Genomic DNA, 144,179 nt, shown 5'->3' with positions numbered 1-144,179 from the left:
TACCAATTCTTTAAGAATGACCCCTGAATCAGAAAGGCCGTAGAGTAAATAGTTGAAATTACTAAAAATACTTTAGCATAAAGAGCGAAGTATTTATCTCCTCCTAAATACCTCGCTCTTTATGCTAAGGTATTTTAAGAGCCCCTCATATGCGTAATAATCTCTGTTCGTTTTAAGTTTTATTGCTACTCCTTACTTTACTAAAAAGGCAACTAGAACTTTTAATTTTTAACGATCGTTTTTATTAGTAATTAAATAAAAAAAAACAAGTTTTTTCAACTGAAAGTAAGGAGTGACATCAAAACTTAAAACGCACAGAAATTACTTCGTATATGAAAGAGGCTGCTTCCTCATCAACGCCCCGCACTTTACGCTAAAGTTTGACTCTTTCTCTCAATTCTTCTTTCTAAAACAGTAAAACACTTTAGCGTAAAGAGCGGGGCGTTGATGAGGAAGCAGCCTCTTTCATATACGAAGTAATTTCTGTGCGTTTTAAGTTTTGATGTCACTCCTTACTTTCAGTTGAAAAAACTTGTTTTTTTTTATTTAATTTCTGAACGTTTTTGAATCAATGCATGTTTTGATTTTGGCTCTCCGCAGAGGAATAATCAAAACGAAATTTGCATATTTTTTTTTTTTTGCTCAATGGCTTTCTCATAACTTTGATCGAATGATTTTGAGAAAAAAAGAGCGGGGGACGAAGCCTAGTTGCCCCCCGATTTTTTGGTTAATTAAAAAGGCAACTAGAACTTTTAATTTTTTACGAATCTTTTTATTGGTAAAAGATTTAAGTAACTTATAAATTAGCTTACGTAAAGAACTTTTGTATTCTCATGTTTTTATTACATATATGAGGGGATTTGCCCCATCGTCAGTACCTCGCTCTTTACACTAAAGCTTAAATTTTATTCCAATTCATTAAGAATGACCCCCTGAATCACAAAAGCCGTAGAATAAGTAGTTGAAATTACCGAAAATACTTTAGCGTAAAGAGCGAGGTATTAGAAGGAGGTGAGCCCCTCATATGGGTAATAATTTCTGTTTGTTTTAAGTTTTATTGCTGTTCCTTACTTCCAGCTGAAAAAGCTTTTTCACTTTTATTTTTTAATTGTTTTTTTTTAATAATGCTAGTAAATCCTGCTCTCCCTTCATGGAAATTTTCTTCTCCCATTACAAATTCTCGAAGGAAAGTTCCCCCAGCATATCCCCCTCTTCTCAACCCCTCCCCCAAACCAAAAAAATCCTCCTGAAAACGCCTGTATACTTCCCAATAACCATTACTATATGTAAGCACAGGTCAAAGTTTGTAACTTGTTGCCCCTCCCACGGGGACTGTGGGGGAGTAAGTCGTCCCCAAAGACATAGTTATAAGGTTTTTAGACTACGCTGAATAAAATGGCTATCTCCGAATTTTGATTCGTCGACTTTGGGAAAATAATTAGCGTGGGAGGGGGCCTAGGTGCCCTCCAATTTTTTTGGTCACTTAAAAAGGGCACTAGAACTTTTCATTTCCGTTAGAATGAGCCCTCTTGCAACATTCTAGGACAACTGGGTCGATACGATCACCCCTGGGAAAAAAAAACAAAAAAAAAAAACAAAAAAACAAAAAAACAAATAAACACGCATCCGTGATCTGCCTTCTGGCAAAAAATGCAAAATTCCACATTTTTGTAGATAGGAGCTCGAAACTTCTACAATAGGGTTCTCTGATACGCTGAATCTGATGGTGTGATTGTCGTTAAGATTCTATGTCTTTTAGGGGGCGTTTCCCCCTATTTTCTAAAATAACCCAAATTTTCTCAGGCTCGTAACTTTTGATGGGTAAGACTAAACTTGATGAAACTTATATATTTGAAACCAGCATTAAAATGCGATTCTTTTGATGTAGCTATTGGTATCAAAATTCCATTTTTTAGAGTTTTGGTTACTATTGAGCCGGATCGCTCCTTACTACAGTTCGTTACCACGAACTGTTTGAAAAAATATATGTGACTTAAGAATTAACTTACGCAACAAACTTTTATATTCTTATATTTTTAATTATAGATATGAAGGGGTTTGTCCCCTCGTTAACAACTCGCTCTTCACACTAAATCTTAAGTTTTGTCCAAATTCTTTAAGAATGACCCCTGAATCAGAAATGCCGTAGAATAAATAATTGAAATTACTAAAAATACTTTAGTATAAAAAGCAAAGTATTTATCTCATCCTAAATGCCTTGCTCCTTATGCTAAAATAGTTTTAGAACCCCTAATATGCGTAATAATCTCTGTTCGTTTTAAGTCTTAATGCTACTCTTTACTTTCAATTGAAAAAACTTTTTCATGTTTATATTTTCATTCTTTTTTTTTTAATAGTAATGCTAGAAATCCTGCGCCCTTTTCATTAAATTTCTCTTCCCCCATGAAATATATCTCCAAGGAAAGATCTTCCCACATAGCCCCCTCACATCAACCCCACAACCAAACCAAAAAAATCACCCTGAAAACGTCGGTACACCATTACTGTATAATAACCATTACTGTATGTAAACATTGGTCAAAGTTTGTAACTTGCAGCCCCTCCCCCAGGTACTGTGGGGGAGTAAGTCATCCCCAAAGACATAGTTATTATGGTTTTCGACTATGCGAAAAAAAGTGGCTATCTCAAAATTTTGATCTGTTGACTTTGGGAAAAAGTGAGCGTGGGAGGGGGCCAAGGTGCCCTCCAATATTTTTGGTCACTTAAAAAGGGAACTAGAACTTTTCATTTCCGTTAGAATGAGTCCTCTTGCTAACCTCTAGGACCACTTGGTCAATACGATGACCCCTGGGGAAAAAAACAAACAAATAAAACACGCACCCGTGATCTGTCTTCTGGCAAAATATACGAAATTCCACATTTTTGTAGATTGGACCTTGAAATTTTTTCTAGAGGGTTATGTGATACGCTGAATGTGACGGTGTGATTTTCGTTAAGATCTTATGACTTTTAGGGTATGTTTCCCCCTATTTTCCAAAATAAGGCAAATTTTCTCAGGCTCGTAACTTTTGAAGAAAAAGACTAAATTTGATAAAACTTATACATTGAAAATCAACATAAAAATCCGATTCCGATTTTGATGTATCTTTTAGCATAAAAATTCCGTTTTTTAGAGTTTCGTTTACTATTTAGCCGGGTCACTCCTTACTACAGTTAGTTACCACAAACTGTTTGTTTTTAATTTTTTTAGGCATTAAAGCCAAATGTACCTAGTTTAGACCAGAAATCTTTGTTTTCGCAGATGTTTTGTTATGAAAAATAATTTTTATAGTATATTGTAAGTAATTATCAATCTTAAATTGAAACTTCTAATCAATAAATTTGTAAATAAGAAAAGTTTCTATTTGGCTACTTTGTTTTCTAAATATCTGATAAAATCAAACACGGCTTTGTATAAACTTGAAGAATCAATGTAGCGTTAAATTTGTAATAGATAATTTTTGAAAGGTAAGCCAAGTTGGCAAACCTGATAAATCGAAGATGACGTTTTAATCTTCAGTTTTTAAATGTAATTAAATAAAAAAAAAGTTTCTTTTTTGAAAATAAGGAGCGACATTAAAACGAAGAGAAATTAGTGCGTGAATGAAAGGGGCTTTTCCTCTTTACGCTAAAGTTTGACTCTTTCTCTTAACACTACTTTTTAAAACAGTAAAAAACTTTTGATTAAAGAGCGGAGCGTTGAGGAGGAAAAGCCCCTTTCATATAAGGAGAAATTTCTGTTCGTTTTAAATTTTAAAGTAGCTCCTTACTTTCATTTAAAAAAACTTGTTTTTTTTTCATTTAAATTCTGGACGTTTTAATTAATGCATGTTTTGATCTTGGCTCTCCACACATAAATAATTAAAACGAAATTTTCATATCAATTTTTGTTTGGCTAAATGGCTTTCTAATAGTGTTAATCGGAAGATTTTGAAAAAAAAGGAGAGAGGGAGGAAGCCTAGTTGCCCTCCAATTTTTGATTACTTAAAAGGCAACTAGAACTTTAATTTTTTTTACGAACATTTTCATTAGTAAAAAATAGACTTAACTTACGTAGAATTAACTTACGTAACGAACTTCTACATTCGTATGTTTTTATTGCGAATATGAGGGAGCTCACCTCTCGTCGATACCTCGCTCTTTAACTAAAGCTTAAATTCTGTCCCAATGCCTTAAGAATGACCCTTGAATCACAAAGGCCATAGAATAAATAGTTGAAATTTCTTAAAATACTTTAGCGTAAAGAGCGAGGTATTACGAGGAGGTAAACCCCACATATACGCAATAATTTCTGCTCGTTTTCAGTTTTAATGCCTATCCTCACTTTAAGTATAAAAAAATTCATATTTATTTTTTCATTGTTTTTTTTAAATAGTGCTAAAAATCCTGCGCCCCCATCGTTGAAAGTCTCTTCCCCCATGAGAAGTTTTTCCATGGAAAGATCCTCCCACGTAACCCCCCGCACCTCAGCTCTCCCTGCCAAACCAAAAAATCCCCCTGAAAACGTCCGTACACTTCCCAGTAACCATTACTATATGTAAACACAGGTCAAAGTTTGTAACTTGCAACCCCTCCCACGGGGATTGTGGGGGAGTAAGTCGTCTCCAAAGACATAGTTATTGGGTTTTTCGACTATGGTGAAAAACATGGCTATCTCAGAATTTTGATCCGGTGACTTTGGAGAAAACATGAGCCTAAGAGGGGGCCTAGGTGCCCTCCAATTTTTTGGTCACTTAAAAAGAGCACTAGAGCTTTTAATTTTAGTTAGAATAAGCCCTCTCGCGACATTCTAGGATCACTGGGTCGATACGATCACCCCTGGGAAAAATAACTAACATAAAAACATTAACAAAAATTAACCGCTGTGTAAGAAAGGTGGAAATGAGTGTTGTAATTATCGAGGCATTAGTCTGGTCTCTCTAGGTATTAAATTAACTAGTAATATGATACTTTTTAGACTTAGAAATGTTGTAAACAAAGTTTTAAGAAAAAAACAGTGCTGTTGCAGAAAAGGTAGAGGATATGTCTACCAAATTTTCACTCTTATGTTTATAATTGAGAAGTGCCTTATTTGCCAAACATCTTTGGTCCTCAGTTTTATAAATTATGAGCAAGCGTTCGATTCTGTTGATTGAAGAGATATAACAAAGGTCTTATACTTGTATGGTATACCAGAAAAATACATTAAAGTGATTAGTGTTATATACGAGAATAACACTGCTGGGGTTATGGTAGGAAAAGAGGTTAGCAGCTGGGTTTGTATTGAGTCATGAGTTAAGCAGGGTTGTGTTCTATCCCCTTTAAATGGATCGTTTCGATGGACCATGTCTAAAGGAGCAAAGGAACTGCAATGGGAGCCCACGGAATCAAATGGGGAGGAAAATTTCTCCTGGACTTGGATTATGCTGATAATTCAAGCATCCTAGATGAAAGTTTATGCAAAATGAATGAATTTTTAGAGGTTTTGCGAGATCATTGTGCTTGAATAGGTTTGAAAATTAATGTTAAGAATACCAAGTTACTAAGGCTGAGAGTAAGTTAAGATGAAAATGTGGTGGGGTAATGAAAAGATTGATCAGGTGGGAGTTTCATTTACCTTTGTTGCATTGTTAGTAAAGACTGTCGGAGAAGTGAAGAGCTTATAAGTAGAATAGCAAAGGCTCAGGATATTTTTTCACAGTTAAAAAACTTTGAAAAAATAGAAAGATGAGTCTGCAAATGAAGATTTGAATATTGGAAGGGACAATGATGAATGATTTTGAAAACATTAATTTCTTTCCTATGTATTCTACACGGCTATCTTCCCAAATCTCCTAGATTTATTAAATCTTTTGTGTCTGATCAGTCGAATTAATCAGCTTTGTAGTTTTTAGAATATTTAAATTCTGCACATTCCAAAAGTTGATTCTGATTCGGTCCCTTATTAGCATTTCATATTGTGGAATAACTTTACTGATTCAGACCTTCAGAAAAGTTGCAAAAGCTCTTGGATTCCTATTAGTTTTTTTGGTACTTGGTATTAACCAAGTGACATATAGCAATCGCCAATTCTGTCGGTCTGTCTGTCTGTCGATCTGTCGGTCCTGGTTTTGCTACTTTAGGCACTTTCAGGTAAGCTAGGACGATGAAATTTGGTAAGCGTATCAGGGACCAGACCAGATTAAATTAGAAATAGTCGTTTTCCTGATTTGACCATCTGCTGGGGGGGGGAGTGGGGGGCCGGTTAATTCGCAAAAAATAGAAAAAATGAAGTATTTTTAACTTATGAGCGGGTGATTGGATCTTAATGAAATTTCATGTTTGGAATGATATTGTGTCTCAGAGTTCCTATTTGAAATCCCGACCGGATCTGATGACATTGGGGGGAGTTGGAGGGGGGAAAGCTAAAATCTTGGAAAACACTTAGAGTGGAGGGATCGGGATGAAACTTGATGGGAAAAATAAGCGCAAGTCCCAGATACATGATTGACATAATCGGAACTGATTCGCTTTCTTTAGGGTAGTTGGGGTGGGGGGGGGGGGGGTAATTCTTAAAAATTAGAAAAAAATAGGTATTTTCGAACGGGTGATCGGATCTCAATGAAATTTGATGTTTAGAATGATATCGTGTCTTAGAGCTCTTATTTAAATCCCAACCGGATCTGGTGACGGGGGTGGGGAGTTGGGAGGGGGAAACCTAAAACTTGGAAAACACTTAGAGTGGAGGGATCGGGCTGAAACATGGTGGGAAAAATAAATACAAGTCCTAGATAGATGATTGACATAAACAGAATGGATCCGCTCTCTTTGGGGTAGTTGGGGGGAGGGGGGGTATTTCTGAAAATTAAAAAAAAATGAGGTATTTTTAACTTACGAACGGGTCATCGGATCTCAATGAAATTTGATATTTAGAAGGATATTGTGGCTCAGAGCTCTTATTTTAAACCCGACCGGAATTTGTGACATTGGGGGGGGGAGTTGGGAGGGGGAAACCTAAAACTTGGAAAACGCTTAGAGTGGAGGGATCGGGATGAAACTTGGTGGAAAAAAATACGAGTCCTAGATACATGATTGACATAACCAGAACAGATTCGCTCTCTTTGGGGTAGTTGGGGGGGGGGGGGTTAATTCTGAAAAATTAGAAAAAATGAGGTATTTTTAACTTATGAACGGGTGATTGGATCTCCATGAAATTTGATATTTAGAAGGATATCATGTCTCAAAGCTCTTATTTTAAATCCTGACCGGATCTGGTGACATTGGGGGAAGTTTGGGGTGGGGAAACCTAAAATGATGGAAAACGCTTAGATTGGAGGGATTGGGATGAAACTTGGTTGGAAAAATAAGCAGAAGTCTTGCATACGTGATTTACATAATTGGAACGGATCCGCTCAATTGGGGAGGGGGTAATTCTGAAAAATAAGAAAAAATGACGTATTTTAACTTACGAAGGAGTGATCGAATCTTCATGAAACTTCATATTTAGAAGGACCTCGTAACTCAGATATCCGCATCAAGCGTAATGGGGGGGGGCAGTTGGGGGGACCGGAAATCTTAGAAAATACTTAAAGCGGTGAGATCAGGATGAAACTGGATGGGAAGAATAGAAACCTGTCTAAGATACGTGACTGACATAACTGGACCGGATCTATACCGGTGGAATTGGGGGGGGGGGGGGGGTAATTTTGAAAATTGAGGTATTTGTAACTTACGAAATTGTGACCAGGTCTTAATGCAATTTGATATTTAGAAGGATCTTGTGCTTTAAAGTTCTAATTTCAAATTCCAACCAGATCCTGTGACATTCGGGGGAGTTGGAGTTGGAAACCGGAATTCTTGGAAAACATGAAAATTGGGGTATTTTTATCTTACGAGTAGATGATCGGATCGTAATGAAATTTGATTTTTAGAAGGAATTCATGTCTCAGAGCTCTTATTTCAAATCCCGACCAGATCTTTTGACATTGGGGGGAGTTGGAGGGGGAAATCTTGGAAAAACACTTGGAGTGGAGGAATCGGGATGAAGCTTGGTGGGTAGAATAAACAAATGTCCTTGATACGTGATTGACAGACTCGTACTGGATTCGCTCTCTTTGGGAGAGTTGGGGGGAGGGGTTCAGTGATTTGGCGAGTTCGGTGCTTCTGGACGTGCTAGGGCGATGAAAATTGGTAGGCGTGTCAGGGAGCTGCACAATTTGACTTGATAAAGTCGTTTTCCCAAATTCGACCATCTGGGGGGCAAAAGGGAGAGGAAAAATTAGAAAAAATTAGGTATTTATAACTTACGAGTGGGTGATCGGATCTTAATGAATTTTGATAAATAGAAGGACTTTGTGACTCAGAGCTCTTATTTTAAATCTTGACCGGCATTAAGCCTCTTATTTTCCTTTTTAAATCAATCTATTGATTCATAGAATTTTGTTAGAGCTCATACCATATGATCTCTTGGCTCTTAGCTCTTCTCGCCTCGTTACAAGTGCCATATGAGCTCTTAGCTCTTGTTCTTCGCTGGTTTCCGGTATGATTTTTGCTGAAGCATATTCTTGTAAACTGCTGAATCTTTGTCTCTCTCCCCTTCTCTTCCTGTATCCTTCCCTCCCTTTCTTTTTCTTTGTTTAATTTAGAATTTAATTTGTTTAATTTAGGGAAGGGTTAAATATGGCTCTGAAGCATTGGGACTCCGAAAAGCAGATGATGATTTACTAGATGTTTTCCAGAGATATTTCCTACCGATTGTTCTGGTTACCCGGCTGACTGACCGTATTTAAAACAGTAGGTTGTACGAAAAATGTGGTTCATCACGACTTTTTAAGGGCTATAATGAATTTGTATGGTGGACGACAAGTAGCTGTGTTGGCCTAAGAAGGCTTGGTACTTCGGTGAGTTGTTAGTATTAGTAGAAGTAGTAGTAGTTCATATAACAAACAAAAACCTGTACAAAAAACACCCTTCGAACCCACTTTCTAAGGCTATGAATATGAAGTCCTATGACTGTAAACCATGAATTAATAGAAGAAAGGTTATGAAGAAAGGCTATAGAAGAAATATTCTTAATTACAGTGCTTTTTGGCCATCCATCTGGGGCTTGTCCATCCATCTAGGATATTCAATTAATGTGCAAACTAGTGTTATTTGCCAATGAAATGCTTCTATTTGCTCTGAAACTGTAAACAAAATGTCAAGATATCTTATTCTCAAACGTAACCAGAAGATCTAGGCCATATTAGCAAATTTTCCTGTTTATCTGCTCAAACGTAAGCCATTGTCAGCAACAATCAAAGCGTTTATGGAGTCCTTTTCATTTACCTATTAAAATCAATGGAATGATCTCTAAAAACCAAAATTTATTAATTAGGTTAAAAAATATGCTGTAATTTTACACTTTTCTCTTCAAAAAAACCAAGTGGAGGGCTTAAGGACTGTAAATTTGACAGTTACACTTTAGAAAAATCCCGAAAATTCGGCAAAAGAAACTTTGACTGTGTTTTAAATGTTCAGGCAGTTTATTTATTGACTTGTTTGCTTACTTTTGTGCTTTAAGAGAAATGGTTAATTTCAACCAAAAATTGTTTCACCAAAAACACTGGTTAGTACACTTTTTCTTGTCTTCAATTGACCTTATAGTAGTTTAGCTTTGCTCCAGTACCAATTCCAATCCACAATCTCAGGCAGTGCTCCCTTACACATTAATTTATCATGAGGTCTAAATTTGAATTGGATAATCTCCCAATTTAGGTGAGATTAAAGAATATATGAATAAGTATCAATGCTCCGATTGCTTCCAGAGCCAAAATAATGGCTCAAAACCAAGCACAAGTGGCAATGCAATATACTTTTCAGTTTCACTCTGAAATTTGCAACTCGTTTTTACCTCAGTTGCCACACAAGATGCTTGCTACAAACAACTAGGGTCCACGGTGCTCGGACCTTCAACCCTAGTCAATGCGATAAAGTCCACAATAAGGAACAAATGGGTGATTTTTTCTTTTTAAGGTCAAACGAAAATACTGAAAAAACTAAGCAAATATTTCGATAACACAACTGTCTATCTTCTTCAGCGTTGTCAAAAAAAGGATAATGCCAAAGAAAAATACCAAAAACCAATGTTGAAAATCAATGTGAAAAAACAAACTAATAAGCTCATAAAAAACATCGCAAATCTCCACCATTGTGTATTTAGCCCCACCATATCTTTCTTTGAACTCTATTTTATAAGATATATATTTTTTGTATCTTAATTTATATATTATTTTAAATCAGAAAAAAGTATTTTCCTGAGTCTAAAAACAGGACAAAAGTGGTTGGTAAAACTTTGTTCAACCTGAAAAAAAGGGGTAAACTGCAAAAGGAGGAAGTGGGAATGAGTAAATGGGGTATTTTGTAATTTTATAATTTTCTATCTTGGCTAATTTTTGATCGATTTCAGATCGTTCATGTTTTTAAAATTTAGATATTAAACGAGAATATTCTCGTCGAGGACTACCATACACCTTAATTTAATACAAAACCTGATTTAATACAAAACCAGTTGCTAACCTCATTTCCTACCTTAACCGCAGCAGTATTATTCCCGTACATAGCACAAATCACTTTAATGTATTTTTCTGGTATACCATATAACGATAAGATCTTTTTTAACGCTCTTCTATGAACAGAATCGAAAGCTTGCTCATAATTGATAAAACCGAAGACCAAAGGTATTTGACAACGAAGGGACTTCTCAATTATTAACCTAAGAGTGAAAACTTGGTCGACAAATCCTCTACCTTTTCTGAAACCGCATTGATCTTCCCTTAAAACTTTGTCTACAGTATCTCTCAGTCTAAAAAGTATCATATTACTCAGTAATTTGCTACCTACAGAGACTAATGCCTCAATAATTACGACACTCACTCTTGTCACCTTTCTTATACAGTGGTTTAATTAAGGTTTTCCTAAAATTATTGGGTACTTCCCCTTTTTCGAAAATCATGTTCTTAATCTTCAGTATCTTATTCCTAACCTCAGAGCCACCATATTTAAGAAACTCATTAATCATACTATCAACACCTGGGGCCTTATTATTTTTTTAATCCTTTTAGTACTGTCGCTAATTCTTCCCCACTAAACAAATCTTCCTTCACATCCAAGGTATCACAAACTTTTTCATTTTCATCTATATCTTTTCCTGCAACTGTATCTCGGTTTAGCACATTCTCAAAATGTTCCGCCCATCTTTCTTTAACTTTTTTCTTATCACTAATTGTAGCCCCATTTCTATCTTTAACTGGGACTAGTCCGGATTGACTACTCCCTTTCAATTTATTAACATGCCAGTATAATATTCTACTATTATGCCTTCTAGCCGTATCTTCCAGATGCTCAGCAATTTTATCCATGGCCTCCATTTCACATCTCCTTAGTTCATATTTTAATACTTTCTCCACTTTCTGTATATTCCTTTTGTATTCATACTACCCATCACTCAGATAATTCTTATACAAACCCCTTCTACTCTCTATTAAACCTAAAGGTTTTTCACTAATATTCCTAGTTGCAGTCTTAGAACTAATCCCTAGGACACCATCAGCAAATTCACAAATTATTTTTCTGAAATTATTTCATCCATCTTCCACATTGTCAATTTTTAAACTCTCAAGTTTAGTATTCAACTGTTCCTGGAAGTTTTTTTCAAATTTTCATCCTGGAGTCTACCAACATCATAACTTTCCGGGAGGGAATTACCCTTCCGAAATTTTAGCTTTAAATTAACCTTAGACACTACTAGATTGTGATCTTTACTTTTAACATCAATAACAGCACTCCTATACACCCTAGTATCTTGTATTGATCCTGCTAGTCTTCTGTTTACAATAACATAATCAATAAGGGTTGCTGTCTTACCATCACGTGAATACCATGTCAACTTATGGGCCGTTTTGTGACCAAACACCGTATTGGTTATAACTAGGTTGTTATACCTAAAAAATTTCAAAATCCTATAGCCATTACTGTTTTCTTTTCCTACACCAAATTTACCTAGGCTAGGATACCAACTATCCCTATTTGTACTAGCCTGGACATTAAAATCTCCTAGCAAAAACACCATATTTCTACCTGGTACCCTGTCTATTTGCTCCTGTAACTGTAAGTAAAATTAATCTGAGTCACTAGTATCTCCATCAGTTGGTTCAACGGGGCATATACTATTATAACTGATATTCTGAACTTTTTAGTCATAAAATGAGCAATTAGTATTCTATTATTAATACCTTCCCAGCCTAAACAAGACTTAGCAGCTTCCTTATTCATCATGAGCCCTACTCCCTGTCTATGTACCCCATCCTTCCTGCCTGAGTAAACATATTCTATGTCCCCTAATTTCATGCTTCCTACCCCTGGGATATGACTTTCTGAAACTCCTATTAAATCCAGTTCAAACAGTCTGAATTCGTCAGTCAAAATTTCGATGCGATAGTCATTTTTTAACGTCGTAACATTCCAAGTTCCAATTCTCATGTTCTTTAAATTTTTGTAATTATTTTGGCCTCAGGAAAAGCAGTGATCCCGGATACCAGTGCAGGACGGGGACCAATATATCTTCTCAAGTCTACACCGAAGCGCTTAAGCCGGCTTAGAACCTTACAGCAAGAAGTCCCTGGGACCTCCAGTAAGTTGGAGGCTTTGTGCAATCCTGGGTCCATCTTGGTCGCAATTAAATAAAAAAAAGTGATTTTTTTAGCTGAAAGTAAGGAGCGACATTAAAACTTAAAACGAACAGAAATTACTCCGTATATGAAATGGGTTGTCCCCACCGCAATCCCTCGCTCTTTACGCTAAAGTTTGACTCTTTGCCACAATTCTACTTTTTAAAACAATTAAAAGCTTTAGCGTAAAGAGCGAGGGATTGCGGTGGGGACAACCCATTTCATATACGGAGTAATTTCTGTTCGTTTTAAGTTTTAATGTCGCTCCTTACTTTCAGCTAAAAAAATTACTTTTTTTTTTATTTAATTTCTGAAGGTTTTTGAATCAATGCATGTTTGGTTTTGGCTCTCCGCACAAAAATTATTAAAATGAAATTTGTATATTAATTATTTTTTTTAATTTTAACGTAAAGAGCGAAGGATTGCGGGGGGGGGGGCAACCCATTTCATATACGGAATGATTTCTGTTCGTTTTAAGTTTTAATGTCGCTCCTTACTTTCAGTTAGAAAAACTAGTTTTTTTTTATGTAATTTCTGAACGTTTTTGAATTAATGCATGTTTGATTTTGGCTCTCCACACATAAATTATTAAAATGAAATTTATATTTTAATTCCTTTTTTGGCTAAATGGCTTTCTCTTAGTTCTGATCAGACGATTTTGAGAAATAAGGGATGGGGAAGGAGACCTAGTTGCCATGCAATTTTTCGGTTACACAAAAAGGCAACTATAAATTTTAATTTTTAACGAATTTTTTTATTAGTAAAAAATATACGTAACTTAAGAATTAACTTACGTAACAAAATTTTATATTCTTAAATTTTTATTATGTATATGAGGGGGTTTGTACCCTCGTTAATACCTCGCTCTTTACACAAAATCGTAAGTTTTGTGCCGATTCTTTAAGAATGACCCCTGAATCAGAAAGGCCGTAGAATAAATAGTTGAAATTACTAAAAATGCTATAGCATAAAGAGCGAGGTATTTATCTCCTCCTAAATACCTCGCTCTTTATGCTAAAGTATGTTTAGAACCCCCTCATATGCGTAATAATCTCTGGTCGTTTTAAGTTTCAATGCTACTCCTTACTTTCAATTGAAAAAACTTTTCCATGTTTATTTTTTCATTGTTTTTTTTATAGTATTTTTAGAAAATCCTGCGCCCTTTTCATTGAATTTTTCTTCCCCCACGACATATTTCTCCAAGGAAAGCTCCTCCCACATAGCCCCCTCCCCTCAACCACACCCCCAAAACAAAAAAAAATCCCCTGAAAACGACTGTACACTTCCCAATAACCATTATTATATGTAAACACTGGTAGAAGTTTGTAACTTGCAGCCCCTCCCCCGGGGACTGTGGGGGAGTAAGTCATTCCCAAAGACATAGTTATTATGGTTTTTGACTATGTGGAACAAAATGGCTATCACCTAGGGGGGCCTAGGTGCCCTCCGATTTTTTTGGTCACTTAAAAAGGGCACTAGAACTTTTCATTTCCGTTAGAATGAGCCCTCTTGCAACATTCTAGGACCACTTGGTCGATACGATGACCCCTGGGGAAAAAAAAAAAAAAAAAAACAACAAATAAACACGCACCCGTGATTTGTCTTCTGGCAAAAAATACGAAATTCCACATTTTTGTAGATAGGAGCTTGAAAATTTTGCTATAGGGTTCTCTGATACGCCGAATGCGATGGTGTGATTTTCGTTAAGATTCTGTGACTTTTAAGGGGTGTTTTCCCCTATTTTCTAAAATAAGACAAATTTTCTCAGGCTCGTAACTTTTGATGGCAAAGACCAAATTTGATTAAAAACTTATATATTTAAAATCAGCATAAAAATCCGATTCTTTTGATGTATATTTTAGCATCAAAATTCCGTTATTTAGAGTTTCGTTTACTATTGAGCCGGGTCGCTCCTTACTACAGTTCGTTACCACGAACTGTTTGACATGGTTTTCAGCACTTGGCGATGCTCTTCTATACACAAGAGTCGAAATACTGCACAGACAGTCCCAAGCCTATTACCTCCGACTCATTATATATTCATGCCTACAAATATTATACCACTACGGGGAGGCAACCCATAGTAGGTAAATCAGCTAGGAAGAGGTTTTTCAGCCCGAAAACGCCCATTAAAACAAACCCAGCCCAGAAAAATATCCAATAATCAGAATCCCTAACGAGTGCTGTGTTGTTTACTAGGCTATAATTTCCTCAAGGGGCGCCACTCCTCAAGTGGGAAAAATTGACCGCAAGTTTCCCAGTCTTGAAGGTATGGTGTTATGCAACACCATGCAATTTAACCCATTACTGGGAGAAGGTTTGTAACTCATCTGACGTTTGAACGCGGCAGTGGCCCCTGTTGAGTGTACATTTGAGGGGCCTTCTTCCTCCTCCACCGGTATTTATGACCCCCAGGGGAGGGCTTCCCAGTTTCTATTATGGGCCCCCCTGGGATAAGGTCCTACCTGGTCTAAGCCTCCTATGGAGCTACTCTAATTAAATAAAAAAAAAAATTTAACTGAAAGTACGGAGCGATACTAAAATTTAAGACGAACAGAAATTAATCCGTATATGAAAGAAGCTGTTCCCTCCTCAACGCCCCGCTCTTTTAGCTAAAGTTTTTTTTCTGTTTTAAAAAGTAGAGTTGAGAGAAAGAGTCAAACTTTAGCGTAAAGAGCGGGGCGTTGAGGAGGGAACAGCTTGTTTCATATTTGGAGTAATTTTTGTTCGTTTTAAGTTTTAATATCGTTCCTTACTTTCAGTTAAAAAAAACTTGTTATTTTTTGTTTAATTTCTGAACGTCTTTGAAATAATGCATGTTTTGATTTTGGCTCTCCGCACATGAATAATTAAAACGAAATTTGCACATTTATTTATTTTTATGGCTAAATGGCTTTCTCATAGTTTTGATCCGACGATTTTGAGAAAAAAGGGGCGGGAGAGTAGGCCTAGTTACCCTCCAATTTTTTGGTTATTTAAAAAGGCAACTAGAACTTGAAATTTTACGAACGTCTTTGTGAGTAAAAATATACGTAACTTGTGAATTAACTTTTGTAAAGAACTGCTATATTCGTATGTTTTTATTACGTATCTGAGGCGATTCACCCCCTCGTCCAAACCTCGCTCTTTACACTAAAGCTTATATTTTGTCCCAATTCCTTAAGAATGATTCCTGAATCACAAAGGCCGTAGAATAAATGGTTGAAATTAATAAAACTACTTTAGCGTAAAGAGTGAGGTATTAGGAGGAAGTGAAACCCTCATACGCGTAATAATTTCTGCTAGTTTTAAGTTTTAAAGCTGCTCCTTACTTTCAGCTGAAAAAACTTTTTCATATTTTTTTTCATTGTTCTTTAAAAAAATGCAAAGAAATCCTGTGACCCCTTCATGGAAATTTTCTTCCCACATGATAAATTCCTTCATGGAAAGTTCCCCCCGCATAGCCCCCTCCCCCAGCCAAAAAATTGCCCTGAAAGCGTCTGTACACTTTTCAATAACCATTACTATGTGTAAATACTGGTCAAAGTTTGTAAGTTGCAGCCTCTCCCACAGGGACTGTGGTGGAGTGAGTCGTCCCCAAATACACAGTTATTTGGTTTTTCGACTATTCTGAATAAAATGGCTATCTCAGAATTTTGATCTGGTGACATTGGGAAAATAATTGGCGAGGGAGTGGGCCAAGGTGTCATCCAATTTTTTTGATCACTTAAAAAGGACACTAGAACCTTTCATTTCCCTTAGAATGACCCCTCACACGACATTCTAGGACCACTGGGTCAGTACGATCACCCCTGGGAGAAAAAGAACAAACAAACAAATAAACACTCAATTCTACATTTTTGTAGATAAGAACTTTAAGCTTCTATAGTAGGGTTCTTTGATACTTGAATCTTGATGGTGTGATTTTCGTTAAGAGTATGTACTTTTAAGGGGTGTTTTTTCCAATTTTCTAAAATAAGGCACATTTTCTCAGGCTCGTAACTTTTGATGGGTAAGTCTAAACTTAATGAGACTTATATATTTAAAATCAGCATTAAAATTTAATTCGTTTTATGTAACTTTTTACGTAACTGTCTGTTACTTGCAGGCCACCATTCTACAAAGCTCCCCAAGATCCTGTTTAAAAGGTAATGCATACATCTATATGCAAAAGGGGCACTTATGGAGTTATTTCTGGAGAGGATAGGCTTTAAAGCAAGGACACTGTACGGTTGATTTTCACCTTGACCAGATAACCATAAGAGAATGCTCAAAATCACCCTCTTGAACTTTAATCCTCCTAGTCTGAATCGAATGTCAAGATTAAAAAAAAATGGATAAGAAATCATCTAGTAAATCAAGAGCTAAAAGCTCATTTGGCAACTCGTGACGAGGCCGGAAAGGCCAAAAACAGAGAGCTCATATGGTATGAGCTCTAGCAAAATTCTAAGAATCAATAGATTGGTTTAAAAGGAAAATCAGAGGCTTAATGGCGGTCGGGATTTAAAATAAGAACTCTGAGTCACGAGGTCCTTCCAAATACCAATTTTCATTAAGATCTGATCACCCACTCGAAAGTTATAAATGCCTCATTTTTTCTAATTTTTCCTCTTTATTCAGCCCCCTAGATGGTCCAATCGGGGAAAACGACTTTATCAAGTCAATTTGTGCAGCTCCCTGGCACGCCTACCAATTTTCATCATCCTAGCAAGTCCAGAAGCACCAAACTCGCCAAAGAACTGAACCCTACCCCCTAACTCTCCCAAAGAGAACAGATCCAGTACGGTTACCTCAATCACGTATCTACGACATTTGCTTATTCTACCAACCAAGTTTAATTCCGATTTCTCCACTCTAAAGGTTTTCCAAGATTTCTAGTTTCCCCCTGCAATTCCCCCAACGTCAACAGATCTGGTCAGAATTTTCAAAATTAGCACCCCCGAGCTCCCCCAAAGAGAACGGATCCGTTCCAATTATGTCAATCACATTTTTATAGCTTATAGTTATTCTTTCTATCAGGTTTCATGCCGATCTCTCCACTCTAAGCGTTTTCCAAGATTTCCAGTTTCCAATAGTTCTGTATCCCCCTCCAATCCCCTATGTCCCTGAATCAGATTTGAATTGATAATGGAGCATCTGAGACATAAAATCCTTCTATATATCAAGTTTCGTTAAGGTCCGATCACTCCATTTGTAAGAAAAAGATACCTAAATTTTCACGTTTTCCAAGAATTCCGGTTTCCCCTTCCAACTCCCCCTAATGTTACCTAATCTGTTCTGGATTTTAAATAAGAGCTCTAAAGCACAAGATCTTTCTAAATATCAAATCTCATTAAGATCTGATCACCCGTTTTGAAGTTACAAATACCCCATTTTTCCGAATTTTTCCATATTACTCCCCCCCTAACTCCACCAAAGAGAGTGAATCTGGTCTGGTTAGCTCAGTCATGTATCTTGGACTTGTGTTTATTCATTGTACGGTTGTTGGTTATAGTATGGTTATGGTTGTTCATTGTATGCAAGCAATTTTTTTAGTCATGTAAAAAGGGTCCAGATTATGCAGAATAAGGCAATTAGAAGTTTGGGTGAGTATCTTGCGTGTGGTAGTACTAGAGATTGTTTTAGAGATTTAGATATTTTGAACATTGATTTTATTAAATCTGAACATATTTTAATTTTTTTATACCAGGTTTTAAATGGATTGTCTCCTCAATATTTTAGAAGTTTTTATCGATATAATTCAAATTATCACGATTATTCTACTAGGAGCTCTGATCAGCTGCCTAGAGAAATCGGGCATACAACACGATCTGGGTTTATGATTAAACATGTAGGTATTGTTATTTGGAACTCAATTCCAGAGAGTGTTAGGTGTTCTGAAAACCTTGTGTTATTTAAAGTAAGAATAACAAATTATTTTTTTAATAAATTATAAATTATATTAGTTAATTTTTTATCCCTTTTTTTCTTTTTTTTATGATGAGAGATGGCTGCTTAGAGATTGTATAGTGTTTCGTCTGTTGTTTTATTTTGCGTATTTCTTTGATTTTGAATGAATAGTTATCATTTATTTGTTAGAGTTTTGCTGCTGAACAGGGACATTTTAGGTCCCTAAATTGAGCAGCATATTATTGATTGTAAGTGCAATTTTAGTAATTTTTATTTGACGAAATAAACGCATACCTACCTACCTAACTACCTACCTACCTATCTACCTCTTCCCGCCAAGTTTCATCCTGATCCCTCCACTCTAAGCGTTTTCAAAGATTTCCGTCCCCCCCCCCAGTGAGACTGGATCAGGTCAATATTTAAAGTAAGACATCTGAGTTACAAGGTCCTTCTAAATATGAAATTTCATTAAGATCCGATCTTCATAACTTAAAAATACCTCATTTTTTCTAATTTTTCAGAATTAACCTCCCCCCCCCCCAACTCGCCCAAATAGAGCGGATCCGTTCCGGTTATGTCAATCATGTATCTAGGACTTGTGCTTATTTTTCCAACCAAGTTTCATCCTGATCCCTCCACTCTAAGCGTTTTCAAAGATTTTAGGTTCCCCCGCAAATCCCCTTAATATCACCGGATCTGGTCGGAATTTAAAATAAGAGCTCTGAGACAAAATATCCTTCCAAACATTAAATTTCATTAAGATCCGATCACTACTTCGTAATTTAAAAATACCTCAATTTTTTTTATTTTTGAGAATTAGCCCCCCCCCCCAACTCTCCCAAAGAGAGCAGATCCGTTCTGGTTATGTCAATCATGCATCTAGGACTTGTACTTATTTTTCCCACCAAGTTTCATCCCGATTCTTCCACTCTAAGCGTTTTTCAAGATTTTAGCCCCCCCCCCCCAAACTCCCCCCAAATTCACCAGATTCGGTTGGGATTTAAAATAAAAGCTCTGAGACACGATATCCTTCCAAACATCAAATTTTATTAAGTTCCGATCCTGTATTCGTAAGTTTAAATACCTTATTTTTTCTATTTTTTCTGATTAAACCGTCCCCCACTTCCCCCCCCCAAGATGGTTGAATAGGACAAAAGACACTTTTTAATTTAATCTGGTCTGGTTCCTGATACGCCTGCCAAAATTCATCGTCTTAGGTTACCTGTAAGTGCCTAAAGTAGCAAAACCGGGACAGGCAGACAGACAGACCGACAGAATTTGCGATCACTATATGTCACTTGGTACATACCGAGTACCATAAAAATGGGAAAATCGAAGTTTTTGGATTTTTTGTTGTTTTCTTTTCGTTCGGGGAGAGCAGGGTAATGGGACTTCATAGCAGTGACGAGATGTGCACCCAACCAAATTTTACTAATTAGGGTTTTACGTCCTCCATTCTGTCAAGATGTCTGTGAATATGCTACCGATTTTGACATCAAACACACGACGTCATTCGCCACCGGTAGGGGGGGGACTCCATCTCTATGATTTTTTTTTCGTTTCTTTCTTTTAACCTTATATTGTTCATGACGATATTAAATTCAGGGGTTTCAACTGATTTTAAGTTCAGAAAATGTTTTTTTTAGGGAAGTATAATATTCTATGAGAAGTTCAAAATTCCATGCCGTAGAAAATTGCAACAATTGAAATATTTTTAACATGAGAGGTTCGAAATTTTTTATAAGAAAAATTGCAAAAATACAGTGACTAATTTCTATAAATTATAACAACCGGGGATCCTTTAATTTCCATAGTGTTCTCTAGTTTCCCAAATATTTTTATATCAAACAGTTCGTGGTAACGAACTGTAGTAAGGAGCAACCCGGCTCAATAGTAAACGAAACTCTAAAAAACAGAATTTCGATGCTAAAAGATACATCAAAAGAATCGAATTTTTATACTGATTTTAAATATATAAGTTTCATCAAATTTAGTTTTTGTCATCAAAAGTTACGAGCCTGAGAAAATTTGCCTTATTTTGGAAAATAGGGGGAAACACCCCCTAAAGGTCATAAGATCTTAACGAAAATCACACCATCGAATTCAACGTATCAGAGAACCCTGTAGAAAAAATTCCAAGGTCCAATCTACAAAAATGTGGAATTTCATATTTTTTGCCAGAAGACAGATCACGGGTGCGTGTTTATTTGTTTGTTTGTTTTTTGTTTGTTTTTTTCCCCAAGGGTCATCGTATCGACCAAGTGGTCTCAGAGTGTTGCAAGAGGGCTCATTCTAACGGAAATGAAAATTTATAGTACCCTTTTTAAGTGACAAGAAATTAGAGGGCACATAGGCCCCCTCCCAGGCTCATTTTTTCCCAAAGTCAACTGATCAAAATTTTGAGATAGCCATTTTGTTCTGCATAGTCGAAAACTATAAATGCTATGTCTTTGGGGATGACTTACTACACCACAGTCCCTGGGGGAGGGGCTGCAAGTTACAAACTTTGACCAATGTTCAAATAGTTCGTGGTAACGAACTGCAGTAAGGAGCGATCCGGTTCAATAGCAACCAAAACTCTAAAAAATTGGGTTCTGATATCAATAGCTACATCAAAAGAATTGCATTTTAATGCTGATTTTAAATATATAAGTTTAATCAAGTTTAGTCTTACCCATCAAAAGTTACGAGCATGAGAAAATTTGCCTTATTTTAAAAATGTAAAGAACGAGGTATTAACGGGGGTACAAACCCCCTCATATACATAATAAAAATTTAAGAATATAAAAGTTTGTTACGTAAGCTAATTCTTAAGTTACGTATATTTTTTTACTAACAAAAACATTCGTTAAAAATTAAAATTTATAGTTGCCTTTTTATGTAACCTAAAAATTGGAGGGCAACAAGGCCTCCTTCCCCATCCCTTATTTTTAAAATCGTCTGATCAAAACTATGAGAAAGCCATTTAGCCAAAAGAAGAATTAATATGCAAATTTCATTTTAATAATTTATGTACGGAGAGCCGAAATCAAACATGCATTAATTCAAAAACATTCAGAAATTACATAAAAAAACTAGTTTTTTTTTAACTGAAAGTAAGGAGCGACATTAAAACTTAAAACGAACAGAAATTACTCCGTATATGAAATGGGTTGTCCCCTCCGCAATCTCTCGCTCTTTACGTTAAAGTTTGACTCTTTGCCACAATTCTACTTTTTAAAACAATTAAAAACTTTAGCGTAAAGAGCGAGGGATTGCGGAGGGGACAACCTATTTCATATATGGAGTAATTTTTGTTCGTTTTAAGTTTTAATGTCGCTCTTTACTTTCAGTTTAAAAACTAGTTTTTTTATTTCAAATAGAACAATGCTTTATGCATGATAAATAAAAAAAACAAGTTTTTTCAACTAGAACTAAGGAGCAACATTAAATCTTAAGTTACGTATATTTTTTACTAATAAAAATGTTCGTTAAAAATTAAGAGTTTTAGTTGCCTTTTTAAGTAACCGAAAAATTGGAGGGCAACTAGGCCTCCTTTCCCAGCCCTTATTTCTCAAAATCGTCCGATCCAAACTCGTCCAAAGCCATTTAGCCAAAAAAAAGAATTAATATGCAAATTTCATTTTAATAATTTATATACGGAGAACCAAAATCAAACATGCATTAATTCAAAAACGTTCAGAAATTAAATAAAAAAAACCTAGTTTTTTTAACTGAAAGTAAGAAGCGACATTAAAACTTAAAACGAACAGAAATTACTCCGTATATGAAATGGGGTGTCCCCTCCGCAATCCCTCGCTCTTTACGTTAAAGTTTGACTCTTTGCCACAATTCTACTTTTTAAAACAATTAAAAACTTTAGCGTAAAGAGCGAGGGATTGCGGAGGGGACAACCTATTTCATATATGGAGTAATTTTTGTTCGTTTTAAGTTTTAATGTCGCTCCTTACTTTCAGTTAAAAAAACTAGTTTTTTTTTTATTTAATTTCTGAACGTTTTTGAATCAATGCATTTTTTTATTTTGGCTCTCCGCAGAGGAATAACTATAACGAAATTTGCATATTTTTTTTGCTAAATGACTTTCTCATAATTTTGATCGAATGATTTTGAGAAAAAAGAGCGGGGGAGGAAGCCTAGCTGCCCTCCAATTTTTTGGTTAATTAAAAAGGCAACTAGAACTTTTAATTTTTTACGAATCTTTTTATTAGTAGAAGATATACGTAAATTATAAATTAGCTTACGTAAATAACTTTTTATTCTCGTGTTTTTATTACATATATGAGAGGGTTCGCCACTCGTCGGTACCTCTCTCTTTACACTAAATCTAAAATTTTGTCCCAATTCATTAAGAATGACCCCTGAATCACAAAAGCCGTAGAATAAATAGTTGATATTACTAAAAAATACTTTAGCATAAAGAGCGAGGTATTCGGAGGAGGTGATCCCATCATATGGGTAATAATTTCTGTTCGTTTTAAGCTTTAATGCCGCTCCTTACTTCCAGCTGAAAAAAACTTTTTCATATTTTTTTTTCTTTTTTTTAAATAATACTAGTGAATTCTGCGCTCCCTTCATGGAAATTTTCTTCCCCATGACAGATTTCTCGATGGAAAGTTCTCCTAGCATATCCCCCTCTTCTCAGCCCCTTCCCCAACCAAAAAATCCTCCTGAAAACACCTGTACACTTCCCAATAACCATTACTATATGTAAGCACTGGTCAAAGTTTGTAACTTGTGGCCCCTCCCACGGGGACTGTGGGGGAGTAAGTCGTCCCCAAAGACATTGTTATAAGGTTTTTTGACTACGCTGAATAAAATGGCTATCTCAGAATAATGATTCGTTGACTTTGGGAGAATAATTAGCGTAAGAGGGGCCCTAGGGGCCCTCCAGTTTTTTGGTCACTTAAAAAGTGAACTATAACTTTTAATTTCCGTTAGAATGAGCCCTCTTGCAACATTCTAGGACAACTGGGTCGATAAGATCACCCCTGGGGGGAAAAACAAACAAACAAATAAACAAGCATCCGTGATCTGCCTTCTGGCAAAAAATACAAAATCCCACATTTTTGTAAATAGGAGCTTGAAACTTCTACAGTAGGGTTTTTTGATACGCTGAATCTGATGGAGTAACTTTCGTTAAGATTCTATGACTTTTAGGGGGTGTTTCTCCCTATTTTCTAAAATAACGCAAATTTTCTCAGGCTCGTAAGTTTTGATGAGTAAGACTAAACTTGGTGAAACTTATATATTTAAAATCAGCATTAAAATGCGATTCTTTTGATGTAGCTATTACTATTAAAATTCAATTTTTAGAGTTTTGGATACTATTGAGCCGGGTCACTCCTTACTACAGTTCGTTACCACGAACAGTTTGATTGATATGATGAAATGATCACAGCCCATTAACACCTTGTCTGACAAAACCTTTCATTTTTCTTAAGTTCAAGAGATGTGAAAAGTAAAACTCCACAGACAACCCTGTAAAAAAAATCAACTGGAGTTCTTTATTTTCTTCTTCTAAATTAGAAAAAAAAATTAAGGCTAACAAAATTTATTTTTACATCAGAAATTTTTTTCAAAAATAAGGTTTTTTGAGAGTGATAAAGTCAAAATTTTGATTTAAATCAAAACACTATTTGCATGCAGGCTGTCAAAAGGATATACCAGCAATATCTCAGGAACGACTTAGAATATGAAGTTAAATGTTCAGGGGATATTGAGGAGGGATGTTGAACCAACCAAAAGGATATGCGTGCATACTTCTACTACCGCTACTACTACTGCTTTTAGTACTACTATTGCTTTTACTACTACTGCCTTTACTACTACTATTACTATTACCGTTACTACTAGGATTAGTATTACTAATACTGCTACTACTACTAGTAGTACTCTTACCACTGCTGCTATTAATATTATTATTGCTATTATTACGTAATAGTAGTTACTACGTCGTAATTACTATTATTGCGAAAGGTGCTAGGTGCATACTGCTAAAAATGTTGGTACTACTACTGCTACATTGCTACTACTGCGGCTAAGGGTATAAAGTTTAAATTTTCAAGGAATGTTTAGGGGAATGTTGAACTAAATAAAATTCACTATATGTGTGCAGCTTGTCTAAAAGGTATATCAGCGACATCTAAAAAGACTTAGAGCAAAAAGTTGAAACTTACAAAATATTTCAGGGGGGATCTTGAACACAAAAGGCAACAAATGTACACCACAACTACCACTTTCTCTAACAGTAAGAATGTAATGGTGAGTTTTTCAGGAAATAAATTTGAAAAAAAAACCATGTATGGTTGCTTTATGTGCCAAAGACTGCTCAGGAAGAATAATTTATTTATTAATATTACTATTGAGGTCTGTTCAGAGCCGTATCTCGATTTTTTTTTTTGATGAGTGTTTTACACAAGGATTTTTTCGGGGAGGGGGAGGTTTTACACAGAAAACCTCAAAATACACATGAAAAATCGGTTGATATACATTGTTGTTACTTTTTACAATTCAGACAAACACTAAGGGGAGGCTCACCCCCCCCCCATCAGTAAAGCCTGTTACAACTTTTTATATTTTAGTGTCGATTCAATATTGCAACTGATTTAAAGAAATAAAGCAATTTTCATTTAATCCGCTGCTAAATTTGTCACTATTTTCCCTCTAGGAACAGTCAAAGCACAGAAAAACATCTTGGATGTGGAGAAAATACAAGCAAGAGCTCCAATTGTTGCCGAAGCTAAAGCTAGATAAGGGAAAATTTTTCGTTAATTCATTTTAGTGAGGACAGGATCATGCCGTGGCTACAACAAAAACCAATTAGTCATCTTTAATCATAGTTTCTCTGTTGGGGAAAGTCACAAAGAGATTGGTTTGTAAAAAAGAAAGTATGCTAGAGAAACATGTTAGATTTCTTTCAAAGGGGATTTAATGAAAGTAGATTCATCCGAACCTGGGACAAGTGACAAGGGAATAAATTATTTTTCATAGAGACACACCCACACACACACACACACATATATATATATATATATATACATATATATATATATATATATATATATATATATATATATATATATATATATATATATATATATATATATATATATAATGAAAAGAGAAATCACCAATGCAACAGCACAGACACATAAAAAAAGGAAGACAGAAGGAGAAAAGGAAGTGTTTTCCTACATTAGTGATTAATATAGATAAGCACTTGAATTAGGCCTTAACCCTACTCATCCATACAATCACATAGGTCAAACAGCATAGACATACACAATCAACTATAAAGAATAATCCATGGACAGGCAGACGTGTCGTCAGCAAGTATAATTTGTCATTTACCAAACATTAAAAACAGTGAAACAAATATATATATATATATATATATATATATATATATATATATATATATATATATATATATATATATATATATATATATATATATATATATATATATATATATATATATATATATATATTGTCATATGCAAAATATGATTGTCATTCATAGTTTGTTGACTTTTTGACTGTTTTGCAAAAAGATGGCTTTTCGGAAATTTGGTAAATAAATAAATGAACATCGGGTTGATAAGGTTTTGAAAATCAATGGATCAACAGAGAATGTAGGACATTGACCAATGAAATCATCTTCAGAAAGTGATTAAAGAATAATAAATGCATAGAATCAACACCAGATTTGAGAACAAACAAAGTAATTGAAAAAGTATTTCATTTTGGACTTGCATATCTATCACTTTATTATAGTTTTAAGCAAAGGAATCAAGGAAAAACGAAAATAATTTCTTATTATTTCTTGGGCTCCCAATTTTATTGCTAAAATATTACATGCAATTAATCTATAATAACCTTGACAAGGAATCATTGTCTGGCAAAATAATCGTCAGGGAGAATGTTTTATAGCAAGAAAAAATTTTATATTGAAAGGATTTAACCATGTACTGCAAAGGGTATGAGCTCGACCAATCACAACATTATTTTTACCCTCCCTCTTCCAAAAAAAGAGTCATTTTATCCAGTTTGATTATTCTATAAACTACTTTGAAAACATCTGTAACATGCGAAATTTACATACCTAGCTTGTCTGTCCTAATTAACTATTGTTAGGAATATGCTAAATGTATTGCAATTATTTGAAAATTTTATTCGGATCCATACGAGGGAAAACGGTATAAAGGGCGATGGTGGTTGCCCTTTGATCACTTTTGACTGTTATTAACTAAAAAAACAAGTTTTTTAACTGAGAGTAAGGAGCAACATTAAAACTTAAAACGAACAGAGATTACTTCGTATATGAAAGGGGCTGCTTCTTCATCAGCGCCCGGCTCTTTACGCTACATTTTAACTCTTTCTCTCAACTCTTCTTTTTAAAACAGCAAAAAACTTTAGCGTAAAGAGCGGGGCGTTGATGAGGAAGCAGCCCTTTCATATACGAAGCAACGTTTCCACTTTGACGGATTTTTCTGGTTGACGGTTGATTCCTGGACTAATTAGCTCTCCTACTCCAGTCCAGAAACCGGGTAGGGGTTAACAGGATCAAGTCGTATCTGCTCTTCAAGCAACCTTGAGCTATGCAGTGAGTCATCAGGTCAAGTTGATTCTTGCGATTTATTTATACAGGGAGTTGGCTAATCCACTTTTGAGAATCGAGTTGGAATTTGAAAGCTATGTTCTGGAGTTATTCAACGATTTTAGCAGAATATTCTAGAGCGAAAAGCCGCTCTTCCATCATTCAGCCAGAAGTGAAGCTGCTGATCCGTAGATTGTCAATAAACCTTATAAATGCACCCTACGTCAGAGGGACGTCTGCGCTAGAGTTGAACCCTGAAAATATCAGGGAATACTTTGCTTTGGAAAAGTTAGATCTTGGGATACTCGCCTGAGAATCTCTGGAGACGTTGCAGTCAAACCAAAGAACTCGTACTGAAGACCATTCTGTTAATTTGGTGTATTTGTCAGCCCGTTGTCTTTACGTCGAGGCGACTAAACAGATACAGCAAAGATTCGTATTTGACGACGAAATGTTCATATACGCTGATCTGTTAGACCCTGTGATGGACACCGACTCGATAGCTCCAATAAAACCATCAAAATTTCTTCTCAAATACGAACTTCTGAACTGGAATGCTAAAAGCGTTCGTGACGAGTGGTGGGAAATGCTGGTCTCAGACCTCCCCAAAAGTACTGAAACTTTGGGCTTCTGGAAAAAGATTTCCGATACCAATACTCCCACTGGAAGTCCAAGATTTGCAAACGGCATGGTCGTGATTAGGTATTTGCTTTCGCTACCATTTTTATACGCCGTCGTTGAACATTTTTTTATTGTCCTAAAAAAAACATCAAAACTGATTCTTGGAATCGTCTCTCATCCATCTCGCTAAGGACTGTGATGCAAACGAAGGCAGGGATGAGAAGGATGAACTTTCACTCCGAATCGATCATCCTGAACCAAAAGCTGACCAATAGAATCATGTCGGTCAAGGCAAACATGACGGTTGAAGAGTGTCAAACACTAGCTAGTATACAGCAAGAAGCTATTGTTCCTGGAGCTGATGCCGTCGCCGACATGTCGTGGTAGCTGATTTCCATTGTATCCCAGTACCCCAGAGAATGGTTGTTTGTTTTTTATACAGCATTATATATTATAGTTAATCTATATCCATATCCGTTCAAGTCACTAAGCGTGTATTTTCTCAAAGTTTAGAGGCTTTAAAAGGAGCTAGCTTCCGAGTTATTGGCCTTCATCAGTTCTAATAGGTCTACCTTACATAAACATCAAATCCGTCGAGCTCTTTTAGCCCAAAGTAACTGCAGATCGTAGTCTATCACGATAAAAGTACAATTTTACTCAGTTAGCTTAGCTCTATAGTAATTTAGACAACAGGCTGATTTGTATACCACTTAACAGAATATTGTATGTTTGAGCTGTACGATCAGATAGAAATTGTAATCTATAGACTCATAAACGAGCATTCCGAAATATACTCTAGTCCAATTCAAGCAGAAGTGTCACTGACACACTTGGTTTCATGAAGTTGTGTTCTTTTTCACAATGAGATAGTTGCGGGATTCATTTAGCAATTTACAGGCAACGAGATACTCGGCGACATTCTGGACTATATGAAAAATATCCATGAACTGTTAAACATCGGTTTTAAAACTCTTTTGGTATCTTTGTGGGAGCAGGGGGGGGGGTCATTAGTTACATTAAAAACACAAAAAGGGAGAAACGAGGTGTGAACCCGAAAGAACACTCTGAGTAAGAACGCACTTACTGATCCACAGTTCGGCTTGACGATATTTAAGGTGAAATTCAGGTAGCCAGTGCATCATTTTTCAAACCCTCTTATCTATCTCGTTCACACCACCTTTTTCAAGAGGTGAATAAATGGAATTTTTAGCTTTTTTTTCTTGTTTGACTGCCCACGGATCTTGTGGAATCTTTCTTAAGGGCAGCATTGAACTCCAGGAAGTGTTTCAACAGACCACACTGTTCTGCTTGTAACAACTGCTTACCACATGATTTCTATTTGAGCAGATTTTTTTGTGGATTTTTAGGATTTTTTAACGGAAAATTTGACGGATTTTTCGTTCTCAGTCGTCGGAATTTTACAGATTTTAGGTCTACCAGAACGTAAAACTTGTCATCATGAAGTGGAAACACTGATACGAAGTAATCTCTGTTCGTTTTAAGTTTTAATGTGGCTCCTTACTTTGAGTTAAAAAACTTGTTTTTTTATTTAATTTCTGAATGTTTTTGAATCAATGCATGTTTTGATTTTGGCTCTCCGCAGAGGAATAATGAAAACGAAATTTGCATATTTATTTTTTTTGGCTAGATGGCTTTCTCATAGTTTTGATCGAATGATTTTGAGAAGAAAAGGAGCGGGAAAGGAAGCCCAGTTGCCCTCCGATTTTTTGGTTACTTAAAAAGGCAACTAGAACTTTTAATTTTTTACGAATGTTTTTATTAGCAAAAGATATATGCAACTTATTAGCTTACGTAACAAACTTTTGTATTCTCATGTTTTTATTACATATATGAGGGGTTCACCCCTCGTCAGTACCTCGCTCTTTACACTAAAGCTTAAATTTTGTCCCAATTCATTAAGAATGACCCCTGAACCACAAAAGCCGTAGAATAAATAGTTGAAATTACTAAGAATACTTTAGCGTAAAGAGCGAGGTATTAGAAGGAGGTGAGCCCCTCATATACGTAATAATTTCTGTTCGTTTTAAGTTTTAATGCTGCTCCTTAATTCCAGTTGAAAAAAACTTTTTCATATTTATTTTTTCATTGTATTTTTTACACAATGCTAGAAAATCCTGCTCTCCCTTCATGGAAATTTTCTTCCCCCACGACAAATTCCTCTATAGAAAGTTCCCCCAGCATATCCCCCTCCTCTCAACCCCTCCCGCAACCAAAAAATTCCCCTTAAAACGTCTGTACACTTCCCAATAACCATTACTATATGTAAGCATTGGTGAAAGTTTGTAACTTGTAGTCCCTCCCATGGGGAATGTGGGGGTTAAGTCATCCCCAAAGACATAGTCATAAGGTTTTTCGACTACGCTGAATAAAATGGCTATCTCAAAATTTTGTTCCCTTGACTTTGGGAAAACAATTAACGTGGGAGGGGGCCTAGGTGCCCTCTAATTTTTTGGATCACTTAAAAAGGGCACTAGAACTTTTCATTTCCGTTAGAATGAGCCCTCTCGCAAGATTCTAGGATCACTGGGTCGATACGATCACCCCTGGGAAAAAAAAACAAACAAAAAAATAAACACGCATCCGTGATCTGTGTTCTGGCAAAAAATGCAAAGTTCTACATTTTTGTAGATAGGAGCTTAAAACTTATACATTAGGGTTCTCTGATACGCTGAATCTGACGCTGTTATTTTCGTTAAGATTCTATGACTTTATGGGGTGTTTCCCCCTATTTTCTAAAATGAGGCAAATTTTCTCAGGATCGTAACTTTTGATGGGTATAACTGATCTTGATGAAACTTATATATTTAAAATCAGCATTAAAATGCAATTCTTTTGATGTAACTATTAGTATCAAAATTCCATTTTTTAGAGTTTCGGTTACTATTGAGCCGGGTCGCTCCTTACTACAGTTCGTTACCACGAACTGTTTGAAAAGAGAACTGGAGCTTTCAATTTGAAATCTAATGAGTCTCCTCAAAATTTTATGCTGCCACCCCTTCCATAAGAACTGTGTATGCACTTGGGTATAACTTATAACCCTTGCTCTTGGGATCTAGGGGTTTTGCAAACCTGGAGGCATTGTTATATGACCTTCGAACTATTTTGAACAAAATGGCTATTTTAAAATTTTTATTCGATATATTTGGGGGTAAAAAGGCGTGGGGCAGGGCTATTTGCCCTCCAATCACTTTTGACGCTTAAATAGCGAACTAGGACTTTCAATTTTCAATCAAATGAGCCTTCTACAAAGTTTATACGACCAAACCTACCATAAAAACCTGATATGAAACTTACAATCCTTACCCACGAGTTCTGCGGAGGGGGGGGGTTATGTCAACCCCAAAGGCATGCTATAAGATAATTGGAATATTTTGGACGTAATCGCTATCTCAAAAGTTAGATCAGATACATTCGGGAAAAGAGGGCGTGGGGGAGGAGGCTTATTGATGTGATCACTCTTAAAAGGAAAACTAGAACCTTTAATTTCCAGTCACATAAATTTCCTTAAAAGTTTATGTGACTATGCCTTCCATAAATACCCTATATGCCCCCAGGGTACAACTTAAAAAACTTGACCTAAGGCTCTGGGGGGTTGTTTTCAAACCCCAGAATTTTTTGTTATTAGGACTTTTGACCATTTTGAACCAAATCGCTATCTAAAAAATTTGATCAGATGAATTTGAGAAAAAACGACCTGGGGAGGGGTGTTAGTTGCCCTCTGATCACTGTTGACTCTTAAAAATGGATGTAAAACTTTCAATTTCCAATTAAATGAGCCCCCTCCAAAGTTTGTGCGAGTATCCTTTCCATAAAAGGAGAGTAGAAATAGAACTAAAGGGAAAGATAGTAAAAAGTACAAAGTTTTCTTTCTACTTTTCTGCCACTTTCTACTTTTCCTGCTTTCATTTTTGCTACTTTCTTTTCTACTTCATATAAAAAGGAAAGTAGAAGTTTTAATTTCCAATTAATGTAGTCTCATCCTAAGTTTATACGACCATTCCTTTCATAAGAACCATATGTGCTGGATAATTACTCTGATACCTTTAGAAAAAAAGAGGACATGGATGTGGCGGGAACTAGTTGCCCTACGATCATATTTGACTCTAAAAAGAAAATATAGCCTTAAATTTTCAACGAAATGAACCTCCTCCGGAGTTTATACAGCAATTCTTTCCAAAAGGCCCTTATATGCACTGGGACGTAAATTACAACACTTGCTTCCAGGCTCTGGGGGTTGTGTCAACCCAGGAGTTTTTGTTATATGATCTTTGGACTATTTTGAACAAAATGGCTATCTACAAAAAATAGATTGGATGAAAATGAGCAAAGGAGGACGGTAGTAAGGGAGGTTAGTTGTCCTCCGATCACACTTGACTCTTAAAAAGGGAACTAAAACTTTCAATTTCCAGTTAAATGAGCCCCCTTGCAAAGTTTATCTGGCCGCCTCCTCTACAAAAGAAAAGTTAAACTAGAGCTAAAAGTAAAATAGAAGCTTCCTTTCTACTTTTACGGTACTTTCGATTCTACTTCCCATAAAAAGAAAAGTAATTTTTTTTATTTCCAATCAAATGAATCTCGTCCTAAGTGTATACGACCAACTCTTCCCTAAAAGTCTAAGATATCCTGGGGTATAACTTACAAAACCTCTCTCCAGGCTCTAGGGGTTGTGTCGGCCCATAAGTTTTTGTTATCTGATCTTTGCAATATTTCGAACAAGATGGCTCTCTCAAAATATCGATTGGGTGTATTTAGTGAAAAGAGGGCAGGGAAAGTCTAGTTGCTTTCCAATCACTTTTAACTCTGAAAAAGATCACTAAGACTTCCGATTTATAATCGATTTAGCCCCCTCCAAAATTAATACGACCACCAATTGTAAATGAAGTGCCTGTTGGAAAACATTAAAACATTGAAAATTTTGGCCATTAGATATGATAGTAAGTATCTTCAAAAGAATTTCACAAGGTCTAATAGAGCCAACTGCAGAGAGAGAGAGAGAGAGAGAGAGAGAGAGAGAGAGAGAGAGAGAGAGAGAGAGAGAGAGAGAGAGAGGAGAGAGAGAGAGGAGAGAGAGAGAGAGAGAGAGAGAGAGAGAGAGAGAGAGAGAGAGAGAGAGAGAGAGAGTTGATACAAAGAACAAAGATAAGAAATTACGAATATGTCAAACTATGAATGACAATCAAAGAACCGGGTCGAGTTTCGTACGCTATATAAATTGCCCATTCTCTATATATAAGGCTGGCTATTAAGAAAAGAGATGTTTGATCTTAAGTCTCCAAAATGCTGAAGTAATCAGGGTTAAACGATAAAAAAATGTTCACGGGGTGTAATTCATACGCCAGAGAAATGAAAAACAAAATAAAATGGTTATAATATTAACCAATAAAAGCATCAGCAATCAAAACGGAGAGAAAATTAATTAAAACTTTCCAAAAGAGAAGTTTGTTAAAGAAAGTAAAGAGTAAACTTTTTCAAAGGCGAAAAAGAAGATTAAACCTAAGACTAGCAGAAATAAGTTCCTATGATATTGCAATCTAACAATTCAACCATTAAGTAATAAATTATATTCGTATATTTTATTTCTCAAGTCTAAGACGTGAATAACTTATAAAATAAGCAATTTATAAACTTTGGTAATAAAACCGAAAAGGAATTAATTATAAGAAACCTGGCATAAAAATAAGTTTTTCAAAGAAAAGAAAAGAGCCGTATTAAATTTGAGACTAATAGAAATTAATTCCTATTATAGCTCAAACTCAACACGACTAGAAATTACTATTGAAGAATATTGAAATCTAAAAGGAACAAAAACTAAAATTAACGATCATAGCAAATATAAATGAATAAATACATTTTAAGAGCTTCAATATTTCTTTCCCTAGGAAAATTCACGTGGAAGGGGTGTTCGTGTGAACTTTAGAGGGGCTAATTCAATTGGAAAGGTAAAGTTTTTGTGTCTTTTTTAAGAGTCACAAGGGATCGGGGGGCAACTAGTCCCCCCTTCTCCCTGACAGCCTTTTTTTCCTGAGAAGCATCCCATTCAAATTTTGAGATATTCATTTTGTTCCCAATTTTCCAAAGAGCAAATATAAATATATTATATTAGTTGGACATAAGGCTGTTGGACATAACCAACTATTATATAGTTGGACATAACCCCCCAAAGCACAGGGGCAAGGGTTGTAGGCTATGCCTCAGAGCATATAAGGTTTTTATGGAACAGGTGGTCGTATAAGCGTTGGATGGGGCTTATTTGACTGAAAATTAGAAATTCTAGAGCCCTTTTTTAGAATCAAAAGTGGTTGGAGGGCAACCATTCCCTCCAACCTATTATTCTCCAAAAAAACGATTGAAATTTAGGAGAGCTATTTCGTTCAGCGTTGTTGAAAGGTTGAAAGTTTATTAATTATACATCAGCGATGTTGCAGCTATGGATAATTGTATTAAGTTGAAACTTCCAGGACTTGATGAGAGGGATCTTCAACTGGCCAAAAGGCAATATGTTAATGCTGTTGCTGCTACTAGTACTACTACTATTACTATTAATACTACTACTAGTAATACCAAATACCAATACTACTACTGTGACTACTATTACAACTAGTCCTAAGGGCAATACGGTGAAAATTTTCAAGGACTTAAGGTGAACACCAGCAATCTCACAGCACACCAGCAATCACAACGCATGTTCATGTCATCAAAAGGACGAAACAGCCGTATCTTAGGAACAGCTCGGTGTTCGAAGTTGAAACTAACAGGGCTCCTTGTGGGATATATTGAATTAACCAAAAGAGAATATTTTCATCCTAATGCTTCTGCGTCAACTCATATTGCTACACCTAGTATTATTACTACTTCTTCTACTACTACTGCCAATAAAGTTAAGGCTACAAATATTAATTCTACTGCTTCTACCACTGCTGCTGCTACTAAAACTCAGAGTATTCAGGTGAAAATTTTGGGAGATATTGAAACTGCATTAAAACTGGAATTGAATCGAAAAACGCTATGACCACTCAAGTTGTCAAGAGGACGTACCAGAAATGCTCCAGGAACAGTTGATGGTATTAAGTTGCAAACTTTCACCGTAGGTTCAAGGAGATGCTGAAGAAACCAAAAGGTGCTATGCTCATGCTGTTAATAATGTACTGCAACTACTTGCTGCTACGCAAGCTAAGAGCATTAAGATGAAGCTTTCAAGGAATATTTAGGCGGATGTTGATCAAAATCAAAACGAACTATAAACATGTAGATTTTCGAAAAGGTGACAAAGCAATACCTCAAAAACGGCTCACATTATTAAGTAAGATCTTTAAAGGCAAGTTCTGATGGATTCTAAACTAGCCAGAAGGCACTACGTGTCTATCATTAATATTACTATTCAATTACTGTAAGAAATGACACTAAAGGTATTAAGGTGAAACTTTTACGAAAAGTTCTAGAGAAGTTTTCATTAAACAAAAAACTATACCCATGCAGGTTTTCAAAAGGGTACATAAGGAATATCGTAGGCTGAACCGCTCTATAATAGCTAGAATATCATTGATACTTTTAATGGAGCTTATGCAGTTGGGAGTGCTCTTTTAACGAGCCAAAAGAGCTTGGAGGGCAAGCAGCCCTCCTCCCAAGGCCATTCATTTTCCAAGCACATCCAGTCAATATTTTAAGACGATCATTTTGTTCAGCATAGCAGTAATACTGTCTCTTGAGATATAGGCTATGTCAATTCTTAACAATTATGCAATTAGCCCACCATGCTTTAAAACTAAATGCTGCTTTAAAACTAAACAAAAAGACACTTTGTGTACGGTTTCAATAATATACCTAAGCAATATATCGAGCATGGTTAGGCGTATTAAGTTGAAATCCACTCAATTTATAATAAATGAATTTTGTTGACCTGTTCAAATGAATTTAACCTGTAAATTTAATTAGGGGTGGTGACCTGGTTTTTCTTTAAATATCGTATTGTTTTTTGTTTTGTTTTTATAGATCCCGTTTTCCAGTCTGAATCTAAAGAGAAGTAAAATTCGCTCTACAAGACATTGTTTGTGTCGTTTCTGTGTTACAGTGATGTAGTGTTGTGGAAGTATATTAAGATTAAATAAAAAAAACGAGTTTTTTTAGCTGAAAGTAAGGAGCGACATTAAAACTTAAAACGCACAGAAATTACTTCGTATATGAAAGAGGCTGCTTCCTCATCAACGCCCCGCTCTTTACGCTAAAGTTTGACTCTTTCTCTCAATTCTTCTTTTTAAAACAGTAAAAAACTTTAGCGTAAAGAGCGGGGCGTTGATGAGGAAGCAGCCTCTTTCATATACGAAGTAATTTCTGTGCGTTTTAAGTTTTAATGTCGCTCCTTACTTTCAGCTAAAAAAACTTGTTTTTTTTTATTTAATTTCTGAACGTTTTTGAATCAATGCATGTTTTGATTTTGGCTCTTCGCAGAGGAATAATCAAAACGAAATTCTGCATATTTTTTGGGGGGTAAATGGCTTTCTCATAATTTTGATCGAATGATTTTGAAAAAAAAAGAGCGGGGCGAAGCCTAGTTGCCCTCCGATTTTTTGGTTAATTAAAAAGGCAACTAGAACTTTTAATTTTTTACGAATCTTTTTATTGGTAAAAGATTTACGTAACTTATAAATTAGCTTACGTAAAGAACTTTTGTATTCTCATGTTTTTATTACATATATGAGGGGATTCGCCCCATCGTCTGTACCTCGCTCTTTACACTAAAGCTTAAATTTTATCCCAATTCATTAAGAATGACCCCTGAATCACAAAAGCCGTAGAATAAATAGTTGAAATTACTAAAAATACTTTAGCGTAAAGAGCTAGGTATCATAAGGAGGTGAGCCCCTTATATGGGTAATAATTTCTGTTTGTTTTAAGTTTTATTGCTGTTCCTTACTTCCAGGTGAAAAAACTTTTTCACATTTATTTTTAATTTTTTTTTTAAATAATGCTAGTAAATCCTGCTCTCCCTCCATGGAAGTTTTCTTCTCCCATGAAAAATTCTCGATGGAATGTTCCCCCAGCATATCCCCCTCTTCTCAACCCCTCCCCCAACCCAAAAAATCCTCCTGAAAACGCCTGTATACTTCCCAATAACCATTACTATATGCAAGCACAGGTCAAAGTTTGTAACTTGTTGCCCCTCCCACGGGGACTGTGGGGGAGTAATTCGTCCCCAAAGACATAGTCATAAGGTTTTTCGACTACGTTGAATAAAATGGCTATCTCAGAATTTTTATCCGTTGACTTTGGGAAAATAATTAGCGTGGGAGGGGGCCTAGGTGCCCTCCAATTTTTTTGGTCACTTAAAAAGGGCACTAGAACTTTTCATTTCCGTTAGAATGAGCCCTCTTGCAACATTCTAGGACAACTGGGTCGATACGATCACCCCTGGGAAAAAAACAAAAAAAAACAAAAAAACAAATAAACACGCATCTGTGATCTGCCTTCTGGCAAAAAATGCAAAATTCCACATTTTTGTTGATAGGAGCTCGAAACTTCTATAATAGGGCTCTCTGATACGCTTAATCTGATGGTGTGATTTTCGTTAAGATTCTATGACTTTTAGGGGGTGTTTCCCCCTATTTTCTAAAATAACGCAAATTTTCTCAGGCTCGTAACTTTTGATAGGTAAGACTAAACTTGATGAAACTTATATATTTAAAACCAGCATTAAAATGCGATTCTTTTGATATAGCTATTGGTATCAAAAATTTTTAGAGTTTTGGTTACTATTGAGCCGGGTCGCTCCTTACTACAGTTCGTTACCACGAACTGTTTGATTGGAATTTCATTTATTTATATATTTTTTTCTCGTTGTCTTGTTTTTTGTTGTTTTCTTTAGATAAGTTAACTGAAAAACAATTTCTGTTCATAAAAGCTCTCGGATGTTGAGTTGAAACATCCGGATTTTTTTATTAATAAATGTTTTGTTTGTTTTTTATTCTTTGTCACTGCTTTGTTTAAATGAAACTTGTTTTTATCGCTTACTAATTTGTGAGGAAGTATACAATTAATTTAGGCAATACTATTTGTGTCAAGATTACAAATTGCTGAAAAATTTTCTCCAACATAGAAATAGCAGGCCAAAATATGGATTCTTATAGAAATTACATAAAAAAACTAGTTTTTTTAACTGAAAGTAAGGAGCGACATTAAAACTTAAAACGAACAGAAATTACTCCGTATATGAAATGGGTTGTCCCCTCCGCAATCCCTCGCTCTTTACGCTAAAGCTTTTAATTGTATTAAAAAGCAGAATTGTGGCAAAGAGTCAAACTTTAGCGTAAAGAGCGAGGGATTGCGGAGGGGACAACCCATTTCATATACGGAGTAATTTCTGTTCGTTTTAAGTTTTAATGTCGCTCCTTACTTTCAGTTAAAAAAACTAGTTTTTTATGTAATTTCTGAACATTTTTGAATTAATGCATGTTTGATTTTGGCTCTCCACACATAAATTATTAAAATGAAATTTGCATATTAATTCCTTTTTTGGCTAAATGGCTTTCTCTTAGTTTTGATCAGACAATTTTGAGAAATAAGGGATGGGAAAGGAGGCCTAGTTGCCATGCAATTTTTTGGTTACATAAAAAGGCAACTATAAATTTTTATTTTTAACGAATTTTTCTATTAGTAAAAAATATACGTAACTTAAGAATTATCTTACGTACCTTACCTTAGACCTTAGTTCCTCCTGTGCCGCCAGAGGCACCCAGGGCACCCAAAAAGAGCCGCCAGTCGTCCCTCATATGTGCTGCTGCCCAGACGTCTTCCCACTGGGGTTGGACTATCGCATTGATGTGTTTTAGGTCCCGCTGGTACGTACGACGAAGTGTATTCTTCGGCTTTCCTCTTCTTCGGGTTCCCTCTGGTTGCCACTCCAGTACAGTTCTGGGGAGTCTATCTCCCGCCATACGGATAACATGCCCCAGGTAGCGCCATCTTCGTTGGCGTATGACATCTGTTACCAGGGGCTGGCGCGAGATAGACCGAACATTCTGGTTGGTTATGTGGTCTCTCCAGTTAATGTTCAGTATTCTGCGAAGACAGTTGTTCTCGAAGGCAAGAATCCTCTTTTCTTGGTGTTGGTTTAGTTTCCAACATTCACAGCTATAAAGGAGGGCGGAGATGACGTTATTGTTGAACAGCCTCATTTTCAGTTTCAGGGAGTACTTTTTCGATCGCCACACTGGCTTTAGTCGATTAAAAGCTCCACTGGCTTGTCCAATCCTAGACTGCACCTCCTTTTCGCTGGATCCAGTTCGTTCGACTGTACTTCCAAGGTATCTAAAATCCACTACCTGCTCTACTGTATTGTCCCCGCACTTTAAGCCCAGTGGTGAGTCGCTCGTTGCCATGCTTTTTGTTTTGTCCGAGTTGATCTTTAGTCCCAAAAGACTCGCTTTCTCTCGGATTACTTCGAGAAGATCCTGGAGCCTTTCCTTGTTTGCTTCCATCAGGGTGATGTCGTCGGCGAAATCAAGATCTGCTAGTCGTTTGTTGTCGCAGATTTGGATACCAAACCCCGTGCAGTCTCGGAGCACATAATCAATTACAAGGACAAAAAGCAAGGGGGAGAGGACACACCCCTGTTTGACACCGGACATGATATGGAAATACCTTGTATTTCCTTCGTGGGTCCGAACGCAGCACTCGGTGTTTTCATATAGGGCAATGATCAAGGATACAAGTTTTTCTGGAATGCCGTAATATCGGAGGATATTCCACAGCGAATCTCGGTGTATTGAATCGAAGGCTTTTTCGAAATCCACAAAGACAAGGTACATCTTTTGCCTCCATTCATTGCATTCCTCGATCACCATGCGTAGGACATATATAAGGTCAGAGCAGGAGCGGGATGGGCGGAAGCCATGTTGCTCGTCTCGCAAGTGCTTATCTAAGGCTGTCTGGATGCGACGAAGGATTATCTGTGAGAATAGTTTCCCCGGGATAGAAAGGAGACTGATGCCCCTCCAGTTATCGCATTTTGCGGCATCACCTTTCTTAAAAAGCTTGATGAGTGTGCTTTTTCTCCATTCTTCGGGGACTTTCTCTGATTTCCATATACATGCAAAGAATGTGATCCACACAGTTATGCAAGCGCCTAAAGAGGCTTTAATCATTTCTGCTGATATCCTGTCACTTCCTGGTGCTCTGCCGTTCTTCAGTTTGCGAGTGGCTTGTACCAGTTCTTCGGTTGACGGTTCTTCCGTATTGATTTGAAGTTCCAGGAAAGGGGTTGTGGGGATATCTGCTGTGTTCGGAGGACTAGGTCGGTTGAGAACTTTCTCGAAGTGTTGGGCCCAAACTTCAGAAATTTCATCGGGGGCTGTGACTGTCTTCCCGTTTCCGTCTTTTACTGGTCCATTTAGGTTGCGACGTTTCCCGATGATTTCATTGGTGATTTTATAGACGGCTCTGGAATCTCCGCGCTTGGCCGCTTCTTCTGCCATAACTGCCTCTTGTTCTAGAAAGTTCCGTTTATCTCCCCTTGCGCTCTTTTTCACCAGCTTGTCTTGGTATCAATACAGCTGGTTACTCAAGACTGTGTCGCTGTTATCTCCATCATTTAGAAGACGTTGTTTTAGTTTCCGACGCTCTTCGATAAGGGTCCATGTCTTATCGGATAACCACTCGTCTTTGGGTCTTTTTTTGTGCCCAATTGTTTCTATTGCTGTCTGGTTGTAGGCTTCTTTTAGGGTGGCCCAGGTTGTCTCCACAGTGGCTTCTCTATCCAAATCTAGGGCCAAGCTCTCAAACCTGTTTGTAAGCTGTATGTTGAACCTATGACGAACTGCTGCGTTTGAGAGCTTTTCAGAGTCGTAGGCAGGTTTCTCTTTTGTTTGGGATTTTTTTTGGCTTTCAGTTTGAGGGACAGCTTTGCAATCATCAAGGCGTGGTCTGAGGCGACGTCGGCTCCTCTGTAGGCTCTTACATCTTGAAGGCTTGACTTCCACTCTTTGTTGATCAAGATATGGTCAATCTGGATGTGGGTTCGACCATCAGGCGAGTTCCATGAGTATTTGTGGATAGTTTTATGCTGAAACTGGGTTCCTCCGATGATAAGGTCATTTGTTAGTGCGAAGTCAACTAACAGTATCCCATTCTCATTTATTTCGCCGAGGCCTTGGCTCCCAAGAACCTCAGGACAATAGGACTTGTCGCTCCCCACCTTGGCGTTGAAGTCACCAACAAAGCAGACGAGATCGTGGCTGGGGATATCCTTGGCGACAGCTTGTAGGGTGTTGTAGAAGTTATCTTTTGTGGTATCGTCTGCCTCATTAGTTGGTGCGTAGCATGCGACTACTGTTAACTTAGCTTGGCGACCTGTGAACCGTGCCACGATGATCCTCTCATTTATAGGCGTCCATTTCGTTAGGGCTCTGGACGCAGATTTCGACAGCATTATGGCGACGCCTGCTTCTTTCTTTTTTTCTGTGCCACTGTGCAGGATTGTGGATCCCTTCTTGAGGGTTTGACTACCTGCACCAGTCCAACGGACTTCCGACAGAGCTAGGATGTCAAGGCCATAATTGTCCATCTCATTCACAACCTGTTCTGTTTTAGAAAGTTGAACCATGGTCCTTATGTTCCAAAAACCAAGTTTAATTTCGCAATTCGTTTTCAAAAATCGTGTCCGGGGGCGGTCCGAATTCGTCGTCAAGGAGTCCGGGGGCGGTCCATAGTCGTCGGCAGGTTGCATAGTCGGTATCATGTTGGCTCTCAATTAGACGGTTCTATGGCAAATCTTTTTTCCAGGGGCAGGCTGCTAGTCTGCCGCCAAACCCTCCTCCTTTATCCAGGCTTGGGCCTGTCTGTAACAAACTTTTATATTCTTTAATTTTTATTATGTATATGAGAGGGTTTGTACTCTCGTTAATACCTCGTTCTTTACACTAAATCGCAAGTTTTGTCCCAATTCTTTAAGAATGACCCCTGAATCAGAAAGGCCGTAGAATGAATAGTTGAAATTACTAAAAATACTATAGCATAAAGAGCGAGGTATTTATCTCCTCCTAAATACCTCGCTCTTTATGCTAAAGTATTTTTAGAACCCCTCACATGCGTAATAATCTCTGTTCGTTTTAAGTTTCAATGCTACTCTTTACTTTCAATTGAAAAAAATTTTCAATGTTTATTTTTTCATTGTTTTTTTATAGTAATTTTAGAAAATCCTGCGCCCTTTTCACTGAATTTCTGTTCCCCCATGACACATTTCTCCATGGAAAGATCCTCCCACATAGCCCCCTCCCCTCAACCCCACCCCCAAAACCAAAAAAAAATCCCCTGAAACCGACTGTACACTTTCCAATAACCATTATTATATGTAAACACTAGTCGAAGTTTGTAAGTTGCAGCCCCACCCCCAGTGACTTTGGGGGAGTAAGTCATTCCCAAAGACATAGTTATTATGGTTTTTGACTATGCGGAACAAAATGGCTATCTCAAAATTTTGATCTGTTGACTTTGGAGAAAAAATGAGCGTGGGAGGGGGCCTAGGTGCCCTCCAATTATTTTGGTCACTTAAAAAGGGCACTAGAACTTTTCATTTCCGTTAGAATGAGCCCTCTTGCGACATTCTAGGACCACGTGGTCGATACGATGACCCCTGGGGAAAAGAAAAAAAAAAAAAAAAAAAAAACAAATAAACACGCACCCGTGATTTGTCTTCTGGGAAAAAATACTAAATTCCACATTTTTGTAGATAGGAGCTTGAAACTTCTACAGTAGGGTTCTCTGATACGCTGAATCTGATGGTGTCGTTAAGATCCTACGACTTTTAGGGGGTGTTTCCCCCTATTTTCCTAAATAAGGCAAATTTTCTCAGGCTCGTAACTTTTGATGGGTAAGACTAAACTTGATGAAACTTATATATTTAAAATCAGCATTAAAATGCGATGCTTTTGATGTAGCTATTGATATCAAAATTCAATTTTTTAGAGTTTTGGTTACTATTGAGCCGGATCGCTCCTTACTACAGTTCGTTACCACGAACTGTTTGATTAAATAAAAAAACAAGTTTTTTTAACTGAAAGTAAGGAGCGACATTAAAACTTAAAACGAACAGAAATTACTCCGTGTATGAAAGGGACTGTTCCCCCCTCAGCCCCCCCCCCTAAAGTTTGACTCTTTCTCTCAACCCTACTTTTTAAAACCGTAAAAAACTTTAACGTAAAGAGCGGGGCACTGAAGAGGGAACAGCCCCTTTCACATGCGGAGTAATTTCTGTTCGTTTTAGGTTTTAATGTCGCTCCTTACTTTCAGTTAATAAACTTTTTTTATTTAATTTCTGAACGTTTTGAATTAATACATGTTTTGATTTTGGCTCTCCGCAAATGAATAATTAAAATGAAGTTTGCATATAAATTCATTTTTTGGCTCAATGGCTTTCTCATAGTTTTGATCGGACGATTTTGAGAAAAAAAGGAGCGGGGAATAGGCCTAGTTACCCACCATTTTTGGGAAACTAGTTGGGAAACTAGAACTCTTAATTTTACGAACGTTTTTATTAGTAAAAATATACGTAACTTACGAATTAACTTACGTAAATGAACTTCTGAATTAGTATGTTTTTATTACGTATATGAGGGGGTTCATCCCCTCGTCAATACCTCGCTCTTTTTGTCCCAATTCCTTAAGAATAACCCCTGAATCACGAAGGCCGTAGAATAAATAGTTGAAATTAGTAAAAATTACTTTAGCGTAAAGAGCGAGGCATTAGGAGGAGTTGAACCCCTCATATAACGTAATAATTTCTGTTCTTTTTAAGTTTTAAAGCTGCTCCTTACTTTTAGTTGAAGAAACTTCTTCATATTTATTTTTTCGTTACCCTTTAAAAAAATGCTAAAAAATCCTGCACCCCTTCATGGAAATTCTCTTCCCCCATGACAAATTCTTCCATGAAAAGTTCCCCCCGTATAACCTCTAAACTCCACCCCTCCCCCAACCAAAAAATCCCCCTGAAAGTGTCTGTATACTTCCCAATAACCATTGCTATGTGTAAACACTGGTCAAAGTTTGTAACTTGCAGCCCCTCCCATGGAGACTGTGGGGGAGTAAGTCGTCCCCAAAGACATATTTTTTAGGTTTTTTGACTATGCTGAATAAAATGGCTATCTCAGAATTTGGATCTGGTGACTTTGGGAAAAAATGATTGTGGGAGGGGGCCTAGGTGCCCTCCAATTTTTTCGGTCACTTAAAAAGGGCCCTAGAATTTTTAATTTCTGTTAGAATGAGCCCTCTAACAACATTCTAGGACCACTGGGTCGGTACGACACCCCTGGGAAAAAAACAACAAAAAAAACAAACAAATAAACACGCATCCGTGATCTGTCTTTTGGCAAAATGTACAAAATTCCACATTTTTGCAGATAGGAGCTTGAAACTTCTACTGTTGGGTTCTCTGATACGCTGAATCCGATGGTGTTATTTTTTTTAAGATTCTATAACTTTAAAGGGGCGTTTCTAAAATAAGGCAAATTTTCTCAGGCTAGTAACTTTTGATGGGTAAAATCAAACTTGATGAAACTTATATATTTAAAATCAGTATTAAAATGCAATTCTTTTATGTAACTATTGATGTTAAAATTCTGTTTTTTACAGTTTCGGTTAAAATTGAGCCTAGTCACTCCTTACTACAGTTCGTTACGACGAACTGTTTGAAAAAAAAACGAAAACCTATAAAATATTGCTTTTTCCATGGAAAAGACTATCAATAAAAAAAATTGATTAAAAACATTTTCCACAAAACCAGTTTTTCAAAGAAAAGTATCAGCTTTATTGACCCGAAAATGAGTAGAAATTCAGTCAAATAATCTTCCAAGCGTAAAAAAAATACTATCAATGAATAAATGAAACCCAAAACGGACAGAAACTAGACCTACCTTTCCCAGGCACCGTAAAGTGTTGCGGCAACCTTTGTCCGACTTCGCCGACTAAAGTGTTGCTCTCGCAACACTTTGGTTTGGTTTCTTCGCTATCGATCAGTAATCACATGATCAAAGGCTATTCCTCAGCGTTGAAAAAACAACAACGAAATAGTATCGAAAGAAGAAACTAAATTGACTTTGCAGCCAGTTGAACTTTATCCTTTTCAATCGTAGACATTGTGACGGATGAAAACTTGGAACAATATCTTATATAATTTAGTTGGCATTATAATTTATCCCTAACTTTTCAGGATCAAAATACCATATATGACATTCTATTAATTATTACGAAACTATCTTATTGTTTTACGTTCTCGTTTGTGCTTGTTTCTTCACTATCAGTTAAATGATGAAGTTGTCAGCCTATCGAAGTTTTTAAGACGATATGTTCAAATAAGAACGTAATCATTTATAACATGATGAAAGGCTATTCTTCAGCGTTGAAAAAACAAAAACTACAAAATAATATCGAAAGAAGGGACTAAATTGACTTTGCAGCCAGTTGAACTTTATCCTTTTCTATCGTAGACATCGTGACTGATGAAAACTTGGAACAATATCTTATATAATATAGTTGATATTACAAAGCTATCCGTAACTTTTCAGGATTAAAATACCATAGGTGACACTAATTATCACGAATCTACCTCATTGTTTTACGTTATCGTTTTTGCTCGTTGCGTAAACACTTAATTATGTCAGATTTAAAGAGATCAAATACAATGTGCACCAATTTGCAAAAATTTCTAGCCCAAAGTGAACAGATTCTTACTTACAAGTCCCTCTCCCGTGATAGACATCAAGTTCACCGGAAAAAAATAAATGGGTGCACAGACTAGCAAAAGTTCCAAGCCCCTCGTCACTGAATATGATTGTAGCCCAACAGCCGATTATTACTTACAAGTCCCCTACATGTCTTACCACTTGAATAAAATTGGTTTAACCATCAAATACACCGGAAACAAATAATTGGTATAACAACTAGCAAAAGTGACAAACCCCTCATTGCCGAAGAAGATTATGAGCTAACAGCCGTTTCTCGCCCAAAGTGAACCGATTCTTACTTATAAGTCCTTCTCCCGTGATAGGCATAAAGTTCAAAGGAAACAAATAAATGGGTATACCAACTAGCATAGTTGCAAACCCCTCATCACTGAAGTTGACTGTTGCCTAACGGTAGTTTATTGCTTACAAGTCTTCTACATGTCTTACCACAGGAACAAACTTGGCTTCACCATCAAATACACTGGAAACAAATAATAGATACACCAACTAGCAAAAGTTACTAACCCCTCATTGCCGAAGCTGATTATTACTTAACAGCCGACTGTTGCTTACAAGTCCTCTATATGTCTCACAATTGTGTGGTTTCAGTGTGTACCTTACTACTGAAGTTGTCAACCCCTTGAAACTTTCAAACTGGTATACCTCATGAAGGAATTTTTGTACCAAAAAATGAGTGTCATATACTTTGATGAGCTCATCAAGAGCTATCGATTGCCGTCGAAAAGGAAATTTTCTCTGTCGTAGTTCAAAAGTAGATTTTTTTTTTGCCGTAGGCCAACTTTCTAACGTCACCACTTAGAAAGGAGCAAAGGATAAGCTCCAATTTCTTTATTAATGAGAGAACGTTTAAAGTTTCTGATATTAAATGTTTAAGACATCTGATACCATTTCTCTACCGCAATCCCAAGTCCGAAAAACTGAATGATAATCTCAGCTGAAATCACGAACAGAAATGGGTAGAAACAATAGATGGCAGCACTTTCAAACCCGTGGGAAAATGCCACATTATTGCTTCTGTAAATTTTTCTATTTATCGCTCAAAGAAGATATATTGGCTGCAGGGCCGGGTAACTGCCGCATATATTTAACACTTATAGATTTTAGTCCGTCTTCAATTTGAAAGTGGTGCCTGCCTGCTTTCCTGCTAGAACGGAGCTTTCCACTCGAAAGCAGAAACATGGTTTGATGAAACGAAAGCTTGGCTGCACAACTTCAGATACTCCTCTCTGACATAGGATATATAACTCCACTTCACTTTGCACGCCATAGGCTCTGGCTCGTGGACAAGCAATAACCATCCTTTTTGGCCCAAGGCAAGAGTTCTGCGGAGCTTTCCAAAATGTAATGTCATATTCTTCAATCCGACCTGAGGTCCACACTTGCCATAAAACCGCACAGGTTAGACCCTTATCAGTTTCCAGGAATAAGCTGAGATCGGTGGCATAGGAAAAAAAAAAAAAAAAAAAAAAAAACAAATAAACGGGACAAAACCAAAGTGTTGCAATCGCAACACAATTATATCGAATAGCCGAGTCAAACTCAAAACGAGCGAAAATTAACATGATTTGGGCTGACAACCTTCATGGCTTCTCAAGATCAGAATATAATTTGCACTTTACTGAAAACAAAATAGATTTTAAAAGTTTTCACTTTTTAGAGTTTAATACATATAAATCATTAAAGCCTTAACGAATTAAATTAAAAAAATTAGTTTTTTTAACTATAAGTAAGGAGCGACATTAAAACTTAAAACGAACAAAAATTATTCAGTATATGAAATGGGTTGTCCGCTCTTCAACGTCTCGCTCTTTACGCTAAAGCTTTTAATTGTTTTAAAAAGTAGAATTGTGGCAAAGAGTCAAACTTTAGCGTAAAGAGCGAGACTTTGAAGAGCGGACAACCCATTTCATATACTGAATAATTTCTGTTAATAACGTTTTTGAATTAATGCATGTTTGATTTTGGCTCTCCACCATAGGACTTGTCCAATCTTATTGAATTTTTTGTATTGAATCAGATTAACAGATTATTAAAATGAAATTTGCATATTAATTCCTTTTTGGCTAAATTGCTTTCTCTTAGCTTAGATCAGACGATTTTGAAAAATAAGGGGTGGGGATGGTGCTCCCAGTTGCCCTAGTTGCCCACTAGTTGCCCTCCAATTTTTCGGTTACATAAAAAGGCAACTATAACTTTTAGTTTTTAACTAACGTTTCTATTACTGTTTATTACTGTTTTAAAATGTAGAGTTAAGAGAAAAAGTCTAACTTTAGCGTAAAGAGCGGGGTGTTGAGGAGGAAAAGCCCCTTTCATATACGGAGTAATTTCTGTTCATTTTAAGTTTTACTGTCGCTCCTTACTTGCAGTTAAAAAAACTTGTTTTTTTTATTTAATTATCGAAAAGCGCTTGCATTGCTATACACTAGTTTTTGCGACCATTCAGTACTTTTCCTATCTGGTATGTCACCTATTCTGAAAAAAAGACAAGATCTGGCTGAATTGTGTATACCATATTTCCGCTATTGTAAGTTTCTGTTTCATTTCCCCGGTCTTATAGGAAAAAGAAAATAATTTGGTATTTCGGGGCTTCTGACATTATTACTCCTTTGCGGAAGTTAGGCTCAAAATTGGAAAAGGATTATATTTTTTCTCAGGGCCTCTTCCACCTCTTAGTTCGTTTATTTTCTCGTTAGTTTTCACCTGTTTTCGCTTTATAGTTGTGATATCTCTTAGCAGTACTTTCGTTAGTTGAGTTATGGTTGTGGTATATATGTTTTACCGCTCGTATAGTTGTGTAATTTTCAAATTATACTCCATAATAGAGAGGCTCCGAACACCCAGCATTGTATATTAAGCTCTGAATTTGACGTTTTTTTTCTAACGTGACCAGATTAGTCCTGCGCCCTGCGCCCTTTTCATTGAATTTTTCTTCCCCTAGGACATATTTCTCCAAGGAAAGATCCTCCAACATAGCCCCCTCCCCTCAACCCTACCCCCAAAACCAAAAATATCCCCCTGAAAACGTCTGTACACTTCCCAATAACCATTATTATATGTAAACACTGGTCGAAGTTTGTAGCTTGCAGCCCCTCCCCCAAGGACTGTGGGGGAGTAAGTCATCCCGAAAGACATAGTTATTATGATTTTCAACTATGCTGAACAAAATGGATATCTCAAAATTTTAATCCGTTGACTTTGGGAGAAAAATGAGCGTGGGAGGGGGCCTAGTTGCCCTCCAATTTTTTGGTAACTTAAAAAGGCCACTAGAATGTTTCATTTCCGTTAGAATGAGCCCTCTTGAGACATTCTAGGACCACTTGGTCGATACGATGACCCCTGGAAAAAAAAAACAAAAAACAAACAAATAAACACGCACCCGTGATTTGTCTTCTGGCAAAAAATACAAAATTCCACATTTTTGTAGATAGGAGCTTAAAACTTCTACAGTAGGGTTCTCTGATACGCTGAATCTGATGGTGTCATTTTCGTTAAGATCCTATGACTTTTAGGGGGTGTTTCCCCCTATTTTCCTAAATAAGGCAAATTTTCTCAGGCTCGTAACTTTTGATGGGAAAGACTAAACTTGATGAGACTTATATATTAAAAATCAGCATTAAAATGCGATTCTTTTGATGTAGCTGATATCAAAATTCAATCATTTAGAGTTTTGGTTACTATTTAGCCGGATCGCTCCTTACTACAGTTCTTTACCACGAACTGTTTGATACATTATCAGTTTATCTATCTTATACTGACAACGGTTCTTTTTTCAGTGGCCATACTCAAATCAGCATCGTATTTATTCCAATTGTTCTTCTGCAATGACATTCTTGTCTTTTGAATATTAATATTCTGTTATTACTGTCAATGAAAAGATGGTCAAAGATGGTCACTAATTGGATCATGTGTGTATACTGTAACGGGGAGACAAGGAATGAATCTAAACAACAGAATGGGGTCAATACTGGAACCGTTCTATATTAGTTTTAAACTTCAAAAAGTTGAAGTATTGAGTTCAGAGCACTAGGGTATTCTGATAGAGGTGTTGAACCAGCCAAGAAGAGCTATATGTATACTAATATTACTACTACTACTGCTTCCGCTACTACTACTACTACTAAAGGTAAGGCTATAAGAATAAAGAAAATTTTGAGAAATATACTCAGAAAAATACACCTGTCAAAAAGGCCTAGGCTTTTGGGAGTTAATATTAACCAAACTACTTCTGAAATTGTCAAAATAGTGTATCAGCAATATCTCAGGAATGGCTTGGGGCACTGTTTTGAACTTTTGGGGTGATTTAAGAGGTTTTTGGGATACCCAAAAGAAACTACTGGTGCAACATCTACTAGTATTGCAACAACAACTACCGTTACTACCACTTCTTCAACTATTGAAACTACTGCTACCTTGGTTCCGATTGTGGTGTGTGTGTCAGTAACAGAGGCTGCTTGTGACTTTGAATACTTTCAACTGCCAACTAAAGCGACTTCCATGTTTGAATACTTTTGACGAGAAGTTTGACAATTTATGTCAAATGCTGTGACAACTTTTGACTGTATATGCTCAACACAATCAAACGAGTAGAGAAATTAAAAAAAAAAAACAAGAAAAAAGTAGATAAATGTAATAGGAGAGAAAAAACTACGTATGTGAGGAATTGGAAAAGTGGAAAGCTATGAAATGTCGAGTAAGAGTAAGATTGATAGATAGTAAAAAGAAGGATATAATCATGAAATAGGGATAACTTAGATTACAAATAAGCATGGAATCTTCGATCAAAAAAAAGAGACAGGATGTATTGTTTTTTTATTTTCAGGAGTACGAAAAGGAAACAATAACCTGATTGATTCTACCCAATGTATGAAGCATCACAAGCCCTTCATCAAGAAAACGAAAAAGGATAGGAAACAAGGAAAGGAGAACCAAATCCGGCTGAATAAAAGAAAGAAAATAAGAAGAAATTAAAATATGCATTAGAAAAGGATTTTGCATATTTTCAATATTTTAGAGGATGCTAGAATAGGTTTGAAGGGTGCTAGAATAGGTCTGAAAATTAATCTTAAGAAGACTAAGTCACTAAGGCTAGGAATAAGTTTAGATGAAAAGGTGACGTCGGGTAGCAAAAATATTGATCAGGTGGGTAGCTTCACTTACCTTGGTAAGTGACGGTGGTAAGATGGTAAGACAGTAAGACTTGGTAAGATGGTGGGATCAGTGAAGATGTTAAAAGCAGAATGGCCAAGGCTCAGGTTGTTCTTTTACAATGAAAAAAAAAGTTTAGAAGAATAGGAAGATTCTAACCAAGTCTGCAAAACAAGATTAAAATATTAGAAGGAACTGTGATAACAGTGGTCAAATACGGCTCTGAAGCATGGGTGCTCTGAAAAGCCGATGAAGATTTACTATATTTTTTCCAGAGAAAGTGCCAACGGATTGTTCTGGATACCCGGCTGACTATCTATATTTCAAACAGTAGGCTGTGCAAAAAGTCAATCCTGCTTTCTAAGGCTACCATGAAAGAAAGGTTGAGATGGCTGGGGCACGTACTGCGGATGAAGGATGGCAGATTGCCGAAGATTGTCCTTTTCGGCCAACTTTCTAGGGTTAAGCGGAAAGCCGGTCAGCCTCGACTTGGGCGGGAGGATGTCAGAAAGAAAGATTTAAAGGAAATGGGAACTTCCTGGGAGGGTGTAAATAGGGGGCTTTGAACATATTGGCATGGAGGGGGAGCTTGCGTAGCTGTGTTGGCCTCAGGTGGCTTGGTGGTGTGAGGAGTGGTTAGTAGTTGTAGTAACATTATAGTCTATTTTTGAGTAAAAAAACTTCAAACTTTTGGTTTTCTTTTTTAAGGTTTTTGTAATCCCTTATCAAGATAGAGAGTCACCATTTGTAATAATTGAGAAATTTCTTTGTGCCTTCCTGCTGACATTATATGACTGGTTGCATTCAAAAAGGTTTTCAAGGTTACTGAATTGCCGTAATCCCTTGTTAATATATCTACAAGTATTTTTTACAATTACCATTTTTTTGCTCTTTACATAATTTATTGTCTTTTTATACTGCATTTTTTTTATAATATTTAATTACTGAAGTTATTCCCTATTTCTAACAACGATATGCATTAAGCTTGAAATTTTTGGTTTACTTTTTTAGGTTTTAGAATTGTTGTAACCCCTTGTCAAAATATCGGATCATCATTTGTAATAATTGCAAATTTTCGTTTTTCGGACCTTCCTACGGACACCATATAACTGGTTGTGTTCAAAGCTGTAGCCTTAATGACTTAGCGAGAGGATTTTATCTAACAAAAATCTAATTTTAAAACTTTCCATTTTTTTCTTTTTTGAATTAAAACAATAAAATTATTGCTCAGGCACCCTAAAATTTAAACTTAAACTTCTACATACATGAAAACCTTCAACTTTTCCATACAAGAGTGACAATTGTGACAACGTCATTGCAATACGGATATATGTAAAAACAACATCACTCATAAATTTTTTTTTCTCTAAAATTAAGGTTCTAAACGAATTCTCTCAAACTCTTGACCCATATAAATCGTTTTCTTTTTGGAGGGCCAGAATATCTCTGGATGCCAATTTCCCCGAAAAAATACGGAGGCGTTTCCGAAAAAAATACTTATATACAAATGCAATTATTGCTCACTTATAATGATAGTATATATATATATATATATATATATATATATATATATATATATATATATATATATATATATATATATATATATATATGTGTGTGTGTGTGTGTGTGTGTGTATATATGTATATTATAGAAGAAAAGCAAGAACAAAAATTAAAACAAATGCAAGGAAAGTACAAATCCTATAAAATGCATGACTCTGTGAAGGATAAACAGGAAAGAGCAATTTAAATCCCCTTGAAATAACTTATTATTGGCTAGCATATTTTATTTTCTCTTATAAACCAACCTCTTCGTGACTTTCCCCAACAAAGAAACATATTATTAAAGATGAATAATTGGTTTTTATTCTAGCCATGGTATGATCTTGTTCTCACTGAAATGAATTAATGGAATGTTTTCTCTTATCTAGCTTTAGCTTCGACAACAATTGGAGCTTATCCTTGTATTTTCTACACATCCAAGAGGTTTTACTGAGCTTTGACCGTTCCTAGAGGAAAAATAATAATAACTTTTGCCGCAGATTAAATGAAATTATTCTGTTTCCTTAAATTGGTTATTTCTTAGGATAGAAAGTAAAATATGAACAATTGCTACAGATCTCTTAATAACTATAAAATAAATCAATAATTCTTTTTGGGCAGTCTATGGAGCATGAAGCATCCATAGCCTAGATGTTTTTTTCATAGCTTATCTAACCGAAGATTCCCATTCTAATGCTATTAATAACTCATCACAACACCAATTTGCCTGAGGTCCATACAGGAACGCACGCTCCTCCTCCATGTCAATCTATTCAAAGCCCCCAGCTCTTGAAAAGTTACCATTTCCCTTAAATGTTTCTTTCCTGCATGCTCCCCACCCATTCGGGGTAAGCGTGCTTTTCGTTTGGCCCTAAACGGTTTCAAACGGTTCGTGGTAACGAACTGTAAGTAAAGAGCGACCCGGCTCAATAGTAACATAAACTTAAATAATGACGAAGATCACACTGCCTTTCCATAATACAACTACAGAAGAGAGAATAATGAGGACTTCTTTCCCAAGATAGTGAAGCAACAAAACCTATTTGAATATTTCGGCCCTATATCTAAGGGCCGTCTTCAGCAAATAAAATATTAAACAATAAAACACTTACAATAAAAGTTTTCGGTTAAAAATCTATTATTATATAGTAAGGAACGACCCGGCTCAATAGTAAGCAGATACATCAAAAGAATCGAATTTTTATGCTGATTCTAAATATATTAATTTCATCAAATTTAGTCTTTGTCATCAAAAGTTAGGGGCCAGAGAAAATTTACCTTATTTTGGAAAATAGGGGGGAAAATCCCCTAAAAGTCATAAAATCTTAACAAAAATCACACCATCACATTCAGCGTATTAGAGAACCCTATAGCAACAATTTCAAGCTCCTATCTGCAAAAATGTGGATTTCGTATTTTTTGTCAGAAGATCAATCACGGGTGCGTGTTAATTTTTTTTTTCTTTTCCCCAGGGGTCATCGTATCGACCAAGTGGTCCTAGAATGTCACAAGAGGGCTCATTCTAACGGAAATGAAAAGTTCTAGTGCCCTTTTTAAGTGACCAAAAAAATTGGAGGGCACCTAGGCCCCTCCCACGCTCATTTTTTCCCAAAGTCAACAGATCAAAATTTTGAGATGCCATTTTTTTCCACATAGTCGAAAACCATAATAACTATGTCTTTGGGAATGGCTTACTCCCCCACAATCCCTGGGGGAGGGGCCGCAAGTTACAAACTTTGACCAGGGTTTACATATAGCAATGGTTATTGGGAAGTGTACAGACGCTTTCAGGGGATTTTTTTTGTTTGAGGTTGGGCTGAGGGGAGGGGGCTATGTGGGACGATCTTTCCTTAGAGAAATATGTCATGGGGGAAGAAAAATTCAATGAAAAGGGCGCAGGATTTTCTAGCATTACTATAAAAAAACAATGAAAATATAAACATGAAAATGTTTTTTGAATTGAAAGTAAGGAGTAGTATTGAAACTTAAAACGAACAGAGATTATTACGCATATAAGGGGTTCTAAAAATACTTTAGCATAAAGACCAATGTATTTAAGAGGAGATAAATACTTCGCTCTTTATGCTAAAGTATTATTAGTAATTTCAATTATTTATTCCACGGCCTTTCTGATTTAGGGGTCATTCTTAAAGAATTGGGACAATACTTACGATTTAGTGTAAAGAGCGAGGTATTAACGAGGGTACAAACCCCTTCATATACATAATAAAAATATAAGAATATAAAAGTTTGTTATATAAGTTAATTCTTAAGTTACGTATATTTTTTACTTATAAAAACGTTCGTTAAAAATTAAAAGTTCTAGTTGCCTTTTTAAGTAACCGATAAATTGGAGGGCAACTAGGCTTCCCCCCTCTCTCCTTTTTCCTCAAAATATTCCAATTAAAACTAGGCCTCCTTCCCCACCAATTATTTCTCAAAATAGTCTGATCAAAACTAAGAGAAAGCCATTTCGACAAAAAAAAGAATTAATATACAAATTTCATTTTAACAATTTATGTGCGGAGAGCCAAAATCAAACATGCATTAATTCAAAAATGTTCAGAAATTAAATTAAAAAAAACTAGTTTTTTAACTTAAAGTAAGGAGCGACATTAAAACTTAAAAAACTTAAAGGAGCGACACAATTCTACTTTTTAAAACAATTAAAAGCTTTAGCGTTAGTCACTCCCATTTCATATACGGAGTGATTTCTGTTCGTTTTAAGTTTTAATGTCGCTCCTTATTTTCAGTTAAAAAAACTATTTTTTTTTAAATTTAATTTATTAAAAATTGGAATAATTTCCTATTCCCATATTTGCCTTCTCTGCAGCTAATCTTGTAGTTCCTTTGGGATTGGGCTTGTTTTTATTCGTTCCTATTTTGTTTTATTTTTAATTAGATTATTTTCTGTAATTAATTTTGTGTCATAGGGTTGAGTGTGTATTCACCCAAGTCTCTATTTAGGGATGTATTATTATTTAAGTTTCGTTTGATTTCGATTTCCTCGTGGACAGTTTGTTTGATTCCTAGGTCATTGTTAATTAGAATTGTTTTGCCAAATAGAACATAATGGTGTAGATTTCAAAAAATAAAATTGCTTAAAGCTGAATCGAAAGATATGGAGTTATTTCTAGGTTTTAATACTTTTTCAATGCTTTCTTTGTGTTGCTGTAATCTTGTTCCTAAATTTTGGTGGGCTTGACCAAAGTAACAATTTCTACAGCTACATGGTATTTGATATACCCCTCCTAGACGAGTAACTGGGGTTTTATCCTTACCAGAATTGAGATGATTCATTATAGTTAAATTACTTGTGAATACGACACGTAAATTGTTTTTTAAACAAACTTTTTTCAGTTTCAAAGTAATTTTCGGAATGTAAGGTAGGTAAATCGTGCTTGTGGGATTATTCGAATCATTTTCTGGTTTGGGATTTAAGGTTTTAGAAGAATGCTTCTTTGATCTTTGAGTAATAACAGTAACAGTAAAAGAGTCTTTGAGCAATCAACAGTTTGAGTTTTGCTCAAAGATTAAAGAAGCATTCTTCTAAAGCCTTAAATCCCACACCAGAAAACGATCGAATCATCCTTCATTCTGAAGGCCAAATGCCAAGATGACATTGTCAATGTCATCCTTCATCCGCAGAACGTGGCCTAGCCATCTCAACCTTTCTTTCATTATAGCTCTAGAAAACGGGATTGAACCACATTTTTCGTCCAACCTACTGTTTGAAATACGGTCAGTCAGCCGGGTACCCAGAACAATCCGTAGGCGATTTCTCTGGAAAAATCTAGTAAATTTTCGTCTGCTTTTCGGAGTGCCCATGCTTCAGAGCCATATTTGACCACTGTCTTCACTTTAGCTTCCAATATTCTAACTTTGGCTAGCAGACTTATCTTCCTATTCTTCCAAGCTTTTTTTAACTGTGAAAAAAACCCTGACCTTAACTATTCTACTTCTAACATCTTTGCTGCTCCCACCGTCTTTACTAATAACACTACCAAGGTAAGTGAAGCTGCCCACCTGATCAATCTTTTCGTTACCAAACGTCACCTTTTCATCTTCACTTATTCCTAGCCTTAGTGACATAGTCTTCTTAACATTAATTTTCAACCCTATTCTAGCACCCTGAACTCGCAAAACATTTAAAAATTCATTCATATTGCTCACACTTTCATCTAATATGCTTAAATCCTCAGCATAATCTAAGTCCAGGAGCTTTTTTCCTCCCCATTTGATTACGTGGTCTCCAATTGACTTTCCTGTGCTCTTTAAGACGAAGTCCATCAAAATGATCCATATAAAAGGGGATAGAACACAACCCTTCTTAACTCCTGATTTAATACAAAACCAGTTGCTAACCTCGTTTCCTACCTTAACCACAGCAATATTATTCTCGTACATAGCACAAATCACTTTAATGTATTTTTATGGTATATCATATAAGGATAAGACCTTGGCTAACGCTACGTTATCATAACGTTATTTACTATGCAGGTTGCAAGTGCAAATGCTTTCATTCAGGCAGAGCGGCTTCCACAAACTTTGGCTGTCACGAAGTACCAATTTTACAGGTGCCATTTGCAAATAATGAAGTGGCAAGACACGATCGATTCACTAAAGCCCGAAGAGTGAAGTTGGTGTCTCTCTTAGTCGCGGAACAAGTATCTTCCTATTATGATAGATGCTTCGCTAGTACCAAAAATCTGCTGAAGATGGTGCTGTGCCAATGCACCAGTGGGTGCGAGTCTCTCAGATGCAACTGCCGTTGGGACGGCTTACCACGCAGTGTTGCCTGTGAGGAGTGTAAAAGGGCGTATTATGTGATAACGCTGCAACAAGATAGGATGCGGACGATAATATATAATACGAGTAGGAAGAAGAAATAGCTTTAGGTTGTGCTTTAAAATCAGAATATTTTGCGATTAATTTACCTGATTTCTAAACTCTCCTTTATATAGCTGATTGATCTGAGGTTTGACCTCGATTAAAGAATTGGTTTTCAAGGAGTTGTACTTATCAAACCATTATATTACAGGTTCATCAGAGATGGAAATCGGGTAAAAAGTAAAACGAAACGGCTTTTTCACCTCATGTTTGGTAATATACTACTTTATTTCATATTTAATGATCCTTTAGTCGCAGGAATATATCAAATAATTATCTACGTGCCTTACCCACTCCTCCCCCATTCCATGAGGGTATTAGGGACTTATGACCTCATATTCGGTAGGTAATGTCAGTAAGTAATGGCTGACCGGTTCTTCGACAAACTTCGATGCTGTTGACCTTTTCCTGTTACGATACGTTCGAAATTCTACTAAGGCACATGTTTTCGAAGGCTAGGACACGTTTCTCTAGTTGGGTGTTTAGTTTCCAGCATTCACTAGCATAAGAAGAATGGACATCACAGTGCTATTCAGGAGGCGAAGCTTCAAGCACATAGAGTATTTACTACTGTACCAGACTACTAAAAACCGATGTCGCTTGTCCGATTTTCCTCTTTATTTTGTTGGCTATTTCACCGTCATATTGAATCCAACTCCCGAGTTACTTAAATTCCTTGACCTGCTCAATTGTTTTATCTTTACATTTTAGCATCAACGGGGAGTCAAATGCAGCCATAGTCTTTGTTTTACTTACATTTGCTGCAAGTCCCATTTTCTCGGTCTTTCCATCTATGGCGTCGAGTAGCAGCTGCAGTCGCAGTTTCGCTTCTTCAAGAAGAACAAACTCATCTGCGAAGTTCAGATCAGAGATCTGTCAGCTGCTAATCTTGACTCTAATGTCTGAAGAAGGCCTTAGAATATAGTACATTTCAATGACAAACAGATACGGGGATAGGACACATCCTTTTTTGACGCTTGACATCATCTTGAAGAAACGTGTGTCCCCATGTTCTATGCGTACACAGCATAATATTCCATAATATTTCAAAATCTTCCATAAAGTGTCTTGGCCAACAGAATCGAACGTCTTTTCAAAATCGATGAAGAACAGGTATAGATTTTGTTCCATTCACTGGACTCTTCCACCATCAGTCTAAGAATGAAAATAAGATCAGAGCAAGACATATACAGTCGGAACCCGTTTTGCTCTTCACTGAGCTGTGAGTCTAGGGCTGCTCTTAGGAGTTGTAATAAGACTAACCACTTGCTTTTCAAATCCCCATTTAAGTCGAGTACAATGATTTAAAACTTTAGAGAAGACGTAGTTTTATTGTACAAAGAAAGATTGCACAAACAAGTATTTGACAAAGACCAAAATTTACCTCAGAATAAAAAAAAATACTCTAATAGTTAAATAAAATCTAATAACAAAAATAAAATAAAATCTAGCGCTACACAGCAAAACAACAGGGTGAAATACATAATCCTTAATGAAAAATATTAGTTAATTTAATCTTGATAATTTTTTTCAGGGTTTTTACCAAATTTAGCTTAACATTAAAGACCCAATTTTTCCAATGGGTATATGATTGTGTGGCAGAACTGCTGCCTGTCCCTGTGAAAAAGTACACAACACTGAAATGTTGACTCGCTGTTCTGTACGTCCTCGACGTCAATAGTCCTATTTTTGCGGGCGTATTTTTGCTGGGCTGTTATTTGCATACTTAGTTACTCCTAATTTTTGCACAATCTAGAAGAATTTTTTTTAAACGAAGAACCTGTCTACGTGTTACGGCACTACAATGTTGCGGCATTATGGAAAATATTGATTTCAATGTTACGGCACAACTAGATTAATTCAAGGAAAGAGAATCCCAAATCAATCCCTAGCCTCATTTTAATTTTCCAAGCAATATTTGCAGCATTAGAAATTTGATAGGAACGAAAGGATCCCGGTCCTAAGCTTAACTTCTTGGTAACAAAACAAATATATACAATGATTCTAAATTTAAAATTAATAAATTATTTAGTGTAAAAAAGCATACATGTAAAAATAATTATCTTTAGGGTTTTATCTAATAAGTGCCCTTATTATGATTAGGCCAACAAGTCCCCTCCCCACATAATTTATGTATATTTTACCTTCTGGTTTTCCTTGAGAATAGTTTACTATTAGTTTATTTACTAGTTTTCCTTGTAACTAGTTTAAAAGACATATAATGGATGTTCTGGTGCTTTTCCCCCAAATCACTTTGCACACTAAAAAGGATACTAAGCCAGAATGAAAGCAAAATAATCGTCTTTTTTTGTGAAAATAAAAATAAAAGACAGGCAAATCAATATAAAGGGTAGGTTTTTGTAAATCTCCCCCTGTAAGTTTTTGCTCTAAGGATATGGAACCCAAGCGCAAAAAGTTTAATTTCCTTCTTTCGCAAAATTATCCAGCTTGAAAAGAAACAGGGATGTAATTTTCTATGGAGCAGGGGGGTAACCGCCCCTCCTATGCCTCATTTTAACCACCCACCCCCTCAAAGCCCAGTTTGTCCCCCCTCCTTCCAGCCGAAATTTAGTGTCTTCAAAAATCATGTGAAAACTAAGATAAGCCCGCATAATACAAGCATCAACAGCAAGAGATCAGTACTTGATAGTACTATAAAGTATCTTTATAGTACTTTTAAAATAGTATATAGTACCCTTATGGTACCAAATGGCGCATTTTTCAGTGATTACTGTCATTTTCGCTTGATTTAGGAAGAGTGGCTCCAACTTCGCCCTCCATCCTCAGGATTTTGAAGAAATTGTGCCATCAATTTTTATATTTCACATAGTTTTCTATGAACCTTCTTTTGCTCTAAAACACAAATTCACTTTCACTTGGTTTCTCTAGTCCTCCCTGGAAAATTTAACATGATTTCTCAAGCTACATCAAAGAAAAAACATTCCAAGGCGAAGCATTTTTCAAAATTTCAGAATAATTATTTTCTTTGACATCATTTACTATTAGGATAAAGCTTTTTATTGATAAATCAATTTTACCTGAAGTTTCTTCCTTAGAAGTTTTATCAGAAAGTATATCTTTAAGTTTTCCTTCACTAAGGTTGGCATACAAAAAGATGAATAATAAACATTCAAGAATGGGTTTTTAAGAGTAGAACTCGTACTGGTTCTCCATTTTTTCAAACAGTTCGTTGTAACGAACTGTAGTAAGGAGCGACCCGGCTCAATAGTAACCAAAACAAGTCAATAGTCTAAAAAATGAAATTTTGGTACCAACAGCAACATCCAAAAAATTGCATTTTAATGTTGATTTTAAATATATAAGTTTGATCAAGTATAGTCTAACCCATCAAAAGTTACGAGCCCGAGAAAATTTGCCTTGTTTTGGAAAATAGGTATTTCTTTTTTTTACATTGGTAGTCGGTGTCGGAGCCACAAGTAATCATAGTCGCAAGAAGTCGCAGTTGCAAGTAGTCACCATTACAAGTAACCATAGCCACAGTCGTAAGTCGTCACAGTAGCAGTCACAGTAGTGATGACCGCATTAGTGGTCGTGACAGTTTTGAGTTAAGACTCTCGCCCGTTCCTAAGATATTGAAGATACACATTTTTGATAAATTGGACGCAGAAAGTATCTTTTCATTTAGTTCGACATACCCTTTAGTTTTTTCCTATAAGTTCTAATTTAATACAGTTACCTACTCCTGAGGCTTTGCAGAGTGCCTTGATAATACCTCTCTTTGGTAGATTGCTCAGAAAAATCGTTTCCTCAAGCCAATCCCAAGAAAATCCTCCCAGAGACTACCTCCCTCCCAATGGCAATCACCCAAATAAAAGAATTTTCACATGTAAAATTGAACAGCTGCAGGGAAACTAAGACAAATAAGAAGAATGAAGAAAAGAAGGGATTATGGAAAATTCTATTTAACAGATGCTTTTAGACAGTGAAATCACCGAGGAATTGAGCCAGTCCTAGATATGTTTAATTCTAGAGAAACTAGGAATACTTCATTACCATATCTCATCATTTCGCGTCACGTTATTTCCTTTGAACCTGACCACACAGTTGGGGGCCTAAGGGGCGATAACAAGCCCAAAATTAATTTCAGGCATGTAGTCTTATTAGTCATCGACCAAAATAGACAAAAGTTAATGAAAATGATTTTCTAGCGAGATTTGGCATTAAGATTTTTACTCATTACACTTTTTACTCTGAATTTGAGTTCTTCATTTTTTAAATGAACTTAAAAATCTTTGGACAATTAAATCCTTTTGAAAATTTACCCCAGACAATTACCCTTAACATCTCAACGCGTAAAATTGATTCGGCAAAGGGAAAGCAAGACATAAGAAGAATTTCGTGTAAGAATTCAGGAAAATTCCCCCAGTGTCAAATTGCCCCTGAAAAATTCACCCCTGGAGACTTTCTTCCCCATGGAAAACCCCACAAGCATAAAGATTTGCCCCCTTCCCCACCCGAAAAATGTAGACATACTTACCCAATAACAAATACTATACGTAAACAATGAAACATTTTGAAAGTTAAATATCTTTCTCCAGAGGCTGTGGAGGTTCAGATATTTCTAAAGGCATTCTTATTCGGCCTTTCGACTATGCTGAACAACATGATTATCTCAAATATTTGATTGGACGATTTTGGGAAAAAAGGGTGTGGGAGGGAGCCTAGTTTCCCCCAAACCTTTTTGGTCACTTCAAAAGGGCACTTTTTTTTAATGGAAACTTTTTTTTTTTACATTGGTAGCCGTAGGTCCCGAGCAATCTTTTTGGTCACTTCAAAAAGGCACAGGACCTTTTCTTGAAGCAATATTATTGGATCAATGGGTCAATGCAATCACCCCTGGAAAAAATAGAATTATATGAATATACGGGTTATCAAAAGGACATATCATCAATGTTGTAGAAATGGCTAATCGTATTATATTGAAACTTCCAGGATACGATGAAAGGGAAGATCGACTGACCTAAATTCAATACGTAAATACTACTGCTGCTACTAGTACTAGTGCAACTAATACTGCTACTATTAATACTAATACTACTACTGCAACTTCTATTACAGCTATGCCTAAAAGTATTAAGGTGAAATTTTCAGGGAATTTTGAGGGGAAACGTAAGCTAAATCACAATACGCCGTCTGTATGCTGCTTGTAAAAAGGCCTTATTAGCAATACCTTGAGAACAGATATGTGCGCAAAGTTGAAACTTACAGGGCTTGTTGTGGGGGTGTTGAGCAAACCAAAAGACAATAATGGCATCCTATTGCAACTGCTTCTACCCATACTAATACTACTTCTACTGCTACTGTTACTATTATTATTGCTGCTACCACTATTACTGCCACTAAATATAAGGCAACTAGTATTAATTCTACTACAACTACTACTACTTCTACTACTATTGCTGCTAGTACTATTAGAACTTCTACTAAATGTAAGGGTTTTAAGGTGAAAATTTTGGGGAGTATTGAAACTGTATTGAAGTAAAACGGAATACACCTTAATCACACAGGTTGTCAAGAGGGCGTGTCAGCAAGGCTACTGAAAGGGTTGATAGTATTAAATTGGAAATTTTAGCTTGTGTTTCAGGGGACGTAAAAGATATCAAAGGTGTTATGTGCATATTGTTACTAATACTACTACTGCTACTACAACTCTTGTAACTACGCAATCTAAGAGCATTAACGTAAAGCTTTCAACGAATATTTAGGCGGATTTTTAATTAAATAAAAAAGAACTATGATCATGTAAATTGTCAAAAAGGTGACAAAGAAAAATCTCAAGAAAGGCTTATATTATGAAGGTAGACTTTTAACAGTTAGTTGTGACGAATTTTGAAGTAGCCAGAAGACACTATGTGTATACTATCAAACTGCCAGTACAGTTACTTTAACTAATAACACTAAGGGTATTAAGGTGAAACTTTTAGGGAACGTTGAGGGGAAGTTTCAGCTAAACGAAAAACTATAAATATATCTTAGTATTCAAAACGGCATATAAGGACAATATTAAGCAGCGCCCCTGTAAAATAGCTAGCAATATCATTGAAATTTTTAAAGGAGCTAATTTGACTGGAAATTATACGTTTTAGTGCCCTTTTTAAGAGTCAAAAGTGACTGGAGGGTAAGCAGCCCTATATTTTTAGGTCTAGTAACTAGGTCTCTAGGAATATTGGGTATAACAGCCCTCCACAGTTATACAATTTGCCTATTATGCTTTAAAACTAAATCAAAAGACACTATTTTTATGATAGCCATACACATAGTGTCCTTTTTAAGAGTCAAAAGGGACTGGAGGGCAAGCAGTCCTATATTTCTAGGTCGAGTAACTATGTCTCTAGGAACATAGGCTATATTAACCCTCCACAGCTATACAGTTCGCCTATTATCCTTTAAAGATAAATCAAAGGGCGCTATGTGTATAGTTGCCAATAAGAAACCTCAGCAATGTCCTGAGAACGACTATTAAATAGAAACGAGCATTAAGTTGAAAATTTTAAGACTACTATTATTATTACTTATGCTCTTACAATTCCAATAAATCAAAAGAATGTAGGTGTATCAGGATATCACAAAGTATAGATAGTATTTTTTGGGAATGATATTAAGTTTTATTTTTAGGTCAACTTGAGGAAGTATAAAACCAAATTAAACACAACTATTTTATAGGATTAAAAAATATTGAAAAAGTGCATCCAACATACAACAGCAAGCCAAACCATGGACTCCTATAGAAATTAAATAAAAAAAACTAGTTTTTTTAACTGAAAGTAAGGAGCGACATTAAAACTTAAAACGAACAGAAATTACTCCGTATATGAAATGGGTTGTCCCCTCCGCAGTCAAACGCTCTTTACGCTAAAGTTTGACTCTTTGCCACAATTCTACTTTTTAATACAATTAAAAACTTTAGCGTAAAGAGCGTGGGACTGCGGAGGGGACAACCCATTTCATATACGGAGTAATTTCTGTTCGTTTTAAGTTTTAATGTCGCTTCTTACTTTCAGTTAAAAAAACTAGTTTTTTTTTATTTAATTTCTGAACGTTTTTGAATTAATGCATGTTTGATTTTGGCTCTCCGCACACAAATTATTGAAATGAAATTAGTATATTAATTTTTTTTTTTTTGGCTAAATGGCTTTCTCTTAGTTTTGATCAGACGATTTTGAGAAATAAGGGGTGGGGAAGGAGGCCTAGCTGCCCTCCAATTTTTCGGGTACTTAAAAAGGCTACTAAAACTTTTAATATTCAACAAACGTTTTTATTAGTAAAAAATATACGTAACTTAAGAATTAACTTACATAACAAACTTTTATATTCTTATATTTTTATTATGTGTACGAGGGGGTTTGTACCCTCGTTAATACCTCGTTCTTTACACTAAATCGTAAGTTTTGTCCCAATTCTTTAAGAATGACCCCTGAATCAAAAAGGCCGTAGAATAAATAGTTGAAATCACTAAAAATATTTTAGCATAAAGAGCGAGGTATTTATCTCCTCCTAAATACCTCGCTCTTTATGCTAAAGTATTTTTAGAACCCCTCATATGCGTAATAATCTCTGTTCGTTTTAAATTTCAATGCTATTCCTTACTTTCATTTGAAAAAACGTTTTCATATTCTTTTTCATTGTTTTTTTTATAGTAATGCTAGAAAATCCTGCGCCCTTTTCATTGAATTTTTCTTCCCCCATGACATATTCCTCAAAGGAAAGATCCTCCCACAAAGCCTTCTCCCATCAACCCCACCCCCAAACCAAAAAATCCCCATGAAAACGTCTGTACACTTCCCAATAACCATTACTATATGTAAACACTGGTCAAAGTTTGTAACTTGCAGCCCCTCCCTCAGGGATTGTGGGGGAGAAAGTCATTCCCAAAGACATAGTTATTATGGTTTTCGACTATGCTGAACAAAATGGCTATCTTAAAATTTTAATCTGTTGACTTTTGGAAAAAAATGAGCATGGGAGGGGGCCTATTTGCCCTCCAATTTTTTGGTCACTTAAAAAGGGCACTAGAATCTTAACATTTCCGTTAGAATGAGCCCTCTCGCGACATTCTAGGGCCACTTGGTCGATAAGATGACCCCTGGGAAAAAAATACAAAAAAAAACAAACAAACAAATACACACGCACCCGTGATTTGTCTTCTGGCAAAAAATACAAAATTCCACATTTTTTAGATAGGAGCTTGAAATTTTTGCTATAGAGTTCTCTGATATACCGAATGCGATAGTGTGATTTTCGTTAAGATTCTATGACTTTTAGGGGATGTTTCCCCCTTTTTTCCAATATAGGGCAAATTTTCTCAGGCTCGTAACTTTTGATGACAAAGACTAAATTAATTGAAACTTATATATTTAGAATCAGCGTAAAAATTCGATTCTTTTGATGTATCTTTTAGCATCAAAATTCCGTTTTTTAGAGTTTCGTTTACTATTGAGCCGGGTCGCCCCTTACTACAGTTCCTTACCACGAACTGTTTGAAAAGAAAATAATTCGGTATTTCGGGGCTTCTGACATTATTACTCCTTTGCGGAAGTTAGGCTCAAAATTGAAAAAGGATTATATTTTTTCTCTGGGCCCTTTCCACCTCTTAGTTCGTTTATTTTCCCGTTAGTTTTCACCTGTTTTCACTTTATAGTTGTGTTATCTCTTAGCAGTTCTTTCGTTATTTGAGTTATGGCTGTGGTATATATGTTTTATCGCTCGTATAGTTGTGTTATCTTCAAATTATACTCCATAATAGAGAGGCTCCAAACACCCAGCATTGTATATTAAGCTCTTAATTTGACGTTTTTTTCTAACGTGACCAGATTCGTCCTGCGACCTTTTCATTGAATTTTTTCCCCCATGGCATATTTCTCCAAGGAAAGATCCTCCCACATAGCCCCCTCCCTCAACCCTACCCCCAAAACCAAAACAATCCCCCTGAAAACGTCTGTACACTTCCCAATAACCATTATTATATGTAAACACTGGTTGAAGTTTGTAACTTGCAACCCCTCCCCCAGGGACTGTGGGGGAGTAAGTCATCCCCAAAAACATAGTTATTATGATTTTCGACTATGCTAAACAAAATGGCTATCTCAAAATTTTGATCCGTTGACTTTGGGAAAAAAATGAGCGTGGGAGGGGGCCTAGATGCCCTCCAATTTTTTTGGTCACTTAAAAAGGGCACTAGAACTTGTCATTTCCGTTAGAATGAGCCCTCTTGTGACATTCTAGGACCACTTGCTCGATACGATGACCCCTGGGGAAAAAAAAAACAAAAAAAAAACAAATAAACACGCACCCGTGATTTGTCTTTTGGCAAAAAATGCAAAATTCCACATTTTTGTAGATAGGAGCTTGAAACTTCTACAGTAGGGTTCTCTGATACGCTGAATCTGATGGTGTCATTTTCGTTAAGATCCTACGATTTTTATGGGGTGTTTCCCCCTATTTTCCTAAATAAGGCAAATTTTCTCAGGCTCGTAACTTTTGATGGCTAAGACTAAACTTGATGAAACTTATATATTTGAAATCAGCATTAAAATGTGATTCTTTTGATGTAGCTATTGATATCAAAATTCAATTTTTTAGAGTTTTGGTTACTATTGAGCCGGATCGCTCCTTACTACAGTTCGTTACCACGAACTGTTTGAAAAGCTAAAACATAAAAATATCCATGAAAAAGCTATATTAATTAAAAACAAACAAAAATTTATTAAAAAAATTCCCCAAAGTAAGTTTCTCAAAGAAAAGTAAAGAACTCCAATAAACCAAAAATGAGTAGAAATAAAGTCAAATAATCTTCCAAATGTAAAACAATCACAAATTACTATCAGTAAATAAATGAAACCCAAAAACAACAGAAATTACGACAAGTACCTGAGTAAAACTTAAAATGAGCAAAAATTAACATGAGTTGGGTTGACAACCCCCATGCCCCTTTAATACCAGAAAATAATTAGACCAAAATCTAGGACCATGCCTTCTCAAGACCATATCGTAATTTGCACTTTACCGAAAAAAAAAACAACGAATGATCGTGGATTGACAGTTTAATATACAGATACTGATATTTATTCCTCGAAGTCTAAATAATTTTTTGTTTATTAAACTCGAAAAAGTGAAAATACTTTTTATGTATTTTGTTTACAGTAAAGTCTAAATTATGTTCTGGTCTTAAGAAGACCTGGGGGTTGTAAAACCTATTCAGGTTAATTTTTGCTTGTTTTGAGTTTTACTCAGTTATCAAAATAAACCTTTTGAGAGAAAAGTTTTTTTTTATTAATTAAAAGTAAAAAAGAGATAAAATTTAGTTCAGATAAGATGAGAAAACTTCATTGATGTCTAACTAGTGCAAACAAAAATTATAAAACAATAAAATTAGCCAACATAATGTCCGATAAAGGCCAGTCCTATTTAAAGGAATATTTCTTTCATTTATAGGATTATAAATATGAGCCCGAAAAGTCATTTGAGGAGAATGCCAAAACGTTTCATTGAGGAGAAAACAACTTTTATAAAAATAAATTATTAGTTGAATCATGTGGAAAATACAAGATTTAATATGAAAAGTAAGACAATCAAATGTTTTTATATGAGGTGAGAGAAATCTCCTTCTGTTTACAAGTTTGACATAACTTATTATCATGTCAGCAGTTCATTTTTTATATATATATAATTGTAGCTTTCTAAATTATTACTAAAAGTTGATTTTTCAAGACTATGAACTCACAGAAACAGTATTCTATTTTGATTTGTGCTCAGTTTTCCATCACATTTTATCTAATTTTTCATATTTGGAACATGCCTTAAAAATCAATTATAACCCACAAATTTCTGGAGAAATTTTTTTTTTTTTAGATCGGTCAGTCAAGACCCTAACCATTCTGACAATATACATATGTATTTATGTCTACGTGTGTGTCGTATGCGCATGTATATATATATATATATATATATATATATATATATATATATATATATATATATATATATATATATATATATATATATATATATATATATATATATATATATATATATATATATATATATATGTATACCCACCTCCACTCCTCCTTCTAGAGGGCCTTGAAGTTTGCCTACATGACAGGTCTATACCTATTGAAATTTTGACAAAAAAACATTTTACCTTAATTTTCAGTTACTAGTTGCTTTGGTAAAATTCTAGTTAATTGACTTCTTGCTATCTCAGAAAGGGTTTAGGTTAGGAAAATGAAACTTTCAGGGATGAATCTACAGACAAAAGTATGTCCCAGGAAGGTATTTTGAAGCAACTAACTCTACTCCTTCTCCCTCTAGAGGGCCCTGACCTTTTGATGACTGGGAGAGGGCTGAGTGGGGGCTGGACTGAGAAGTTAAGCCACATAATTACACCACCACTAGCAAGAACTACAGGAGGAGCTACCACCTTATCTTGCTGGCAAATGCAATTTAATGTAAGGTAAAGGTAATTTAAAAAGTATGTGTCTTATATAAGTGAAACCTTTCAAAATAGATCTTCTGGGCAAAATTCTAGTTAATTGACTTCTTGCTATCTCAGAAAGGGTTTAGGTTAAGAAAATGAAACTTTCAGAGATGAATCTACAGACTAAAGTATGTCTTGGGAAGGTATTTTAAAGGACCCACCTCCACTCCTTCTCTTTCTATATATATATATATATATATATATATATATATATATATATATATATATACTGCTAGTAATTGAAAAGTGAGATAAAAGTTAGTAATTGTTGCTTTTGAGCACATTTGTGCACATTTATTAATTTACATATTCTTTTTTAACCTTATGTTTTGAATTTTTTACTTGAATTTATAAGTTCTTGGTTGATTTCGGAAACAACGGCCCTTTTTTCTTTCTTTGAAAGACGTATGACTGTTGACATTTTATCAACATTTTACAAATCGACCGCCCGACATGTCAGAAAAGTCGAATGAAACGACAGAATTTTCTGTAATTTTGATAAAAACACACTATATCAAATGTATTTTAACATGGCAGTGCTGTATTATTTTCTTCGACAGCCGAAGAGAAGAAATAGAAATAAAGAGTCCTTGATAAAATTGAAAGGTGAATTTTTATAACCTCAACATAATGTGGATGCTTGAGGTTAACTTATTGTTAACTTTAAGCTAGGTTTTTGTAATATTCTAGTTAAATGACTTCTAGCTATCTTGGAAAGGGTTTAGGTTTGGAAAATGAAACTTTCAGGGATGGGTCTACCAGCTAAAGTATGTCCCGGGAAGGTATTTTAAAGTACCCACCTCCACTCCTCCTTCAAGAGGGCCTTGAAATTTGCCTATATGACAGGTCTATACCTATTGGAATTTTTACAAAACAACATTGTACCTTAATTTTCAGTTACTAGTTGCTTTGGTAAAATTCTAGTTAATTGACTTCTTGCTATCTCAGAAAGGGTTTAGGTTAGGAAAATGAAACTTTCAGGGATGAATCTACAGACAAAAGTATGTCCCAGGAAGGTATTTTGAAGCAACTAACTCTACTCCTTCTCCCTCTAGAGGGCCCTGACCTTTTGATGACTGGGAGAGGGCTGAGTGGGGGCTGGACTGAGAAGTTAAGCCACATAATTACACCACCACTAGCAAGAACTACAGGAGGAGCTACCACCTTATCTTGCTGGCAAATGCAATTTAATGTAAGGTAAAGGTAATTTAAAAAGTATGTGTCTTATAAAAGTGAAACCTTTCAAAATAGATCTTCTGGGCAAAATTCTAGTTAATTGACTTCTTGCTATCTCAGAAAGGGTTTAGGTTAAGAAAATGAAACTTTCAGAGATGAATCTACAGACTAAAGTATGTCTTGGGAAGGTATTTTAAAGGACCCACCTCCACTCGTTCTCTTTCTATATATATATATATATATATATATATATATATATATATATATATATATATATATATATATATATATATACTGCTAGTAATTGAAAAGTGAGATAAAAGTTAGTAATTGTTGCTTTTGAGCACATTTGTGCAAATTTATTAATTTACATATTCTTTTTTAACCTTATGTTTTGAATTTTTAACTTGAATTTATAAGTTCTTGGTTGATTTTGGAAACAACGGCCCTTTTTTGTTTCTTTGAAAGACGTATGACTGTTGACATTTTATCAACATTTTACAAATCGACCGCCCGACATGTCAGAAAAGTCGAATGAAACAACAGAATTTTCTGTAATTTTGATAAAAACACACTATATCAAATGTATTTTAACATGGCAGTGCTGTATTATTTTCTTCGACAGCCGAAGAGAAGAAATAGAAATAAAGAGTCCTTGATAAAATTGAAAGGTGAATTTTTATAACCTCAACATAATGTGGATGCTTGAGGTTAACTTATTGTTAACTTTAAGCTAGGTTTTTGTAATATTCTAGTTAAATGACTTCTAGCTATCTTGGAAAGGGTTTAGGTTTGGAAAATGAAACTTTCAGGGATGGGTCTACCAGCTAAAGTATGTCCCGGGAAGGTATTTTAAAGTACCCACCTCCACTCCTCCTTCAAGAGGGCCTTGAAATTTGCCTATATGACAGGTCTATACCTATTGGAATTTTTACAAAACAACATTGTACCTTAATTTTCAGTTACTAGTTGCTTTGGTAAAATTCTAGGTAATTGACTTCTTGCTATCTCAGAAAGGGTTTAGGTTAGGAAAATGAAACTTTCAGGGATGAATCTACAGACAAAAGTATGTCCCAGGAAGGTATTTTAAAGTACCCACCTCCACTCCTCCTTCAAGAGGGCCTTGAAATTTGCCTATATGACAGGTCTATACCTATTGAAATTTTGACAAAACAACATTTTACCTTAATTTTCAGTTACTAGTTGCTTTGGTAAAATTCTAGTTAATTGACTTCTTGCTATCTCAGAAAGGGTTTAGGTTAGGAAAATGAAACTTTCAGGGATGAATCTACAGACAAAAGTATGTCCCAGGAAGGTATTTTGAAGCAACTAACTCTACTCCTTCTCCCTCTAGAGGGCCCTGACCTTTTGATGACTGGGAGAGGGCTGAGTGGGGGCTGGACTGAGAAGTTAAGCCAACATAATTACACCACTCACCACTAGCAAGAACTACAGGAGGAGCTACCACCTTATCTTGCTGGCAAATGCAATTTAATGTAAGGTAAATGTAATTTAAAAAGTATGTGTCTTATAAAAGTGAAACCTTTCAAAATAGATCTTCTGGGCAAAATTCTAGTTAATTGACTTCTTGCTATCTCAGATTGGGTTTAGGCTAAGAAAATGAAACTTTCAGAGATGAATCTACAGACTAAAGTATGTCTTGGGAAGGTATTTTAAAGGACCCACCTCCACTCCTTCTCCTTCTATATATATATATATATATATATATATATATATATATATATATATATATATATATATATATATATATATATATATATATATATATATATATATATATATATACTGCTAGTAATTGAAAAGTGAGATAAAAGTTAGTAATTGTTGCTTTTGAGCACATTTGTGCAAATTTATTAATTTACATATTCTTTTTTAACCTTATGTTTTGAATTTTTAACTTGAATTTATAAGTTCTTGGTTGATTTTGGAAACAATGGCCCTTTTTTGTTTCTTTGAAAGACGTATGACTGTTGACATTTATCAACATTTTACAAATCAACCACCCAACATGTCAGAAAAGTCGAATGAAACGACAGAATTTTCTGTAATTTTGATAGAAACACACTATATCAAATGTATTTTAACATGGCAGTGCTGTATATTTTCTTCGACAGCCGAAGAGAAGAAATAGAAATAAAGAGTCCTTGATAAAATTGAAAGGTGAATTTTTATAACCTCAACATAATGTGGATGCTTGAGGTTAACTTTAAGCTAGGTTTTTGTAATATTCTAGTTAAATGACTTCTAGCTATCTTGGAAAGGGTTTAGGTTTGGAAAATGAAACTTTCAGGGATGGGTCTACAAGCTAAAGTATGTCCCGGGAAGGTATTTTAAAGTACCCACCTCCACTCCTCCTTCAAGAGGGCCTTGAAATTTGCCTATATGACAGGTCTATACATATTGAAATTTTGACAAAACAACATTGTACCTTAATTTTCAGTTACTAGTTGCTTTGGTAAAATTCTAGTTAATTGACTTCTTGCTATCTCAGAAAGGGTTTAGGTTAGGAAAATGAAACTTTCAGGGATGGGTCTACAGGCTAAAGTATATCACAGGAAGGTATTTTGAAGTACCCACCTCCACTCCTTCTCCCTCTAGAGGGCCCTGAAATGTGTCTGCATGACAGGTTGCCAACATGACCTTTTGAAATTTTGACAAAACAATATTTTACCTTAATTTTCAGTTACCAGTTGCTGTTTCTCTGCCTTTAGTTCTGAAAATGCAATTTCTGTTATTTGAGTAGAATTCTGAGCCATAGTATTTTTTTTTTCAAAATTTAGGAAATGTATTTGTATATCTTCAAAACCTCATAAATTGGGATTGACCAAAGTTGTGAAGCTGAAAACAATTTTGTTGTACTTTATTCAAGAGAAGATCTATTTTGCAAGGTTTCACTTTTATAACACACATTTTTAAAGGTCATGAAAGGTCAGGACCCTCTAGAGAGAGAAGGAGTAGAGATAGTACTTCAAAATACCTTCCCAGGATATACATTAGCCTTTAGACCCATTTCTGAAAGTTTCATTTTCCTAACCTAACCCCTTTCCAAGATAGCCCAAGTCAATAAACTAGAATGTTACTATTGTTTCTGCAGCAAATTTAATTTTTGTTAATATACCACAGTTCATATTATTGACTTAGGCCTACTAATAGAGCAAACATACCTCTTGATGCCTTTTTTTGTGCTGTTTACAAATATAATAATAATTTCTATCACAAATTCAAATTTAAGAACTTTTTGATCTAACCTAGATATCATGTGTAGGCTCTATTCACTTTATTTGTTGATCAGAAATGGAGACTGCTCAATATCTAAGTATAGCCTATTAACAATAATGGCATGAGCTTGTGAAGAAAAAAACATGTTAAGGAAAAAAATCATGCTTCATAATATTCATAACAATTATAGCTAACACATTTTGCATGCAGCCCTGCTGCACTTTACTAAACCCCCCCCACCCCAATGTACAAATATATAGGCCTAGCCTAAATTATGTATTTTCAATGCACTCTGCAACCCATGACTTGTTTTCCTGGTCCTTGCTACATCACAGTTGATTCAATTTACAGGTAAGAACAAGAAAGAAGCACTGGGAGAATAGATAGGAAATAGACTTATGTATTATCCCAAAGACACTCAAAAAGTAAAGTTAGGTTAATCATAATGAAATGTACCAAAATATGATGAAAGTCTAAGAATTTGGTAACAAAATTATGGTAACTACAAGAAAGAATTATAGAAAGCAGGCTGCCCTATACAAAGGCATAAAAGGTTTCTATAGAAACTGTGGTTGTATAAGATTTGAGGGGAAGGGGGTTCAATGGATTTGAAATCAGAAGTTTTAGTGCTTTTTTAATAGTCACATATGATTGAAGGGCAACCAGCTTCCCTTCAATGCCCATCATTTCCCTAAACACATCCAATTAAATAGATTTCATAATAGGTCATATAAGCTTAAGAGAAGACTCATTCAGTTTAAAATAAAAATTTCTAGCTCTCTTTTTAAAATTCAAGAGTGGTCAGATGGCATCAGATTAGGGCTTTAATTAACCCTTAGAACCTGGGAGTAAGGATTGTAAGTTATGCCCCAAAATCATATAAGGTTCTTATGAAAGATTTGGTTGTATAAACTTTAGAAGTGGCACATTTAATCAGAAATTGAAAGTTCTAATTCTATTTAAAAGTCAAAAGTGATAGAGGGCAACTATTCCCCCTACTTAACACCTTTGTTTCTCCAAATGTGTCTGATCTAAATTGTGAGATGGCCATTTTATTAAAAATAGTCCAGAGAACATACAACAAAGACTCCAGGGTTGGCATAACTCACCAGAACTCTGGGGCAAGGGTTGAAAGTTCTGTCCTAGGGATGTACAAGGTCTATATAGAATGGGTGGTTGTATGAACTTTGGATAGGGCTTCTTTAATTGGAAATTGGAAGTTCTAGAGCTCTTTTTAAGAGTCATAAAAGTGAATTGAGGACAACCAGTTTCCCTCCCTCCACCACATCAATCAGTTTCAAAAACAAACATCAACCCCTCTTGTCATCCAGTAAAAATACTGAAGCTGTTCCCCTGTATACAGCCCATATTATGTATTTCCCATGTGTTTTTTTCTCAATTGTGTCACTATTGAAGTAAACTAATTTTAATAACAACACTAACAGAGGTATATAAACTATATCTAAAATAAGAAAAAAAGTTATCATCTTTGAGGATTAAAATTGAATAGGTATCATCTTTGAGGATCAAAATTGAGTTTGTACCTAAAGGAATTATTACATTTAGAAAGAGCCTAAAAAAGGCATCAAGTGGTATGTTCACTGCTGATCAGAAATGGAGATTGCTCAGTATTTACCTATAATTCTGTGTAAAGGGTAATAACAATAATGGTATTAGCTTGTGAATAAGTTAAGGAAAAATTTTATGCTTCATAATATCCAGGATAATTGTAGCTAACACATTTTGCATGCAGCCCTGCTATATTTTACCCCCCCCCCCATAATGTACAATTATATATTTCCAGTGCAATCTGCCACCCATGACTTTTTTCCTGGTCCTTGCTATATCACAGTTGATTCAATTTACAGGTATACTGGTTTTAACTAGAAAGAAGTATTGGGAGAACAGATAGGAAATTATAATTTTGATGGTACTTATGTATTATTCCAAAGACATTTAAAAAGTAAAATTAGGTTAATCATAATGAAATGTACCAAAATATGATGAAAATATACTACTTTAGTAATGGAATTATGGAAACTACAGCAAAGAATTATGGAAAGCAGTCTGCCAAGAACTGATTATATTAGATACCTAACCTAACCACCTCTATATCTTAGATATTTAATTTAAATATACCTGCATTGTTGTTTTTCTCTCTAAGACTAAGGTAATTGTAATCAATTGCAGACAGACAAACCAGTTTTTCTCAGAGCAAACTTCTTGAGTGTTATCCCATTGTGGATAACAGTTGAAGCAAATGTGATAATTGCTATTAGTATACAATTGGGGCTATTGAGAAGAAAACATATAATAAGAAGAACACTTGCTTAATATTATGCAAACAAATTGTAGTTAACACATTTATACTGCATCTCAACTTTACTTTTCCCCCAGTCCTCCCTTATGTGCAAATATATAGCCAATTATGGCTTTCCTGTGTGTTTTGCCATGTGTCACTCTTGTTTCAGCTTTTAACCCATGCATATGTAAATTGACATAATGCTGACAAAATTAAGAAACAGAAAACATTCTCGTTCTCAAAGCCATGGCTTTGACTACCAATCTTTGTCCTTATCCCCCTTGAAGGCCTCCACACTAGGGGCTGAAACTGCTTCTTTGCTTTGGGAGCTCAAGAGCACCATGACTCTATTTGGGAAGAAACTGTTCTGTAGTCTGTTGTTGGCTTCTTTGCAGTACAGCTTCATGGTGTATCCTCTAGTTTTGGTTGACTGGTCAAGTTCAAGCATATTTTGTTGCAATGACTGAGTGTGTAGCATTTTTCATGCCATAATGACATCCCCAAACTTCTGTCAAAAAGAGAGTGTAGCAATCTTTAACTTCTCCTGGCAGGAGTGGTAGTCCAGGCTTTTTCAACCCTCTAGAGAGTGGCCTTTGGAAATTCAATAGAAATCTCATGGTAACAAACTGTATTAAGGAGCAACCCGGCTCAATAGTAACCAAAACTCTAAAAAATGGAATTTTGATATCAATAGCTACATCAAAAGAATTGCATTTTAATGCTGATTTTAAATATATAAGTTTAATCAAGTTTAGTCTTACCCATCAAAAGTTACAAGCCTGAGAAAATTTGCTTTATTTTGGAAAATAGAGGAAACAACCTCTAAAAGCTATAGAATCTTAACGAAAATCAAACCACCAGATTCAGCATATCAGAGAACCCTATCATAGAAGTTTCAAGCTCCTATCTACAAAAATGTGGAATTTTGTATTTTTTGCGAGAAGGCAGATCATGGATGCTTGTTTATTTGTTTGTTTGTTGGTTCTTTTTTCCAGGGGTAATCGTATCGACCCAGTGGTCCTAGAATCTTGCGAGAGGGCTCATTCTAACGGAAATGAAAAGTTCTAGTGCCCTTTTTAAGTGACCAAAAAATTGGAGGGCACCTAGGCCCCCTCCCATGCTAATTATTTTCCCAAAGTCACCAGATCAAAATTCTGAGATAGCCAGTTTATTCAGCATAGTCAAACAACCTTATCACTATGTCTTTGGGGATGACTTACTCCCCCACAGTCCCCATGGGAGGGGCCACAAGTTACAAACTTTGACCAGATGCTTACATATAGTAATGGTTATTTGGAAGTGTACAGACGTTTCAGGGGCATTTTTAGGTTGGGGGGAGGAGTTGAGAAGAGGGGAATATGTTGGGGAACTTTCTCTGGAGGAATTTGTCATGGGGGAAGAAAATTTTCATGAAGGGAGTGCAGGATTATCTAGCATTATTAAAAAAATACAATGAAAAAATAAATATGAAAAAGTTTTTTCAACCGAAAGTAAGGAGAAGCATTAAAATTTAAAACGAACAGAAATTATTATGCATATGATGGGCTCACCTCCTCCTAATACCTCGCTCTTTTTAAAGCTGAAGTATTTTTAGTAATTTCAACTATTTATTCTACAGCTTTTGTGATTCAGGGGTCATTCTTAAGAAATTGGAATAAAATTTAAGCTTCAGTGTAAAGAGCAAGGTTCTGACAAGAGGGTGAACCCCTTTGTATACGTAATAAAAACATGAGAATACAGAAGTTCGCTATGTAAGCTAATTTGTAAGTTATGTATATCTTTTACTAATAAAAACATTTGTAAAAAAATTAAAAGTTCTAGTTGGCTTTTTAAATAACCAAAAATCGGAGGGCAACTAGGCCTCCTCCCCCGCTCCTTTTTTTCTCAAAATCATTCAATCAAAACTATGATTATGCCATTTAGCAAAAAAAAAATGCAAATTTCGTTTTAATTATTCATCTGCGGAGAGCCAAAATCAAAACATGCATTGATTCAAAAACGTTCAGAAATTAAATAAAAAAATATGTTTTTTTAACTGAAAGTAAGGAGCAACATTAAAGCTTGAACGAACAGAAATTACTTCGTATATGAAAGGAGATGCTTCCTCATTAACGCCCTGCTCTTTACGCTAAAGCTTTTTACTGTTTTAAAAAGTAGAGTTAAGAGAAAGAGTCAAACTTTAGCATAAAGAGTGGGGCGTTGATGAGGAAGCATCTCCTTTCATATACGAAGTAATTTCTGTTCGTTTTAAGTTTTAATGTTGCTCCTTACTTTCTGCTAAAAAAAACTTTTTTTTTTATTTAATCAATGTCAAAACTAGTGCGTTCCTTACATTGTCGAATTGTATAACAAGTCGTAATACATGTAAATATGTTTTCATATTTGTAGACTACATAATTCGCTTTATTCTAGGGGATTTGGCTAAATAAAAGTAAGTATAAGCTTAAATGAAAATGTATTTTGGGACACTCTCTAGTTTTTACTTGTCACCTTTATTTAATGTGGTTGCCATACACCTGCCAAATTCCAGTTTTGGTTGAACAAGTCCTGTGTATAGCTTTGACATCAGCTTTGGTGACCTGTTGCAGAATGTTCTTTTTTTGCAATTCCTGGGGTCTTGAATTCTTTGAAGGCAACTGACTGAGCATGTATGTTACACTTCAATTCATCAAGCACAAGTATATCCAGGTCTCTTTCAATGTGGGAGGAACTAATCATTTGCCCAACACCATCTATACCATAAATTTGATACTGACCTTTCACATTTTTTCTGCCAAAATCAATTTTCCTGCATTTATTGATGTTGAATTCTAACCTCCAGAGTTTTGCCTAGTTGGAGAGTTTGTCTTTTCTAGCTTGTAATAAGGCTTGCTCTTTGGCTGTTTTTGCAGTGGTGATGATTTTTGACTCATCAGCATACAGGTTCATTTTATTTTTTACAGATTGTGGGGCTTTGTTGATGTAGATGTTTGACCAATGATCATTCCCTGTGGGACTCCAGTTTCCACTTCAGCACTGTCTGAGTAAAATACTTGACAGTTTCCTCCATGCACCTGTATGCTCTTGCTTCTATCTTTCAGGAATGCCATCACCCACTCAACAACCTCTTGGCTTACTCCAATCGCAATTAATTTTGCCTGTAGGCAATGATGATATACTTTGTCAAATGTTTTGGAAAAATCTAGGAGAATGAGATCTATTAGGATTCCTCTATCTAGGAGCTCAGTGACAGGATTGTATACATCTATCAGATTTATATAAATGGATTTTCCAGATCTAAATCCATGCTGGCTCTGCATAATGAGATGGTTGGAGGCAAGGTATCTGATAATGACAGTATTTACTATTTCTTCCAGAATTTTCTCAACGATGGATGTAATGTTAATAGGGCAGTAATGTGTTGGGTCTAATTGGCTGTTACTTTTATTGATAGGGGTGATATTAGCATTCTGCCAATCCCAAGGCACTGTCTTTGTATCTAAGGACTTTTGGAAAAGTACTGCAAGAGGCAAGGCCAATTCTGCATGAGCTTCCTTTAATGTCCAAGGGTGTATTTCAGCAGACCCTAGCCTCAACATCATCTTTACTGATAACATTAAATTATCAACTGTATACTTAGGTTGATTTGGAAGTGAATCTCTATCTGGGGTAGTGAAGACTTTTTGGAACTGAATTTTCAGTGTTTCAGCTATATCTTTAGGGCTTGTAATAGATGCTCCATCAACAGAAAGCTCAGTTACTAAGTGTCTTCTGGGATTTTGCAGGGAAGCATACCTCAAAAATTCTTGGGATTTGATTTGGAACTATCTGCAATTGCTTCTTCATACTCTTTTGTAATTTTTTGTGAAAACTGTTGAGCCTAATTACAGAGTTGCTTAAATATATCATAATTTACCCTGTTATCATATATTTATATTTCTTCCACTGCTTTTTCTCTTTTTTTGGGATTGCCAGTTTAATATCACAGGTAAAAAAAGGAAGAGTTCTTGACTTGCAGTTCCATGTAATTTTTGTATGCTTGTCACAAGATGATACAAGAATCTCTTTCACTTTGCTTCATGATTCTGGAGCATCTGCATTATCAGTAAATGACCAATCTTTTCTTGATAATTCAAGAAGATTTTCTTGATATTTGGGCTGTATATTTGTACATAAGGGTTGGGGGGTAAAGTGTAGTTGAAGCACTCTCAAAGTTGTTAATTATAATTTAACTGAATATTATCATGAAAGAATTGTTTTCTTTATGTGTTCTCTTTTCAATAGCCCCAATAGTTGGCTAATACCTAATCAATCTGATTAATAAAAGTATGCTGCATGGTACATTACAAAGAAAAGATATTCATTGTTTTAGTTTTTATTTTTTTCATCAGGGGATATGATGCATTTTCAGCTTAGTGACTATGAATCCACCATTTGTTTCTAAAGTACTATATTTTTACCATGTTTTAGTAGTTTTCATTAGGATTAACCTAACTTCACTTCTTGATTCATGGTGGTGTAATACATAAGTCCTGATTAAAGGAATTGATCTTTTTGCCAAGAATCTTCACCATTTAAAAATTTGTTGTATTTTGCTTCATTTAGTATGTAAAAAATAAGCACTTTTTTCTGTGAGAATTTATTTTGCATATAACCCTTTGTCTTCAAATACAATCCCCTTGTCCTCCTCCCATCTCCATTGCTATTCTGATGCCCTCATCCCTGCAATATTTTTGTCAGGCGTCAATGCCTGATTGAGTGGTTCAATTGTAGTCCAGGATCTTTTTGTGGCTTAGGAAAGTTGTTAAGTAAGTAAATAATTTTTGCAGAGTAGATATGCTGCTCAAATTAGGGCATTGTCATTTTTTTTTTACTTAGACGTATCTCCACATCTTCTAATGTTTGAGCAATGACCCTTTATAAAGGCTTATCTTAGGATGAAAATAATAATAATAAAAAAAAATATGGTAGAATTGGATTCATCATGCAAAACCTTTTCTAAATATAATCTTCTTACTGTAAAAATTGCAGCTCGCCCCCCTCTGTCCCTCTTAATGAGGCAAAATTAAGCTATATTATATTCAAACTTGGGTAATAGGTGACAAAGACTTTGTGACTCCAAAACTTGATTCATAAAAAACTGTATATTATAGCCAAAAGTAAAAAATCGGTTAGTATTTCCAGATTGTTTTCTTGTCAAGTTTTATATTATTTTTAGACTCATTTTTTTAACATATGATTGTTCTTTATTTCTTAGTCTGCTACCTGATATCTATGTTTGAAGATTGATCAAACAGTTTATGGCAATGAACTGTAAGTGACTCAACCCAAGAGGGAGCAGAACTCTAAAAAAGAGCAACTGCAAAACAAAAAAGAGCTGTTTTCGTTTTTATATTCTTTTTTTTGACAACCCTGCTCAACTCCTGATTTAATACAAAACCAGTTGCTAACCTCATTTCCTACCTTAACCAAAGCAGTATTGTCCTCGTACATAGCACAAGTCACTTTAATATATTTGTCTGGTATACCATACAAGGATAAGACCTTTGCTAAAGCGCTACTATCAAAAAAATTGAATGTTTGCTCATAATCTATAAAAACTGAGAACTAAAGGTGTTTGATAACTCAGGCACTTCTCAATTACTAACCTAAGGGTGAAAATTTTGGAACGCCAATGTTTAAGAACCATGTTTGACTACTTTCATCACTGTAGCTTCCAATATTCTTTTCAATATTCTAGGTTCATATACTTTTCTTACTATTCCTCCAATCTTTTATCAAATGCAAAAAACACCCTGGGCCTTGGCTATTCTACCTTTATCATCGCTGTCCACTTGATCAATTTTTTTGTTACCCAACACCCTTTTGTCTTCACTTATACCAGTCTTACCAACTCGGTGTTCTTGACATTAATTATCAAACCTATTCTAGCACTTTGAACTAATAATATCTCTAAAGTTCATTCATTTTGCTCATACTTTCATCTAGGATGCTTGAATTATCAGCATAATCTAAGCCTAAGAGACTTGACCTCCCCATTTTAGTCCCTGTTCTTCTATAACCTTCGCTGTGCTCCTTAGGACAAAGTTTCCAAAATAATTTGTATAAATGAGAATAGAACACAACCCTGCCTAACTATTGATTCATTACAAACCAGCTACTAACCTGATTTCGCCTTTACCTCAGGAATGTTGTTCAGGCAATTCTTTCCTTCAAATTAATGTAGTGGCAAACAAGCAATGCAACAGCAAATTCTATGTGAAGAAATCTCATTATATACATAAAATTTCCAGCATATATTTGACCATAAGAGGGATGGGTTAAGGATCGTTGGTATTCCTTAAGGAATGACATAAGTACCTATCTTAGAATGTATAAAAATAGTTCCCACGATTCTGTAGTTTGTCGTTCCAGATAGAATGACATTTTTTTTAAATACTTTTCACAATTTTATAGTGTTTTGGCCTGGAGAGTAGAGATGCAACAATAATACCATAGCATAAAATAAGGAATGTAATATAAGTTTGGAAAAAAAAACAACTTCGAAATATTAGAGATATATTTCTTCAAGCAGTGCATGCTGTTCACAAGAAATTCAAGTTTTTCTCAAACGATACACCATTATAAAACAACTTAGAGATGGAAAATAAAACAAAATACGCAACATAGATCTTTATAACTGTAACATGTATTTACACAAGAACTTTTCCCCCCGTCATGATCTTGGGAAATTGTTTGAAAAAAGTTTTCCAAACCTTTTGAACAGGAAATTTGGGAAATACCCAAGAAAATTGTTTCCAAATAAACCTAAACGAGATTCAACTTTCTCCTCCAATGGGGTCACAAAAAGAACTATTCAAAAAGAAAGTATGTATCAAATACTCCAGTAAGTGTTTTTTTGTAGTAGAAAGTTTACTTACCAATCTGAGATTCAGCAACATCTGTTTTGTTGAGTATTACTTCTGTTTTTTGAGTGTATTTCCTTTGGAAGTGGCCAGCCATTAAATATTTAAGATCATATAGTCAACATAAATACAGTAAACTTCTAGTTGAAGGCTTTCTTCCTATTTTATAAAGTGGTTAAGTTTAAATTTCAGATAAAGATTATTTATCTTCAGGAGTAAATGAGTTAGGCAAATGGAACTTTCGGGAAAGAATCCACTGCCTCTGTGCTTACATTAGAAGGTATTTTGAAGAACCCACATCCACCCTTCTCCACTTCAAAAGGGATTCACCTTTGGTTTTATTTTACAATTTTTGTTCTTTTAAAGAGAAACCTTGAGAAACAGTTATATTGGCCAAATGAGGCATAAAGAAAGTTTTTTGAGCCTTATATATTTGCTCAATACTGATTTATTAGGTTGTAGAGATCTGACAATCTGTTTCTTAAATTTTTGAAAAACTGTTGATATGGTCAAAAATCCTGCTGAAATAATAGGGAGTAGACAAAATAAGGGCCAATGAAAAAGAGCTTGAAAAGTAAAGGTAATACGTTTTTGTCAAAATTTTTTGTGTAATTAATGTAGACCCATCATCTGTTCAACCTTCTAAGCCCTAGAAATAAGGAAAGGATAGAGGTAGTAGCTTAATAACAACTTTCCTGGACTTGTTTTAGGACCGTGCATTCATTCCACAACGTTTACTAGCCTAACAGAGCTACTTTTCAGGATTGAAAGAAGCCCTTCAACTAAAATTTTACTGTAAAATTAATGAGAATGACCCCAGGGCCTAAAATATGTCCTATGAAGGTTATGTTAACTTACTAGCTCTACCCTTTCCTTCTTTCTAGGGCATACAAGCTTGCATTTATGACAGGTTTTGTCTTCTTTGTCTGCAATAAAAGTTTTGTGCAAATAACAGAAAATCTGAGTTGTTTATTGGATGATTGCTCAACATCCCCTAAAAGTTTCAACTAAATACCCTTAACCATTCCTAGGATATTGCATATACATCCTTTTGACTACCTGATTTTATACAATGGCTTGATGGGATGCTGTTTCTTTTTTTCTATGTATAATCTGTCTTAATAGTCTATTTCTAGCTATTTATCAGGGAAAATTGGAAAGTTATAACAAGCTGGTAAAAATACAAGAAATCAGGTGGTAATATTGATAAGTAGAAAATTAAACTTAAAACGGAACCAAGGGAACCTTAGTATCCAACCAAGTTATAGAGCTGCAATTCAATGGTAATCTTCTATTATCCTCTTGTTATGATCACAAAGAACACAAATTGATTCCCAACTTGAATCATTGACTCCCAAATTGAATCAATATCATCAGGTTTTGCCCTCTAAAGTATGGCTTCCAGTCCCTCCCCCCCCTAACCTCAGTCCTTTTGTCATCAAATTCCTTTGAGTTATGCTTTCTTCTAAGTTACGATAATAGAGTATGTTGATAAACTTTTAAAAGTTGGAAACACATTAATCCAAACTCTTTGTACAATTTTCTGATTTGAGCGTGATAATGACTATGTCAAATCTTCCTTTTTTACTTGTATTTACTTGACCACAACTCGAACATGCTGCACCTGTTCAGCCCATTTGTCCAGAAAACCAGCCACTTAGCGATTCAGAAGAGAGCAGCAACGGTCATAACTGGAGGCTGATTAGTACATCCAAATGCTGGAAAAGCTGAGGTTTGAATAATTAGAAGAAAGACATAACAACTTAATAATATATTTGGAAAAACGTTGCTTGCCTCATTTCAGCACCACGACATCTTACCACAAGATGCTGCACTGAAAACCCAAACCCATTCAAAACTGAAATTAGAGTCATGAAATTCAAGAAAAATCAATATCAAAACTAGTGCGTTCCTTACATTGTGGAATTGTGTAACAAGTCGTAATACATGTAAATATGTTTTTATTTATGTAGACTGCATAATTCGCTTTATTCTAGAGAATTTGGCTAAGTAAACGTAAGTATAAGCTTAAATGAAAATGTATTTTGGGTTATTTGTTGTTCTTGTTTTCATATTATTGTAATAATTATTATTCTGTATTTAAGGAGAACATGTCTGATGATGAAGATATTGAGAGCTTGAGGATAGCTGCGCTGCAGTCTTTAATCAAGAAATCAGTACCTGATACTCCAAAGAGCTCAAGCATCCAGCAGACATTGGTATCAGTTAATCGAGACTTTACACTGGTAAGTCTAGTGCTCAGTTATTTTATTCATATAGTATTATCTTTATATAATACACATTTTTTCTTTTATGTTGTTTTTTTTAGGATAAGCCGCTCATTTTTTAGGGAAGCAGGTGTCTGAAATCTCAAAGATGGATCTTGCAGGGAGAATTTTCCAAATTTTAGTAAAAGGTCCTTCAGATCAATTATGCAGGATCTATCCTCTAATATCCCTTCTTTTATTTATTTATCTTAAATTGTATTAATTTTAAGTATATTTTACTCTAATGTTGTTAACTTTCAGCATTTCTTTTTCTATAAACAGAGTACAATGCGAGACAATATCAAGCTCATTTTTAGGGCCACCCCTGTCAAAATATATTTGACAGGTTATGGGCTCAAAATATTCTAATTTCCAGCTCAGGTGTTGGGTTTTTAATTTCAAACTGAAGACATTTGATAGTTCTGTAGCTTAAAAAGGGAATAGTATCAATATTTATCCTTGTATTGACTACATAGAGAATATATATATATATATATATATATATATATATATATATATATATATATATATATATATATATATATATATATATATATATATATATATATATATATATATATATATATATATATATATATATATATATATATATATATATATATATATATATATATATATATATATATATACATATATAAGAGATCTGTAATTATCCAATGGTTGAAGAAAAATGTGTCATTAAAAAAAAAAATACTGTTTACATGTTTAATGAGTTAGTAGTCTAATTGTTTTATAGTAATTTCATTTTTTTCTAGATTTGAGTTGTTTTTTTTTTAGACCATAATCTGACTCTAAATTTTATTTTCTTATCTTTTTCATTCTCTTTTTTTTAACCTCACTATTGTAAATCCTTACTGTCAGTATTTATTGTTATTTTACTTTCTATTATTTTTGTTATTCTATCTTTAGGTTATGCATTGCTTTTTATTGTATTATATATATATATATATATATATATATATATATATATATATATATATATATATATATATATATATATATATATATATATATATATATATATATATATATATATATATATATATTGACTATCAAATTTTTGTAACACATCCGTCAAAAGTATACTAATTCATATATGTTATTTTTTCTTCTAGGCCCCGTATTTGCCACCGCCTGCTATATCAAATGTTCCTATGGATGTGCTAGTTAACACGTGTCTCCCCCCTCCATTCTTCCCACCTCCTTCACAACCACTGTATGGCGTAACTCCCATTTATAGTCATCCACCTCCTTCACTGCCTCCTTGGGAAGGTGCTGGACAAAATATTAATAGTAGAGTTTCACCTTTGCCGCCAGCTCATGTGGAAAGAAGACTGCCTTTGAATTTCCGAGGACAAAGGTATTGATAACATTTTTAGGGTTCATACTTTTAATGGTTCTTGCTTTTGTAGGATTCTAGATTTTTTCAGGTTTTTTTTGTTTAATTCAGAGATTGAATCCGGCTTTAGCAACAGGCTGCAGGGCTGACGCCGGGGCCTTATTACTCAAGGAGCGTCGTTAATCCTGTTACTTACTTACTCAGATTGCAAGGTGTTGTAAATAACTAAGTCCTTATAAAAACAAGGATATGTCTCAACCAAGCACATGCTCAAATTCATATTGAAAATTACCGGGAGGAACGCATGCATTCCCAAGAGTCTCTATTGAAGAGATATCCTCTAACCCTAAGGGTGCTAAAAAAAAATGCTATCAACCACAAAAGGATCAAAAGCAAATTAGCCACCAAACACACTTGTAGAAAACTATCTGATGAAAGACTACTGAACGGAGAGCATAGGTCAAGGGAAATAAAAAGGGTTGGAGTAATAAGGCAAAAGTTACCAAGAAAGATGAAAAACAATGGTTTTCGACAGCACAGATATTAGTCAGGATGGCTTCTTAGCCAATTCTAGAAGCTAGTATGTCTGAATGTTCACTGACAGAGATTCATTTCCAAATGCCCCTATAGAAGCCCAAATCTGTGAAACATCGAACTATGATACGATGTTAAAAAGAACTTTTTAACGTCGACTCCCCAATCTCCGCAGTGATATTATCCGGTTCAAAGTGTGCTTTTATGTGTATCTTTGACTAAGAAGGCACTGGCGAGAAGATTATTTTTCAATATTAGCTCAAAGAACCCCTTACCCTTTTGGTAACCTTACTTCGACTCCCCAATCTCCACAGTGATATCGCCAAGTGTGCTTTTGTGTGTCCCTTTGACCATGAAGACACTGGTGAGAAGATTTTCAATATTAGCTCAAAGAACCCCTTACCCTTTTGGAAAACTATGATCTAAAAATATTTGTCTCTCCCCTTTTTCTCTCTAGGGATAGTACCGATGTGTAACCATGTTCATATTTGTATTTAAGAAGTATTAATGAATCTATCGCCAATTTCAGAGGCAATAGAGGTAGACACATAAGAAATAGAAGAGGAGATAGATTGGAACACCGACGTGGGAGAGATGGACATACAAGAGGTGCTTGGAAAGAGGGAATCAATACTGTAAATAGAAAACCTAAAGGAGGTACTGCAGTGCAGGAAAATAGCGTAATCACAGTGATTAAAACAGTGGAATGTAGTGAATTGAACTGTACAAATTTTTTAAGGGGAGATTCAGGTGATACTGATAAACCTCAAGAGACGATCGGTGTTCAAAACAATGTTGCTGCTTGCACTAGAGTATTGACAGTGACAAAGGAGAAGCGTGAATCCAATTTTAAAGTCAAAGGTGAGTGTGCTCTTGAAATAAGGAAATAATTATGTACATATGGCTCAAATTTTTGCTGAAAATGTTCCTTTTTTGTTCATTTTTAGGTTTTTGTCCCAAGGTATATTTTTGGATAGCCTTTTTTGCATGTAGCCAAGGTACTTGGTCTCTGACTTCAGGCTAGTCACTGATCATTCTTGTTATACTTAGAAACCCTAACCCGTACTTGTAAATTGGTAGCCATAGTAATCCTGCTCTAATCATGCTGTCTGAATTTGCTAAAATACTTTTAATGTTGTTGATATTCAGAATTGTGTTTAGAAGGATGAGAATATTATTGTTTTCTTTGGCTCCATGCGGGTGCCTTTCAAGTATAGGGTTATGCCCTCATTACTGCTGTCTTTTATATTCTTGACGCTATTATGAGGTATATACTAGTCAGGCTAATGCGGTTTCGCGATATGTTTTGTGAAACCGAACATACTCTGCTTATAAAACCTCTTTTCACCCAAGATGTCTTCATTAAGCAAACCTGTCGTTAATTTAATAATCGCTAGGATCAGAATGAAATAGAAGAAATAGGCAAAAATATGCAATTACCATAAGAGAATATGAGAATCCTACACAGGTTTTTCATTGCTGCGGCGTCCGATATTTTAGTCTTAGTTCGAGAACTTATATTCTTGCACTTTTTTTTATTCCTAAAATTGTGTTGCCAGGTATTTTAAGTATTTGATATGCCGCTATTTGTTCTCCTCCCTCCATCACCAGGTTATAAATGTCCGCTGAATCTTACGTTTGAGAGAGCTGATGGGAAGCCTTTTAGGAAATTCCTCTCTAGGAAGGTTGCCCCAAATCTAAGTGTACCATTGAATAAAGCTGTTCTTCAAGTTCTTAGTTCCTGGCGTGTCACCCAGTGATTTGATCAAGTTGTGTCCCCTCATGCCTGTCTTGCCAGTTGGATTATAGGATGGGTGCCAAATTCTGAGCCATCTCTGCAGAAGGAGGTCTATTTATGTAGGCTACTTGAAAAAAAAAGCAATCAATGCTACATCAAACGTTTAACTATAAGGATGTAGAAAGTAATCGGTAATGAAAGTGCCCTACTAGCCCCATTCTGGATCTTCTGGAGTAATGCTAACGGTTTTTTTGAGAGCCCGAGCAGAGGCCAAAGTAGGCAGCGATGTTCAGTGATGGCTCTGATGCAATAATTGTAAAGTGGGATGATCAAGTTGGTCTATAGAAAGCTTTTGCAGAGAGGAGTGATCCCTATCTTTCTTGCGAAGAAGAATCTCACCTGATCGAAGTGTCCTGACAAAGATCTGGGGGAAAATGGATCCCGGGAGACAAAGCTCGTCAACCCTGTTTGCAGCTTAGCTGAAGATGAATATGGGGCGTGGGGTTGGTGCTGTTGATAAGGTTATAGTAACCTAATTTAGAATGCTAATTTTTTTTATTATCAGCAAAACTAAACTAGTATTTTGCTAAAGTCTTATAAGTCCATTTTTAGAATTCATCTGAATTAAACAACATTTTTCTGATTTTCTAAAAAAAAAATTATGAAAACTGACTAATGCTTTAATAAAAACGCTTTAATGACATTTTATTATAAAAATAATAAAATGTCGCATGGTGAAAGACTTGGGGTATATCTTACAGGCAATTTCCCTTAGTATTATTTGTGGCTTTTCTGAGGGATATGAGCCCATATTTGCTCAAATAGCATTTGACAATTTTACACCCATGAAATTCGTCAAAAAGACCTTTCTCTTCCAGAAAATAGAAAATAATTGTAATTTTTTTTTCACTAGCCCATTACTGTTATTGTAAGAAAAGTCTTTACATTCCTTCTCTAACTTAGGTTTGAACCCATGTTCATATGTGTTTGAATTCTGTTCTAGTTTTAAGTACCTATTTTAGATTTGATACGATGTAATTATTGTTGTAAATTATCTGACTAAGAAAAGTTTTCTAAAATCATTGTTATATTCTGGAGAGGAAATTCCTCCCTCTTAAGAAATTCATGGACAAATCTTTTTTTACTCCTTCTCTCCCCTCTTAGAAAATACACTCTACCCAACCCCAAGAAGACTCTCTCATCTTCTGGAAAATGGAAATATACTGGCCTAGCATGTGCTTCTTTTCGATCTTCCTCTCAGCCATCCCTATAGGAAAAATCTCTTCATCCCTTCCTAAGCAATTTAAGTGTTTGGTTTGAGTAAATCTATCTCTAGAAATGTAAAAGAAATTACCCATACAGCTAATTAGTTTGTTTTGACAGCCACATTACAGCAAATTTTTCCACAATGAATTTGTTATCCTCGTTTAGACTTTAGCTACTAAGATTTTCGGTAACTCAAATCTGCTCCAAGTGGATCCCCGTCCCGTGTGGTTGATCTAAAAAATACCTTCTAGAGAAAACCATTGAATAAAAATGTCGTTTTTTCGTGTTTTTTACCCCGCCCTCCCTATAGAAAAAGCCCTTTAAGCATCACAGCTGCCTGACAGCATTTGCCCCCATGTCTGAAAATGTAAAAAAAAAACACAATTGCTCAGTCACATGGTCATGACTGTAGCGGTAGCTCTGACCTAGTAAAGAGCGAAGCATGGCTCATTGCATCCATTTTTTTTCTTTTCTTCTTTTTTTACTGGCTAGTGAGAAAAAATTGTCGTTTGTAGCTGATTCAGGAATGTTGACTATTATTTCGATTAGTCTTAATAATAAAATGTTTTGAAATCAAGGCTATGGGAATTTCGATAAATGTCTAAAGCCCCTCAAAAATGATGTCAGATAAAAACAAAAGTACATCGTCGGGATCGTCATGGCCGATATCCCTATTCAGAAAACTTAAAGTCCCCCGCATTGGACAAAATGGAAACTCGCTTTAATGTGTGGATAATATTGACGTGTCTACTTTTTTTTCTCCACTGCTAGTGGGACACTGGAACATTATAGAGAACTGTTTAATATGTATTAAGGCCTGATTGGATTTCTGATTGGCGGAACAATTCTAATTAGGTTAAATTGGGACTACCTTAATGTCGGTATCAGTGAAGTCTCATCGTGTATAGGACATTATTCAGCCATTATATTTTTTCAAACGTATATTAAATGATCTGTTTAGAAATCTAGGCGTGTGCTGTTCAAACTAATTAGATTTTATTGGATGGTCCTCAGAATCCAGTAAAAATTGTCTGATTATTTTCAATATATTTCAGCGAAAGACAAGTTTGAGAGATTTCGTGACTCTGATGCAAGTGATTCAAGTGAAGAAGAATCTACATTTGGTTCTGAGTCTGATATTGAACCCGAAAAAGTCACCTATGATGAAGAGCCACAGACTTCGAAAAAAAAAGAAGAATTTGATCAACAAATTCCACAAGATCTGGATAATGTATCTTCAAATGATGAATTTCTGGAAGAAATTGTTGAAGAAGAGGAGGCTGAAGTACAAACAACCATCAACAGTAAGTTAGGGGATAATGTTAGTTATCTCCTAATAAGTTAGTCCCCTATAAGTTAGGGGAGGGGGGATTTATGGGATAAAGTATATCAACACAAGGTGACTGTAAACCTCTAGAAATAGAAGAAAAAACGCTGTTTTGCCAAAGTGTTATTATAAGGTGACTTCACTGAACAACCCCATCTGGGCGTACCAAAAATATTTCAAGCAGCTATTTGGTATTAGAAATATTTTGATAAATTAGGTGGCTTTGGCAAATTTTAAATTGATAGCTTCAGAGTCTTACCCTTTTCGGAAGCTTTTTATTTTCTAATGGAGTTGAGATATTCTGTACGTTATGCTACTGTGAATTGTTTATTGTCTCTGGCTGAAACAAGTAAGCTGAAAAATTATTAAGGACTCTGGACCTATTAGAGTTCTTGGAGAGATTTGCTAATTTTTGAGTTGCAAGAAAGCATGTATTGCAGCGAGGAGGTAGGAAGGGACATAGTAGAATTAGCAGAAAATTATTTGGAACGTTGTCAAACACGTTGAGAAACTATCTTTAAATTAAAAAAAGGCTGAAACTTCTTTTTCCCCACTGACATGTTTCCTATACATACATACATACATACATATATTTATTTCCCATCAAAAGAAACAGATGGAGTATAAGATAAAAAAGCACAAAAAAAACACACTATAAAAGAATACACAACACATAAGAAAAATAAAGAACAAATGGGTATCTGGCTACAAAAAAGAAAAACCTATTGCCTCAAAACAATTGCCCAAGGATGAGTAACAATATTAGAGTTATATCTGGCGATCTGGGCTAATATTGCTTCATTAGGGTTGATAATCCCATACCGACTTGTCACAATACGGTTACTTGTCCATGGTGGAAGCCGTAAGAGGTACTTTGCATATTTATAATATGTAGACCGCAATTCTTTCTTATCTTCCTTTTGGAAAATCCTCCAAAAGGGACTTAGATACAGATAATGGGGTAGTGCCATTGCATTATATAGATGGGCCAAAATCCGCCGATCCAACGGACGCTTATAAACTACAACATGGCTATACGCTAAAGAGATCCGCTTCTGCAGATGACTCTGCAAAAGATGACGTGTTTCAAGCCTAGACCGACCAATAGGGATCCCCGAATAAACTATGTGTTCGGCAAGCCAAACAGTAGCACCACCCAACCTAACATCAACAGCAGACCCTTGCTTAGCATTAAACAACAACACATCTGATTTCTTTTCGTTAAACTGAAGGCCTATTTTTCCATATTCTACTTGAAACTGGATAAAATTCTCCTCTAAACCGCGAAGGAGGCGGCTCAAATTAAGTACATCGTCTGCATAGCTTATTAACGATAGATCAATTCCTCTCAGAATGTATGTCAGATTTGACTTAGATTGTGGTTTAACGATGCGGTAGGTGATGTCAATGCACCCTGCCTTACACCTTTTTCAACGGGGAGTACCGGGTTGTTTGTCAGGTTTGGTGTTATTGGTAGCTTAAGCCTAGCTTTTAAATTTTTATACATATCATATAAAGGGTTTAACATACTTGGATCAACACCTACCAGGCCCATATCTAAAATAATCTGCTCATGAATTAGTGAATCAAAGGCCCTTCCGACATCATGTGCAGCGAGAGCTATGCTCTCACCGCTTTTCTCAGCATCTATCAAAGCCGAAACAAGAGCAGAAAGAGCGTGGCCACAACCAAGACTAGGCTGAAAACCGAATTGATGGTCTGGGACTCAGCATTTTGACCGCAGTTCATCGACAATAAGTGCCTCAAATAACTTACAAAAAACTGTAGCCACAGTTATAGGTCGGAAAGACGAGCACTGGCTAAGTGGCTTTCCCTTTTTAGGCACAGGTGTTAATATTCCAATTGAAAAAGAATCAGGCACTATACCCAGGTTAAAAATTATTTGAAAAAGCAGGGCAAGGTGCTCAAGGAACAAATCGCTGCAAAACAGCAGGTGCTGAATTGATATACCATCACAACCGCGCGATTTCTTTTTTTTTAGTTTTCTAATAGCAGAACGGATAGAACACCTTGTAATTATAACATCCGGACTGTTTTCTTCTCGCTTTCGTGAGAAGAAATCATCCAGTTTCACACCCAAGCTTTTTTGTAGCTTGATATCAGGAGCCGAAAATTCATTTCTATAATGCTGAACCCAATTATCTCGAGATATTGAGGTCATTGTTACATGAGGTCTTTCTTTAAACAATGAAGACCAAAGTTTATTTGGGTGGGTAAGGATAGCCTGAGAAGAAGAACGAATAATTGCATTACGGTGTAGTGAAAGTTCTTTCGCGAATTTACGTTTACTATAAATTCTAAGTTTATTCACCCACCCGTCTCGAGGACACCCAGCCTCACGCCAAACCGAAAGCCAGAATTTTGCCGAACTACACGCGTTTTGAAGATTAACATTTGCAGACCAGCCTGGTACTTCGGTACCAGGCCACACCCGTCTAAATGGTACAGCTGACTGTTCAGCGAGACGTAATGCGTGCACAAGCTCACCACAATAAATATTCAACCGAATTCGTGATTCCGCCGGATAGTTTTTAGAACTAACCATCAGCAGATCAAAAGGAACGCGGATTTTTGAAGCAAGTTCATCACAAGTCGACTGAAATGAACTCATAGACGCACGTTTCCAATCACAAACAAAATAAGGACGCTTCTGGAGCCTTCCAGGAGGAGGCGGAACACTACTATTTAAATCAATATTGAAAAACAATGGAAAATGGTCTGATGTAAAATTTGAATCAGAAACAAGAACCTCACTCGGTGTAAGTGATCGAGTGTGCATAACATGATCTAGGTTTGACATACTTCCCGAATTATGAATATATGAAAAATTCTTATTCTTAGACGCGAGTATAAATTCATCACCTAACATACCGAGTAACATATTAGCACGATTAGAACTTGAACTGTTGTTGCCGCTCGGGTTTTCAAGATCACAGTTAAAGTCACCTGTTATCAGACACGAAAGTCCATGCTTTTTTATTTTATCAATACATTTGGATAGCCTTGCAATACTTATGGCAAACTGTCTATCTGATCGATCATCACGATAGTCCGTAGGGAGGTAAACATTCACTATAACCACATCTTGGATTTTGATAGCGAGAAAGTCTAATGCCGAGTCAAACATAGAAGTGGATAGAGAGGATCTAACGTAAGTCGCAAGGCCCCCAGATGGCTTCCATGAGTGCGAGAGCTTTTGGCTGCAACTGTAAAAACTTGATGATTTGGTGACAGGTTCAATAACGGAAGGCTGAGAGAGGTTGCAAAATGTTCCTGCAAACACACAATATCATATCTTGAAAGAAGGTCCTCGATAAAAATAGACCGGTTAAGGATATTTCCGTTTAAATTCCACGTTGCAACTGCATGCTTAGCACAAGCGGGTTCTAGATTCATTTTGGTAGGGAATTCATATTGATTATCGCTTTATTTATCAAATCTAATTAAAACCACTTAATCTTCAGGGCCAAAGATCCAATATTTGGTATTGAAGGAAATTCGCCACAAAAAAATATTGACAAATTGCTTTTGGAAAAGGACTATTTCATATAGTTTTCTTTTAACTGGATCAATTAGGACTTCACTAAGATCCAAACGAGTTCACAGACAGACTACCAGGATCTGTAGAAACAAGTCAGGTTGATGATCAGATAGAAAAACGAACGTGGTATATTACCTTTTGTGAGGCCGGAAAAAACACTTTGTCTCCTCGCCCAAAGACTAAACTCTAAGTTTTCTTACTCATTAAAAAAAAATGTAGTGAAAGCTTTAACTCGGTCCTTTAGCCAATAGACAAAACAGGCTGAGCTTAGCAAACTAGGTGCAAAATTCATTATCTTTGATGAAACTTACTAAATCTAGCTAACTTCTATATATAGATACACTCAGTTGCCGTTAGGCTGGAAAAAAAAAAACGAATGCTCTCTTATGAGCATTCAAAAACCGAACGACTCTGATTGTGAAAGTACTCTGAAGAAACTGTTACCCGTTGTATAACATCACGTGATTCTTTTCGCATTGGCTAATGCCCGGGTGTTACAGAGGATTGCTGAAGATAGAAAGTGAAATATCATTTTCCAGGTGTTTTAGATTTTACATAGATGCTGCAAAGTCTCTGAAAATGTGATTCACTGGAAAGAAAATAATTTAAAGAACTAATGTAATAGGCGCTATTTACTAATTCTGAAAAGTCTTTGAAGTCTAAGCAACCGACTCTGTGAAAAAATAGAACTTTTGCATTTGTTGAACAATCAAATGTTGCAAATAAAAATTATGCTAAAAGGTATTTTCGAGCCTTTTAATTTTCAGTTCTTTCCTTATTTAACAAAATTGACTCGTTTTTGCATATTGCGTAATAATTATACTGTAGTCCTAATATAGTTGAATTCAATGCATTAGTTTTCTGATTTTGAATTTTCTATGCTTGCTTGAAAAAAAAATACAAATAGAAAATGTAAAAAAATTGCTCACAAATGAAAAATTTTAAAAAAGAAAAGTAAAAGTTCAAAGAAAAGCTGCTTAGTTTTTTTTGTGCGTCTAGCTCCCCCCCTTACAAGTATACCAGTACAGTTATAAGGAGAGGAGCTCTAAGGCTATCAATATGATAGCTCGATTTTCTACTTGGTGTTCTAGTTCTTTTCTCTTAGCAAAACTGAGTGTTACAAAGATTTCAACGGTGAACGCTTTTCAACGTTGTATTCAAATGCCTGTGTTTTAATTTTTATAAATTCAATTTATAATTTTATTTCAATGTTTTAAACTTTAATTCAGTGTTTGTCCTATTGAATAATTCAATGGGGTAAACAGCAAACTGGAATGACCTTCCCAAGCTTTTCAGTTGTATTCTTTAATGTCTTCTTAGCAAGAACAAATCATTTACTATATTTTGAGGCAACACCTTTATTTAAATATTTGTATTACATTTTTACTTATAATAGTGGGTTTGTGAGTAAATCGTGCGTATAAACAACACCCACTCTTACTCTTCGGGGTAATGATTTTTTTTTTTTTTAACAAAAGAAGTATCCGAAAAGGAAAAAGATTTCGTCTATGGCATAAAACGTTCATGAAAGTATTTTTAAGAAACTGAAGAGAGATGAGCGCAAGCACCAAATTTGTTGATTTCCAAAAAACTGTTCAGTTGTATTTCTCTCTTATTTGCTTTTTGTCTGTGAGTTTGACATAAAAAGTATAATAAAAGCTTTTGAAAATAATAGAAAATGTTTGAAAAAAAATTAAAATTGTTGAAAACGGTTACTTTTCCTTATTTTAAACATGTTTAAATCCTTCTTTAATAAATGTCGAAGTAGTCTTGAAAAATGTATCCAGTTTTTTGTGGAGGCAGGGGGTAGAAAAACTTTAAAAAGGGCATCAAAAATTTGTTTATATTTATTTTTGTTCTATTTTTACGAGTTGGACAAACATTTAGGGGAGAGGGTTTGAACCCCTTCCCCCTTCCCTTGGATACATAAAAAGAAAAAAAAAGGTAAAGGATACGGCATTAGACTTCACAGTCCGTACCGGCGGTGCCTTGGATACGACCTTGGTAATATTATAATTCCAGCTTTGTGTATGGATAGATTTGAGACTAATGAATCCAGAAATTATGTTTGGTAACTGTCGGAAATTACAGTTGCAGGTTTCTTGCAAAATCGATTCTTTAAAAGGGAACATTTATCTAGAAGTACGATCTTTTTAAGCGTAATCTGGGAAGAAATTATGTGTGATGTAACTGTATTTAATTAGCTTTGTGAGTTTGTATCAGAATTGCTGTTGTTTACATTAGGTTGTTTTTTTTTAACTCTGCCAAAAATATAAGATTTATGTATCCGTATTAACGAACCCAAAAGATCTAAAAAAAAAAAAAAGGGACAGAAATTTATGTGAAGTCTTATGTATGGAAAAAAAAATCAAAAATAACTAAAGTTAGGAAAAACAACCAAAAGGGCAATGATACCCTGAAAAAAAATGAACAAGTGATGAATGTAGGAGTAAAACAGTGATTTGAAAAACTATAGTGAGAGGTTGTCAATTATTCATTTCTGAGTGTTTCTAAGATAAGGCAACAGAAAAGGAATAAAATAGAATGAAAAAACTGAACAATATTACTCTTTTACCTACCCGACCGAAGCTCATGTGACTTCATCCTGAATTTATGGTTGCTCCCTTGGGGTCCTCATTAGGTTCAATGTGTAATCAAGATAATAGTTACTATTCCTAACTCAGCTGGAAATGGTAATTTGTCTCACTAGCCTGTTGTTTTAATCCTTTTTTATATTTTTGGCTACTACGGGCTGTGATTCTCGCTTTACCTGGTTGCAGCTATCTCTGCATCTACAGTAACAATAAAGAAGAATCCTCTTATAGCACTGTGAATTGATGCCAAAAAACGCTCGGGGTGGACGAATTCTGAAGGCAGAGTGTGTTTTGAGGAAAATATAGATTTTTACCAGATTAGATTGCTGATAAAATAGAAAAATCATTACAATATTGAGTCAAACATATTATGGCTTCTATTAAATGTATTATAATCGTTTTGAATTCTGGCTACTAAATATTAACGAAGTTGATATAACGAGAATTGAAATCTAGGTAAAATTCAACCCTACTTTCTCCCCATTACATTTGATGCTTTCCAAGGGATACGTGTAATCTCTCCCACCCCCTTGTAGCAAAGCTTGTCATTTTCTTGAATAATTTCTTAGACTACATTGCCTATATATATATATATATATATATATAATGTATATTATAAATGGGTAACATTTTATGTGTCTTTCTGCATTAGAGACGAATTTCATCTATAGACTATATAAAGATTATGTACAGTCTATATAGATATATAATATATATATAAGACTATATATAGATTTATCTGTTATAAAGTAGTAAGATTCGTTTATAATAAACAGAGAACTTTCATTATAAACTAATCGTATCTGTAAGCTTTATATATTTACATATATAGTCCATATATAGATGTGTAGACGATAGATAAGCGTCATTCTTATGAAATAGTAAACATTTTTCATTATAGATGCAGACGTGTATAATCAAGTCGCTTTCTTTATTATAGACGAATCTCATCAAGATAACGGTATTGCAGATGGTAATGTTATAGAGACCGTTGTCTCAAACCGGGTCACAGGATCTGATCTCAATTCGGATTTATTAGAAACTCGGTGTGGCTACGAAACGAAGTCAATTGGATCGGTACTGCCAATCGGGTCTGAGTATGATCTCCAACAACCAATTATTGATTCATCGACTGGTCGGTCTCCTGTCAATAAAATTAGGTAAGTATTTACTCTCTTCCAATTAAAATCATCAGTTCAAGAAAATTCATTGAGCTTAAAATGTAATTTTTCTAATTTGGTGGGGGGGATACTATAATTTTTTTGTCTTCTTTTTCAACGAGAATACCCACAAAACAGTCTTTTTGGGGAGGGCGATTTCAGGGGTTCACACACACCACTTTCTTGCCTCCCTACCCCAATTGATGCCGGTGCATACAATATCAAAACAGCTTCTTCGCCAATTTTTTTTAAAAGTTGGTACTTTGAGCAAAAGTTATAAATCCTATTTTTGTACCAAGAAACTGAAGATGTTGGATTAGTTCTCTATGATAAGGGTTTGAACAACCTCATGCCCGTCGAGGAAATGTTGTGGTCTAAAACTTTTTTTTCGTATTTTAGTTCCTCCTCCAGAAAAAACATTCTGATTTATGAAAATTCTGTTAACTAATTAATTTCATTTTAAATAATTGTAAGTAATTTAAAAATAGTTTTTCGTTCAGCTTGTGATGTTTTACGTGTTGCAATAAGGAAATGTTTTGTTACTACTAAGAGAATTTCCAAAGCCTAGAAGAAAACAATGAAGAGTGGAAACCTGTCATTAGAATGGATAGTAGTAATCCCGAAAAAGGGGTAGAGTCGTCCACGCTCAACCCCTTTAAGCAGGGCTTTCAACTCTCGTATAGTTCAAATCAGTACTGTCTGCAACGAGTTATACTTGTCTCATATTGGAGACCTTTGATTTGTCGTGTCACGTGGAGTGTGGTAGCAAGTTCAAGGCTACGAAGTTCCGGCCATTGCTCCTGGCTCAAACATTCAAAGTTTATCCGCCTTATCTCCTTAACCAGTCAGTAGGCTCCGTATTGGACTTGGTAGTTGACGGCCATGCTTTTCGTTTTTGGCATGTCCTTCTTCCAGGAATATGCACCGCAATACGTCCACATAGCTTTTGACGTCCTGCGTGTAATTGAAATCCATTTTACAAAGAACGTCCAAAATCAAGGGCCCTGAGATTGGTGAAACTGAAAAATTAATACAGAGGCTTCGATGTCAAGGCTGCTTTAATCTATATCATTTTCTTTAGTTTTTCTCCTTTTCTTCTAGAAATCGACTAGGCAGGAGAAATTTTCCAGCTGGTAGTCAGGACGTTTCATCGCCTTATCGTCGGTCTCCATTTGATCGTTCGCCAATTCGGAGACGTAATCGCACCCCAAGTCTTTCACCAAGCCCCCCAGCAGACCATCGTCAAAGTCTAATTGCTGATGATTCAACTCGAAGTCCAAGACCAGTCAGAGTCATTAGAAGTAGCAGGTAAGTTCTTAGTCTTTTTCATTAAATCTCATAGTTTTTGCTGTCTAGCTATCGTTCTTATTACTAGCTTCATTTTACTTACTATGTATTTTATTCTCAGTTTTAATTTCTTTTAAAAGAAGAACCTTGTGGGTAGATTGATATTAAGCTTGGCTGGCAATACGGCGCTTGGGGTTTGATTTCAGTCACCGTATGGTTGTGCCACAAGCTTATTACCTAGCTCTATAAAAAAGACTCAGCAGCAACTGAAAAGTTTATTTGACACGCTATATGCCATCAAGGGCCCTGAAGAATATTTTTTCTTCTTAGTAAATTATTCTTGAAACCCCCACTTTAATATACCCTGTGTTCCAACTTCAAAAATTGTCCTCGTTTAGTTTATCTCCTCCCTTTTTCGGATGAGGTCCGTAACCAAATATGGCTGATGACTTTACGGATGGGTTTCAAGGATTCTTAATTCCCGTGTTTTAAAATGATATTTAGATGAGCAGGTTCTTGCATTCCCAAGGAGTAACTGCTGCCTTTAAATAAATGATTTGAAGTAATACCAGAGATTGACTTATACAAGTATATCCACTCACCTTCATCGGAGGAGCGCTTTTTTCTTAGTTTTTCACTATTTTTGAGGTGAAAAGACACACATGTCGGCCTGCAGCTCACCTTCAAGCTCCCGTGTGAACGTCTGGAACTTAGTACCCATGAAAAGCTCTGATCAATTATGCACTGGACTCGCTCAAGGTCAACTATCGACTCAAGGTGGACTTACAATATATCATGAAGTTTAACGTACCTGGTTTAACCGATTCTAGTTAGTTGTCCTCGTAAGTGACGTCACAACTTATTATGAAAGGTGAATCATGGAACGGCTTTGAACGAATTAATGCTTTCGATAACCTGAAGTCTTGGCAAACATTCTCAATCCTGAACTGCCTAATGCTTAGTTGCTATAATAAGCATTGTAATATTCTCCTAAGAGCTGAGAACAATAAAATCTCTCCAAACGGCTTCCAAAAATAGGCAGTGGTGCCAATTCATGAGAGTCCGGGATGGTGAATATTTTTTTCTGTTTTTTTTATATATTTTTTTGTTGTTTTCAATGAAAAAAATCTGTAATTTGGTATTTCTAATGAAATTATCCCAAAATAAGATATTTGTAACAAAATCCATGTGAAGGCATGGGCCCCCTCCCCCACTCATTTTCCGACATTGTCCTTACGCCCAAATGGCTTTTATTGATTTTTTATATTGTTTTTATCATAAAATGGATTTTTATCTTTAAATGGCTTTTATGTTTTCTCATCTAGGATTGTTTGTTGCAAAACAAATTTCGTGCTCTTAAGCTTTACAGCCTTATACAGCTCCTCTCCATTTGAGTCTACGATTACTGACATACTTGTAAGGGGAAGAGCAAGAAGCAAAAAACAAACAACTTGAAGTTTAAACTAAATGGTGCTATTATCTACAATCCCAGTCCTAGGACATTTTAATAATGACAACTGCCGTAAAAAATGGACGAATAAATTGTTAAACTGGTTAGTTTATAAGATACTGGCAGTAATTTGTCCTTCTTCACGGTGTTACCTACTGAGTTTGGTGAAGGGGGGTAGAATACCCTGCTACCTCCTTAGAAGGGTGTAACATGGAAGAATCGCCGAAACGCATTATCAATAGAAAATGGTGATTTCTATGGGTTTTCTGTGATCTGCCGGTTGGGGGTTGTAAAGTACAGTGCTGTTTTTTTTATACTATTTATAGTTGCAGTAGCAGCTGCAGCCTAGTAAAGAGTGAAACCAAGCCCATAGTAGCCAAAAGTAAAAAAAAAACACGTTTTGAAATGATAGCTGGCTTTTGAGGAACAAATTGTAATTTGTAGCTAGTTCGGGGATGGTAACTATTAAGTAAAACTATTAAGAAAGTAAAATCTTACTCTTAAAACCAATTTATAGGAATTTTGAAAAATAATATGAAAGGTCTAGAAAATTGTGTCGGGTCAAAATGTAAAATCTAAAGTCGCCATTCCCCAAAACCTTTTCCATGAAACGTACAACGCCCTAACTTTAACAGCAAGAAAAATCGATTTTTTTTGCATGGGTAGCCCTGATGTCCTCTCTCTTTTTCTTTTTTTCACTGCTAGTGGGGTAATAGAATTTCATACGGAGAACTCATTTATTTTTATTTTTTTTTTGTCAAGGTTAATCAAATACCTTAGAAAGTCTACTACTTTATGTTCGTTATTCTGAAGCTTGAATCTAGGTTTGGAATTCTTAAATGCTTTAAATATATCAGATAGTATTTTTTTGTTGATGCTAAAAAGTGCGTTAAAGCTTCTGTTTTTTTTTTATTATTATGCCAGGGTGCTTATATCCTTAAAAGGGATCCTTGCTAATTAATAAATAAACTGCCAAATATTGATTAAAGTTGGTCGCTGAAGCGTTTAATTCGTTAATGAATCATCGACTATTACAGTGTAGTTTAATAGATTGTATTTGGTATTCGAAAGACAAAGAAAATGAAATTTAATTGCTTGAAACGGTCAAGTGAATACTTGTATCTTAAAAATTCAGTAATTCATTTTGAATAAAAATTACTTCCATATGCAGCGTTGCAAGTTTGGTAGTAGCTAGGCCAAATTAAAAACAAAATTGTGTTTGAAAAATTAGCAAAATAGCATCGAACAGCTTAAAAAGGTGTTAGCTCTCTTTTGAAGGATTAGTTTTCTATAGAAATTAACCGATTATTAATGTTTGAATTTGTATACAAGAAAAATATTGTCAAATTTCACTAATTAGTTTTGCTTATTTGTTTTTTACTACTAAACGCAGCAATACAGACGAAAATGTGGTACTGTCCCAAATCGTTTTTATACAAATGAAAGAAATATCTTAAAAAATTGCCATGTTAAGCTACAAATAGACCTAAGATAGCTCCAAGGGACAAAATATGTTTTATTTTGGCGTCTTTAATACTTTAAGGAATAAATTAGTTCTCCCACTGATTACACAGTGATAAAAATGGTAGTAGATATAGTTCTTTAAGACAAATTAAATCTTTTTGTATTTAAACTCTTCTTGCTTTTTATTTAGTCTAAATAAGCGTTAAAAGGAATCTAATGAAGTTGAATTATTAGATCTAGGTCTCCCCGTCGTCAAATTAGACGTATTTCTCCTGTACGATATCCAAGTCCAGGTTCACGTAGACGATCTCCATACAGTGGCAGTCCTTCCCGTTTGACTTCTATCAAACCAAGACGTAGCATCGGTCCAGAGTATAGCCCCTCACGGAAGTTGCCAAGTCGACAAAGCACAAGTCCTCTGCGTAATGTTCATCGATCTCGAAGTCGGTCTCCTTTGAGAAGAATTGAATTAACTTCAAGACGAAGTTCGCCAGATAGGGATGTAGCATCACTTAGATCAAGTGGCGTAGACGTGGCAAAAGATATTGGTGCCACCAGAGTAGAGGAAAGGGCTGAAGAGGAACGTCAAGCAAGATTCGAAGCTCGGCGGAGGAAGTTCAACTTGGGAGAAGTTGTTGTGCCAATTAAGCGAAAAATCGTTTTAAAAAGTAAGTTGTATATTTATATGTGAGTAGAGTTGATTTTAGAGGTTTTCTTGAGCTGAAAGAAATTTATTTTAACGTGACCTTGACATAGCTTGCTTAAAAATGAGGATTCCAAAGTCTTTTAGGGTTTCCCTCACTTTCGACGTTGGATTTTTTGGAAAGGTAAGTTCTTCTGTGTTATCTCTTCAGGAAATTTGAGTTATAAACGATTAGTTTCAAACAGATTTCTAATTATGGCACTTGGTATCTACCAAGTGAAATATAGCGATCATAAATTCTGTCGGTCTGTCTGTCTTTTCCGGTTTTGCTAGTTTAGACACTTCCAGGTAAGCTAGGACGATGAAATTTGGCTGGCGTATTAGGAACCAGACCAGATCAAATTAGAACCTGTCTTTTCCTCGATTCAACCATCTGGGGGGGGAGTGGGGGGGACGGTTGAATAGGAAAAATTAGAAAAAATGAAGTATTTTTAACTTACGAACGGGTGATTGGATCCTAATGAAATTTGATATTTAGAAGGATATTGTGTCTCAGAGCTCTTATTTGAAATCTGGATCCGGTGATACTGGGGGAGTTAGGGGGAACCTAAAGTCATGGAAAACGCTTAGATTGGAGGGATCGGGATGAAACTTGGTGGGAAAAATAAGCACAAGTCTTAGATATCTAATTGACATAGGGAGGAGGGTTAAATCTGAAAAATTAGAAAAAACGACGTATTTTTAACTTACGAAGGAGTGATCGGATCTTAATGAAATTTCATATCTAAAAGGACCTCATAACTCAGATCTCTTATTCAAAATACAGACCGGATCCAGTGTCATTAGGATGGATTTGGGGGGGGGGGCGGAAATCTTGGAAAATGCTTAAAGGGGAGAGATCAGGATTAAACTTGGTGGGAAGAATAGGCATAAGTCCAAGATACGTCACTGACATAACCGGAGCAGATCCGCTCTCTTTGGTGGAGTTGGGGGGGGGAGTAATTCGGAAAAATTAGAAAAAAATGAGGTATTTGTAACTTACGAACAGGTAATCAGATCTTAATGAAATTTGATATTTAGAAGGATCTTGTGCTTTAGAGCTATTATTTTAAATCCTGACCAGATCCGGTGACATTCGAGAGAGTTGGAGGGGGAAACTGGAATTCTTGGAAAACGTGAAAATTGAGGTATCTTTATCTTACGAATGGGTGATCGGATCTTAATAAAACTTGGTATATAGTAGTATCTTATGTTCCAGATGCTCCATTTTCAATTCGAATCGGATTCGGGACTTGGGGGGTCGGAGATGGGAAACAGATATCTTGGAAACCGGAAATACTGGAAAACGCATAGAGTGGAGAGATCGGGATGAAACTTGATGGGAAGAATACGCACAAAGTTATAGATACGTGATTGACGTAATTGGAACGGATCCGTTCTCTTTGGGAAGCCAGTGGGGGGGGGTGTTAATTTGAAAAAAATAGAAGAATTGAGGTATTTTTAACTTAAGAACAGCTGACCGGATCTTAATGAAATTTCATATTTAGAAGGAGCTAATGTCTCCGAGATCTTATTTCAAATCCCAACCAGATTTGTTAACATTGTGGGGATTTGGAGGGAGAAACCGGAATTCTGGAAAACGTTTAGAGTGGAGGAATCGGGATGAAGCTTGGTGGGTAGAATAAGCAAATGTCGTAGGTACGTGATCGACGTAATCGGACCGGATCCGGTCTTTTCGGGGGAGTTAGGGGGTGGGGTTTCGGTGCTTTTGCGAGTTTGGTGCTTCTGGACGTGCTAGGACGATGAAAATTAGCAGGCGTGTCAGGGAGCTGTACAAATTGACTTGATAAAGTCATTTTCCCTGATCCGACATCTGGGGGGCTGAAGAGAGAGGAAAAATTAGAAAAAATGAGGTATTTTTAACTTACGACTGGGTGATCGGATCTTAATAATTTTTGATATTTAGAAGGACCTCGTGACTCAGAGCTCTTATTTTAAATCCTGACCGGCATTAAGTCTCTGATTTTCCTTTTAAACCAATCTATTGATTCTTAGAATTTTGCTAGAGCTCATACCATATGAGCTCTTGGCTCGTCGGGCCTCGTCACAAGTGCCATATGAGCTCTTAGCTCTTTTAAGCACTAGCTTTAACTATTATGTATTTAAAAAAGTGCATGGGAATCTAGCATTAACTTAAAATTCTTTGAAAGTTAAAATTTATCTCCTGGTCATGTTCTGTTCTTATTCGAGCTAAAAGGAAAAGGAAAATCTTGTCCTAAGGGTCTCTATTGTTCCCTTTACAAGAAAGAAGTAAAAAAAAATCAAGTTTTTTCAACTGATAAGGAGCAATATTAAAAGTTAAAACGAATAGAAATTATTATGCATACGTGATTGTTTGCTAAAAGTTTATATTTCGCGCTAAAGTTTTTTTTTATTTTTCAAAAAGTTACTTATTGTTTAATTAAGCGACCCTTGTGTTTCAGGAGTCATTTTTAAAGAATTGGGATACAATTGAGACTAGCTTAACTAGCAAGATGTTGAAGTGGGGGCAATCCCCCTCGTATACGTCAATAATTTCTGTTCATTTTGTTTTGATATTGCTCCTTACTTTCGGTTGAAAACAACCGAAAAACTGAAAAAAAGTTTTTTTTCTCTATTTCATTTCTGATTGTTTTTTTTTTTTGTTTTTTTTCAATAATGCTAGGGAGTCTGGCTCGATCTCTACGGAAAAATTCCCCTTCCCGCGGAAATATCCTGTGGGCAAATCAATCCGGGTAAAAATTGAGTCAGTAAATAAAAAGCAAAATAAATAAAGAAATTTTGTATTGGAATTCTGGTAAGTTCCCCCAGTATACAATTTCCCCTGGAAATTTCGCCCTGTTGAAAATTCCCTCTCGATGAAAAATTCTCCCGTTTCAAAGTCCCTCCAGCAAAAAATTCGTCCTCCCCTCCCAAAAAAAAATGTATGCATACTTCCCAAAATATGAATACTGTACAAATGCTATACGTAAACAATGGGCAAATTCTATAACTTAAAGACCTTCCCATGTTTAACAAAATAGTAATCTTAGAATATTGATCGGACGAGTTTTGGAAAAAAGTGATTTGGGAGGGGGTCTAATTGCCCTCCAATTTATTTCGTCACTTAAAAAGGATACTAGAACTTTCAATTTCCATTAGAATGAACCATTTCCCAATGTCTAGACCCACTGGGTCGGTTTGATCACCCCTGGCAAAAAAAAATAATAATAATAATAAAAACACATCCGTGATCTATCTTCTGGCAAAAAGTACAACATTCCACATTTTTGTAGACAATCCCTACAGCAGAGTTCTCTGATATGCTGAATCTGTTGGTGGGATTTTCATTGGGATTATATGATTCCCCCTTATTTCAAGAATTGGACACATTTTCTCAGGCGTGTAACCTTTGATGGGTATAACTAAACTTAATAAAACTTACATATTTAAAATCAGCATAAAAATCCAATTCTTTTTATATATCTATTGGTATCAAATTCTGTTTTTAGAATTTTGATTACTATTGAGCTAGACTACTCCTTACTTTCAGTTGGGTACCTCGAACACGTGGGCTAGAAGGGGGGGGGGGGCTTTTTTGAGAGTGGTTTGAGTGGCCAACCAAACAATTGTGGCCCAAGACACGACTATCTTGTATTTGTATTCGTCTATTTTTTTAGCGCTAACTTACATTATTAACCCATTCAGTGAAACTACCTACCACATTTTAGCACTTGGTATTGATGACAATTACAGAATTCCATAAGACTTATTTAATATTGTTTTTACCAGCTTATAGCAAAATATTAGTTGTCTCATAACCATTTTATTCTAGTGCTCTTTTGAAATTGAAAAAGTTATTTTAGTTGAGAAAAAGAAGAATTCAGAAAGCTATCTCATTTGAAAAGTAATTTTGTTTCAGAGTGGGAATGTAACTAATTGGAAATATGTTGATGTTTGAGTTATGTATGGAATTATTATGGATGTTTTAATAAGAAACGTTGTTCAGGCGTCTAAAAATTGGGCTTCTGTACTAACCTACTGGCTCAGTAGCCCATAGCATAAAAAGTTAGCTTCTTTCTTTTGCTTTTTTTTCATATTGCAAATATTGATGATTCAACCGAAGAGTATGAGAACTGGTACTAGCATGGAATGTCTAAGAATGGGAAATAATGCTAGTGTGGGCAAAAAACTAGTAACGCCATTTATCTAGGGTTTGGTGACACTTCTCATTTTTTTCAGTGTAATAATGAGAATAATTGATTTAATTAGTGGAATTGGTAAAATTAGGGTAGGAATAAGTTTCTGATCCCAGTTCCTGACAGGTAAATGATCAGAGAGTTTGACAAAATAACAAGTGTTGGCAAACACTAGATGAGGTTGACAGTTTCTTTGTTGACACTAGGTCCACTTTCCACCCTTACAAGTTACCTATATTCTTTGGAGCCAACCTCTAGTTGAAAAAAGCTGAACCCTAGTTGAGAATGACTTAAGATCTTACCGATTGACGTACGGTCATTCCTGGTAAAAGAGATAAGACACTGTATCTTGAGTAAACGCGATAGATGGCTCCCTAGCATGTTCATTAGCGAAAATTAGTTTCTTGATATGCAACTTCCATGCTTAAAACAACCTAATGGTGGTTACCGTGCTGCTTTTAATGGTTAGGGGTGTATTTCTAGGGATTATGGTGCTATGTTTGGTGGCAATAGTGTTCTTGTAGACGCGTATATTTATCGTTGTTTTTTTTTTTTGGGGGGGGGGGCAAATGCTCATGGTGACCATTACGATGAGCATGGGGAACTTAATTGTGGAAAGTGGTGTATGGGTAACGACTGTGTTGTTATTAATGGCGACACTGTGGTCTATCAATAGTATTCATGAATATACATATTTTTTTGGGTTGGGGTTGGGTGGTTGTACAAATCTACAAAAAATCATCTAATTATACAAGAATTTCATTGGAATATCAAAACAATTTCAAGATTTGGAGGAGTTGTACAGACCTGGCCCTGAAGGCATCCCTCCCTTATATACCTGCCTGTGTTCAAGTTTAACTGTTTGTGCTAGATTTACTAATATTATTATCTGTCTACTCGTAATAAGCATCTAGTGTGCCCAGCAAAATTATTTGGTTAGTTATAAAAAAAACCTGAATAATAATTTTATTCTCTTTTCCTATTTTCAATGGGGCTTAAGCTTAAACTTTGAAAAATGAGCACAATTTTTTGAGTGTTTTCGAACTATACAATTTATGTGTTTTTTTTTCTGTATACTAACCTACGCCTAACTCATTTATAATCAATAAGGGATTGTTTTTTAAAGAAAAATGACTATTTTGAAAATTTTAGGTTGTAGTGAACCAATTAATAGGCTACTAATGAGTAACCTACAAATAAATCTTGTCCAATTAAAACTAGATATTGAAATCTCACGGACATATTCGGTTTATGCGAAACTTTTTTAGATGAGTTTTCAATTGAAAGTATTCATGTTGATGGTTATCAATTGTTTCATGTTGGAAGTAGTATGCAAAAGAAAGGTGGTCTTGGTGTTTTAATTAAAAGTTGCATACCAGCCCGTGCAAGACTAGACTTTTTGCCGATGAATATTGAAATGTTATTTGAATCTTGTGTTGTTGAATGTTTTTTTTTCAAATAATGAGAAGATTCTAATCGCAGTTATCTACCGTAGTCCGTCAGCTAGTCAGATGGAGTTCAGGAATTGTTTTGAAAAATTCATGGATAAATTAGCTAGTCTTAATACTTCTTATCTAGTTATGAGAGATTTTAATATTGACTTAATGAACCTTGTTTCTGCTAATCAGAATAGACTGGATAGTAACACTTTGAAGTTTTTAGAATGTCCGCTATCTCATGGGTTATATCCTGTATGTCTTGTACCATCCAGAATAACTGATACGTCATATTCGCTAATTGATAATATTTTTTCACCTGAAAGTGCTGTTAGTACATATGTCATTCCTGATGATTCATCTGATCACTGCATACTTATGGCTGATTTTTCGCGATATTTCCAATGAAAAGAAGTCAACAAAGCGAAGAGACTTTGGGGAAATTTTTTTTTTAAATCAAAAGAAGCACTCGGTGATGTAGGGTGGAGTTCTGTAATTGATGAAATGGATCCAGGTCAATCCTTAGATAACTTTTATAATATATTGACTGAGAAGCTTGATACATTTTGCCCATATAGAAATCTGAAAGGAAAGAGGCATACACCAAGAAAACCATGGGTAAATGCATCGCTTTTGAGGTCTATTAATGAAAAAAATCGCTTATATAAAATTGAAATGAAGTATCCCACTGAAATAAATATAATACGTTTTAAAAACTATAAGAATCTGTTAGTAAGGAATCTTAGAGAAAATGAAAGAGTGTATTATGAAAATTCATTTAAAAATTCTGATTCTCCTCGAAAAACTTGGAATTTAATTAAGGAGAAAATTGGAAAAAATAAAAAGCTATCACATCCTGAGGTATTAATTAATACAAATGGTGTAGAAGTTAGAGAACGGCAAGATGTTGCTAATATGTTTAGTGATTATTTTACTGGTGTTGGTCAAGCGATTGTTTCAGAAGGAATAGATTTGTCCCCTTACAGGTCGCATAAAGAATATTTACCCCCCAGTGAATGTACGAGCATATTTCTGGTCCCTGTTAGTTTTGCTGAATTCCATAAGATTATCAGAAATATAAAAAATGGTAATTCAGTGGGACATGATGAATTATCAACAAATTTGTTAAAGAGTATTGCCGAAGTTATTTTTGAACCACTTATCCACATTTTCAATTTGAGTATCAACTCAGGTATATTTCCTAGTAGATGGAAAATTGCCCGAGTAATTCCGTTGTATAAACAAGGCGATAAATCTGATGTAAGTAATTATCGTCCAATTGCAATTTTATCACCACTATCTAAAGTGTTTGAAAAAATGTTAAAATAAAGGATTTCTAGCTATTTAGATAAAATAAATTTCTTTACCAAATTTTAATTTGGATTTAGGGCAAACCGTTCGACAGAGCACGCAGTTGCAGCTCTTTCATTAGAAATAAATGATTGTTTAGATGATCATTTCCATGTGGCTACTGTTTTCTATTATATAAGAAAAGCATTTGACACTTTAATTCATGAAATTCTTTTTACAAAATGATAAATTCCGGCATAAGAGGGAAAGGATTGCAAATTATTAAATCATACCTATGCGGACGCAAAATCACAGTAAATATCGGTGGAAAAATGACTAATTTAAAAAGTCTTATTGATATTGGTATCCCCCAAGGCTCAGTATTAGGTCCACTTTTATTTTTGATCTATATTAATGATCTTCCCCGAGGTTTGCATGAGAATAATAGCCATGCAGTTCTATTTGTAGATGATACAGCTATAACAGTTAAAGCTAGGGATTTATCGACATTGATCGAAAATCTGACTATAAGTGTTACCTCAGTTAATCGATGGTTTGTTTCTAATAATCTAGTACCGAATTTTAGGAAAACTAATTTTATGGTTTTTGGTCGTTCAAAACGTTCCACTCGAGAGATTTCTTGTGAGGAGCTACAGGCTGGTGATCAAAAAATTTGTAGGGTCGAATCATATCGTTATTTAGGAGTTTTTCTTGATCCCCTTTTGTCATTTCATAATCATATTGAGTATCTAAGATTAAAACTTGCTCAAAATTTTGGGTCGATGTACCGTGTGAAGAATATTTTTCCTTTTACCATTTTAAGAATAATTTACCACTCTCTAATTACTTCTTATTTGAATTATTGCTCAGTTGTATAGCTTAATACATTTTGGAAGCATATAAAACCCTTACAGGTACTACAAAATAGGGCAATAAGAATACTTGGAAATTTCTTACATCGACCTTCAAAACTTGAAAATGTTTCGGAAACTAAAACATTATTCCTCTTCTTAAATTTGTTGGATTTAAATGAAATACGAATATTAAATACTTCCATATGGCATTTTCAAATCCAAAATTCTAAAAATTATTTCTATGACAAATCTCTGTTAATTTTACTTCCTCGTTCGGATTGTTGGAGGTCTAGGACGTATCGAATTCCTTTTGTAAGTTCTGAAAGGTCAAGGTTTTCGATTAGATACCAAATACCCTTCATTGCTAACAATTATAAGCTGAATGATAAAATTCTGTTTGATCCATCCCAAAAATCTCAGCAAAAATCTCAGCTAAATTTAAAAAAGCAAATATTAAAGATTGTTTGCTAAAATTTTGACTATTCACCATTGATGATGGAAAATTAAATTATTTGATCTTCTTATTTGCGTGTTTGTTTTTGTGTCCCTGTGTCTGGGATGGCCTCCCACGCCCCTCCTGCCCGATATTTATATATTTACTTATCTTTTATAAGTTGTTTTTCTATTTTGTTTGTCTTTTACCGTATTATATTTTGAAATCATTATTACGATGAGATGTATTTTCTTATGTTTTTGCACGTCCCAGCCTTACGAGCTCTGCTCTCTGTTGGGGCATAATATTGTTTGTGTATTTTTTGAGTTGAATAAAGAAAAAGTTGAAAGTTGAGTCAATATTTTAAATCATGGCTGCTATAGTTTTGCATATCTGTCGTATAGTTCTGCATGTTTTCCTGTGAAATATGTTTTGCAGCAAGCCTACTGCTGTAACTTGGGCTCAGACTAAACACTACTTATACCTTTGAAGTCAATAGTTCCAGGCATATCTATTTGCCGAGCCAGATTTATGACAGTACTTGGACTTTTTCTTAAAATGTGTTTTAAATTAGCTTATGTGATTCATTTGTATTGACAGGAATATTTTCCTATTTTTTCCTGCTATCAACCCATCGTCAACGCATTTTACAGTCCATAGAAAAAGGCAAAAGAAGGTTTAAAAAAAAATGCAATTCTGTAAATGGATGCAATAAACCCAATGCAAATTGAAAAATATATAATTCAGGCAAGGCTGTATCTAGGGGGTTTACCAGGTATGAATCCCTCCCTACCCCCTAAAAAAAGTTTTGTTGAAGTTTTGAAAAGGCAGAAAAAATAATGTATATAACCAAATTTTTGATGTGTTTTGTAAGATTTTTTTTCCACCCTCCTCCCTGAACGAAAATCTCGGACACACCACTTGAATTTAGTAGATGAGTAAAGGTGAATCCTGGCTGTCGAATGATATCAAAAGTGTCGCCTTGTATTAAAACCGCTGGACTCAAGGAAAATAATCTACTTAAAAGCGGGACACATAACTTACTAAATTACCTACCAAAGACGTGGGACGTAGAAGAGAACATAAACATTGCATTAAAGGTGTCAAGGTCATGCCTGTACATAAGCTTAAATTTTATCAAAAGAGAAGACACCACAAACTTCTGTACTTGCACCAAATTGATTAAATTTATAGCCACGCTTCCACGCTTTTTATATATATTCCATATTGATAATTTCTTTAATTGGAAATTAGCTACTGAAAAAACTGAAGCATCTAGAATTTCCTACTACCTAAAGAATTTAAACGTATTGGTTGCAAAATTAAGCTTTGAGGAAGTGGAGTTTTAAGTGAGTTGCTGAGATGATCAAAATGATTGATTTGGCTGTGTTTTGAGCAAGGAGTCGGAAAGTGATGTTGGTGAAGTATCCCCCCCCCCTCACTACTCGGGAAACTACTTTTTATTGAATAAAAAAAGTCCTGATTCATTTGACACAATTTCGTTTGTAGGTTCTAGATGCTTAAGCTAAGAATAAAATAAACTAAGGTTTGCTACTAGAATTATTGAAAGCAAATGCGAATGCGGTATATACACACCTTTGCTTTTGTTTGCAATATTTCTGGACATAAAAAAGTCAAGTTTATATCTAGGTCCTTATTTGAAGTGAGTGATCAACGTAACTATGTAAGCTAGAACGTGAAGTTTTTCTCGATGCATTTTTTACCAATAAGATGATTGGATTTATAAAATTCTCGCCAAGAGTTCATTTAAAAAAAAAAATCCTTGAACAATGACTTGAATTTTTTTCTCTCTTAGGTTTAACGTCATCACAAAAGAAAAAGGAGACAACGACCGATAGCAATGCGTCTGAAGAAGAACATGAAGTGAAGAAGAAATCAAAAAAGAAAAAGGACAAAAAGAAGAAAAAGAAGAAGGAAAAGAAAATAAGGAAGAAAAAGAAGAGGAAGTCCACAACTGAATCAGAGAGTGAAGTAGATGAAGAAAATGATTCGCTAAAACTCAAGGATAAAAAATTGAAGAAGGCTTTGTCAGCAATAGGTATATTTGATCTATAGAACATTTATTCATAATAGACCCAGACAGCATGTGTTTTCACCGAGTTCTTGTCTTCTACGCCACATTTAAAGGTTTCTTTTTAGGTGCTTGAAATAGTTGATACAATTCGCCTTGTGGTAGCAAAAATTTCGTATCCGCGCTTTTTGAATTTCGAGAAAAACGCATTTGAAAAAATTGGTTGTTGTGGAACTGAATGTATGGTAGATGAATGAAACGTCAGTTTGAAGGCGCTAGTACGGGAGACTTGTTGGCAGAATTTTTGTCCTGTTGGATAAAATTTACTAGGTCAAAAGGTCAAACGACATTTTTGCCCGTCATTTTTGCTGCGAAGGTAGGAAGGACTGATTCATTAGAAAACGACAGTTTGGAGCCGACTCTTTTCATGTTGTCTGGTGTAAATTGTAATTGTTTAAATTTGGAAAATGGATCATTAGTGCACTTAAATATCTTGGAGGGCATGCTTGAAACACAGCACTTTGTTTATTTGAATAATGATGTACTGGTGCCTTCTGCTAACTTTTTTTGTTGCTGCTTCACCAATTCCAGTGGAGAGTGTACTTCGGAATGCTTTAGACTTTTTTCAATACAACTATGGCCCGTATGTACCCTCGAGTTACATGGCTGACAGTATTTCTTTGTTACTTTTAATAGTCTAAGATACTCACGAAGTATATCCTGTATGGCGAAGCTCATGATTGAATTTTGGTTCCGTGGCACACATGAATCCGACCAATTGATAATCTCAGAAACATCAGAATAGGTAGACAGAATTCTATTAACCACCAGGAAGGCATCACAAGATATTTGTTTGCTCCATATCCTGCAACTATCTCAGCCCATACTACGCGTTATGCTACTTCTATGAGTTCCAAGAAGCCCGATGATATGAGAATGCTCCCGTCAAGCTATAAGCTTTTTTTTTTTTCTTTTCTAGAAAAATTATGAAGCATTACCACGAGGAAGTGCCAATGCATTTTTAATTCTTAGCATAGAACTTGTGTGGAACTACTAGCTCTATCTTTTTTGTCTCCTGTCTATTCTCAGCCTTACTATCGTCATTTGTTTAATACTCTTCTTTTTTGGTTCTGACAGCTGAATACCATGTTTATGAACAACATGTCTGATAACTTCTTCATGGGCTTATACCCATGTTGAAAAACATGGTTGAAAAAATTCAACCATGAATTTTCGTTGAAAAAATTCTTATAAATTTATAAGATTCCTTCAGCACTACAGATTTCTACATAAACTTCATCCATTTTGGAAACAATCAGAGTTGTGTCTAAATATTCTTTCTTTGGGTCTGATCTAGGGCAGTCATACTCAATTTTTGAAAAGGATTCAATATGCCTTTTCACTGTATCAGTGTCTTCTGCATTTGTTTTATTACAGGAAATCTTAATTACATTTCATTGATGGCTGCCTGCACTAGTTATAATATTAATTATAATTCAAATATCAAATATTAATAGAAATTCAACTTTTTATGAAGTTACAGTAAAATGTTTGCTTTTATTTGAGAGTAATATAAATTCTTTTTTGTGTCTTTTTTTAATAGATCAACACTGATGAAATAAATAAATCACAGAATAATATTCACGGAAAGTTATCAAATCTAGGTTATTCAAAACTAAGTATGTATTTTCCATCACGAGAACCTTCCAAAAGGGAAAAAAATACTATAAACCAGAATTGGAATTGCAATTAATTTGGAATCGAAAGAAATAAAAATTGAAAATAAAATTAGAAAACAGAGATTTTAAATTAGTTTAGTAATTTAAAAAAAAAACGAATAGAACTATGTGCTTTTCGTAGATTTCTATTGTCAAAATTGAGATTAAATCGTTTTTTGTTTTTTTTTCGTCTTGGATAGTTAGTGTGTTTTTAATTATTTTAATCCTAATTCTAAGAATCTATTAATCGTTACAAAGAAAAGACGAAAAAGTGCTCAACAACGACTCTTAAGAAATTTCAAATAATTGCTTTTTTTTTAGAGTCGCTTGCTGGTTTTAAAATTGAAATCAAGCCGAAAGTCGACGTTAAATCGAATGAAGAAGTGTCGTCTTCTGTAGATCTCCGCCAAAGGCTCCAAAAGCGGAAAATCAGGTCATCACAAAAGGTTTGGTCCCAGCTTAATCCTATTTTGGTTCTTAAAAATTCTAGTTTAACTAATGTTTCTAGTTTAAGACTTCATAAACAGGATACCTGGCCGGGTGAGGAATTAGCCGCGATTTAAATGTATATGAATCTACAGATATATTTAAGGGGGGCCTCGGAGTCCGGTCTCCTTCGAATTTCTATATTTTCTTTTAATTTCTAAGTATGACTTATTCAATTTGTTCTATAATTACTTCATGCTTGTTCTCCTCCCCCTCCTTCGAAAATTTTCCATTATTTCCCCTCTGCTAACCCCCCCCCCCCCCCTCATACACACACACACACAAAAAGCGTTCTGCATACGTACTTGTATGTGTGCGTCCATTTTATCTCCCATTATTCAAACAAATAGAGAATTAGAGATGTATTAACTATTACAAAAGCTAAAAAAATTCAGATGTTTCTACGGGTGGCAAGTTCCTTTGGTGGCACATCTTATTTTAGCTCGTGAAGTTTTTTACATGGATTATGAAACGCGTACTTCCCACTTAAATAAAGAGTATACGTCCGTGGAGGGATATGTAAAATATATTTCGACCCAAGGACCGTTCTTAATCTTTGTCTATTCTAGCTCTAAATACCAAATGCGGGACAATGCTTCACAACTATAAATTCTAGCGAAGAGAACTTTATTTAAACCACATAGTCGACTTATCATTGAACTGTAAGCTTGATGTATTCTGTGTTAACATGCTCTAATAATATTAGCCTCTTTTCTTTCGAATTTCGCCCTTCTGAGCAATCAAGGTAATTAAGTTTATCTCACGGTCTTTGATGGGCGTACTAGCAAATCTACTATAACATCGGATTCACATAATAACTGTTATCGGGTTAGCAATGATCAGTTAAAAAAAAAAAACTACAGCAATATCGGATTAATATAATATTGATTATCCGTTCAATAAATCTACCACAATATCGGATTAACATAATATTGGTTATCGGTTTAACAAATCTACGATGTCGGATTCACATAATAATGGTTATTGACCAAAAAATAATTGGCTTAAATATTATACCACAATATCGGATTAACATGACATCGGTTATCAGATTATCAAATCTATCGCAATATCGGATTAAGACAATATCGGCATTCGGTTTAATATATCTAAAATAATATTGATTTAACATAATAACTAACATAATAACAATTATCGCCTTTAACAAATCTACCACAATATCGGATTAACACAATATCGGCTATCGGTTTAATGAATCCACAATAATGTCGATTTAACCTAGTAACGGTTATCGATTTTACGAATCTACCACAATATCGGATAAAGACAATATCGGCTATAGGTTTAATAAATCCATAATAATATCGATTTAACATAATAACGGCTATCAGTTTAACAAATCTACAACAACATATCGGATTAGCATGATATCGGTTATCGTGTTAACAAATTATTGGCTTAACAGATTTACCACAATATCGGCAATCGGTTTAATAAATCTTCAACCGTATTCCTTTAACATAATATCGGTTATCCGTTTTACAAATCTACGATATGGGATTAATATATTAACGGTTATCGATTTAACAAATCTACCATAATATTGGATTAATATAATATCGGCTATCGGTTTAAAAAGAGCTTCAATAATATCTATTTGACATAACATCGGTTATCAATTTAACAAATCTTCAATATTGAAGATTACATAATAACGGTTATCGTATTAAGAATAATTGGTTTAACAGATTTACCACAGTATCAGATTAGCATGAAATCGGTTATCGGGTTAACAATTATCGGCTTAACAAATCTACCACAATAATATCTGTTTAACAAAATATTGTTTTTCGGTTATATATTTTCAAACCCAAGGACGGTTAATAAAACTGTCTGGCGAACAGTTCCAAAGTGAAGTTGACTGAAAAATTTGGATTTTGCATAATAAATAAAACAATAGTTAAACACAATAAATACGATAAGCATTACATACAATAAAAATCAAAAGCAAACAAAAGAATAACACGAAAATAGAAAATAAATTAGAAACACTAAGAAAGACAACTAAGGTGGAAAATAATAATCAGAAACAGAGAAAGTAGAGAAAATATAAGAGTCAGTCGTCAATAGACCGTGGAAAAAACATAACAAATACAGACCATAAAAGAAAAAACAAGAAAACAGACGATGAGTCTAAAACTCAAGAAGATTCCTCAAGCATAGTTTTGAAAGAAGAGGAGAAAGACATATCAAATAGGATACAATTTCAAATCGATAGTGTCTGGAAGGTGGGGATTGTCGTATATCATGTGAAGCTGTAATAAAACACCCCAAACACGGTAAACAATGTGCCAAAAAAAATTAAAGACAATAAAAACACTCCATGTTTGATAGACGATGCTCTAGAAAAAAAACTAAATGGCTAGAAATACCCCCCCCCCCCAAAAAAAAACAAAACAAAAAAAAAACACCCCAAATACGATAAACAATGCATTCAAAAAAAAGTGAGAAAAAAGAATAGAAATGCACTAGTGTAAAGTATAAATAATAATATAGGCAAATAAGGCCACAAAATTAAAAAACTAACGTTAGTAATAATTAAAAACTGAGGAAGTAGAGAAAATAGAGCAGACCTAGTCTATAATAATAGATCTCAAGAGAACAGAAAAAGTAAAGAGTCTAAATGTTATGAATGTTCATGAATATCATTTTAAGAGAAATGGATAGGGATACAATTTCAAAGTGAATTGTCTGGAAGATGGTGATTTAGTGTAAAAAATGAAACAACAATAAAACACTACAAACACGGCCAATCAAATACTAAATAATAATGCATAAAAAACGGAGAGTATCCACTAGAATAAAGTAAAAACACTCAATAAGAAAATTAAGATAAAAAAATAATATTCAGAGGAACTAAAGTAAGCAGAGGGGTGGATAATAGAAGATCATGAAAGAGTAGAAAAAAATGATTATTAACAAGAATAGAAGAAAAAAAAATCGAATGAGAAAAAGAATAAGAATAGAAGGAGTCTAAAGATTTTGAAGAGATATCTTAAGTCAAATTAAGTGGGAAAAGGAGGGAGTTTTGTTTTTTAGATAAAATGATAATAGAGCACATCTAATACGATAGACAATATTCTAAGTCACAATATATTGAAGAATGTTCATTAAAATAAATTAAAAAACACTAACAAAGGAAAGCAAGAACAAAAAAGTAATAATTAGAGAAAGTTGAAAAAAAAACAGAGGGCGGATTCAATTATAATAGACCATGAAAGAATATATTTGATGTTTGCATAACTTTTTTCTTCTCTCTTCTTACACATTTGCTTTGATCTTCTTTTTTTTTACTTCCTTCATATTTTATAGCAAAATAGTTTTACTTATCCTTTTTTGGCATATTTTGCGAGTCCAATTGTATAGTTTGTCCTCGATATTTTTTTTTTTCAGTTTCGTCAATATTTGTGTGCTTATGTAAAAACCTGTTAAATACGCATTAATTGCCCTAGAGATACTTAAGGAGAATTTTTATTGCCCTAAGGGGCGGATGATTCCTGGCAGATACTCTTTTGAGGGATTTTCTCCTTCATGTAGTCTGAGTGAGATTTGTTCCTGTATATTTCCTTAATATATTCTCCTTGTCTTTCAGGGGAGGTACAATTATAATGATAGTGAAAGTGAAAGAAGTCCAGATATCGCAACAAGCAGACAAGGTAAGGATTTACCCTAAATTAAGGATTTTGTTTAAGAATCATTTAAATAAAAATTGATTTTATTTTTAATTTGAAAGCAGTATTAAAGTTGAATTCTGTCGATATAAAGTTTAATTTTGGATGTTTGTATGATATATATATATATATATATATATATATATATATATATATATATATATATATATATATATATAAAATTTTTAGGGAAAAATTTCGAAAAGATGAAAATAATTTTTTAAAACGCTTGACAAAAATCTCCCCCCCCCCCCCAAAAAAAAATGCTTTATCAAAATGCTCATAAAATGCTTTTATTTTGTTGTATTAAACCACCTGTTGAATGAAATAGATAAATCGGTTTATCTTGGATTTTGAAAGGCCTGAAGTCTGTTAACTCAAAAAACTGCAAAAAAAAACCGGACTGTCTACGCCCATTTCAGTAAAAGAAACCGGTATTTTCGTGTATCAGGGTTTAAATAAGCTAGCACTTAATTATTTGTGTGATGCATTGTCAGCGAATTCTACGTACCATTTTTATTGTACAAGGAGTTCCGCAGACCTAGTAAATGAGAGACGTCATAATGATAGATGCAGTTGTGTATTTAGACATGTGGGTGTTTGGTTTCGAATATTCTTCCTGAAACCACAAAAATGATGAAAGTGTATCTTCTTTTAAAAATAAGATAAATCATTTCTTCATGAGTAGGGATGGAGACGGGGGGGGCTGTCTTTGCTCCACCAGGAGGCGGCGACATCATAGGGCCTTGTATACCCGCCAAGCTGTATGGAGACAAACCTTAAAGAAAATGACACTCCTTAAATTAACCAATCTATGAAAAAAATGGTCAAATTCTTATGTGCTTTAAGTAAACATACGTTGCAAGCCTATTTATCCGATTTGAAGCCACTGTTGAGGTTTACAAACAGAGGTATAACATTATTTGACGTTTAACACTTATGACCAAAGCCGACAGGAAAAACCTCGATAAAGAGAAAATAAATACCTGCTACCTTATTTGCAGCATAAAGGTTAACTTCTTGCTGGGCCAAAAGCCAACGCCAAACCCGATTCAGCAAAAAGGGTAAACTTTAGTAAAGGGAAACAACTTACCAGCTGCCTTTTTTGCAGCATAAAGTTTGGCTTCTTCCTGTGCTTTGCCTATGTTTTTTTTGTAACGAATTCTTGTGTTGTAAAGTATAGTAAAATGTCTTTTTTTGTTATTTTTGTAAGCTTTTCTTAGAGAAAGCTCTTTTTTTACCTTTCAATCAATAATATCTAAATCTTTTCCATAAAAAGCTCTCAAACGTAGCAGTAAATTTGATCTTATACCTAAAACTCCTCTCATTTGTTTGGTACTTTTTAGGCATTTGTAAGTAAGATACGTAAGTAAGTTGAAATAAGGCGGCTATCGCAAAAACTTGGCGGCTATCGCTGATTTGCTTTTCTTTACAACATATTCAAAGCCAAACTATACTTGTAAATATAAATCAAACTACACACATTAACTCTTTTTTCGATATCTACCAAAACCGGGACGAAAGAATTTCCATATTGGTTTGTTCTTGCTTTAACGGGAACTAACTTATCTTGCTTTCTCCTTCTTGATGGTAGAGGTTGATCAGGTAGAATGTCAAGGTGCTGATATTTAGAAAGCAAACACTTTCCAAAACTCATTATCAGAGTATCGTAGCGGTCTTGAAGTGACAGCAGTCCTAGCACTTCCAGAGCCTTTTCGTAGGGGATGTCACGGCGGCCCAAGATGATCGATACCGCTTGCTTCTGAACCGACTCAAGCTCCTGACAAAAATACACTTTTCTTAGTGCTGAGGGCCCGCATATTGTAGGCACGCAACAATGAAGGAAAAATAGTTCTATTCATAAAACCATCTTAAAAAGTATGAGGAGCAAAAGCTATATGCAAGAAAAACACGAAAAAAATTTAATGGCTAAAAAATTTCTCCCATTATATAGGCTATTCTGTCCAGACTGGAGAGAAAGTTTTTTTTATTATATGTTTTTTTATCTGTTTGTTTATGTGTATTATATGTTTTTTTTTGTTAGTGTTTTTTATTTTATTTTATTAAAAGTGTTATTTTATTATATAAAGAGTTTTTTTTCATTTTATTATATCAAAATCATTAGTATGGTTTTGATACTATATATCGAAATCATTTTATTATATCAGAAATTATTTTATTAATCAAAATCAAATCTATATTGTTATAGTTTTGATTCATTCATTAGTAAAGTACTCCTTTTTTTTTAGGTCTAAGAATAAGGTAAATTGACCCCTAAGCAATTTTCTTATTTACTAAATTTAATTAGAAGCCTAAATATTACTATCATAAAAGTAATTTTTCAATAAAGGGTCTTGAAGCTAAGTAACCAAACTAAAGCCTTTTACTGCAATTATGTTTTGTGAGACTCAAGTAACAGTTATAGTTTGATGAGACCCAATTTAGGTTTTTATGAGGTTCCACCTAGAGACCCAACTGGAACTTGTATTATATTGGTCTTTACATTACTAAACCCAATTAGAGTTCCACTAGTTCCTAATTAGAACTTGAAGAACCTAACAATGCAACCAAGCGCTAATAGTAGCCAAAATTTAAAAATTTATTTTTTAAGAAAGTAAATTTTGATAGATATTTTTTACCTAAGGTTGTTTTCAAAATAATAATTTTAATTCAAACTCAACTGATAATTTTTAATTAGAGGCAGAAATTGTTAGCAGTTAACAAATACAAAGTAGTCTACCCTTTTCTCCATCACAGTAAAAAATAGTAGTAAATGACTAAACCAATGCGACAAGTCTAAGGCAAGTAGTAGGTAGTAAAGTTACTCTATTGATCTCTGGAGCGTCTATGGGTACTAAGTTGAAACTTCCATGGAATGCTAAGGGGGGTATTAAACGAAATAAAAAGACACTATGCATCCGGGTTGTCGAAACGGAATATCTCGATAGTACTCTTGTCTATGGGCTCTTCTAAAGGAAACACCATAATAAAAAGTCTAATACTTTATACTATTCAGAAAATTTGTGTTATGCAGATCTCATGGTTTGGTTCCACTTTCTAGTTTTGTCCATTGTATCGTTGTTTTAGATTTAAAATATCGTAATATTTTCTGTTTATACTCGTATTTGAAATAGTTCCCTGTTAAAACATTTTGAAAAGCCTGACACATTAACATTTTAACTGAAAAAAGGTGGCGTTTTGTCTCCAATATTTCAAATATGGGAACTTGCAAAAGATACTAGTACTTCTATTACTAACAACTTACTGCAGCACTAAGTCGCCTTAGGGCAACACATCTACGCACGGTCCTCCCCCATATCAGTCTATTGAAAGCTTCCCTCTTTACATACTCCAGAAGATTTCCTATTTCCCTCAGATTTTCCTTATAACATCCTCCCACTATGTTCGAGGATGATATGCTTTTCATTTTACTAAAGACTGTTGTCCAACAAGGACAATCTTTGACTATCTGTCATCCTTTATCCACAGAACGTGTTGCAGTCATCTCATCCTTTCTATCATTATAGCTCAAGATAACAGGATTGAACCATGTTTTTCGCACAGCTTACTGTTTGGGATACTGTCAGTCAGTAGGGTGCCCGAAACAACCTGTAAGCAATAACTCTGGAAAATATTTATCGAATCCCTCTCCATTTCTTAGAGAGTCCATGCTTCAGATCCATATTTTACCACTGTCATCAATTTAGCTTCCAATATTCTAATCTCTGCTTGCAGATTTATCTTCCTTTTCCTCCAAACTTTTTTAATTGTCAAAGAACGCCCTTGGCTTTGTCTATTCTACTTTTAACATCTTCAGTGTACCCACCGTATTACTTTTAATATTTCCTAGATGTTGATACCAGTCGTTGTTATCTGATATCACCTCTTCACCATCACTTATTCCTAGTCTTAACGACTTTGTCTTCTTACACTAATTTTTAGACATTTTCTTGCATTCTGAACTGGAAAAATCTCTGGGAATTCATTCGTTTTGCTAACATTTTCATCTAGAATGCTTAAATACATAAGTCTACGAGAGTTTTTTTCACCATTTATTGCTTGCTCTTCCATTGCCTTTGCTGTGCTCCATAGGACGAAGTACATTAAAACGATCCATTTAAACGGTGATAGAACCCAACCCTACATTAATCCTGATTTAATACTAAACCAGCTACTAACTTCATACCCTACCCTAAGCACGAAAATGTAATGCTGTCCTAAGCACTTGGTGATTTTAAAAGTTGTGCAGTATTTTCACTGTTCAACGTAGCATCACAAACGAAAATGTGATGCTGTCCTAAGCACTTTTAAAAGTTGTGCAGTATTTTCACGGTTCAACGTAGCATCAGAAACGAAAATTTGATGCTGTCCTTAGCACTTTTAAAAGTTGTGCAGTATTTTCACGGTTCAACGTAGCATCAGAAACGAAAATGTGATGCTGTCCTAAGCACTTTTAAAAGTTGTGCAGTATTTTCACGGTTCAATGTAGCATCAGAAACGAAAATTTGATGCTGTCCTAAGCACTTTTAAAAGTTGTGCAGTATTTTCACGGTTCAACGTAGCATCAGAAATGAAAATTTGATGCTGTCCTAAGCACTTTTAAAAGTTGTGCAGTATTTTCACGGTTCAACGTAGCATCAGAAACGAAAATGTGATGCTGTCCTAAGCACTTTTAAAAGTTGTGCAGTATTTTCACGGTTCAACGTAGCATCACAAACGAAAATTTGATGCTGTCCTTAGCACTTTTAAAAGTTGTGCAGTATTTTCACGGTTCAACGTAGCATCACAAACGAAAATGTGATGCTGTCCTAAGCACTTTTAAAAGTTGTGCAGTATTTTCACGGTTCAACGTAGCATCAGAAACGAAAATGTGATGCTGTCCTAAGCACTTTTAAAAGTTGTGCAGTATTTTCACGGTTTAACGTAGCATCAGAAATGAAAATTTGATGCTGTCCTAAGCACTTTTAAAAGTTGTGCAGTATTTTCACGGTTCAACGTAGCATCAGAAACGAAAATGTGATGCTGTCCTAAGCACTTTTAAAAGTTGTGCAGTATTTTCACGGTTCAACGTAGCATCACAAACGAAATTGTGATGCTGTCCTAAGCACTTTTAAAAGTTGTGCAGTATTTTCACGGTTCAACGTAGCATCAGAAACGAAAATTTGATGCTGTCCTAAGCACTTGATAATCTTAAAAGAATTAAAAGAAAGGTCTTAGAAAACTGCGGTTTTCAGGTTTGATTAGACTCAAGATGAGTCTACGGGATGGAGGTGTTTTTATTTTAATGCCCTTTAAAAAGATAGATTTGCATCACAACCGATTTGACATCGCATTTCCCTCTATTATCATCACCGTAAATCAGATTAATAATTTGATTATTAATAAAGTTGATAGATAAAACGCTAAATTAATTATTTTGAATTCTTATTAAGGAAACAAATTTCAGGTTGCTTATTCCCAATATGTTTGGTGATGGGCGGGGGAGTAAGACGTTTAATTTTTTCTATCTGGGTGAGAAGTTGCCTCCTGTGCTTCTATTTGATTTTCAAATGAATAGTTTAGTTTAATATAGTTTACTAATCAAATTTGTCTTTAAATTGTAGGCAGTACGCGATCATTGGATTCTGTGGGACGAAATGTCGCATCAAAATATGAGGGTAAGAAGAATATCAGGTGACGAAATTACTTGTGCCATTTCTTGTCTGATATTATATTCTAGGTTTTACCAGAAAACTATTATTGGCAAGGCCGTACCCAGGAGAGGGGGTCTGCCGGGTTTACCTCTCCCCCCGCGAAATTTTTTTCCAGTTCATAAAAAAGTAACTGAAATGCCCATAAACAAATTTTCGGTACGTTTTTGTGATTTTTTTTTGTCACCCCCTCCCCCTGAATGAAAGTCCTGGATACGTCCATGAAAACAGGATATTGTTTTTTATGTTAAATTGAAATTATTCGCAGAATCAGGCTGTGATATCTCTGATATTTTTGCCCCGTGTGTGTTTTGTTTTTGTTTTTTACAAATCACTTATTTTTAACTATGTTTCATCTGTTTTTTTTTTTTTTTTTTTTTTTTTTTTTTTTTTTTTTTTTTTTTTTTTTTTTTTTTAGTGTAATGTTGAGACTATACTACAATTTTAGACCTTATTGTCTAAGCACGAATCTCAGGACGTTTTTACTGCACATTGAAGATGTTTAAATTTCTTTTACTTTTTTTAATTTTCATTTTTGTTTTGTCAGCTTTATCAGCACTGCTCAAATCATCCAGAGCCTATCAACTCTGACTAATTGCTTTCTAGAAAAGTCTATAAAACTCTTGGGAAAAAAGACAGCTCTCGATTTTTCCCCCGTTAGATTTCGAGAAATTTATTTTGCCTTCCTCTAAGATTTCATGAGTCGACCCCACTGGGGAAACACCCCTAAAAGGGTGAGTGATCTTGTTGAAAATTACACCATCAAATTCTGTATATCAGACATACTTTGTTACAGAAAGTTCAATCCCTAATTTACAAAAATGTGATTTTTTTTCCAGAAAGATTGATACAAACACATGTCATTTTTTCATTTTTTGTCGATATGTCGGCAACTTGAAATCTGGCAGTCGAAGTGAGCCAAAACTTCTCTTAACGCCTTGCTTGTATGGAATATTTTCCTTTAGCTTTTGTAATTAATTTATTTATAGTTTTTAAATTAGTTTGAAAACTGTTTTTCTATTTTGAAAGAGCAGTGTCTTTAACTTAGTACTCAAATTATCATATTTTTGACAGTTTTAAATTTGCTAAATTTTTATCTATGTCTTACTTGAAGTTAAAACTCTAAGTTTGCTATGGTTAATGTGAATAAAATAATTTAAGCCTATTGATGTCGACTGCCCTTAGTATTGTTTATATTGTTATTATATGTGTTTTTTTATATTTAAGATGTTAAACATCTTTTTTGATTTATTTAAAAGCGAAGAAAGTCTAAGCTTGTCAAGATTATGTTGATAGATGAGTTTAAAAAAGTTTAGAAACAGATTACTATTTAAACAATTTTCGCTTTGTCCATTGCTTTTTTAAGTGAAAAAATAATTTTAACAAAAGATACCCTTAGAAACCTCTTGGGGGAGGGGTTAATTAAGTTAAGATAAGTAAGGAGGGGGTAATTAAAAACTAAAATGACATAAGCTTGTCAACATAATGATGGTAGTTGAGAAGATCGCACGAGTTTTTTGGGATGAGAATTTTTGGTTTGCGTATTATGGCTATTCTGGATTTGAGTTTTCTAAAAATAGTAATATAATTTGTCCTGTTTAGCAATTTGAATAAATCCCCCCCCCTCTCCACGAGTAAATTCATGTTTATATACATGAGCAAATAATAAATGGCATTTTCAACATCGAGATATATATTTGTGCTGGTGTCAAAGAATTTTGCGAAGAAATTTAAATCATTTCAATTGTCTTTGTCATATCAATTGTCTTTTTAGATATTTATGATATTTTTACGCATTTCAAAAATAGGTTGTCGAACTCTAGACTATTTACAGTATACAGTACAAATGCTAGTTTAAAAATTTACTTATTGTTTGCTTAGGGTAACATTGGTGATTTTATTTTCGGAATAATTTAAGTTAGATGTAAAGCAGATTTAAGGAGTTTATGCTACTAATATTTTTGCTAGATGCGATACGCTAGATGGTGTTCTCTTTTTACAGGCGAGTTATTGGTCTTATAGGTTTTCTATAATTTTTGTTTTTAAATTAGAAAAATGTCCCTGTGTCATCTTACGAATTTAACAAATTGGCTTAAAAGAAATGAATCAGCTAAAAAAAAAATCTAATTTTGAGAATGTGATAAATTACAAAAAATATTGACATTTTATGAATCTCTTTCTGAAACAAAATAATCACCGTACATAAGTATTCTAGTTACCAAATTGATTAACGCTATGAGGTAAATAATTCAAATTTTGATAAAGAAGATAAAGGATGGTATAACGTCAAATGGCGTTGTTTGATTTCCTGTCAGGTGAGTTTGTTGTCTTTAATTTTCTATTCTCTTTGTGTTTTTTAGTTTAAGAAATGTTTTTGCCTACTTCTAAGCGTCGAGTTTGTCAATTTGGCTTAAAAAAGGTTATTTAGCCCTAAAAAAAAAAAAAGTTGTTTAACGTCTAAAACTTAATTTATGGAAATAGCTTACGTTTTATAAAGCTTTTCCTGAAACAAAATAATCCCTTTACACAAGTTTTCCAGCCGAGTGCCCCCCCCCCCCTCACACACGCACATGTACAAGTTCCAAGGTTTTGGCAAGCGGGGCTGACGCCTTGAAATTCATTTCTGTGTTAGCTTATGTTTTCAATTTAGCTTATTTGTCTGCATCTGTTGCCCCATTGGACGATTTTGTCTGGACGTTCTTTATATTCCTCCTCCAAACTCCAGTTACCCCCCCCCCCCCCGTTTCCAGCTGCCAAATTATAGCTCCATTACTCAGTCTGGGGAGCAAGCAAAGATGTTCCAGTGGGTTTTACTACAATTTTTTCATTCCCATAATCCCCCCGATTTTTTTCTAAAGAGAACAGAGTTCACCTAATCCCACAAAAATTGATATGAACGAAAGTTAGCAGGAGATAACAATCCTTAACTAATATAAGGAGAGTTTTGAGGTCTTAATTATTTTTTTCTGAGCCTTTAAGTAATTTTTCTGCCCCAGATTAAAAAGAGAGCTAAAATAATTTTTACTATAAATAATTCCTTTTTTCTTATATTTTTGATGAATAGCGTTGTTAAAATGTTAGGAAGTCGCGTGACCATAAAGAAAATATCGAGTATTTAATTTCCAAATTTATTCTTCATTATCAGGGAAAGACTCATATTTTGGTAATTTGGGGAAGTATGATTGAAAAAGATACCAATTGAAAGTTCTGGTCATTTAAAAAGCATCACATATGAGCCTTCTTTAGATAGGTCGAGTCAATGACTTTTCTAGGTACAGATTTATGGGAGAGGGTCATCCGAAGTTTCAAATGACAGTTTTATCTCATAATTTCAAGAAATACAGTGTTTATTTATTATAGAAAAAGTGTCGAGTGTGTGACTTTTTACTTAGGAGAAAAGAGTGGTACAAAAATATATTGAATTTCTTTTGTGAGAACGATTATAAGTGAGAAAGTTTGTTCTTAGTCTAGTTTTCTAGACCAAAAAAGTTCTAGATTCAACTATTAGGTATATGTTGACCGGATAGCGGTAAATTACCAAGAACACTGAAAATGAAATCTAATTGTTTGAATTAGTTAGGTTGACAACCAAGGAGTATGGATGACTTATAAGAGTGGGAAGTGGTGCTAATGTCAACAAATAAAACTATCAACATATTCTGGTGCTTGACGACACTTGGCATTTCTTCTGAGTACAACAAAAATAATTAATTTAATTTGTTTAATTGGTAAATTTTAGGCAGTAATAACTGTCTTAACTAAGTTCCTGGCGTAAAAATGATTATGCTAAATATCACTAAACACTTGGCATTTCTTCTGAGTACAACAAAAATAATTAATTTAATTTGTTTAATTGGTAAATTTTAGGCAGTAATAACTGTCTTAACTAAGTTCCTGGCGTAAAAATGATTATGCTAAATATCACTAAACGCTACATGACGTTGATGTTTTTTGTTGACACTATCACCAGATTCCACTCTTATAAGTAATCCATAATTATTTTAATAACCATAAAGATTTTTCAAAAGGAAAAATCTGGACTTCAATTTTTTATTAAAAAGATCTCTATATGCAGCTGCACACTTTTCAGTAGTTGCAGGTGCCAAATTTGAAGAAAGAAAAGTGGGTATAAAATCAGCAAAGGTAAGCACAGACCCATGGCAACAAGCGGCTTAAAAAGGAGTGGCTTTTCCTTGAAGGTGTGTTTCTATTTGTATTTGATAAACATAAGGTTATTGAAAATTGAATTTTTACAGACGAAAAACGTTACCAACATTAACTGTTCAGCATTGCTTGTTTGTTTTCATTTTTCGACGTGTCAATGCTGATGAAAATATGATACTGCCGTAGAAAGTTCATTTGTGAAAGGTTTATTTTTTAAGTATACTTCAGTCAAAAATTGAAAGTATATGAAAAATACATATTACATTGGCCAATGTTATTGTATGTAAATTATTGCTTTATAAACCTTGTAAGTTTTGACAGGGAATTTTATATACTAAAGCCTTCATCTTCTAGCTTAAAACATTGAAAATATCATAATTTATTTTCATTAAATTCAGGCTTAAATTTTGTACTCTCTTGTCTCCAAATTAAACATTATATTAATGTTTTCCAGGCCTTATAAAACGTTAGCTAACTCACTTATCATATTTGGAACCATCAGGGAATGCCCCCCCCCCCTTCCGCTTCTGAAAACAAGAAGATCTTTAAAAATATATCTGGAGAGGATACTGGAAAATATTTCCATTTGAACCTTGCTAAATGAAGGTTCTTTAAAGTATTTTCTTCCCTTCTTTGAAAATCTCCTGGGGGTGCAATCGGGGAGACTAATAGAGATTAATCCACCTGGTGACCCTCTAACTGAAACATTTTTAACTTGTAGTAGAGGTCCCTCTTATAAATTTATTTGAGGTCTAAGGACAGTTTTTCACTTCCAAGAAAAATTTCCCCCAAGAGACTTGCCCCTCTCTCCTCTAAGAAATATTTCTCAGAGACACTCTTCATTCTCGTGACCATGTGGTTATTTTCGGTGAACATAATGTTGACAAAACTGCAAGGTAAAAAAGGTTCTTTTTATAGTGGTCATCTGAATTTTCGAGGCATCATCAGTTCCCTTGTAAAAAGGGTGGGAGAGATTCTTCTAGGTTGGGTTTTTGATTGACCCTGAAAAGCCTAGTGTACAGTTTCTGAAAAGATTCCCATTAAAACACTTAGTTTTCAAATATTCACCAAGTGTTAAAACAGGTTACTCCTTATTCAGTCAGGTAGTTTATGTAGATTTTCCAAAGGAAAAGGTCTCTGATTGGTCGAAAGCTATGTCATGAAATGATATTAAACGGTGGTCTTCAACTGAAAAAAAAAACTATGAGAATTAATTGTGATAAGTTCTACTAATATAGGGTTACTCGAGCCTCAATATTTCACATATTGCACACATTATCAATTTCACATATTGATAATCACATATTGCCAATTTATCAAGACAATGTATAATAGCATGTGGCAATTTATAGTTGCCTCCAAAATTCATTGTTAGAATTATTTTTCATTCAAAACATTTTTTCTAACAGTTATAAGCTTTTTTTGTCAAAATTTTTATATTATTTATATTTTATACATGTATATATAGATATTTTTTTCTATATTTATCATTTTTACTAATAATATTTATTTATTGGTTGTTTATATTTTTTATTATTGGTATTTATATATATATATTTTTTTTTATATATGGCTCTCATCTATATTTTTATTTCCAATGACATGGAAACGCTATCTAAATTTGACGCTAATTCTTAACGATGTCTCTTTGTGCAGGTTTAATTCAAACTGATCCTCTACTCGTTAAAATGAAAGAGCAAAACGCAAAGATTGAAGCGAGACAACGAGAAATTGAAGAAGATAAAAAGAGACACGGTTGATTTGTGTCGTGACTTCTCGCAGTGTTGCCAAATGTAACCCTTTGCGTGCTTATAAATATTTTTATTCTAAATTTTTGCTTTAAAAGTGCCCTTTCATCAAAATATTTTCGTTCGTTAAGGTGTTAGGTTGTGTATATAATAGTGTCATTTATTTTGTGTGATTAATATATCTGAAATATGTGCTGTTTTCTATTCATGTACGATTGTATTAGTTCGATTCTTGTGATTAAAAATTAAGAAATTAAAAGTGTGTCTAATCCTAGTATTTTTTTATTTTTTTTAAAGAGTATAGTGTTTTATCTGTATATGAGCTGTGAAACATTTGCGTTTAATAAAACTTCAACTTTTTTGGTATTCCCTTGTTTAGTTTTTCTTTCATTCATTGCCACATTGAGGAAAATATTCTGACCTCAAATATAGAATAAAGAGTGGAAGCTAGACTCTGCAAAATTTTGAGGTCAGATTTTGCCATCAACCTGCAGCAATGCTAATTTTTACAACGGAATTATTAACTTGTAAAAATGATATAAATAGCAATAACCAGCTAGAATCTGTCCTCTACTTTGTTTTCTAGCTCTTTGACTTTACCCACTGGGGGGACCTTAATTTGTTTGTGGGGGGAAGATGTTGATTCCCTTATTGACATAGAATTTATTCATTAATCTATATTATTAATCTTTATCATGACTAGTTTGAATTTTGTTATACCTTTTTATTAAATTATTGGTATAATTATGATACATTAATAATAAATCAAATTATTATAAACAAAAGAAAATTAAAAAATGCAAGTCTCCTATTTGTTTACATTCTACATTAATCTTAACTTGGAGCCTTTGTATGACCAACACTAAAACATGTTTCCTTCTGATATTGGCTTTTCTATCTATTTGACTCTGCCCACCACCACCACAACCTCTCATTTTGTGATGGGGGAGGCAATGTCGTTGATTACCTTATCAACATAGAAAATTTCATTAATTTAAATTATTATTCATTATCTTCACTATTTTGAATATTGCTATACCTTTTTATTAAATTATTACTATAATTATGATATACCAATGATAATTAAAATTACCAAAGAAATAAAGAAAAATATTAACATAAATATGATAAAATTATTTTCTTTTTAGGAGCCCTCCTCAAAATCAATATGATATTATAATTAATATTGTTAAGTATTAAGTTAAATAACTAGTTAAGCATGCAATGAAGTCTATGATAATACCCTCTAACGGCACTGAGCCTCTAACGGCCTGGAAATCAGAGGCTGGATTCCAGCTGCCACAATCTATCCCGCAGCTGTCACTTGACAGTACGCCACGATCATGCATTATCGTCTCGAAAGCGTTAATGTTGAAATGAACCTTCAGATAAATTTCTCATGGCAAACATTTGCCAAATGGATAAATTTCAGCCAGAATTCTGGCTCTTGATAGACCTTTAGTCGAATAAATTGAAAAAGTTCAGGCAAAATGTCACGGTTACGAGATTGGGCTCGTCATCCACTTAGGTTTATTGTTTGTTGATTTCTATGCACTATAAGTAACTACAAAGTTGTGAGTTTTTTTACTTCCAAATTTCGCCAAATTGACGATTTAAAAAAATACGCTCAAGAAACCAAAACAGAGATCTGAGAGAGAATGCCAGTTTGGATATTTCTCGAATATTTTATGTGTTACTTCCATGCTGACTTTAGACATATAAGATTCATGATGTTTCATGTACCCATGAAAAGCTACAAATCTGAGAAAATTTGTATGATTTTTTCTTAGAAAGGGTGGGAATGCCCGTAAGAAGTAAAAGCATCCTAATAAAAATCCTACCATCAGGTTTGGAATATCAGAGAATCATTCCGTAAGGTTTTCTAGCTTCCATCTGCAAAAATAGGAAATTTGGTAACTTTTGCCAAAAGAAAGATCACGCATGCGTCTTTATTTGTTCTGTTTTGTGTGTGTGTGCATGTGTTCGTGTGTTTGTGTTTTGCTTTTTTTATTTGCCAGGGGGATCGTATTGAACGAGTGGTTACCTAAGTAGTGAAAACTTGAGGCTTTTCTTGGGAGCCCTATTCCTGGATTCTACGGGAGCCCTATCCCTACTTTTTATGGGGGCCCTATCCCGTCATTTTATCACAGCCAGTAGGTATTAATTATACCATAGGGTAGGTTTTCTAAGATATGCAGATGTTAATTACATCATAGGGAATGTTTACTTCTGTGTGTTACATAACAGAGAATGTTTGAAAAACCTAAAGAACCAGGGCTTCCCTACTTCAGGATTATTTGGTTGTTACGTAATGACAGGAAGGCAAACGTGGGATGTGACACAATGTTACTCTTGGATTCTACGTAATGGCGGTGCATTTGTGGTTGTTACGCAATTACGGTGGCACACGTGGGTGTTACGTAATGTCAGAGCACACGTGGGATGTTACGTAAAGGCGGCACTAACACTGGCGTAACATAATACTTTAAGATATTTTTTTCGGGATTTCTTTTTTCTTTCTAGGTGTTTTTTTCTTCTTTTTCTTTCAAGATATTTTTTATTTTTGAGATTTATTTGTTCTTCAATACATTTTTCACAGGATATCTTTCTATTCTAATGATTTTTGTCCTCATTACGATTCGAAAGGGCACTTTTATACAATGGAATGGAGTGTTAACCTGGTGGACTATGAAAACCTTTCTAATATTTTGATTTGCTTGATACATTCTGCATAATTACCTATTGCTCACGAGGAGAATCCCCTTTTTGTGCTACACCTGCATTCGATACACCTGCATGTTACAGCATTATTAATTTTCTAATGTGATCTAGACTGGTTGAGTTTCATAGCAGATGCTGCATAGCATTGGTCTTGGATATTTCATTACATGAATGATTTACTTATTGTAGACTCGCCCTGGAACAAGAAATCTAAAGACACGGATTTTTTTTACCGTAAACAAAAGTTTTATAAATAAAAACAAATTTAAAGTCATTATCAAATCACAGAAAGAGCACTTGAAACTCAACAAACGGAAAAAACAAAACGTAGAAAAGCTTATAAAGGATAAAATATAGGCCGAAAGAACCATGAAGTCACAGAAAAAGCATTTAAAACTCAACAAATGGAAAAACAAAACGTGAAGAAACCTGATATAGGATAAAATATAAGCAAATACAAACGTGAATTAAATAAAGACAGGGGTCCTAACAACCAACTCCAGAGGGGGGGGAGGTTTGTTCTTAGAGGTAAATTTAAGCCATATTAAGAATCATTTCTGAGAGGTTTTAATGGAAATGCAACGCTTCGTTGAACCAAAGCTATGCATATTTCACGCCACTGTGACAATAATTAGTTAGCCCATCCTAGCAAGCTATTCTGCATGGGAAGGTTTTTTATTAGAGATAAATTTAAACCTTATTAAGAGTTATTTCCAAGGGGTCTTAATGAAAAATCCCTCAATTCTGTGACTGGATGTGTCCGCCCCCCCCCCTTCCACCACCGAAAAATTTGTTTAACATATCTCAACTTTCCTTTAAGCTCTTTTACGGAAGCTTTTTATTTACGATATCTTATTGGGTGTTAGATTGTAGTTTCCCAATCCCCTGTAAAAATTCCACCTTAACTTTAAACTATTTGTTCTAAGTTATCTATTTACGATAGCTTATTGGGTGTTAGATTTCCCCCCCCCCCCTCCGACTAGGGAAATTCCTTTAACACCTCCCACCTTAACTTTAAGCCTTTTTATGGAAGTAATTGTATTACGATAGCTTATTGGGTGTTAGATTTCAGTCCTCCTTCTCAGCAAAAATTATTTTAACAGCCCCACCTTAACTTTAAGTTCTTTTATGGAAGTTATTTATTTATGATAGCTTATTGAGTTTTATATTTCAGCCCCCCTTCGCCGGAAAAATTCATTTAACACTTCACAACTTAATTCTAGGCTCTTTTATGGAAGTTATTTATTTGCGATATCTTATTGAGGTTAGATTTCAGACCCCTTCCCCGGAAATTGGAGGAGGCGTTTACTGTCATCTTGTGCCATAAAAGATCAATTTTTACCCAAAAAGGATAAAAATATTACATAAATCAATTTTTAATAGCCTACAGCTTTAAAATCGGTTGTTTCAAGTCACCTTATCTTGATAAAACATCATGGAGGGGCGTTTACTGCCATTTTGCACCATAAGGGACGAATTTTTGCCTAAACAGTATCAAAAGTAGCAAAAAAATCGATTTTTCATAGTCTAAAACCTTAAGACAGGAGGTTTTAAGCCAGCCCTATCCTGACAGACCACTGTAGACGGGCCCGTTACCGGCTTTTTGAGTCGTAAAAGATCAATTCTTGCCCTAAGAGAATCAATATAAAGGAAAAGTCAAATTTTTCATAGCTTACAGCTTTAAAATGGGAGGCTGTAAGCCATCCTATCGTGACAGACTACCGTTTACTGCCATTTATCCCGTAAAAGATAAATTTTTGCCCAAACAGGATCAAATTATCAGAAAAATTGATTTTTTCGTAGTTTAAAGTTTAAAACAGGAGGTTTTAAGTCACCCTATCCTGACAGAAGTCCACTGTGGGGCATTTAATACCATTTTGTGTCATAAAAGCTAAATTTTTATCAATGATAGCCAACGGGAATCACAAATCTAAGACTCTTAATGGATGGTACATGGCACCCTCTGACGTCCATTATGAAACAAGACATTTTTCAGGCATTTTTGAATGCCTAAAACTGTTCGTTTAAAGCTAAAGAAAAGTACCCAATAGTGTTTCTTCAGATAACTCGTCACAATGGATGCCAGCGAAGTACAATGTGCCTGCTAGTGACACCCTCTGTCGTGCAATATGGCACATAAATCGTTTGCAATCTTTTCTCCAGCTAAAATAAGCTTATCAACTAAAATTGACCTTTGCTTATTGTATTTGAACTGCGGGAACTTGCCATTTCATTGTAAGATTTTGATGATTCTTGGCATTTTTCCTTATTTGCAGTGACATTGTAAACAGAATCCTTTACTCTTAAAAAGGACATAGAATTTAAAACATTTTCTTGCATAAGCCTTTTCCTTAATCCCACAACATGAAGAAATCAAGGACAACATCTAAAAATCAAAATCAATGCACACAAATCATGACCAGATCCTAGAAGTCTAGACGAGATAAAACAATCAAGACCCAACCGAAGAAATCAACTGATCAATATGTGAAATCAAGAGCAACCCCATAGAAATCATGACCAACTCATAGAAATCAAGACGAATTCATAAAAATTAAGAAATCAATAAGTAGAAATCCTAAACAATCCTTAAAAATTAAGACCAATGCATACAAATCAAGACCAAACTCTAGAAATTGAGAAAACCCACAAAAATCACGACCAAATCATAGAAATCAAGACCAAACTGTTGAAATCATGACCAACCTCTAAAAACCATGATCAGACCATAGAAATCCAGATAAATTCACAAAAATCAAGACCAATCCGAAGAAATCAAGGTCAACCTCTCAAAATGAAGACCAAACCATAGAAATCAAGTGATCAGCATGTAAAAATCTAGAGAAACCCCATAGAAACCATAATAAATGCTTAGAAGTCCAGGTGAACTCGCAAGTTCAAGAGAGGAATAGGTAGAAACCCAAAACAATCCTTACAAATCAAGAGCAATGCCTACAAATCATGACCAGACCATATAAATCCAGATGGACTCACAAAAGTTAAGACCAAACCCAAGAAATCAAGGTCAACCTCTAAAAATCAACACCAAACCGAAGAAATCAAGAAGTCAATATGTGGAAATCATGAGCAACCCCATAGAAATTATGACCAACTCATAGAAATCTAGGCAAAATGTAAGGAATCAAACGATCAATATGTAGAAATCCAAGACTAACCTCCATAAACAAAGAGATCTAAATGGGAAATTAGCATAACAACCCCATAGAAGTCATAACCAATGCACACAAATCCAGACGAATTCTCGGAAATCATAACCAATGCATAGAAATCTGCCCGAGTTTATACAAATTAGGGTCAACCTCAGACCAAATCATTGACAGCTGTAAAATTAAGACCAAGCTGTAAAAATCAAGTAATCAGCATGAAGGAATCCAGATCAATCCTTAGAAATCATGACCAGTACATAAAAATCCAGGCCAAACCGTAAAAATCAAGACCGATCCAAAGAAATCAAATGTACAATATAAAAATTGAGACCAATACAGAAAAGTCATGACCAGACCCTGGAAATCCAAACGAATTCATAAAAATCAAGAACAACCTGAAGAAATCAATGCCAATCTCTAAAAATCAAGACCCACCAAAAAGAATGAAGAGATCAAAAGGCCAACCTCTAAAAATCAAGACTGATTCAAATAAATCAAGAGGTCAATATGCGAAAATCCAGATAACCCTCTAATAAGTAACTCTCCATCAAACATAACAAGGGTCACGTGATGCTCTCCAGATGGTTACTGGCCCCTCAAAACCATTGTACTTTTTAACCAACAGCATGAATGATTATGCAGTATCAGATACCTGACAGACCAGATGCATGGAATTGGTAGTTGCAACTGGCTCTAGTACACCCCCGATGTGTGTTGTAGGAAAAGTGATATATATGTGTTATGGGAATGATGGGATAGGTGTGTCAGGGAAATTTTGGGAAAGGTGATTCACGAGAATAGAAGAGTGTGTGTGTCATGGGAATGGTGGGATATGTGTGTCATGGGAATATAGGGGTATGTTTGTCATGGGAGCAATTGAAGGGATACTTCTTACAAGCCATTAACTCCAAACCAACTAAAAAGTCAAATAAAAATAAAAATTTTCTCTTCAACCTTTTAAAACGACTATTTTTTTATTAAAACTCCTCCCACCAAAAAACCTTGATACAAATTCAATAACAAAAAATGAGTACACTATATTTCCTCATTTTAAAAAATACTTCTTTAGTCTCTTTTTAAACAAACTAGTGTTTTTAAACTCCCTAATGCCAGTTGGTAAGCCATTCCACATATTCGGAGCTAAATAAAGGATCATGAAGCCAGCACGCGTGACGTTTCGATACTCGTTTACTAAACTATTTGCATTCCTCGTTTCATATGCTTGGAGGTTACTATTACCACAAAAGAACTGACGAAAAGTTGAAGGGCATACGTTATCCCAACACTGATAGGTGAAAAATGCAGCTCGGTAATCTATAATTTCTTGAATATAAAGCATTCTTAATCACTTGGAACGAGATACTGTGTAGATGCAATTTTCCAAATAATTATCAAATAAATGAATCGCTTTATTCTGCAGATTTTGCACTCTTCTGAAATTCACATAAAATTTATTTGACCATATGACAAAACTATTGATGTAAAGTTTTGTAACTATTGTTTTAACTATTGATGTAAAGTTAAAAGGGCTGATAGTGGTAAAATATTTTTCAATCTGCTTAACACTCCTAAGCTTCTTGCAACTTTTACTGCGACTAGTTCACTTTGCTGCTTCCAAGATAAATGACAATCTAGTAAGAAACTAATATAACGCACCTATTGCAATTGCGACAAAGCTTTACCGTTCAAAAAAATCCTTTTATCAACATTTGATGGGCTTTCAACTCTAATATATAAGATTTTTTTCACATTTACTGACAAAAGACTCAATCATGTAGATATATAAAATTAATGTGAAACCCTATTAGCTTTTACAAGTAAATCCCCCATCATCCAACTAGAAACAGTTATAGCAATGTCATCTGTAAAGGATGTAAGGAAATAACCTGGCAGATGAAATTGCATAGCATCAAAGTAAACTAGATACAAAATAGATCCTAAAATAGATCCCTGAGAAACGCCTCAGTTAATTTCAAAAGGAGATAACACAACGCTATTAATAACAACATGAACAGATCTACCGCACAAAAAGATTTTAAACCGATTCAAACAAGCACCCTTCACACCAAGGCGTTCTAAACGTTTAGTTAGAATTTCAAAATCAACTGTATCAAAAGCCTTTCGGAAATCACCGAGCACGGTCAGAGGAATTTCATCACGCTGGAAGCTATTATTCACAGTATCACTAATTTGAGGTGCAGCTTGTGATGTCGAATGGTCTTGTCTAAAACCAAATTGAGTTTCACTTAATAAACCGGTATTCGTGAGGTAATCATATAATTTTGTATGTTCTATATTCTCGTTAATTTTCGAGAAGACAAAAAGAATTCCCAATATTAAACAGATCTCCTTTATTTTCGAACCACACATACCATAAAAACCTTATATGCCTTTGGGGCATATCTAACACCCTTGCCCCAGATCCTGAGGGGTTATTTCAACCCTTAACCTTTATATGATCTATAGACTACTTTGACAAACTTTGACTTTTAAAAAAGACACTAGGAATTTGGATTTCCAAAGTTTATGGGACAACTATTTCCATAAACACCGTAATTGTTAACAATAGGCATCTAATACAGCCTGTATCCCTTTGCCTGAGAGCCTTTGGACGGAGGGGGATTGCCATCCCCAAGAACATAATTACTGGACCTTTCAAATATGCTCAACAAAATGCCATTCTCAAAATTTGCAAAGATATATCGGAGAAATGATGGGTAAGGGTTGGGCTGATGTCGCTCAAATCACTTTCAACTATTAAAAGGACACTAGAACCATCAGTTTCCAATCTAATGACCCCCCACTTAATTTTATTCGACAAATCGAATAACTTAAAATAAATAAGAACCTTGCCATAACTTAAAACCTTTACCCTGGAGGTTTTTTTTTTGGGGGGGGGGTATCTTGAAAGACAGAATTGCGACTAGTACTTTTCAACTAAGCTTGACAAATTAGCTATAGCTAAACATTGGGAGTGTAATTATGCTGCCTATGATCCTTAGACTGTTTTTTGATCAAATGGCTATCTCAAAATTTCTATTGGATGTATTTACGGAAAAAATGACTTGTGGGGGGGGGGCAGGGATAGCTACCCTCCAATTGCTTTGACTCTTAAAGAGAACACTAGAACTTCTGATGGCCAATAAACTGAGCCCCCTCCAAGGGCTATTCGACCATTCTTTCTTTAAAAACCTTACATGCCGCCAGGGCATACCTTACAACCCTTACCCTGAGGGCTGTTTTCGGAGCTAGTAATCCTCAAAAACATAACTTTCAGACCTTTCAACTACGCTGAACAAAATCGCTATCTCAAAATTCTGCTTGGGTATATTTGGAGTGGCATGATTGGCGTGGGAGGAGTTGGTTGCCCTCCAATCACTTTTGGCTATTAAAAGTTCAGTAGCACTTTCAATATCCAATCAAATAAGTCCCTTTTGATGCTTCTAAGACCACCCTTTCTTGACGAAGTGTCCTAGTCTAAGAATAAACAAAACAAACAAAAAATGTAATGATAAAATAAATAATACATTGTGCACACTTCGTTTTTTACTTAGATATCCAAATACATACCATGAAAAAAGTTATTTCCCCTTTTCAATGCTGAAGACTTATTGTTGTATATATAAACAAAATATACAGATAGATAGATATTTGTTGCGACACTACCATCTTCAGGCCATCACAAAAGAAAAAACTTAAGAGGCATTGTAATAATTACCCGTAATATTGCACTCACAATAAAACACATAATTATAACACTCATAATAATGACAATAAACTTCACTAACCTTAATCTACGCATAATTGATACGCAAAGTCCTCTATAGGCCATACCCATACCCTACATAAAAATTTTTAAGGATAATCTATTGCTTAGAAATACTATGAAATTGCCTGAGCCGGATTTAAAGTTTTGACACTTCAGATTCAAGCGTCTTCGCTGCTACGAGTTTGCAAGATTTTAGAGAAAATCCCCAAAAATTAGATGATAGTGGAAGAACAGAACAACTGATAAGTGAAAAGTAATGAAAGAGAGAGGTAATACCAAACTCTCAGCTGTCAATCTTGGGAGACATCTGATAGTTTCTAAGCGACATTCTCAAAATTTGTAAGGATATATTTGGGGAAATGATGAGTGATAAGTGGGCTAGTATCCCTCAAATCGCTTTCAACTATAAAAAAGGACATTAGAACTATCAATTTCAATCAAATGAGCCCCTCCAAAGTTTACATGACCAATCTTTCCATAAGAACCTTGCCATAATTTACAACCCTTGCCCTGGGGGTTCTTAGGGGGGGCTTCTTGAAAGACATAATCACAGGACCTTTCAACTACGCTGAACAAATAAGCTATCACTGAACAATAGCAGTTTAATTATTCTGCCTAGATCCACTGAGCTATTTCTTAGAGGAAAGGCTAGATTAATGTTAAAATCACCCATGATGATCACATCTTGGTTCTTGTTTCCTATTAGCTGTAAAATCTGAGTTAGTATATCCGTAAAAGCAGAAACAGAACCAGAGGGTGAGCGATATATTTCTCCAATCAATATCTTTTTCTTAGAAGGCCCATATAGTTCAAGGAAAAGTGATTCAAAAACGCCTTCAACATTCCGGCTCAGTTGATTGTTAATATGCACAGCATATTCATTCCTCGCATAAATAGCCAATCCTCCTCTGCGAGCTTCTTTTCTATGTAGAAAATTTGATTTATAGCCTGGGATATCTAGGAAGCTATCCGTTTGTCCTGTAAGGAATGTCTCACATAATCCAATTATGTTGGGTTGCAGTTGGTGGCACATTGAAGTTATTTCCATAAACGACGAACATAATCCTTGACATTTAAGTTGAAGCACAGAGAACTGAGATTCAGAGTGCCCCTTGGTTAAATCTATTAAATCGACATATTTACTTCTAGGATAATTACTTTCACTAACTAACGGCAAATCATCTTCATTACTTATTTTTTCATCAAAAATTTTCTCTAAATCCAAAAAAGAATTCTCTAACTTTTTTAACCGGTTATAATCTTTTGGCAATGACGAAGTCATTAGCCCCCGGGATGAAGAATAGGAACTCATTACTTACCTAATAATTTCCAGGGGACAAGGCCATATCTTGAAGTGAAGCAAAAGCCATGAGAAATACACACACCCGTAGGAACTTTTTTTGAACTCTGAAAGAGAAAAACAAAACAAAGAAAATGGAATAACATGGATAAAAAATAGCACTGAAATACACATTTTAGACAGAAAAATGTAAGCAAGCGGCAATCAACTTGTAATGACAACTACATAATAAGGAGAAAAAAATAAAAAAATATATAGAAAAATTAAGGAATGTCCAAGAACTTAATCAACATCCGACCGTGGCAAGGATGGGGGAAAATCAACATGGAAATCTAATCAATTGGCAATCAACTTATACTGGCAAAACTTATGAATGAAAGGAACACACACAATTATGACTCTGAGTCTAATTCCTCAGGTTGGATAGTTGGCACTTTAACTGGGTCAAAGCATTCATCTAGATATTTCGCCCATTGTGAATTTTTAGACTTTTTAACATCCAACCACATTCTGACGCCTCGTTGGACAAGACGAGTTTCTGCAACTTTCTCAGCTGTCACTTTAGATGTTTTTAGCTTATACCCTAATGACAAAAGTTCCTTTCTTCTTTTACCAAGCTCCGCTGGTAGGTCCGTCGATATACTGAACCCCGTCTTCTTAAGTTTTCCACACTCCTTCATGATCATCGACCGGTCAAAGCCATCTAGGCTTACAAAAATAGGCTCTACAACCTTTTTTCGCTGTGTCCCACTCCGGAGGCTCAGAACACTCTCTGGTTCTGGTCGACTAGATTTCTTTGAAATACGATAAATGGCACTCATACGTATTTGGTTAGCGTTGGATATTCCAAGCTTAGCCTCAAAAAATGAGGCTACAGTCTGCCGAAGATTTTCTGAGCCTTGCGGCGCTTCAATTCCGTGTATAATGATATTATTTTTTCTTGTATATAGTTCTGTTCGTAAAGTAAAAGTCTTCACTTGGACGAGCTCAGTCTTGAGCAATTTATTTTCTGCTCTGAGTAGTTTATTTTCAGTCTGTAACTGCGAAATTAGCTGTAGCATTTCGTCCATCCTCCGGTCAAAATGCTCTTTTGTCACTGCCATTACTAATTTCTGACGATAATGCCGCTTTGCCTATCTAATATACTAAAATATCATCGAGTGAAACTTACTCGCAAGGGCCCCGTTTTGTATTAAAACCAGTTATTACTAGGGCCCGCTTTCATCAAATGCAAATCTGAAATCCTATTCAATCGAGCTTGTTCTCAGTGAAAAAACACTGTATCCTAGGGGCGTGGCTATAGCAAATTCACTTCGCACAGCGGAGAACCACACTGCATGAATGCTCAAATATTAGATGATACTGGAAGAAAAGAACATAACTGATGAGCGAAAAGGAGTTCCAAAGAGAAAAAGCGAGCTTATGGACCTATGGTTCCGTTTTAAAAAGTATGTTTTAATTAATTAGCTTAATTTTATGACGCATTTTTGCGAACTAGTTCTATAAAAATGTGGAATTTCACATTTTCTGCCAGAAGAGAGATCACAGATCCGTGTTAATTTGTTGTTGTGTTTCTCCAGGGGTGATCAAATCGAACCAGTGATCGTAGAATATCGGGAAAGGACTCATTTGATCGGGAATTAAAATTTCTTGTCCTTTTTTAAATGACTAAAAATATTAAAGGGCAGGCTCACACAACCATTCTTTCCCAAAGTCGTCCGATAAAACTTTTGAGAAAGTTATTTCTTCAGTATAGTGGAAAAACCTAATAACCATGTCTTTGAGGATGATTTGACCCTAATAAAATCTGATGAGTATGAAGCCTAAATCTGATAATTTGATCTTTTACCTTAAGATGTTTTCACGGATAACCCAAAATTTAAAGTCATAATAAATTATATTTATGTAAACTTTTACGACGACAGTATTCATAGTATTACCTGACATTTTTTTCAGTTTGGAAAACAGACCCTAAACCATATCTTTATTCGAGTTTATTTAAGCATACAATGTTCATGACTGGTCCTAAGGGAAGGGTTGAGTCAATAGATGTTGAGTTTCAAAGTACTTCGTTGAAATTATGGTTTTTAGGAAATTGGATACCAAAAGGAGGTTCAGATACGCCCAGTCCAACAAAAAGAACAAAAATGATCACATTTCGGGAAGGCTATTGCAATTGCTTTTAAATGATCCAAGGGAAAGAGACAGGAAGCTATTGTGAAAGAAGAGGGCTGGATGAAGTCTCTTGCACTTCAACGGAACGGGGCCGTATATAAATCATATATGAAAATGAATTTTGTGACAGTACTAACAAAATGGCCAGATTCTTTCAGGTCTTATTACACTTCAGAATGAAAAGATTAGGATTATCTTGTGGAAATATAACATCAGGACATTGCATTATTCTCCTTTTTTGGTGAAAGAAGAAGGAGACATACACCGTAAAATAGAACATCCATCGAAACCTCAGGCAGTTCAACCGAACGGGGATCGAAGGGAAATTTCATATCAAAATGATCCTTGGAAGCAGCTCTATCTGAGAGCGTGAAACAAATGGTCAGATTACTTCAGGTCTTGTTACAATTCAAAATTACTGAAAAGGACTGTCTTAAAGTTACAATATGGGAAC

General features: G+C 35.0%; 2 protein-coding genes across 4 annotated transcripts; one reads left to right on the top strand and one right to left on the bottom strand.

Moving 5' to 3' along the window:
- Positions 1-40,528: 40,528 nt before the first annotated feature.
- LOC136040042 (craniofacial development protein 2-like) lies at positions 40,529-41,503 on the bottom strand. The gene has a single exon (XM_065724107.1). The coding sequence runs from the start codon at positions 41,501-41,503 to the stop codon at positions 40,529-40,531; it is 975 nt and encodes a 324-aa protein (XP_065580179.1).
- A 29,670-nt stretch (positions 41,504-71,173) lies between these two features.
- LOC136040090 (uncharacterized) lies at positions 71,174-130,959 on the top strand. 3 transcript variants are annotated; one of them, XM_065724168.1, is made up of 13 exons: positions 71,174-71,256; positions 84,287-84,427; positions 85,585-85,829; positions 86,872-87,203; positions 90,402-90,650; positions 97,770-97,989; positions 99,091-99,297; positions 102,425-102,858; positions 112,880-113,122; positions 115,135-115,259; positions 118,913-118,976; positions 124,595-124,648; positions 130,502-130,959. In XM_065724168.1, the coding sequence occupies exons 2-13, from the start codon at positions 84,293-84,295 to the stop codon at positions 130,603-130,605; spliced, it is 2,412 nt and encodes an 803-aa protein (XP_065580240.1). In that variant the 5' UTR covers positions 71,174-71,256; positions 84,287-84,292; the 3' UTR covers positions 130,606-130,959. The 3 variants fall into 3 exon arrangements, with proteins under 3 accessions (XP_065580240.1, XP_065580238.1, XP_065580241.1); XM_065724166.1 differs by lacking the exon at positions 71,174-71,256 and adding an exon at positions 71,891-71,936; XM_065724169.1 differs by lacking the exon at positions 71,174-71,256 and adding an exon at positions 71,891-71,936 and having other exon boundaries at positions 124,595-124,664.
- Positions 130,960-144,179: the final 13,220 nt, after the last annotated feature.

Source organism: Artemia franciscana, chromosome 20, assembly GCF_032884065.1.
Source record: "Artemia franciscana chromosome 20, ASM3288406v1, whole genome shotgun sequence".
NCBI classification, from domain to species: Eukaryota; Metazoa; Arthropoda; class Branchiopoda; order Anostraca; family Artemiidae; genus Artemia; species Artemia franciscana.
This window is presented reverse-complemented; position numbering and strand designations above follow the sequence as displayed.

Excerpts from the sequence above, each read along its gene's own strand:
- LOC136040042 (XM_065724107.1), bottom strand. The coding sequence starts at position 41,503 with ATGATACCGACTATGCAACCTGCCGACGACTATGGACCGCCCCCGGAC.
- LOC136040090 (XM_065724168.1), top strand. The coding sequence starts at position 84,293 with ATGTCTGATGATGAAGATATTGAGAGCTTGAGGATAGCTGCGCTGCAG. Across the intron at positions 87,204-90,401 it reads ATCCAATTTTAAAGTCAAAG|CGAAAGACAAGTTTGAGAGA; the intron begins GTGAGTGTGCTC and ends AATATATTTCAG. Across the intron at positions 115,260-118,912 it reads AAATCAGGTCATCACAAAAG|GGGAGGTACAATTATAATGA; the intron begins GTTTGGTCCCAG and ends CTTGTCTTTCAG.